The sequence below is a fragment of the Monomorium pharaonis genome, chromosome 1 (genome assembly GCF_013373865.1).
Source record: "Monomorium pharaonis isolate MP-MQ-018 chromosome 1, ASM1337386v2, whole genome shotgun sequence".
NCBI lineage: Eukaryota > Metazoa > Arthropoda > Insecta > Hymenoptera > Formicidae > Monomorium > Monomorium pharaonis.
In genome coordinates this window covers 30,816,971-30,961,149 of record NC_050467.1, presented here as the reverse complement: position 1 = coordinate 30,961,149, position 144,179 = coordinate 30,816,971, and the positions used below count along the sequence as shown (strand labels likewise).

Below are 144,179 nucleotides of genomic sequence, written 5' to 3'. Positions count from 1 at the left end.
GATTTAATCATACTCAAAAATACTTTAATATCATAAATCTTAACAAGTTTTTATATATTTTTTATAAAAAACAAAATGTTTTTTTTATTTATTACATCTAATTAAATATTTTACGTAAACATTTAAACACATAATACTTAAGAGTAATTATTAACAAAATTAAAATAAAACAATATTTTAATTTTTCTTTAGAAAATAAAAAATTTAACATATTTTATATATGAAGTATTCAAACATTAAAATATATTACGTTAAAGAAAATGTTATATTAATCACATATTAATCACATATTAAAACTGAGATATTAATTTTAGTATTTCTTTTTCACACAGTCTACGCTGCTCAGGCATCATTTCACGTAGTCTTGCTGTAATAAACAATCCTAACATATGAGCAGAATCATTAGGTGCAGAAGAAATAGATTCAAGTGAAACTTTATCTGGTTGGCACAAAGTTTTCATAGCAGTAACTGCTTCTTCCATTATATTATCAGACTTTCTTTTAGCAGATCCTCGTTTAGTATACATCTGAATCTGATCGTCAGTATCTTGTATTTTAGAAGCAGATGAAGTAGATATAGGCCTTTTTGATGTTGTTGAGATAGTTTTATTTTGTGAAACTGTTTGTGTAATGGAAGTAGATACAGGAGTAGGCCACATAGATTCCAGTAAAGGAGATGAACGCTGTTAATATAAAAAAGAACAATTAATAGAAATAGAAAGATTAGAATATTAATAACTAGTCTAATGTTTAAAAAACTTACAGATGATGATTTTGGGGAATCAGACGCGTCTTCTATTGATTCAATCGTAAATTTCTTTAACAAATTTCATGGTGATATATTTAAAAAATTATATTAGTGTACTAATTTCTCATAAAATATTTTTAAATGTCACAAAGCAGTAACTATTTTAATAATTTTTATTTAATCTTACATTTACGTTATCATTATAATAAACATTAAAGACTGAAGATCCTTTCTAAAAAATAAGTTTATTTTCTTGGTTCTCTGCTCCGTAAGACTGTTGCGTTTCATTTGGATCGTGCTTTGTTTATGACATATCATGAAGTTGCTCTGAAGGAAGAGTGATATTTGATATAGAACTACCCTGAGCTGCTGTCTTTTGTAAAAATTTTAAACGATTATATAAAGGCCATTTTGGAATGTAAATATCTGTGGTCCCTTTTCCACTACGCTTGAATTCCTTCACTCTTCTCAAGTTTGGCATAAAAGTATCTTTCCTACTTTTAAATCTACTTGCTACGATAGAACCTAGAAAAGAAGATGAATTAGAAAAAAAGAAAATCAGGAAACTATTATTATCAATAGCTAATACATGACATTAGATATATTGATATTTCACTTTAAATGTATGCAATTTATTTGTAGACATAACTTTCACAGGTTTATGCATAAATGCATAGGTTTATGCACAGATGCACAGGTTAGATTAAGTTAGATTAGGTTTATGCACAGCTGCACTAATTCGAAAATAGTATAATTAGGTTAATAATATTATGTCCTGTATTAGCTATCTGACTTCTTTTTTTTCTACATTAATGTAACTTTTAACATTTACCTGAAATATTATCTTTTAAGGAACGGGCCACCTCTTCCCAAACTGCATTTTTTAAATCTGCTCTTTTGTATAAATCAGAAGTACAATCCCAAAGGATTGGTCTACACTCTACTAAATCAATTAATAGAAATTCTGTATCTTTAGAAAATATATCAGCTTTTGGTGGCATGATTCACTAATCACATTTCTGGGTTAATTACGTTTCATAACAAGAAACACTTGGGTATACTTATATTTTATTAGGTTAGTCAAAGTACAAGCAGCTTTGTGATTGGTCGCGTTTGCGTCTACGATTGTGAAAAATAGACGGACGGCTAAACGAGAATCGTTAATCGCAATCGCCAGCAGCTGTCTTCTGATTGGTCAAGAAACAATCCTAGACGCAAACGCGAACGCAAACGCAATCGCCAAACGCTAGTGTGATTCGGGCATTAGCATCAACAATTGCCATTAAGATTATGCTGAAGAAACCTTTATAGTTGTGAAATGCACTACCGTTCTGGAAATTTATTGTGTAACAATAGCAATAAATTTGATAACTTGTCATTAAAATTACAATTTAACATTGAAAATTGTGAAGAATATAACTATGAATTATTCAATCTACAAATAGATATTTAAAATAACGTTGAATATAATGTTAAACATAAATATATTTTATCTAACCACACACGCAACACACACACACACACACACACACACACACACACACACACACACACACACACACACACTTGAGATAATTATAAATTAAAAGAATCCGAATTTACTGTACTTAATTATTAGTAGGTAAAAGCGGTATGGTTATATATGTATCACTTTCATGAACAGATTTAATTTTTAAACATTTCCTGGTTATTTGTACAGCTGGAACTGTCATAATATCTGAAATAGTTCTATTTGATATTACAAAGATACCAACTTTGTCTGAAGTACATGGTGTAGTGAAAAGAAAAGTGGGATTTAAAAAACGTTTTACCATGAACAATAATTTTCCATTTTCTTCAAATATTTTTAAAATGAAAATGATAAACTGATTGTTAAGTAAAGTACAGTTACACTGAGAAAAATGATTCGGTTATCACAACAAAAAATTATTTGTTACTTGATGATTGGTTAAGGAAACAAATCGACGAGTTGCTGCGTCAAATCATTCGTCGTCATTCGTCATTTTAACAAGCTATACATCGTCTGCAGTACAAACACATTTAGTTATTTTATATTTGTTTAGTATGCAAAATATATTGCTATTACAACTTGTAATATCAGTAACACCAACAAATATAACAATAAGCGTTGTACCAACAGAAGAGATCCGTTAGTTCGAACAAATGACTTGCACCAACTTTCGCGCCACGCAAGTCCGTACGTGTTGCCTTGTTGCCCGTATGCCGTGCTCGATTCTGGGCGTACAAGACACGCAAACGTTTGTGCGGCAAAAAGTTACGCAGAGTGCTGCTCTTTATAAGTTTATCAGCTACCAATATGAATATAGAAGTAGAAGAAGATTCTGTATCCAAAGCGCTGGAGGTTAAGTGCTGAGGTTATTCAAGCATTCAGAGGTAAGAAAAATATGTATTTCTATCCTAACATTGTGCCCTATTTATAACATATTTTAGATAAAGTGGCTATAACAAATGAGTGAGTCCCAGATGCGCACAGTAATGTGTCCGTTTATTACTGTGTCCGTTTATTACTGTGTCCGTTTGGTCTGTGTCCGTTTGTTACTGTGTCCGTTTCACTCAGCCTGCTGTGTCCGTTTATTACTGTGCGCATCTGGGACGCTCCCTAACAAATAACGTTGGGTACAGCAATATCGTCAGGGGCTTATATCTTGTAGAAATAAAAAAATAACCTCCAAATATGTATAATATATTTGCAGGTACTGACATCAGAAAAACATGAAGAACCTCATGATATTTTTTACATTCGGAAATTGTAATGCATATAATGCATACAGTCAAGTTATAGCTACTTTTATTTTATAGAAATGTTATGTAGAGATCATAATTTCAATACAAAATCCTTTGATTTATTATTTATAATATTTTTCGCTTTTGCTTTGTTATAGATCAAAAAATAACAGAAGAAGTTTTTCCTTACTTGGATAGTGAAACTATATGTACATTAATTCTCTTTATTGGAGAGAGGCTACTTTTTAACTTGAAATTCAAGACAGAACAGAAAAATAATGAGGTACTATAATTAATATTCTGTCACAGCAATAAATATTATGACAAATCTTTGAGAAAGTTTAAAAAAAGCTTATTTTTCAAATTTTTATGTGTAGCTTCATATTGCAAATGCAATTAATACAACTAAAAAGCCTTGCGCTGCAGTCATAGCCACTGTTGGTAATTATTTAAAATTACTGATTAAATCAGTATCAACATCTAAATATATTCTAATGTAAATTATAATATAAAAACTTTTATCTAGAAACAAATGGTCAAGTTACAGTAGTACAAAAACCGATCTTTTATGAGGACCGAAATGAAAATGTCCAAAGCAATTCTGATTTGCAAAGAAAAGAAAAAATAATTGATAGATATGTGAGTATTCCTTTCAAAATTTACGGCAATCTCAAATTAGGAACTTTACAAATTTATTTAATGTGGATATGATTCTATATTTACCCTGAGATAAAACCTGTGTACTCTATCGTTGCAGGATTTGGAATCAATTCTTAAAAAATATGATAAAGGTTTAATTGTGCTCCAAGAATACAACATTAATAAGAAATTAAGTTTTATGAACAGAAACTATCTGGCTGAAATTATCATAGGGCATGAGTTAAGAAATGATTTAGATAAGCGGTATTAGAATTTTTTTAAGTGTGCATGCAAGTTTTGAAGTTTAAGTTTTTTCTTTTTATCGAGACATTTTCTTACATGCACTACTTTTCTTAAAATAATAACTTATTAGGAAGTTTTAAAGTTTATTTTGTTTTACTTTTCAGTTTGTCGCCTAAGAGGCTTGATTTTATTTCCAATAAAATAATTGAACTTTTTCCTACTGAAGCGAAAGTGAGTTATCTTTGCATTCAACCCACAGAAGATATGATATGTATTAAAATAAGTGATTTGCTTGATTCATATCCATTGTATACATATACGATGGCTAATGGAGGAAAATATGTTGTGCTTAATTACAGCATTTAATAATATTCCTAATAATATTGTTAATGATAGGACAGAATCCAAAAATATGTTCCTTTTTTATTAAAGCGTATTATATGTTACATAATATAAGATTGGAAATTGTATTGCTAAGTAGCCATTGTAAACCTTTATGTAATGTTGCGTTTATTCATAATTTAATAAATGTTCCATATCATGTTCAAATACACTTAATTTTAATATAACTGCATTTTTTCAACGTCATTTCTTATCCAATTTTGTACAAAAGAAACATTTATTTGTTAATACAACAAATTTGCTGAAACATTATTTGCAGCCTTTGCAAATAGTATTGCTATTAAAGCAAATAATATTCAATACGATTTACAAATGACTTGTTAGAATAACGGATCTGTAGCATTTGTTACTATTACAGAAGTGTTTCTTTCCATTGCTAGAGCAGCAAATCAAAGGTTACAAATCAAATTTGTTTTCACTCCTGTGTTATTTGTTGTCACTATATCTACAAACCAATTTTGTTACCAGGTACTAATGTCTTGTTAAATTAACAGAAGTATTTTTCTCAGTGTATCGATTCTATTTGTACATATTTTGAAACTTTTAAACTGTACATAACTAATATCATTTTTTTTTTATATATAATGTTTGGATATTTTATCATGTGACATACTGAAATAGGGAGTTGTAATTTTCCGATTTGACAATTTTTCTAAAGGCTTTCCAGATTTATGTAATTTTTTTTAATCTTTTACATTACGTTTTCATATTTCAAACAACTAAAATTATCTAAACAGCCAAACTTTCTAACATCATTAGCAAGATGTATCAAATTATGTACATTATATGAAAGATATTGGTCTCCATAAATATTTCCATAATTATTAACAAACCATAATAATAATGAATTTGCATATTCATTAAAAGTGATACATATCTGAGGATCAGCCAATATTCTTATAGCAAGACTAAGAGAAAGGAAATTATTGTAGCAAACCGGAGATAATACTGATTTCATAATCACAGGTCCCGTATAAAGCAAAAATTGTCGAAGTTCTGTTACTTTCCATCTATCAATACCATATAAACCTCTGGGTTTTCTCGCAAATTCTGATGAAATACATGACTTAATACTAATTAAATAGTGTGAAACTGTGTTAATATTCTCTTTTGTTAATCTTACATTTTTATTTCCTTTAATCCACAATTGTAACAAACGTTTCGTTACACCCAAGCAGACAAGGTGCATGTAGTCCAACGGAATTTGCGACACCATTCCAATAGAAAGAGTTTATAATATAGAATCACCTACGTGATGTTCTATTTGAGTTCGATTTTTAAATGTCTCATCAGTCCGTAAAGTATTATGAGTATCAGGATAAACAACTCTATTGCACACAAAATCACCTTCTTGAGTACATTTGGAACATGAAAAATATCCTGTATGATTTTTTATACATGTAATGAATGCTCTGGCTGGAGCGTCACATACTATTGCATTAATAGCAACTGCATACTTTTTATTGAAAACAGTTATACCATTTTGAATTAAAAAAATACACTCATTCACAAAATATGTTAAAAATTTGTTTACATCATTAGGTTTGCTTGTACCATGATAAACACCAATTATAAATGGCAATGTATAAACATCAATCTCTTCAATTGATGACATAATAGGCCAAAATGACTACTAGAACTTTTAGTAATAGGTAATCCATCTATATTAATGTTTAATTTTACTTCATTTTTCTGTAAATTTGGAATCAATAATTTTTATTGATTCAAGATCATTTAAAAGACCAAAATGCACATAATGACCATTACCCACACATTTAAAATTTATGGATGCATTTCGTGGTGTTTGAAGTAAAACTCTGACATCACAAGGCAATTCTGTATGACCATGCTTTCTCAAAATTGAAAGTAATTTATTAGCAGTATTATGTGGAATATTATCTTCCACAATTAACTTGCTCATGTCTCGTGATAAACTCTTATTAGAATCATCAGTAATATCAGACAAAATATCATAATTATCTTCAACGTTATTTCCAATATCTATTTGTGGATCTAATAATTCGAAGTTATATTTTTTACGGTTTTCAATATCAAATTGTGATTTTAATAACAAGTTATCAAATTCATTGCCATTGTTACACAATAAATTTTCTGAACATGTGTAATTTAATTCAACAAAATTATTTTTTGTTTCTGCAACCGTATTAAGTACAGAATTCGATAAAGTTAAATTTGAATGGCAACGTAATTCATTATTAATCAATTGATTCTTTCGTCTTTTTGACAAATATCTTAAATCTTTTGGCATTTCGTGAAACGTTTGGCATTTGGCAGAAACGTGTATAAAAATTTTGCTAAACAAAAATTTAAGTAGTAAATTAAATAGCACAAATGTCCACAGAAATATTGCAGAAATTTATAGTTTAAAATAAGATTAAAATAAGTTTAATCTTATAGTTTAAAATAAAGTATTAGCCTAAGAACCTTATGGATTGCCAAAAATTCATAAACCTTATCCACGTAGAATTATAAGGAATTATAAGAATTATAGTTTCTTCAATTAATAGTCCACTTTACAAGATTGCAAAACATTTACACAAAATTATATACAAAAGCTTAGAGACCTCCAAAAGCCAGATAAAAAAGTTATAAACTAGTGGAAAAATTAAATGGTACCGAGTTAGATTCTAATTTCACATTAGCCTCATTTGACATAGTGTCACTTTTTATGAACATTCCAACAGAAGATGTCATAAAAAGTATTGAAAGAAGATGGAACTAGATCTCACATAACACTTGCATCCCACTTAATAAATTTTTAATAGCAATTAACTTAATACTAAATCCAACTTACTTTAAATTTAATAATGTTAGAATTCAGTGGGTTTGGGTATTCACAAAGGTTGAAAGTCCAAGATACAATACACTTTATTCTGATGCTATACAGTAGTGTGCAAGACAGTGCAAGGAGAAGCAATGGCTACCGGACGCGGGGTAGATCCCATGAACGAATGTCCCCAGGGATAGACGGTACCGCAGCGCCACTCGGTAGCGTTACCAACTCTCAAACGCGACTAGTAACGGAAAGCGCGAAATATAAATTTCCTCAACAAATAATATAACATATAAACAAATTTTTGGCACTTCCATGGGTTCCTCATTATCACTGACTATTGTAGACATTGTAATAAGGGACTTCGAAAACAAAATTATAGGCTCACTATCATACTGCTTATCAATAGACAGCACATTGTTTTTATCAAACCCAAAATTTCATTTAAAAAATTTTAAAATAAAAATTGGCTATAAATACTGATTTTAATTAATAATTTATAATAAAAGATTAATACTCACCGTATATTGTGCACAAAAATTCAATCTTTTAATTCCTTATAAGAGATAGCGTCACTGCAGTATCAGTTAATCTGTAAATTTAAATATAAATTGTATTTGCAAAATTTACATAATTGTTTTGTATGTGTGTGTGTGTATTCTTTTACCGAATATCTTTTTATGATCAATAAATGAATGTTTGGTAACAGATAAAAGAAAATTTAAGAAGTGATTCTGATGATGAAAATCAAGATTGTAATCAAAAGTGAGTCTTTTAATTCATCGATTGATCAATTGTATTATGCACAAGCATGCAGCTTTTACAGAGAATAATCAGATAATATTTCTCATTGTCTAAATTTTTATACTTTTCTTAACTTAATAAAATGCTTATCGCTAAGGTTTATCAAACTTATAACACAGTTCTTTCGTTAGAATAGTAAATTTACTCAATTGAAAATTGTTTGACATTTTTTAAATTACTTAATATTGATAAATATTCATTTAGAATCGTTGCAGAAAATTAATTTGTTACAAAAAAATCACATTAGCCAATATTCGAACCGGATAATACAAAAGAAGTACTGTATCTGTGTGTATAAGTCTGACAAAGCCCTGTCGCAGTTTTTTAAGTTAAAAAAAGTATAAAAATTTACACAAACAGAAATATTAATATTTGACTATCAAGATTTGACTACCAGTAAAAGAAATAATTTGTTACTTATAATTTACGAGTTATAGCGCATTATAATTGCTTAGAAAAAATATTAATTATTCAATAGTAATAAATTTTATTGTAATTAATCAATGTAAAATAGCGTGATACATTCTACATGCAGAAGCATGCGGAATATGAGCATATTGTAAGATTGCAAAACCAGCTTACTTCTATTTCTACGGAATGTTTAGAAATACTTTTCATCAATCAGATTTAGTATAGTACGTAGTGTTTTGCATATCTGATAATGATAAACACTTCTAAATGTTCTGCGGAAGTAAAAATGAGAATAACCTGGCATTTGTATTTTTGCAATGCGATTTTTGCATGTAGCATCCCGAGTCGAAATTTAAAACCTACTATGAATCTACTACGAGCCATTTGAGCCGCCAGTAATGCTTCTTCGCCTGCAAGTCCTACTTCAGATCTACTAACGTTTTATTAAAACCTACTATGAACCTACTATGAACCATTTGAGTCACCAGTAATACTCCTTTGCCTGCAAGTCCTACTTAATATCTGCTAACATCTTGTTTTTGCCTTTTTTTTAATCTCCTTGTCCTACATAATTATCAATCAAAAAATATAAAAGAACGAGGCAAAAGAGCGATACTAAATGATCGTGTACAAGCTCTTGCCTCGTTCTTTTACATTTTATTCCAGTTCTTTTTTATTAATAGGCACTCCTATGTACATTTGATTATCAATATTTATATATACGCACACACATTTTAATGTGTCGATAGGAATAGCTATAAAATTGTCCGTATTGTGACATTTTCGCAAAAAAAATTGGTATCTGTTGTGTTATGATTATTACGCACGATGAATGCATCATCGATTGCGATTTTTTGTACAATTGCATAATGTTGTTTTCTATGTTCACGCTGACAGGGTTCATTACAATTTTGATAAATAATTTTAATAAAGCATTGAATTTTTGCATAAAACGTTTGACCTTTATTATTTACATACTGTACGACGGATGAATCAGTTTGTAAATCTGCTTTGTACATTTCAGATACGTATAAATAACCCTTTTTTAATAATCTAAAATACTGCCAACACAAAACATTCTCAGGAATTCTCGCGTTGTACATTGCAATAACAATAATATTTGGTAATACCCGCAACTTTTTATAAGTACCAACACTGTAGCTGTTGGTACATGTTTGGAAATACATGCTCAATAATTTTCACTTGTTTTTTGCTTAAGCAAAATGTATAAATGGGCCCTCTAGGCATTTCGTCTAATAATCGAATTATTTTTATAAATTGTTCATGGACCGTCGCAATTTGTGTTTCAATATGCCACGTTCCATGTACCAATTTTAAAAGTTGTCCATTTAAATTCTCGTATTCAAAACAAGAAAAGACCCATTAGGGTCTCATTCTTATAACGTTATCTGGTAAGTGTCGTAGTAGATGAATATTAATGTAGCGTGCGCGCCGCGGAAACGAAAGACACTTTTATAACTGTAAAACCAAGCAGCTTTATTAACGCGTCCGACAAGGCTCGAGACCGAGATTCGACTCGTTGTTTACACGCGTCGTCAAGCGCTCGTCAGCTGACAACGCTCGGTCCAGGAAATCAATAGTATTGATCCGTCTTCGAACAGCTGAGTCGCGGTCGCGGAGTATACCGGGCGACGCACGCAACATTAATCGAGCAAAACTGCAATCCATATAAATATTCGAATTCACGCACAAATTTATTTAAAAATTCTTGAGCAGTATTTACCATAAAAAATATAATTTGTTCGTAATTTAGCATGGCTATTGCTGTTACAAAAAGAAGATAATGGTTAAAATAATCTTGTCTTAAAATTCCTTCAAGAACTAGAATAGAATAATAAAAAAACCACATTTTCAATTCTGATGCTTTCCAGTGTACTAAATCTTGTATACAGCGTGGCATACGATGTACATATTTTGGCGGCTTAATTGTCATAAGCCTTCTATTAACAACATCAATGACAGGATGCAATGAAAATGAAAAAGTTCGATATTTGATATCAAACCATAATGATAACATTTTTTTTACAACGCCGCCATCGACACAATGCATTCTATCGATCCCCATTCCTTTGATAAAATCTGGCATCAGTTTTGAAAAAGCAGTGTGACCGTTTATACCCATGACTGGATTATCAGGACTTGCTAGATCAGCATATTCAATACAGTCACTTAAAGATCTTAATTTAAGTTCATTTTCATAACGATAGACATGTACTGAATCTTTTGGAACAAGCGGAATGTTTTCACCTTTAGAATAACACGAAGGGCAACCATAATCTCCGTTGAATTGAACAAAGTTTAAAAATTCGCTTTTGGCTGGTAGATCAGCAATTCCCATTAATAGTACCCCTCTTACAGTTTTAAATTCTATGTTGTTATCTCTTTTTACTTGAACTTGAATACCTTTACTAATTTCTTCGAAAGCTTCACGAAATTTATAAATAAAATTATTTGCATTAGGTTTTTTATCTCCGTACCATAAGCCTAGGAGTAACGTATTTTCCCTTTTTTTTCTTTCATTAAAAGGTAATTCGTTAATCGTTAAATATAAAGGCCACATACTAATTTTTGAGGACTTGAAGACAGGCACCCCATCTGTGTACCAACTAAAAGCAATATTAGGATTTGCTAAAAATCCATTGTTCACCCATTCTTTGTATAAAGATCCATCATATATGTCAGTTATAATATCGGGTGCTTCAGCTACTCGTTCAAATCGCTTTTGCAATTGGGTATAAAATCCATTTCTTTTATACATTTCCCGCAGTTGTTCAAGAAATGATAATTGGATAAAATACGAATTGTTTTTTCTGGGACATGAAGGACAAATATCTTCAGCTGATTGCAGATCTCTAGTGCAAAAAGAACAATAATAATGTTTCTGCAAATTTGTTTCTTTAAGAGAAAAAAATTTGCGAAATTTATATAAGCTATTTTTTTTTAACTGATCAGACAAGCAATGCAAATTTATAACTGCTATAATATCTGAAAGACATGACATATCTATGTTATGATGAAGAAGAAGTGTTAAAATTAAAAGCATACTTTGAGTAACAGTCAAAGGAGCACCCAAATAAAGTGCCTGATCTTCACCATAAAATTCATCATTAATAATTGGCGCTTGTTCTTCATACTCTTGTGCTTCATTATCTGTACTTGCATACTCTTCTTCTCTTTCCGTTACTGCTTCTTCTTCTTCTTCGCTCGTAGTATTATAATACTCATCGTCTTCTGTATAATTGTAACCATTTTCTTCCTCGATCTCAATGTCATCATTGTGTCATCTCTGTATATGATATATCATTCTAAATTCCGAACAAATTACATTTCCTATGGTAAAGATTGCTCAAGAATTTTTAAATAAATTTTTGCGTGAATTTGAATATTTATATGGTTTTAGTTTTGCTTGATTAATATTCATCTACTACGACACTTATCAGATAACGTTATAAGAATGGGACTCTTATAAGTCTTTTTTTGTTTTGAATACGAGAATTTAAATAGACAACTTTAAAAATTGATACATGGAACATGGCATATTGAAACACAAATTGCGACGGTCCATGAACAATTTATAAAAATAATTCGATTAATAAACGAAATATCTAAAGATCCCGTTTATACATTTTGCTTAAGCAAAAAACGACAAATAAAAATTATTGAGCATGTATTTCCAAACTGTTACAGTGTTGGTATTTATAAAAAATTGCGGGTATTACCAAACATTATTATCATTGCAATGTATTATAACGCGAGAATTCTTGAGAATGTTTTGTATTGACAATATTTTACTAAAAAAGAATTATTTATACGTATTTCAAATGTACAAAACAGATTTACGAATTGAATCATTCGTCGTACAGTATGTGAATAATGAAGATAGTAGTAGAGCTAGGGCGGTTCTGACCCAAGTTGGAGTGGGGATAAGGGGAGGGGAGGGGAGGGTAATTAATCGAGGGGAGGGTAATTAATTGAGGGGGAGAGGGGATTTAATTGTAGGGGAGAGGATAAATAATAGAGGGGAGGGTAATTAATTGAGGGGAGAGGGTATTTAATTGTAGGGGAGAGAGTATTTAATTGTAGGGGAGAGGGTAATTAATTGAGGGGAGAGGGTATTTAATTGTAGGGGAGAGGATAAATAATAGAGGGGAGGGTATTTAATTGTAGGGAGAGGGTAATTAATCGAGGAGGAGAGGGTAATTAATAGAGGGGGAGTATTAATCGGGGAAATTAATCGAGGGGATTAATTAATCTATGGCGAAAGAAGGGTTATCAAATAATTTATCAGGAGGGGTGGGGTTAACATGTCACATAAATTTCAAATTTCTTTTGTTCTTATTGTTCTGTATAACAATTGACCTGTCACATAAATTTCAATTTTCTTTTTTCTTTTTAACAAATGTCTCTATCATAAATTTCAAACTTTCTTTTTTCTTTTGTTTATTGTTTCTTTTAACAAATGTCTCTATCATAAATTTCAAACTTTCTTTTTTCTTTTGTTTATTGTTTCTCTGTAACAAATTATCCTATCATAAATTTTGAACTTTCTTTGTTTATTGTTTCTTTTTATCAAATTACCCTGTCATAAATTTTGAACTTTTTTTTCTTTTTTCTTTTTTATTGTTTCTCTGTAACAAATTACCCTGTCATTAATTTTGAACTTTCTTTTCTTTTTTCTTTGTTTATTGTTTCTTTGTAACAAATTACCCTGTCATAAATTTTAAACTTTCTTTTTTCTTTTGTTTATTGTTTCTTTTTAACAAATTACCCTATCATAAATTTCAAAACTCTTTTGTTTATTGTTTTTCTAACAAATGAGAAACTTGTCTCAACATGTTTTCGAAAGTCCTTTGTGCTCATCACCACCACCGCCGCTCAGGTAAAGAGACTTTATTATTATTTCATATATGTAATGGAATTTTTATTTGATTATTTATAATTTGAGTTAGATTACATATGCATATGTATTCTAATTTAAATTATAAATAATTAAATAATAAAAATTATATTACGTATATTCCACTCCAGTTAGAGTTTGCTCTCTATCTCTCTCCCACTACACTAATCGTATAAGCAGCGCCCTTATCTTGGCTGCTAGCAAGCGCCGATATCAGGCTGCTAGATTTTACAAACATAAAAACTTTAAGTTTTTAAATAAATAAATAAATAAAATAAAATAACATGCGGATACTGTAGTCTGCGTTTAATATTATACCTGAAAAATTTCTTTGATACAATTGAACCTATAGTAACATAATAAATCTTAGCTTTCTCTTTTTCGAAATTCTTTTCAAAAGTCACGTGACTTTACAAATAAGTATATATAGGTAAAACTCTTAGAGCATCCCTTAGACGTTTTCAAGTCTATTTACCCGAAAGTCTGTGCAGTCAGCTTTTCTAACTTCAATGAACGATTCAGTTTTTCCGTAAAAATGGAAAATTTTGATCGTGTGGAACGCGACCTTTTAGAACGAGCAAATGGAGTCGCTACCTTGGGGGAGTGTTTCGAGTGGTTGCAGTGGTGCGACGAGTGCATCGAACAACTCGAAGAACTTAATCGTGCCAAACGTCCTCGACTTGCCATTGGACTGAGGCAATCTTTGGTAGCGAGAATCGCTCGACTCGCGGGTGAAAAGGTGCGACTGGAAAGACGTTTCATGCACGTTGGTGGCAATTACGCTAGCACTAGTAACGATAGTAATAACGCGAGACTTGAGTGGCGCGAAATAGACACGGCATTTGAGAGCCGTATCTTAACCGGTGCAGTGATTAACGTGCGTCACATCGAACCTCGACAGTTTCTTGAAGATGCCAAAGACATTGTGCTTGAGCAAGTGCGGGATGCTTTAGAAAGACACGGTAGTGTAAAAGTGTACACTGCGTTTAATGGTGAATTTGTTGCGGGGGATAAACATGCTAACAAGAGTGTAAATACAAAGAATTATGCACTTTTTCAATTATCTAATTTGAACGAATGGTACGAGCTATACGTTATCGAGCCTACATTAGCTTTGCTGGAAGAATTTCAAGAACGCGATAGCGGGTGGGCGTTATCACGTATTTTAAATTTAACAATTAATATAAATAAGTACAATCCTATGCGTGCGGGATGTCGTTTCACATTACCACGACCTATTATGCTAAAAAAAGCGGTAGTGAACGTGCAATCAAAAGACAATGCATGCTTCGCGTGGTCAGTGGTCGCCGCTTTACATCCTGCAGAAAGGCATAGTGATAGAGTGTCATCGTACCCACATTATTCAGCAATTTTAAATTTCGGAGATATTGATTTTCCAGTCGCGCTAAAAGACATTAAAAAATTCGAGCGACTCAATAACAACATTTCCATTAATGTGTACGGCGTCGAAGAGGAAAGATTTGTCCCCCTGCGACTTTCCGATGACAAGAAGGAGCAACATGTAAACTTATTATACATGCAAGAACCGCACAACGATAACATAGGCCATTTCACATGGATAAAAAATCTCTCTCGGCTCGTGGGATCACAATTGAGTAAAAAGGAACACAAAAAATACATTTGTGATCGGTAAGTAATAATTCTTTATAAACATATTTATAAAATTTTTTTAAATAAATAATAGTAAATTAAATTTTTTTCTTTTATTATTCACAGATGTTTACATTACTTTTATTCTGAGGAAAAGTTGAATATCCATAGCAAAGACTGTAATCGGATGAATGACTGCGCCATTTTATTACCAAGTGAAAAAGACAAGTGGCTGAAGTTCCGTAACCCGACGAACAAGGAGCGGCTACCCTTCATCGTATATGCCGATTTGGAGTGTGTGCTGCAGAAGACGCAATCTAACATGGAGCAAGAATCAACAACATACAAATACCAACACCATCAGGTATTTAGCATTGGATATTACGTGCAATGCTCATTTGACGATACGTTATCCGTGTATAGATTTCGTCGCGATCCTGATTGCGTCACGTGGTTTACAAAACAGTTAGAAGAATTATCACATAATGTTAAGACGCGTTTATCCGCCAATGTTCCCATGATTCCATTGTCAAAAGAACAGTGGGAGGCATACCGTAACGCGACACATTGCCATATTTGTAATAATTTGTTCGCGCCGGATGATACACGAGTGCGCGATCATTGCCATTTAACCGGTAAATATCGTGGTCCTGCACATTCAACTTGCAATTTAAATTATAAAAATTCGTTTTTCATTCCAATAGTTTTCCATAATTTATCAGGTTATGATTCACACTTTATAATAAAGGAAATAGCAAACGCGTTTGAAGGTGGAGTTAGTTTACTACCAATCACAAAAGAAAAGTACATTTCTTTTACCAAAACCGTTGAAGATACCACCGAAGAAGATTCGCGAAAACATATCCAGTTAAGATTCATAGATTCATTCAGATTTCTTAACACTAGTCTCGATAAATTAGCGTCATATCTTAATACTGATAAATTAAAAATTGTACGGTCAGAATTTTTAAATTTATCTAACGAAGAATTTAGTTTATTAACGCGGAAGGGCGTATTTCCTTATGAATATGTGGATTGCGCGGACAAGTTGCAGGACACGTGTTTACCGCCGCGCGAATCATTTTACAGTAGCCTGATCGGTGATACGGTGTCCGAGAGCGATTACGCACACGCTGAGAATGTCTGGAAGCGATTCTCTATTCAAACGCTAGGTGAATACAGTGACTTATATTTAAAAACAGATGTTTTGTTATTAGCTGACATTTTTGAAAATTTTCGTGACACATGTATTCAAAGTTATGGTCTCGATCCTGCACATTATTATACACTCCCCGGATATACGTGGGACGCTATGCTAAAATATACTAAAATTACATTTGAACTACTCACAGACATTGACATGATATTGTTCATTGAGCGCGGTATACGTGGAGGTTTAAGTCAATGTTCAGGTAGATATGCACAAGCGAATAATAAGTACATGCAGTCGTATGACTCATCTAAACCGTCATCGTACCTGATGTACTTTGACGTCAATAATTTATACGGATGGGCAATGTGCCAACCTTTGCCTTACGCTAAATTTCAATGGGTTGAAGATATCTTAAATTTTAACGTGAACGCAATCGCTCCGGATTTACCAACTGGTTACATTCTCGAGGTTGATCTCGAGTATCCTCAAAATCTTCACGACGCGCACGCCGATCTACCGTTCTGTCAGACGCGCGACAAGCCGCCCGGTACGCGAGAAGAGAAATTGCTTGCAACTGTTTGCGATAAGAAGCGTTACATCATTCATTATCGCAACTTGCAACAGTGCATGCGTCATGGTCTCCGCGTAACACAAATACACCGCGTGTTAAAATTCGCACAATCTCCATGGCTCCGCAAGTATATTGAATTAAACACACAATTCCGAACCCTTGCAAAAAATGATTTTGAAAAAAATTTATATAAACTTATGAATAATGCGGTATTCGGGAAAACTATGGAGAATGTGCGCAATCACGTTGACGTAAAACTGTTAACGAAATGGGACGGACGGTACGGCGCGGAGGCAATGATCGCAAAACCTAATTTTCACAGTAGAAGCGTATTTTCAGAGAACCTAATCGCTATCGAACTGCGTAATCTCGAGGTGAAATTCAACAAGCCGATCTACGTAGGAATGTGTATACTTGACATTTCTAAAATCTGTTTGTATGAATTTCACCACGAGTACATGCTACCACTGTATCGCGACAAATGCAAAGTAATGTATACCGACACCGACAGTCTCATATATCATGTCGAGTGTGAGAATATTTATGAAAATATGAAACGTGATATTACAAGATTCGATACCAGCGATTATCCGATCGGTAATGCGTACGGTATGCCTCTTGAAAATAAAAAAGTGCCCGGTCTGATGAAGGATGAGAACAACGGTGCGATAATGATCGAGTTTGTTGGACTCAGGGCAAAAATGTATGCATTGAGGGTGGATGGGAAGAAAGACACCAAAAAGGCTAAAGGTATCAAAAGCAGCGTCGTCGCGCGAACTATAACGTTCGACGATTACACGCGCTGTCTTCGCGAAGAGATTGAACTAACACGTCGCCAGTCGTGCATAAGATCCAACTTGCACGAAGTATATACAGTATCCGAAAAGAAAATTGCCCTGAGCCCATACGATAACAAACGATATATCGTACCGAATTCGACCGAGACTTTACCGTGGGGGCATTGGCGGATACCTTTGTAATATATTGTATTAAATACGTATTTTATAATTGTATATATTTTATATGTATTTTATAGTTTTAATTTTTTGTACTGTATATATATTATACATTTTAACATATTTTTGTATTTCATATTTCTGCATTTCATATTGTATGCATATATTATTTTATGTATCTAAAACTTGTACGAAATAAGATTAATTAATTAATTTTTATATGTATTATGTATTAAGGATGATGGAGGGAAAATAAAGATACTCTTTGTTATATATTATAAAAATTTATTTGTATATTTTATACATTATACTTTTGTATGTTTATAATAAATAAATGTTTATTATTCTGTATGAATCAAATAATATTGTCTTTGTGTATCCATGAATTGTGTGATCCATCGAATCCCAACCACTTTACGTAGACCTCGTCACCCTTCCTGCGTAATATTTTTTCCACAAGAAATACATCCGGATGAGTCGTGCGATGTAATTCGTACTCGTAGAACGCTCCAGATATAGATTTTCCGCGATAATCCTCGAGTAGATAGGTTACGGGATTGGTATGCTGGACTTTAATGATTTTAAACACCTCAGTCGTCCAATTTGGTGTATAACCCTTTTCAAAGACAGTTTTGTACTTGCTTACGCGTACAGAGTCACCCATTTTAAATTTTGCCGGACCGGCAATCTTTATAGCGTTGTATACTGTAGCCAAGAGTCTTTCAGCTATTGCGGGTGTTACGTCAACGGGTCGCATGCCAATTGTTCGATGCTTTCGGGTATTGTAAGTAGACACGAGACGCGGTAACATATCAATCCATTTGTAACTGCCGTTGAACGTAAACTGTTTCCACATATCGTTTTTCAGCGTGCGATTGAATCGCTCAACGACCGACGCTTTCATTACAGAGTACGTAGAATAATGATTGATATCATGTTTTTTCAAGAGTTTCTGTACATCAGCGTTGTAAAACTCCTTCCCCATATCGGTTTGCAAGTTTTTCGGATGTCTACTGCTCTCTCGAATTATCTTGGCGATAGCGTTAGCCGTCTCGCTTCCACCCTTGCTCTTGAGTGGTACAACCCACGCATACTTGCTCAACACATCGATGACAGTGAGTATGTAGTGATAGCCTTTGTTGAAACGCGAATACGGATGCATCTCAACGATATCAGCCTGCCACAAGTCGTCGTATCCTCGAACTATAACACGTCTTCGTGGGAAATTTCTTCTTGCTGGAGCGTGCAGTTCCTCGACGAGTCGCAGTCTTTCCGAACTAACGCGTCTATTGAATTTCAATGATTTCATGTTTCGCAAACTTGATCAAGTAATAACGCGCGCGATGAAATTACACTATGATTTATTTCGTTCTTTTACGTTCTTTTACGTTCTTTCACATTCGTTTCACGTTCTTTCACGTTCTTTTACGTTCTTTCACGTTCGTTTCACGTTCTTTCACGTTCGTTTTACGTTCTTTTACGTTCGTTTCACGTTCGTTTCACGTTCTTTCACGTTCGTTTTACGTTCGTTTCACGTTCGTTCCACGTTCTTTTACGTTCGTTTCACGTTCTTTCACGTTCTTTCACGTTCGTTTTACGTTCTTTCACGTTCGTTTTACGTTCTTTTACGTTCGTTTCACGTTCGTTTCACGTTCTTTCACGTTCGTTTTACGTTCTTTTACGTTCGTTTCACGTTCGTTCCACGTTCTTTTACGTTCGTTTCACGTTCTTTCACGTTCTTTCACGTTCGTTTTACGTTCTTTCGCGTTCTTTCACGTTCGTTTTACGTTCTTTTACGTTCGTTTCACGTTCGTTTCACGTTCTTTCACGTTCGTTTTACGTTCTTTTACGTTCGTTTCACGTTCGTTCCACGTTCTTTTACGTTCGTTTCACGTTCTTTCACGTTCGTTTTACGTTCTTTCACGTTCGTTTTACGTTCTTTTACGTTCGTTTCACGTTCGTTTCCGTTCTTTCACGTTCGTTTTACGTTCTTTTACGTTCGTTTCACGTTCGTTTCACGTTCGTTCCACGTTCTTTTACGTTCGTTTTACGTTCTTTTACGTTCGTTTCACGTTCTTTTACGTTCGTTTCACGTTCTTTCACGTTCTTTCACGTTCGTTTTACGTTCTTTCGCGTTCGTTCCACGTTCTTTTACGTTCGTTTCACGTTCTTTCACGTTCTTTCACGTTCGTTTTACGTTCTTTCACGTTCGTTTCACGTTCTTTCACGTTCTTTTACGTTCTTTTACGTTCGTTTCACGTTCGTTCCACGTTCTTTTACGTTCGTTTCACGTTCGTTCCACGTTCGTTTCACGTTCTTTTACGTTCGTTTCACGTTCTTTCACGTTTCACACGGTCGATTATTGAGCAACAAGGGATATAAGTATAAATATATAATTGCACCGTTATTAAATGATAAATTTACGATTGGAAAAGGATTACCTAACGTTGCGACATTAAATGATAACGCGATTGATTACGTGCACTGGGATGATCCCAACGAGCTAGTGGATCGCTTACGTTTGCTTGAAGCTTCGCGTCAAGCTGGTCACAATGCACATGATAATGAGATGTTGTCAATAATTGAGGAACTTCGCGAGGCTGGCCTTATTATAAATTAACATGAAAGAACGTGAAACGAACGTAAAAGAACGTGAAACGAACGTAAAAGAACGTGAAACGAACGTAAAAGAACGTGGAACGAACGTGAAACGATCGTAAAAGAACGTAAAACGAACGTGAAAGAACGTGAAACGAACGTGAAACGAACGTGAAACGAACGTAAAAGAACGTAAAACGAACGTGAAAGAACGCGAAAGAACGTAAAACGAACGTGAAAGAACGTGAAAGAACGTGAAACGAACGTAAAAGAACGTGAAACGAACGTAAAAGAACGTGGAACGAACGTGAAACGAACGTAAAAGAACGTAAAACGAACGTGAAAGAACGTGAAACGAACGTGAAACGAACGTAAAAGAACGTAAAACGAACGTGAAAGAACGCGAAAGAACGTAAAACGAACGTGAAAGAACGTGAAAGAACGTGAAACGAACGTAAAAGAACGTGGAACGAACGTGAAACGAACGTAAAAGAACGTAAAACGAACGTGAAAGAACGTGAAACGAACGTGAAACGAACGTAAAAGAACGTAAAACGAACGTGAAAGAACGTAAAACGAACGTGAAAGAACGTGAAACGAACGTGAAACGAACGTAAAAGAACGTAAAACGAACGTGAAAGAACGTAAAACGAACGTGAAAGAACGTGAAAGAACGTGAAACGAACGTAAAAGAACGTGGAACGAACGTGAAACGAACGTAAAACGAACGTGAAAGAACGTGAAACGAACGTGAAACGAACGTAAAAGAACGTAAAACAAACGTGAAAGAACGTGAAACGAACGTGAAAGAACGTAAAAGAACGTGAAAGAACGTGAAACGAATGTGAAAGAACGTAAAAGAACGTAAAAGAACGAAATAAATCATAGTGTAATTTCATCGCGCGCGTTATTACTTGATCAAGTTTGCGAAACATGAAATCATTGAAATTCAATAGACGCGTTAGTTCGGAAAGACTGCGACTCGTCGAGGAACTGCACGCTCCAGCAAGAAGAAATTTCCCACGAAGACGTGTTATAGTTCGAGGATACGACGACTTGTGGCAGGCTGATATCGTTGAGATGCATCCGTATTCGCGTTTCAACAAAGGCTATCACTACATACTCACTGTCATCGATGTGTTGAGCAAGTATGCGTGGGTTGTACCACTCAAGAGCAAGGGTGGAAGCGAGACGGCTAACGCTATCGCCAAGATAATTCGAGAGAGCAGTAGACATCCGAAAAACTTGCAAACCGATATGGGGAAGGAGTTTTACAACGCTGATGTACAGAAACTCTTGAAAAAACATGATATCAATCATTATTCTACGTACTCTGTAATGAAAGCGTCGGTCGTTGAGCGATTCAATCGCACGCTGAAAAACGATATGTGGAAACAGTTTACGTTCAACGGCAATTACAAATGGATTGATATGTTACCGCGTCTCGTGTCTACTTACAATACCCGAAAGCATCGAACAATTGGCATGCGACCCGTTGACGTAACACCCGCAATAGCTGAAAGACTCTTGGCTACAGTATACAACGCTATAAAGATTGCCGGTCCGGCAAAATTTAAAGTGGGTGACTCTGTACGCGTAAGCAAGTACAAAACTGTCTTTGAAAAGGGTTATACACCAAATTGGACGACTGAGGTGTTTAAAATCATTAAAGTCCAGCATACCAATCCCGTAACCTATCTACTCGAGGATTATCGCGGAAAATCTATATCTGGAGCGTTCTACGAGTACGAATTACATCGCACGACTCATCCGGATGTATTTCTTGTGGAAAAAATATTACGCAGGAAGGGTGACGAGGTCTACGTAAAGTGGTTGGGATTCGATGGATCACACAATTCATGGATACACAAAGACAATATTATTTAATTCATACAGAATAATAAACATTTATTTATTATAAACATACAAAAGTATAATGTATAAAATATACAAATAAATTTTTATAATATATAACAAAGAGTATCTTTATTTTCCCTCCATCATCCTTAATACATAATACATATAAAAATTAATTAATTAATCTTATTTCGTACAAGTTTTAGATACATAAAATAATATATGCATACAATATGAAACGCAGAAATATGAAATACAAAAATATGTTAAAATGTATAATATATATACAGTACAAAAAATTAAAACTATAAAATACATATAAAATATATACAATTATAAAATACGTATTTAATACAATATATTACAAAGGTATCCGCCAATGCCCCCACGGTAAAGTCTCGGTCGAATTCGGTACGATATATCGTTTGTTATCGTATGGGCTCAGGGCAATTTTCTTTTCGGATACTGTATATACTTCGTGCAAGTTGGATCTTATGCACGACTGGCGACGTGTTAGTTCAATCTCTTCGCGAAGACAGCGCGTGTAATCGTCGAACGTTATAGTTCGCGCGACGACGCTGCTTTTGATACCTTTAGCCTTTTTGGTGTCTTTCTTCCCATCCACCCTCAATGCATACATTTTTGCCCTGAGTCCAACAAACTCGATCATTATCGCACCGTTGTTCTCATCCTTCATCAGACCGGGCACTTTTTTATTTTCAAGAGGCATACCGTACGCATTACCGATCGGATAATCGCTGGTATCGAATCTTGTAATATCACGTTTCATATTTTCATAAATATTCTCACACTCGACATGATATATGAGACTGTCGGTGTCGGTATACATTACTTTGCATTTGTCGCGATACAGTGGTAGCATGTACTCGTGGTGAAACTCATACAAACAGATTTTAGAAATGTCAAGTATACACATTCCTACGTAGATCGGCTTGTTGAATTTCACCTCGAGATTACGCAGTTCGATAGCGATTAGGTTCTCTGAAAATACGCTTCTACTGTGAAAATTAGGTTTTGCGATCATTGCCTCCGCGCCGTACCGTCCGTCCCATTTCGTTAACAGTTTTACGTCAACGTGATTGCGCACATTCTCCATAGTTTTCCCGAATACCGCATTATTCATAAGTTTATATAAATTTTTTTCAAAATCATTTTTTGCAAGGGTTCGGAATTGTGTGTTTAATTCAATATACTTGCGGAGCCATGGAGATTGTGCGAATTTTAACACGCGGTGTATTTGTGTTACGCGGAGACCATGACGCATGCACTGTTGCAAGTTGCGATAATGAATGATGTAACGCTTCTTATCGCAAACAGTTGCAAGCAATTTCTCTTCTCGCGTACCGGGCGGCTTGTCGCGCGTCTGACAGAACGGTAGATCGGCGTGCGCGTCGTGAAGATTTTGAGGATACTCGAGATCAACCTCGAGAATGTAACCAGTTGGTAAATCCGGAGCGATTGCGTTCACGTTAAAATTTAAGATATCTTCAACCCATTGAAATTTAGCGTAAGGCAAAGGTTGGCACATTGCCCATCCGTATAAATTATTGACGTCAAAGTACATCAGGTACGATGACGGTTTAGATGAGTCATACGACTGCATGTACTTATTATTCGCTTGTGCATATCTACCTGAACATTGACTTAAACCTCCACGTATACCGCGCTCAATGAACAATATCATGTCAATGTCTGTGAGTAGTTCAAATGTAATTTTAGTATATTTTAGCATAGCGTCCCACGTATATCCGGGGAGTGTATAATAATGTGCAGGATCGAGACCATAACTTTGAATACATGTGTCACGAAAATTTTCAAAAATGTCAGCTAATAACAAAACATCTGTTTTTAAATATAAGTCACTGTATTCACCTAGCGTTTGAATAGAGAATCGCTTCCAGACATTCTCAGCGTGTGCGTAATCGCTCTCGGACACCGTATCACCGATCAGGCTACTGTAAAATGATTCGCGCGGCGGTAAACACGTGTCCTGCAACTTGTCCGCGCAATCCACATATTCATAAGGAAATACGCCCTTCCGCGTTAATAAACTAAATTCTTCGTTAGATAAATTTAAAAATTCTGACCGTACAATTTTTAATTTATCAGTATTAAGATATGACGCTAATTTATCGAGACTAGTGTTAAGAAATCTGAATGAATCTATGAATCTTAACTGGATATGTTTTCGCGAATCTTCTTCGGTGGTATCTTCAACGGTTTTGGTAAAAGAAATGTACTTTTCTTTTGTGATTGGTAGTAAACTAACTCCACCTTCAAACGCGTTTGCTATTTCCTTTATTATAAAGTGTGAATCATAACCTGATAAATTATGGAAAACTATTGGAATGAAAAACGAATTTTTATAATTTAAATTGCAAGTTGAATGTGCAGGACCACGATATTTACCGGTTAAATGGCAATGATCGCGCACTCGTGTATCATCCGGCGCGAACAAATTATTACAAATATGGCAATGTGTCGCGTTACGGTATGCCTCCCACTGTTCTTTTGACAATGGAATCATGGGAACATTGGCGGATAAACGCGTCTTAACATTATGTGATAATTCTTCTAACTGTTTTGTAAACCACGTGACGCAATCAGGATCGCGACGAAATCTATACACGGATAACGTATCGTCAAATGAGCATTGCACGTAATATCCAATGCTAAATACCTGATGGTGTTGGTATTTGTATGTTGTTGATTCTTGCTCCATGTTAGATTGCGTCTTCTGCAGCACACACTCCAAATCGGCATATACGATGAAGGGTAGCCGCTCCTTGTTCGTCGGGTTACGGAACTTCAGCCACTTGTCTTTTTCACTTGGTAATAAAATGGCGCAGTCATTCATCCGATTACAGTCTTTGCTATGGATATTCAACTTTTCCTCAGAATAAAAGTAATGTAAACATCTGTGAATAATAAAAGAAAAAAATTTAATTTACTATTATTTATTTAAAAAAATTTTATAAATATGTTTATAAAGAATTATTACTTACCGATCACAAATGTATTTTTTGTGTTCCTTTTTACTCAATTGTGATCCCACGAGCCGAGAGAGATTTTTTATCCATGTGAAATGGCCTATGTTATCGTTGTGCGGTTCTTGCATGTATAATAAGTTTACATGTTGCTCCTTCTTGTCATCGGAAAGTCGCAGGGGGACAAATCTTTCCTCTTCGACGCCGTACACATTAATGGAAATGTTGTTATTGAGTCGCTCGAATTTTTTAATGTCTTTTAGCGCGACTGGAAAATCAATATCTCCGAAATTTAAAATTGCTGAATAATGTGGGTACGATGACACTCTATCACTATGCCTTTCTGCAGGATGTAAAGCGGCGACCACTGACCACGCGAAGCATGCATTGTCTTTTGATTGCACGTTCACTACCGCTTTTTTTAGCATAATAGGTCGTGGTAATGTGAAACGACATCCCGCACGCATAGGATTGTACTTATTTATATTAATTGTTAAATTTAAAATACGTGATAACGCCCACCCGCTATCGCGTTCTTGAAATTCTTCCAGCAAAGCTAATGTAGGCTCGATAACGTATAGCTCGTACCATTCGTTCAAATTAGATAATTGAAAAAGTGCATAATTCTTTGTATTTACACTCTTGTTAGCATGTTTATCCCCCGCAACAAATTCACCATTAAACGCAGTGTACACTTTTACACTACCGTGTCTTTCTAAAGCATCCCGCACTTGCTCAAGCACAATGTCTTTGGCATCTTCAAGAAACTGTCGAGGTTCGATGTGACGCACGTTAATCACTGCACCGGTTAAGATACGGCTCTCAAATGCCGTGTCTATTTCGCGCCACTCAAGTCTCGCGTTATTACTATCGTTACTAGTGCTAGCGTAATTGCCACCAACGTGCATGAAACGTCTTTCCAGTCGCACCTTTTCACCCGCGAGTCGAGCGATTCTCGCTACCAAAGATTGCCTCAGTCCAATGGCAAGTCGAGGACGTTTGGCACGATTAAGTTCTTCGAGTTGTTCGATGCACTCGTCGCACCACTGCAACCACTCGAAACACTCCCCCAAGGTAGCGACTCCATTTGCTCGTTCTAAAAGGTCGCGTTCCACACGATCAAAATTTTCCATTTTTACGGAAAAACTGAATCGTTCATTGAAGTTAGAAAAGCTGACTGCACAGACTTTCGGGTAAATAGACTTGAAAACGTCTAAGGGATGCTCTAAGAGTTTTACCTATATATACTTATTTGTAAAGTCACGTGACTTTTGAAAAGAATTTCGAAAAAGAGAAAGCTAAGATTTATTATGTTACTATAGGTTCAATTGTATCAAAGAAATTTTTCAGGTATAATATTAAACGCAGACTACAGTATCCGCATGTTATTTTATTTTATTTATTTATTTATTTAAAAACTTAAAGTTTTTATGTTTGTAAAATCTAGCAGCCTGATATCGGCGCTTGCTAGCAGCCAAGATAAGGGCGCTGCTTATACGATTAGTGTAGTGGGAGAGAGATAGAGAGCAAACTCTAACTGGAGTGGAATATACGTAATATAATTTTTATTATTTAATTATTTATAATTTAAATTAGAATACATATGCATATGTAATCTAACTCAAATTATAAATAATCAAATAAAAATTCCATTACATATATGAAATAATAATAAAGTCTCTTTACCTGAGCGGCGGTGGTGGTGATGAGCACAAAGGACTTTCGAAAACATGTTGAGACAAGTTTCTCATTTGTTAGAAAAACAATAAACAAAAGAGTTTTGAAATTTATGATAGGGTAATTTGTTAAAAAGAAACAATAAACAAAAGAAAAAAGAAAGTTTAAAATTTATGACAGGGTAATTTGTTACAAAGAAACAATAAACAAAGAAAAAAGAAAAGAAAGTTCAAAATTAATGACAGGGTAATTTGTTACAGAGAAACAATAAAAAAGAAAAAAGAAAAAAAAGTTCAAAATTTATGACAGGGTAATTTGATAAAAAGAAACAATAAACAAAGAAAGTTCAAAATTTATGATAGGATAATTTGTTACAGAGAAACAATAAACAAAAGAAAAAAGAAAGTTTGAAATTTATGATAGAGACATTTGTTAAAAGAAACAATAAACAAAAGAAAAAAGAAAGTTTGAAATTTATGATAGAGACATTTGTTAAAAAGAAAAAAGAAAATTGAAATTTATGTGACAGGTCAATTGTTATACAGAACAATAAGAACAAAAGAAATTTGAAATTTATGTGACATGTTAACCCCACCCCTCCTGATAAATTATTTATTAAATGAATTTTATTGAATCCCCTTGGGGTTTACAATCTCAACATACTTATTCTATCTTATACTAACTTATTTCTATCTTAAATCTAATTCCTGGTTGCTTTGGCAGCCGCTGCTGCCTCCACAACCTATCCTACGCACACACACACACCGCCTATCTGTGGACTTCCGTTTCCTCTGCCTTCCTTCAATTAATTATCGATTTTTCCACTCTTCATACTATCTTCGCCTCTCTCTATCCCCTCCCTCTCTCTCATCAAATCCCTAAACCAACTCTCTCCCTCTCCATCTGCCCCTAAAATTCTTCCTACCACCTCCTGCCAACTGTCTCTGCCTAAACTCCAATCTCTACACTCCTCCCATACATGCTCCCATGTCTCTACGCCACCTCCACATAATCTGCATCTTTTCTTCTCCTCTTCCTCCCAATATTTATTGCCTCTCATCTCGTTACCTAATCTACACCTTATAATTCTCCTCCACCTGCTCTCTCCCCACCCTTTTTTCAAGTATCCTGGTACGCCCTCTTCCTTTACCATTTTATACCACCTATTATAATCCGAACCTACAATTCTCTCCCATCTTTCCTCTCTCTGCATTCTTCTCTCCTTACTAAATATCGCTTCTACTCTATCCTCCTCTCTTTCCTCGCCTAACTCTTCCAAACTCCCTCCCCTGTCCTCCCAAAAACTTCTTCTTTCCCCTTCCCAACCACTCCCTACTTTTTTGTCCTACACCTCTCCTTTATCTCTTCTAAACACCTCCTTGCCAACTCGCTACCTCCGCCCTCTTCTAACCTCCTTTCATATTTCCACGCCCTTCTTCCCGCTTTCCCTCTCAATTTATCCCTTTGTATCTTCTCTCTTACCATATAACCCGGCGTGTGCCCATCCAAGCCTAACATCCATCTCAGATACCTCTCCTCTAGCTTCTCTAAACCGTCTCTCTCCTTCCAACCCCAAATTTCCACTCCGTATCCCATAACCGTCCATACCAACCTGTCAAATAGCCACACCCTCCTTCCCCAATCTCCCCCGTACCTTCTCTTCCCAATCCCCCAAACCTGACCCATCACTGCCGCCGCCCTTCTCACCCTATCTTTTATCTGCGCTTCTTGCCCCCCATTTTTTTGAAACACATACCCTAGATAGCAAAATTCTTTCACCTCCTCTATCCTATTTCCTTTCCACCACCAATTTCTTCTACTCTCCCTACCTCCTCCCTTTCTAAACCTCACTATTTTCGACTTCTCTGCATTTAAAACTAAGTTCTTTTCATCCAAGTATCTTTCTAGCCTTTCCAACATACTTCTCATCTGATCCTCGTCTTCCGCTATTAACACCAAGTCGTCTGCATATGCTAACGTACACACCTTCACATCTCCCACCTTCACTCCTCCCCACTTGACCCTCCCCATTACCTCTTCTAAGTCTGAAATCAATAGATTAAACAACAACGGACTCAGTGGACAACCCTGTCTTACCCCCCTCCCCGTCCAAAACTCTTCCCCCGTCTCCTCCCCTACCCTAACTCTACTCTTCGTTTCTCTCAATAAGCCTTCTACTCTCTCTATTAAACCTTCTCTAATCCCCCTCTCCCTCATCGTCTTTATCAAGATCCCTCTATCTACCGAATCAAATGCTGCCTTCAAATCTACAAATAATGCTACTAGTTTTCCTCCTTTTTTGTCCACACTTCTATTTACTACGTAGTTCAATACAAAAATATTATCTATTGTCCCTCTTTTATTCCTAAAGCCTGCCTGATTTTCTGGGATTATTCCCTTCTCTTCAATCTCCTCATTTAACCTCTCTGCTAAAATTTTTGCGTATACCTTATAAAGCGTGGGCATTAACGTTATTCCCCTATACTCCTTCACCTGCTTTCCCTCTCCCTTTTTAACAATCGGTACTACTACACCTTCTTTCCAATTCTCCGGCCATTCCTCTCCCCTCCATACCCTATTCAAAAAACCCCCTATCCACTCCTCTAACCTTCTTCCTCCCCACTTCCATACTTCATTCGGAATGCCATCTAATCCTCCCGCCTTTCCTACTTTTAGTTTACTCACCACCTTTCTTACCTCCTCCTTGCTTATGCCCTGTTCCTCCTCTCTCCTACCATCATCTCTATCCTTTCTCTCCTCTCCTCTAACCACTCTTGTCTCTACTCCACCTAACAAACACATAAAGTACTCTTTCCACTCCTCCATTCTTATTCCTTCGTTGACCCTCCTTTTCTTTCTCCTATCCTTATTTACTATCTCCCATACTTCACTCTCATTTCTGGCCTCTTCTGCTTTTTTCTCCCACTTCCTGTTCTCTTCCTCTTTCTTCCTCTCACAAAGAACTTTGTATTCTCTTTTCAGCCCTATATATTTATTCCTATCCTCTAGTCCTTTTCTCCACCTCCTTAATTCCCTCCTCACCTGACTTTTCATTCCTTCACATTCTTTGTCCCACCAGCCTCTTTCTACCTTCTTGCTTTTCCCTCTCTCTCTCTCCGTCTTCCCCATTGCCTCCTTAATTCTACTCCTCATCCTATCCCACTCCTCATTTACCTCCTGTTCATCCTCTTCCTCTATCTCTCCCTCCAAAACTCTCCTAAACAATTCCCTTCCCTCTTCATCCCAGACTCCCCTTATCTCCCTGCCCCTCCTCCTTGCAATTACCTCTCTCCCCTCACTCCTCAACTCTGCCACTACTGGAAAATGATCCGACTCTACCTTATCTAATACCCTCATCTTTTCTATTCTATCTTTTGTCTCTCTATCTACCAAAATATAGTCTATCACAGTGCTTCCTCTAGCTCCTACATACGTATACTCTCCTTCCTCATCTCCTGCCATCCTTCCATTTAACATTTCCCATCCACATTCACCTATCAGTTCTATTAGCTTCCTTCCTTCCTTATCTACCTTACTATCTTTGGACATTCTCCTTGCCTGCTCTTCCCCCTCTTCACCATCCGAATCCTCCCCCCAACCTCCCCCCTCTCTACCGGTTCTCGCGTTGAAATCGCCCCCAATAATCACCCTCGCTTCTCCATCCTTTGATTCCATCATCCGTCTCAGTAACTGCATAGCTCCTTCCCTACCTTCCTCCTTTATATACACCCCTACAATCCTCCAACTTTCCTTTCCAATCTTAATTCCCACCGACAATAACCCTTCTCCTAATTCAACTATTTTACTTCCCCTATCACTTAGCTCTTTTCTTATTCCTACCACCATTCCCCCCATCGCTCTTCCTTTTCTATTTCTCCTACTAGCCTTCTGTACTCCCCACTCATAACCCTTTGGTACCCTGTGTCTTATCCTTTCCCAACCCCTTGTGTCCGCCCATGTCTCTGATAAAAACATTACATCCCATTCCTTTAAATTATCCCAAAAATCTTTATCTTTATTCCCCAGCCCTGCCACGTTCCAGAAGGCTATTTTCAAGACTCTCTCATCTCTCGACTCCTCCTCTCTTGACTTACCCTTCACAATCTTCCTACATTCCCTTCCCCCCCTTCTTCTATCCTCAATTCTCCTTTCTCATTCCTCAAGACCTCCTCTTCTTCATCCCACTTCCACCAATAATCCCCTATCCTAATCCTCCCATATCCTAACCATACCCTATTTCCCCTTTCCTCTTCTACTTTTGCTATTTTTTCTAACCTCCATCTCATCTTCCTCTCCTTCCAAGTCCAATCTTCCAAAATTCTTTCTTCCCTACCTTTCAGCGTCTTCTTCTTACTCCACACCTCTTTCCTCTGTTCTTCACTCTCTAACTTCACCCATATCATCTCTCTCCCTTTTTTGCTCCCCTCCCCTATTCTCCTAACTCCCTTCACGGTCACCTCTGCTCCTATCTCCCTGAACACCTTCTCCACCGCCTCTTTCCTATTCCCTTCCTTGACCTCTACACCTTTAATTAATAGGTTCTTCCTTCTGTCCTCCCTTTCCTTCATCTCTAACCTCCTCTCTATCTCTCTCACCTTTTTTCCCACTGCGTTATCCCCTCCTACTTCTATTTTCTCTATCTTTCTCTTTAACTCTTCCTGCGCCACCACTAACTCTTTTCTTTCTCTTTCCCATCTATATTCTCTCTCCTTGAAATCATTAATTTCTTTTTTCAACGCATTTATCTCCTCTCTCATCTTTCTCCCCTGCTCCTCCATAATCTCCTTCAATTCTTCCTTCATCTCTAATTTAACTATCTTTAAGCTACTAACAATCTCCTCTTTCCAATCTCTTAATTTCCTATCCCATTCTTCTCCATCCTCTCCCGCCGGTGATCTAGCTAATCTCTTGCTACCTCTCATGCTATCAACCGAAGTGCAACTGTCGCTTCTGGCTCTATCCGTCATTTTTGTCGCGTCTACTGAACCCGCCTTAACTCTATATTACCTCCCTACTCTGTCACTATGCGGCGCTCCTGCTCCCCCACTCTCACGTACGCACGTCTTCTCTCTACCTGCTCCCTGCTTTAACTCTGTTATTCCCCGCGACACCTAATTAATACTTAAAATCACTCTATTCCTCTCTTTCTCCACTCACCTATCCACCCACACACTCTCTATCGCTCTCTTTCACTCCCACCCGCCTATCCTACCTCTCCTACTCTTTCTAACACCTCTTATTACACTCAATTCACAGCCTGCAACTACACATGTCTAACTTACTCTGGCCCGGAAACGGAAGTCCTCCTGATAAATTATTTGATAACCCTTCTTTCGCCATAGATTAATTAATCCCCTCGATTAATTTCCCCGATTAATACTCCCCCTCTATTAATTACCCTCTCCTCCTCGATTAATTACCCTCTCCCTACAATTAAATACCCTCCCCTCTATTATTTATCCTCTCCCCTACAATTAAATACCCTCTCCCCTCAATTAATTACCCTCTCCCCTACAATTAAATACTCTCTTCCCTACAATTAAATACCCTCTCCCCTCAATTAATTACCCTCCCCTCTATTATTTATCCTCTCCCCTACAATTAAATCCCCTCTCCCCCTCAATTAATTACCCTCCCCTCGATTAATTACCCTCCCCTCCCCTCCCCTTATCCCCACTCCAACTTGGGTCAGAACCGCCCTAGCTCTACTACTGAAGATCAAACGCATTATGCAAAAATTAATTAATGCTATGTCAAAATTATTCATCAGAATTATAATGAACAATCCTGTCAGCGTGAACACAGAGAACAACATTATGCAATTGTACAAAAAATTACAATGGATGATGCATTTGTAATATTTATAACACGGCTGATATCAATTTTTTTTCAAAAATGTCACAATACGCACAACTTTATAGCTATATAGATAAATCGCTGTCATTCATGATATGATCGCTTTGTGAGAGTAAAAAATAAATATTAAGTGATATATCTGTAAATCGTACGATTAATAATTTCTTATAAGAAAAGTCTCGTAAATCCGATGAGAAGTGCGCGTTCGTAGTCGAATATATGCTTTAACGTTAGCAGGCGAGTCCGTGGCGAGTTTCACGGTGATAATGTGACAGTTCGATATTAATGATGTAATGTGCGCGAAGTTAGTGGCGAGTCAGTTTTTATTTAGTTTCCAAACGCATATTACATTGCGAAGGGAGATAGTAGTAGAACGCACTATGCGTTGTACAAAGAGATAAGTATATTACATAAAATTTTCATTTTTTTTAATGGAGAAGAAATAAGAAAGAAAAGAAAGGAAGAAGGAAGAAATAAAGAAGAATATCAGTTAACAACAGAGAATAACATTGTTCATAATGTGTTTATATGATGTATTTATTTTTATATGTATGTGTATACATATCTAATAAAATTATCTTTTTGAAAAAAGGTAAAAAAAGGCGCCAAATGCTTGTGTATGCTCCTAAGAGAAAACCTATTATATTAGATGAATTGTCTTATTGTCCTACTGTTTTATTGTTTTATTGTGTTTCCTACAAAAATAATGATATAAAGTAAATGCGCCAACTATAAGAATATTTATACAAAATTTATTTATTGTAACTTTTTATTAAAATATTTAATAATAAACGGGCTTAATGATCAAATAATTTGAATGATTAAAATCAACTAACAGAATTAAAGTGAAGCAAAAACTTAATGTGCCCGAATCGTTAAAAATGAACTATTAATGTTATACAATAAAATTATTGTATGGAAATTATTTGTACAAATAAAATAATGAAGAAATGATAACTCACCAAAAATTTTACAAAGATAAAGAAATATATCAACAAACACATAAACGCATTTAAAAATAAGACAATAAGACAATAAAACAATTAAAAATAAGACAATAAAAAACAATTTATCTAATATAATAGTTTTTTCTTAGGGGCGCATATACACTTGATGCTTTGTTTTACTTTTCTTTTAAATCTTTTCTTGAATTAAAATGATAAATATGTGGGTGGGGATAAATACCGGAGGTGGGGAAGTTGAGAAGGTGATAACAATCTTTCTCTTTCTATTTGAATATCTTGTCTATTTCTCACGTCAGCACGTTCTAAAATTTCTCTTAATATTTGACGTCGTCTTCGTTGCTCAAGGTTGCCAAAAGCTCTTCTTGACATTTCTACAATTAATGTAACAAAACTCTATCTTATGCTTCATCTATTTGATCGTAAATTTGATCGTAGTGGTCATAAAGTGACATTTATATTGTTTTTATTTATAATAATTATTATTATTATATACGTACTCCGATTTCTTGTACTGTTATTTTAGCAGTGACAAGTCTTTCTCGTTCACATATGTAAAATTGCGGATCGCGCCTAGCGCGATTTCTGTTGTGCCCGACGCGCGATATCCAATGGGCGTACAGAGATGAGCGGAAAGATGGCCGCTCATTGAACATCGAGCGTCATCGCGTGCGCTGGTCTGCCGGAGTCATAACATGTACGACGCTTCGTGATCGTCACGTGTTGGACGCGAGACTCCGGAGTCTGGTCTGCCGCTAGGCAGCGTGAGAGAAGAGAAGCAGTGCCGTTCGCGCGTGTTGCGTCGTCGGAGGATCCTTGTTGCCATCGCCATCGCCATCGCCGTCGTCGTCGGTAGCGATCGTCACGCGTGAAAAGTATATTTTAAGACGGACGCTCGCTCCTCGCCGATTGCGCGATCACGGATAGTGGTTCGTGGATACAAGTTAATCTTAACGCCGGCGCACGCAAGACGAACGGAGCGGCCGAACGTGCCGACGCACGCGTGTATCAGCACACGCCACACGATAACGACCTAAAACTAGGGTTGCCAGACGTCCGGCTTTAGCCGGACATGTTTTACAGTTGAGTCCGGCTAAAATTATACTTGTCCGGCCTGTCCGGATTTGTTAGGCTTTTGTCTAACAAATTTGCACATAATAAAAATATAGCACTTTTTCTTACAAAACAAACGAAAAGCAAGCGACTAAGGCAAGCGACAATCAAATTGCGCCGCGCCAGTCCCGCCACTCGCCATCGCCTCCTTTCCTCGCTCCGCTCAGTCCTGTCCAGACCAGTCAAGTCACGTACACAGCGCAAGCAGTGCACCGTGCAACGTGTTGTTATCATTGTGCACTTATGAACGCTCTTTACATTTATTAAATAAACGGTGGACACATTTGATAAGCTGATTAATAATTTTAGTTTCATCTAATAATATATAATAGGTACGAATTCATTTTATTAGTAAAGTGTAATTACATTTTCAGCGAAGTTATATTTTTTACGATCCACGAATTATTTTTAACTTATATTTCTAAAATTTTTAGCTTTAAACCATTCTTACAGACAATTAATTGCTTCCAGATCTCACAATGTCGAAAAGAAAATGTATATTTTCAGACAGTTTAAAACAACAATACAAAATGCTTAAACCGGGGAAGGAATCGTGGGAAGCAAAATGCGAGGTGTGTAATTTAGTCATTTTCATAGCTAATAAGGGAAAAGCTGATTTAATTAAGCATTTACAAACTGAAAAACATAAGAAAAAGATCCAAGACATAGCTTCAACATCGAAAATGGATAGTTTTCTACAAACTAATGTGAACAAGAGCCATTATCGTAGTGTTCAAGCTGCAGAGGCTACTTTAGTGTATCATACCATCCGACACGATCAGTCTTTTAATTCATTAGATTGTACAATTCCACTTTGTAAGTGTATCTACTCGGATTCACAAGTTGCCAAAGATGTGTCCTGTGGCCGCACAAAAGCCGAAGCCATTTAAAAAAATGTTTTAGGCCCTTATGTTCTTCAAAATGTTCTAAATGATGTGTCGAAAATTAGATACATAAGCGCAGCAACAGATGCCAGCAATCATGGTGTTATAAAAATGTTTCCTTTGTTAATTCAATTTTAACCCCGAAAAGAGAGGAATCCAAGTTCATTTACTGAGCATAAAGGCACTACCTAATGAGACTTCGGATACAATATCGACTTACGTCCACAATATTTTAACTGAGAAAAATTTGTTAAACAAATTGATTGCTTTTGCGGCTGATAATACAGCTACAAATTTTGGAAGTAAAGATCGAACTAGTGTCAACAACGTCTACAGTAAATTAAAATCAATTACCAAAAATGACAATATTATCGGAGTTGGTTGTATTGCGCACATTTTCAGCAATTCAGTACATCATGCTATAGATTCGATGCCCATCTCGTTAGAAAGTATAGTGATGCAACTCCACAATCACTTTGCCACCTTTACAGTACGAACAGAGGCTCTGAAAGATGTATGTGACCAATTAGAAGTTCATTTTAAACAAATGCTCTACCATTCAAAGACAAGATGGCTGTCACTTTATCCCGCCATAGAAAGAATTCTACAAATGTTTGAACCATTAAAGGCCTACTTTTTGTCTTTAACAAGTGCACCTAGAACATTGCAAATGTTTTTTGAAGACGAACTAAACGAATGCTATTTATGGATTTCGCACTCATTCCTGTCTATATACCAAAGCAGAATAAAACACATTGAAAAAAAGGATATTTCTGTAAATGAAGTAATGGAACAATGCTCACAAATAGTGAAAAACCTAAATAAAAGGTTAGAACAAAAATTTTGCCCATTAAAAGTTCTCGGTACTTTACGCAAATTGGAAGAGATCCAGCGAGATCGTGTGAATAACTTTAAAGAAAATATGGAAAATATGTACAAAATCGCAAGAGAATATATACAAAGCTGGACCTTCCATCTCAGCACGGAATTAAAACACTTTCAGTGGATGACTTTGACCGAAGAACCAACCTGGAAGGAAGTAGCAGATACCATCGAAAATTTGACAAGGAAAAATGTGAAGTTGGATGATAATAAATGTTTTAATCAGTTCCAAAACTTTAAAAATTTTATACAACAAAAAAAGGATGACTCTAATTTTAAAAATTTATTGGCACATGAGAAATGGTCCGCGTATTTTAATTCTTTAAACAATGCAAAATATTATTCTGAACTATTAATATTAGCGGAATATTATTTTGCTATTCCAGGCCATAATGCAAACATCGAAAGAGTGTTCTCTTTGATAAACACTCAATGGTCAAAAGAACGGAATAAATTAGAAATAAGTACAATAACTAATATGATGTACCTACAGTGCAATATGAAATTAACATGTCAAGAATTTTACAAAATAATTTCTAAGGAAAATGACGTACTTAATAAAGTAAGCTCAAGTGCTAAGTACCTGAAATCTATTAGCAATAGGAATGAGACAGATTAAGACTGAGTTTAGTTGTTATTGAGTACTGTTTTTATTTTTTATGTGATATTATGCCAAATGTTTATTACCTATTAGTTTTATTTATAGTAATAATTTTTTATTTAGTTTAATAAATACAATGTTATTTTATTATGTAAAAAATTAGGATTTGTGTCTCTTATGAAAAATTTGATTTTAGTACAAAAACTAATTTTTGAAATTTTATAATTATAATTGTCATTTATTATAATAAGAAGATAAATTTTATTTTTGTAATAAAACAGAGTTACATCGTTTTTTTTATATAGAAAATGACAGAATTTGTTTTTTATTTTTATGTGCTTTTAATGTGCCAAATATTAATTTTTAATTTGATAATAATTTAACCTATTTCATGTATGAAAAAACTGATGTTTTATTTTTTTTATATGTAGTATTAAACGTGTGTGTGTGTGTGTGTGTGTGTGTGTGTGTGTGTGTGTGTGTGTGTGTGTGTGTGTGTGTGTGTGCGCGCGCGTGCGCGCGCGTGCAAGCACTTCATATCAAACAAACGTAATAAATGCTGTTTTTTAAAGTAAAAAAATACTGTTCGGGTTTTAGGCTAAAATGTCCGGCTAAATTAACAGCTGTGTTCGGCTTTTCTGATTTTTAATCTAGCAACCCTACCTAAGACTAATTCACGCCACATTGCGACGGCGTGCATCGCGTTATCACACGTCCTCCTATAAATACTGAATATTTGATTTTGCGATTTTGCGACACGCAAAGAGCTCTATTTTTTGAAAAAAAAAAACGTTTGGTGACGAAACACAATGCCAAAACCAAAGAAATACGCACTTATATGGTGGTTGGATAGTGCCTACAAAGATGTGATTGATTTATTGGTGTTGCCGCGAAATAGTAGAGAAATTAATTCCATTGCGTCTGTGAAGTGGCGTGATAATAAACGTAATATAACCACTAAAGCACGTGCTAAAGTTCTCGCCATAAGTGGTAAGTATTGAATGTTCTTTCAAATACAATAAAATAATAATAGCTTGTGTTATAAAAATAGCGGTCAGGTGATATTACCGACTATATTTGAAAAATTAATAAATTTTTTATAATTTTGATCGGAAAAATGAATTTTTAAGCGATACATTTTTTAATACTTAACATCGTTTGAGCCTTTGTCTATTAATCTAAGTCTAATTTATATTATCAATAGAAAATGCATATTAACAAAACCATTATATAAACGCAGTATTTTTAATTGTAAAATTAATGTTATGAAATTTAATAACAAGAAATAAATTTATAATTAACTATGTAATATACCATATTTTAATTTATTCGGTATTATCACCATAATAATACGTACAAGGTACATAATGTCTTAATTATCATAAATGTAACTTCATTATAATTGTATACATTGACTTATACATATGTATATTATATATCAATATTATAATCATAAGTAATATTCGCTTAGTTTTGTTTTATAAAATTTTAACTGATTATTCTATGTATGTAGTATAGGAATTAATCTTATTTAATTTTCTTTAATTTCCTTTCTTTAGTAATCTTTATTTTGTACTTTTCATTTTATTTCTTCAGTCTTATAATTTATATATTAATTAAAATATATTATTTCATAACATGTGAATTATAAAAACTAAAATTATGTTTTCTAAAGTAAACGCAAATATTTTAAAAAAATTTCTTTTAACATCTGTTAATAAAATAAACTTTTTAATAACAAAGGAAATGAAACATTTTTGCAATAAAAGTAAACATTTGTGCAATAAAAATAAACATTTTTGTAATAAAAGTAAATATTTCTGTAACAAAAATAATTATTCTTAACTAAAATAATTAATCTTGTGTTTTTCAGATAAAGAAAATATAAATTCTCAATCGACAACAATTGCATTAAAGCGCAACGCTAAAATAATCAGTTCTCAGTATTCAAATAGTGAAAGTGAATGTAAGAATACTAAAAAATTTGATTTTTTAAATATAGACAGTTCAGTAATACAAGTAATACAAGATAAGAATAATACTACTAATAAAAAATCAATATACGATAATCAATTTGGTATGTATTGCTTATGACATATTAAAAAATAAATTTTTTAGATACAGTTTATTAATACAAAATAATATTACTTGTAAGAAATCAATATACAATAATCAGTTTGATACGTATCACTGTACATTGAGTATTGACTGAAACTGTATATTAATAATAATTGTAAAACAAGATTCTTATTATCACACAAAATATGGCATTAAAAAATTACCTAAATCATCAGAAAGTTTTATGTATAAGATTATGCTTAAAATAAGACAGTATACATATATATTTTTCTTATTTTAAGCATAATTGTAAAATACATAGAACTTCCTGGTGATTTAACAAGTTTTATAATGCCATATTTTGTGTGATAATACAAATCTTAATTTATATTTATTATTTATTAATGTCTATTTTCATTTAGTCAGTATTCAATGTATAGCGACACATGTCAAATTGATCATCGTATACTAATTTTTATAATAAATGACATTATCTTGTATTATTAAATTATTTAAACAATTTATTTAATATTTTGGAAACATGTAAATGCTAAAAATATATATGTGTGTACTTTATATAATGTATAACATAAATAATAGTTATACCATATGAAATAGAACTTAGATATATTATTCATAAAGGATTCATATATATTTTAGAAGTATATATTTTTAGCATTTACATACGTTAAAAATATTAAATAATTTTTTCAAATATAAATAGTTCAGTAATACAAGATAATATCACTAATTATAAAAGATCAATTTTATATGTATCGCTATATACAAACATCAATTTTATATGTATCGCTATACATTGAATATTGACTGAAATATTAATAATTATAAATCAAGATTTTTATTAACACACAAAATATGGCATTACAAAACTAATTAAATTATAAAATATTTCTATGTATTTTAAAATGATGCTTAAAATGAGAGATATATATGTTATATACGAAACAGAGAGAGAGAGAGAGAGAGAGAGAGAGAGAGAGAGAGAGAGAGAGAGAGAGAGAGAGAGAGAGAGAGAGAGAGAGAAATTAATTATACTATACTTATAAAAGTGTTTATATGCATCATACAAAATGTATATTTTTAACTTTTACATGCTTTAGATATTAACTTTTTAAAATCTTAGTAATAAATCTTTCAATAAAATGATGCATTAAACATTTTTCAATTATTTTCAGATAACGAGCAGTTTAATATAATAAATAATGACGAATTTGTTTCAAATACAGAAATGATAAATCAATACCATAATCAATATGAAGATTCAAATATAGTAAACTCATATTTAGATTTGAATGTGCAATCTGATTTTCATTACAAAGATGAATTACAGAATAATATTGTAATTAATAATGAAAATTTGGGAAGTGTAGATAAAACTTATGGATTAAATAATACTAAATCTTCTAGACACTATCCTCGAATTATAGAAAATAAGGAATGCAAAATAAATATAACTATTTTACCAAAGAGAATGGACCTAACAGATTCATGCAATAAATCCATTTCAGATAAGTCTTTAAAACTTTCTGATATAAATGTAATAGACGCAGAAGATTCGCTACATTTTAATACAAGTTTAATTAATAATAGTAAAAAAATAACTCACGAAATACTAGCTAAAAATAAATGTCTGTCTACATCTGTCTGTGAAAATATTGAATTGGATAATACTTTGATAACATGTTGTGACTTAATGGAATGTAATAATTTATCTAGAGTAAATAACAATGATAAATTATGTTACAACCCACAAATTGCAAATACCTCGCAACATACAGGTATGAATATATACAATAAATACATATGACTAAATACATGTATATAATATTTTATTTATACATTTCAAAGTAATTAATTATGTTCGGTATTAATTTTACTAGCAAAAGTATTATTATTTTATGTTTGTAAAAATGAATTATAAAAATTAATAATATTAAACTTGGATACGTATCTTAATAAGCTTATGTGTAAAATAATTCTTAGAACTTAGAATTTTTATAAATATGCTATTTTTATATCATCAAATTGTAAATAATAATATTTTTTATCTGTTAATTCTTATTAGTAGGAATAGAAGGGTGGTTCTGACCCATGGGATCTCAGGGGGGGTGAGGGGCGGGGGGGTATTTGGGGGAGGGGGTATGACGTAACGGGGGGAGGGGGGTATGACGTCACGGGGAGGGGGGTATGACGTCACGGGGGAGGGGGGTATGACGTCACGGGGGAGGGGGGTATGACGTCACGGGGGGGGAGGGTATGACGTCGCGGGGGGTATGACGTTGCGGGGGGAGGGCGGAGGGGCTTATCAGTGTAAACATTTTTATATAAACTCAGTTGTAACCTGATATAAACATTTTTATATAAACTCAGTTGTAACCTGATATAAACAAATCCCAGCCGCTTATCAGTACAAACTTTTATGTAAACAACATGCTAGTTGTAACCTGATATAAACAAATACCAGTCGATAACCGTTTATCGGTATGAGCATTTATGTAATCTCAGTTGTAATCTGATATAAACAATTACTTAAATCTTTCTAAGTAAAACTATATGCGAGCTGCAACCTGATATAAACAATTAGACCCTGCGGCTAAGGGTAGGTATAAACAATTTTTATCTATGGGTTTTTCTGTCACTTATCAGTATAAACATTTTTAAGTAAAATAATATGCGAGTTGCAACCTGATATAAACAATTAAAAATTTCTAAGAATATTTATTGCACGGAGCGCCGAATCGTCGGCAGCTGATAAATTTATTTGGTAGCTCTTGGAAGCTAAAAAAACAAATAACGTTAACCATATCCGGTAGCTGCTTGTTATAAACAAATTTTTTATCTCACGGAGCGCCGAACCGTCGGCAGCTTAAATTTCTAGATAATGAATCGGCAGTGAGCACCGGTAGCTAAAGTATTTAAACATTTGATCGACATTTATCACCCGACAGCTCTAAGCGGCTATTTATGCATAACTATAAACAAATGTATGAGACAAAGGGCTAAGGGTGAAATATAATTGGTCTGGAAGAGCACGGTGCCACAGTAAGCGTGAAGTCTTCAACCTGAACGAATCAAAGTCTTGTGAATTAATTTCTAAGTATCGTGAAATTTATAACTTGAAGAATGGCTAATCAGTTAAATAAAGTGGAAATTATAGATATCGCGGACGATACAGAAATTATAGATATCGCGGACGATACAGAAATTGTGGATATCGCGGACGATATAGAAATTGTGAATATCGCGGACGATATAGAAATTGTGAATATCGCGGACGATATAGAAATTGTGAATATCGCGGACGATAAAGAAGATATTGATATTGCAGGCAGTGATTACGAAAACTCCAACGATGAAGACATGGTAGTTGATGATTTCGAAAATTCCTACGAGGATGATGAAGACAGCTTAGTATCCGATGCTAGTGATTCTACGAGCTATTCCATTGATGTTGTCGATCGCGTGGAAAAATGTGTTTCACACGAAGATTTTCTTAACTTGAACGAGCGTTCCGAACATTGCGCATTATTTTTCTTTTATTCTACGGGTGGTGCTCTAGCTCTCTGTGCCGAGTGTATGATTGACATGTGGGACATTAGAAAAGGCATGAGTGCTGTTAGGGAGCATCAAACGGATCGGCTAGAAAATTTGGATCATAGGGCTTGCTCGAATTGCCGTCAATCCATGTACGTGATAATTCCGCGCAACATGTGCCCAGTGTGCGGCTTGTAAAGACTTTAAATACATAACCGTACAACATGGATCAGGAGGACATTGAAGATATCAAATATGTTCTTAACAATAAACGAATATCACCAGTGCAATTTATACGCGATCGAGAACTTGGTATACGTGGAACGCTTGAACGCGTTGCGATACATAGAGTGTATATAAAGAATGAATCTATTTATCCCTGGCCTTATCACGTGAGACAGGAAATATATACCATGGCATTGAATCAGTGTCCGAATGATGAAATCGCTAAAAAGATGCTACGTGAATACGATACTATGTACATTAAAATTCCTGCTGGTATTGGAAGGTGTATCAAATTGTTGATAAATAATATGGTTAAAGTGTTCTTAAAAAATCCTAAAATAACCAATATGCTGCGCACGTATGATGATTTTTTTAATGCATGCAATCGTTATGCTTATAAAGACAATGAGAATAATGATCATTTTGGGATCATGATGAGAACCTCTGTTTACATTCTGCATGAAAAAGAATGCAAAAAAATGCACTATGAAGTGCAAGATTCGGTGCGACGCTGCAAATCATGTAGACGTGTCACGTGCAAATGCTCCGTTGAAGAATGTAACGTGATTTAAAAAGTGCGAAAAGACGCTAAAACATGGAACAATTCGATTTAGAGGAACGCGAGCTCTTGGAGCAAGCGAACAGAGTCGTTACTTTGGGCGAGTGTTTTACGTGGTTGCAGCGATGTGATGAGTGTGTACAACGGCTCGAGGAACATAGCCGCGTCAAGCGTCCTCGGCTCGCCGTCGGATATAAACAATCGTTGGTGGCGAGAATCGCGCGACTCGAGGGTGAAAAGACAAGATTACAAAGACGTTTCGTGCACGTCGGCGGTGATTACGCGAGTGATAACGCGGAAAGACTCGTGTGGCGCGAGATAGATACCGCGTTTGAGAATCGCGTGCTGACCGGTGCGGTTATCAATACTAACTATATCGAGCCGCGACAATTTCTCGAAGACGCCGGGGGTATAGTGCTCGAGCGTGTGCGGGGCGCTCTACAAAAACACAACTGTGTAAAAGTAAACACCGCGTTCAACGGTGTATTTGTGACTGGTGAAAAAAGCGCTAATAAGAGTATCACCACAAAAAATTGTGAACTCTTTCAAACGTTGGATTTAGACCAATGGTACGAGCGGTGTGTCATCGAGCCCACGTTAGCGTCACTTGAAGAGTTTCAAGAACGCGATAGCGGGTGGGCGCTTTCACGAATTCTCAATTTAACTGTCAACGTGAACAAATATAATCCTCTACACGCGGGATGTTACGTAACATTGCCGCGAGAAATAATGTTGAAAAAAGCAGTTGTGAACATTAAATCGAAGGACAATGCGTGCTTTGCATGGTCAGTGATCGCCGCTCTATATCCTACAAAGAAACATAGTGATAGAATGTCATTGTACCCTCATTATACGACAGTCTTAAAGTTCGACGACATCAAGTTTCCCGTTATATTAAAAGACATTGGGAAATTTGAGAGACTCAACGATGTGTCGGTCAACGTGTACGGGATCGAAGAGGATAAAATTTTTCCACTACGGCTCACGGATAACAAGAGGGAGAAGCATGTCAATCTTTTGTACGTGCAAGATCCGGGGGATAACAACGTGGGTCACTTCACATGGATCAAAAATCTGTCCCGCCTGGTGGGATCGCAATTGAGCAAACATGTATGCAAGAAATACATTTGCGATCGGTGAGTAATAATTCTTAATGAATGTGTTTATAAATTGTTTCAAATAACAGTAAAAAAAAAAAATATTTTTTTCCTTTGTTATTTGCAGATGCCTACATTACTTCAGTTCCGATGAAAAGTTACAATCGCACAATGTGGACTGCCAAAAGTTGAATGACTGTGCTGTCGAACTACCAGATGAAAAGGATAAGTGGCTGAGCTTCCGTAACATACACAACAAGGAACGAGTGCCCTTCGTCGTATACGCCGATCTCGAATGTGTGCTGCGGAAGATGCAACCTGACACGGAGTCGACGACATACGCCTACCAACAACACGAGGTATATAGCATAGCGTATTATGTGCGATGTTCGTACGACGATACGTTATCCGTGTATCGGTTTCGTCGCGATCCCGATTGCGTGTTGTGGTTCGCTAAGCAACTTGAAGATTTAGCACATAACGTTAAGATTCGTTTATGCGCCAATGTCCCCATGGGGATGTTATCGAAAGAACAATTAGAGGCATACCGTAGCGCGACACATTGCCATATTTGCGAAAAACCGTTTGCGCCGGATGATAAGCGGGTGCGCGATCATTGCCATCTGACCGGTCGTTACCGCGGTCCCGCGCATTTGCTTTGCAACCTCTATTATCAAAATGTGCTATACATACCGGTAGTCTTCCATAATTTATCCGGATACGATTCTCATTTTATTATCAAGGAAATAGCCACAGCGTTCAAAGGAAAAATTGATTTATTACCCATCACGAAAGAAAAGTATATTTCTTTTACAAAGCATGTCATAAGTACCGCCGATAAATTAGACGCACATAATCACATAAAGTTAAGATTTATAGATTCATATAAATTTTTAAATGCTAGTCTTGAGAAATTAGCATCATTTCTGGATAAAGAAAATTTAAAAATTGTACGTTCCGAATTTTTACACTTATCCGACGCAGAATTTGATTTATTGACACGGAAAGGCGTATTTCCATACGAGTACATTGACCGCGTCGAAAAATTGGAAGACACATGTTTACCACCACTCGAATCCTTTTATAGTTCTCTGACCTCCAATACAGTATCCGAGAGCGATTACGCACACGCCGTCAACGTCTGGCATCGGTTCTCAATTCGAACGTTGGGTGAATATAGCGATCTATATCTGAAAACGGATGTCTTGTTGTTAGCTGACATTTTTGAAAATTTCCGCGATAAATGTTTAGAAAGTTACGGTCTCGATCCCGCGCATTATTACACTCTCCCCGGATACACGTGGGACGCTATGTTAAAATATACCGATATTACTTTTGAATTGCTTACGGACATAGACATGATAATGTTTATCGAACGCGGTATACGCGGTGGTCTGAGTCAATGTTCAGGCAGATACGCACAGGCTAACAACAAACATATGCAGACGTACGACCCATCGAAACCATCGTCGTACCTTATGTACTTTGACATTAATAATTTGTACGGCTGGGCGATGTGTCAGCCGTTACCCTACACTGAATTTCAATGGGTCGAAGACGTTTCAAATTTCGACGTGAACGCTATCGCTCCGGATTCACCCACGGGATACATTCTCGAGGTCGATCTCGAGTATCCTCGAGACCTTCACGATCGGCACACTGACCTACCTTTCTGCCCGACGCGCGATAAACCGCCCGGCAAGCGAGAATGTAAACTTCTCGCCACGCTCTACGATAAAAAGCGTTACATCATACATTACCGAAACCTACAGCAGTGTACGCGTCACGGTCTTTGTATCGCGAAGATACACCGCGTATTAAAATTCGCGCAATCTCCATGGCTATGTAAATACATAGAATTAAACACGCAATTCCGAACTCGCGCCAAAAATGATTTTGAAAAAAACTTGTATAAATTAATGAATAACGCGGTATTCGGGAAAACCATGGAGAATGTGCGTAATCACGTTGACGTTAAATTATTGACGAAATGGAAAGGTCGGTATGGTGTAGAGGCAATGATCGCGAAACCGAATTTTCATAGTCGTAGCATTTTTTCAGAGAATCTTATTGCCGTTGAACTAAAAAAACTCAAGATAAAATTCAATAAACCGATTTACGTAGGCATGTGCATTTTAGATATTTCTAAGACGTGTCTGTACGAATTTCATCACGAGTACATGCTACCTCTTTATCGCGACAAATGTAAAGTCATGTACACTGACACCGACAGTCTCGTATACCATGTCGAGTGCGATGATGTTTATGAGACGATGAAACGTGATATCGCTAGGTTCGACACGAGCGATTATCCGGTCGACAACGTGTACGGTATGCCTCTTAAAAATAAAAAAATACCGGGTCTAATGAAAGACGAAAACAATGGTGCGATAATGACCGAGTTTGTCGGACTTAGAGCAAAAATGTACGCGTTGAAGGTGGACGGGAAAAAAGACACCAAAAAAGCAAAAGGTGTAAAGAATAACGTAATAGCGCGAGCCATAACGTTCGAAGATTACACCCGCTGTTTGAGAGATGAGATCGAGATGACGCGTTGCCAGTCGTGTATACGATCCAAGTTACACGAAGTATACACGGTAGCCGAAACGAAAATTGCTCTAAGTCCGTACGACGACAAGAGATATCTCGTACCCGATTCAATCGAAACGTTACCGTGGGGACATTATCGGATACCCTTATAATATATAGTTGTATATATTTTATCTTTTGCGCATGATGTACTTTTAATTTACCATGTATTTTATATTTTACATATATTTATTAATTTTACATCTAGCGTTTCATATATTTTATAGTTTATATTTATTATTTTTTACATTTTACACTTATTTTATAATTTTACATTTAGCGCTTCATGTATTTTATATTATACACATATATTACATTTTATGTATTTTTTATGAACTTTTTTTTATACTATTGTAATTTGTATTTTATAGTACGCATTTTTTATGTTAATTTTCTATTAAAAAAATTAATACTAAGAATAATTAAAGTTGATTACATTTTATAGTTTTACATTATACATTTTATAATACGTATTAATAAGAAAATGTATTAAGGATGATCAATGGATGGATAGGTAATAAAGAAGTCTCGTATATACTTATTATTAAAAAAAAACTGTATTTTTATTTTTATAAATTTACATTACACTTTTATATGATTATAATAAAGAAAATATTCTTATATGACATTGTCTTTGTGAATCCACGAATTATGTGATCCATCGAATCCCAACCACTTGACGTAAACCTTGTCACCCTTCCTGCGCAATACTTTCTCCACGAGATACACGTCCGGGTGAGTCGCACGATGCAACTCGTGCTCGTAGAACGCTCCAACTATAGATGTTCCGCGATAATCCTCTAGTAAATAAGTTACGGGATTGGTATGCTGTACTTTAATAATTTTAAACACCTCGGTTGTCCAATTCGGTGTGTAACCCTTTTCAAAGACTGTCTTAAATTTGCTCACGCGTACAGAATCACCAACTTTAAATTTCGCTCGACCAGCAATCTTTATCGAACTGTACACCGTATTCAAGAGTCTTTCAGCCACAGCAGGGGTTACGTCGACGGGTCGCATACCGATAGTTCGGTGTTTCCGAGAGTTGTAATTTGACACGAGATCCGGTAACAGGTCAATCCACTTGTAATTACCGTTGAGTGTAAACTTCTTCCACATGTCGTTTTTCAGCGTACGGTTAAACCGTTCGACGACCGATGCCTTCATTACCGAGTACGTTGAATAATGATTGATATCATGTTTTTTCAATATTTTCTGCACATCGGCATTGTAAAACTCTTTTCCCTTATCAGTCTGTAAATTTTTCGGGCATCTTGCGCTCTCTCGAATTATCTCGACGATAGCATCAGCTGTATCGCTTCCACCCTTGCTCTTGAGCGGAATGGCCCACGCGTGCTTGCTCAACACATCGATGACGGTGAGTATGTAGTGGTAGCCTTTGTTGAAACGTGAGTACGGAATCATCTCGACGATATCAGCCTGCCATAGATCGTCGTAGCCTCGAACTATGACGTGTCTTCGTTGAAAACTTCTTCTCGCCGGAGCATGCAGTTCCTCGACGAGTCGTCGCCTTTCGGAACTAATATTGGATTTCGGTGGTTTCATGGATCGCATACCGATCGTTCCTGTTTTTTCTATTCCGTTTCCATTCTTTGTCTGTTCTGTTCCTGTTTTTTTCTGTTCCGTTTCTGTTCCGTTTCTGTTCTTTTCCTGTTTTTTCTGTTCTGTTTCTGTTCTTTCCCTGTTCTGTTCCCGTTTTTTTCTGTTCCGTACCCGTTCTGTATCCGTTCCGTTCCTGTTTTTTTCTGTTCCGTTTCCGTTCTTTTCCTGTTTTTTCTGTTCTGTTTCTGTTCTTTCCCTGTTCTGTTCCCGTTTTTTTCTGTTCCGTACCCGTTCTGTATCCGTTCCGTTCCTGTTTTTTTCTGTTCCGTTTCCGTTCTTTTCCTGTTTTTTCTGTTCTGTTTCTGTTCTTTCCCTGTTCTGTTCCCGTTTTTTTCTGTTCCGTACCCGTTCTGTATCCGTTCCGTTCCTGTTTTTTTCTGTTCCGTTTCCGTTCTGTACCCGTTCCATTCCTGTTTTTTTCTGTTCCATTATGTTCCGTTTCTGTTCTTTTTCCGTTCTGATACTGTTTTTTTTCTGTTCGGTTTCTGTTCTGTACCCGTTCTTTCGCGTTCGTTTCACGTTTGAATTATCTTTTATCACTGCTTTCTATCGTCTTTCAGCAGTGGTTCTTTGTCTTCCGGTCTTACCGATCGATCAGACAATCGTTCGTAACTATTCCTGACTTGATTTACAACCGTTCGGTAACCGTCCGACAATCGTTCCCGAGTCGTTTGATAGCGATCCTGCACCGTTCGATAGCTATCCGACAACCGTTCCTGAACCGTCCGCTGTTGATTCAGGAACCGCTCAAAATTATTCGTTAAACGTTCGTAACCGTCTTTTCGCCGTTCGTTATTACTCATTGTTTTTAATCTTGATACGATATGGGTGACATCGATCAATCGACTGACACGTTTCGCGATTACGCAGATTAATTTATAATAAGACCCGCTTCGCGAAGTTCTTCGATGATGGACAGAATCTCGTTGTCGTGCGCGTTGTGACCGGCTCGACGCGATGCTTCGAGTAACCGCAGACGATCTACCAGTTCATTGGGATTGTCCCAGTGCACGTAATCGATCGCGTTATCATTTAACGTCATAGCGTGAGGTAATCCCTTTCCAGATTTCTTCGTTTTCGGCGTAGGTTCGATCGACATTAACGGTGCGATCAGGTGTTTGTACTTGTATCCTCTGTTGCTTCGTAATTGACTGTCCTTGGTGTAATTGCGTCTATGCACGTTTGTAGCAAACAATATGCTTTTGTACTTTTGTAAATCATCATCTGTGTAGATGTCATCGGCGGGGATTTTCTTGAAGATCAATTCGTAAAGACCAGGTGTACCAGCGTAACGTACATTGTCGATAATTATATTATCCTCGTTGTCCACATCGAAATGTTTATTACCGAGCATCATTCCATTATTCTCAAGACGAACACCGTATATATTGTCTATGTCTACATCGCTCTCTCGGTTACCGCTCAGGACAGTCACGACATATTTTTGACTCAGCGGACCAAATTGAGCTTGCAATGCTTTTCGTCCTTGCGACGTCTGTAATTGATTTCGAACAATCGTCGCAAGCGAGTCATCCGTCGTTTCGAAAACATTCTCAAGCGATTCTATCGGTTGTACGGTTGTAGGACGCGGTGTAGAGGTTATCATTGGTACGTCGTTTGAAATTTGTAAATGATTAGATTTTTGCGGTGTTGCAGAGATATCGAACGAGACGTTCGACCGTTTTTTCTTACTGGCATATTCTTCCCCCTCTTCCTTCTCACGTTTACGGGTGAACGAAACGTTACCGATCGGCTCCTCTTTTATCGCGCGTACGCCGGAATTGTCAATAATCTTTTGCAGCGGTTCGATCAACGGTTCAAAGTGTCTCTTAGTCACGATATCCTCTTCGATCCTGCCGGTTTTTAGAGCACGATGTTTCTTTCGAATCGATTCGCTCGTTTTTTCAATTTCTCTCGCGATTTTCTCGCGCTCACGCATATCTTTGTTTTCAGCCATGTTAACAGAGAGTGTTGATCGCACGTTTCACCCCGACAAGGTATCAATAACGACTAACTGTTTCGCGGTATTGCAAACTCGTTAAATCCTCTTCTGTATCGCCCGTTAGCAAGTGCACTGTCCTTGTCTATCATCAAAAATCCATAATCACGCTGCCAACAATCGCGACATAATTCACTAAAGTCATCATACGACATGTCGGTGTTTACATGATCGTTGTACACATGTTTCAAGTTGGTACCGTCCTGCTTAAAGAGGATCAGCAGGTTGGCGTTATCGCGTATAAGATGTTTAGGTATTCTCGCGTACGACTGACAGAGATAAAAACAGTCGACGTTCGAGTGTCTACCCATTGAAAAATATTCTCTCACGACATCCTGCTTATCGCAAGCAACGTCATCGAAGACGAAAATCGAGTTTGGACGCGCCTCGCTCGGTGGAATGACGTCACTGTTATTGGAGAACGTAAAGTAACCGATCTCGTCCATCGACGACAACAAATTCTCCAGATATCGATATTTCGGCTGTTGTAGCGATTTCGAGTACACGTACACGTTCTCGAAATGTACACCGTGTGGACATTCCAACAAATTTATCAGAACGTTGGTTTTACCGCAGTTCGACGGACCGCAAATGATGGCGCGTATAGTATTCGGCAGCATCGCACCATGCTTACGCCTCACCCCGCCGTCTCCCATCGATTGTAATTTATCGTCGTAATTCGTTACGCAAATCGTCAAAGGTTGTCGCACGAATCTCATGTTTTCCGAATCTGATTACACATCGGAATCGAACGTCCTATTTATAGGTGTGTGAGTGCGGTGTACGATCTATGGAAATACGCCTTTGTATGTTTGCACATGCGTGATAGAGGTGTGTGCGTGTGTTTGTGAATGCAGCGCACGGAGAAAGAAACGTATGCGCGCGTCGTGTGTGCTAGAGAGGCGCTTGATAGAGAAAGACGTGTGTGTGTGTGTGTGTGTGTGTGTGTGTGTGTGTGTGTGTGTGTGTGCTAAAAAAGGCACTTACGCATGTGTATACGTAACAGAGAAGACGGTTACACGTGTATGCGTGCTAGAGAAGGCATGAGTATGTGCGCGTATGTGTGAACACAGCGTGTAGAGAAAGAAGCGTATCGATGGTCGCGTGCTAGAGAAAGCGTGAGTATGTGTGCGTATGTGTGAACACAGCGTGTAGAGAAAGAATATCGACATCAACGGTGCGACATCGCATATCGACGGTCGCGTGCTAGAGGTGTGTGTGCGTGCGTGTGTGCGTGCGCGAGTGTGTGTAAACGCAGTGTATGGAGAAAAGGAATGTATCGACGGTCGTGTGATGAAGAAAACATGCAGGATTGAGGGGTGATTAAAAAAAGATACGCGATATATCTATTATATATATATATATATATATTTAAAATATTAATAATAGAATTATAATGTATCGACAGTCGTGTGATGAGGAAAGCATGCAGGATTGAGGGGTGATTAAAAAAGATACGCGATATATCTATTATATATATATATTTAAAATATTAATAATAGAATTATAAACTGTATAAAATAATTATAAAACTAAAAAAAGAAATTGTATAATACATTTTTTAAATACTACATATAACTATATCTAAATATAATCATAAAATATATCTAAAATAATATAAAATCTAAAATATAAAAAGTACTATATAACTATAAAAAATATATATATTTTTTTTTAATTTCTATAAAAAAAATGTATTTTCTATTTGATCTAAAACGTAATTTGCGTAACCATTATAATCCCAGTTTTCCGGGTTTTTTTGCTTTTCCACCACCTCCATTCCGAATAAATATCGTAAGTCAAAAATATCTTCGTAATTGTAATCGTTGTCATCTTCAATATCCCCCCATATCCAGTCATGATATTTTCGATCTATCCGGCGGCTGCACTGCACCCGCAATCGGTGCTGTTGAATGTTTACGTGCTGCGGAATGGATATCTCGGTTCTTAATATTACGTTGCCGGAACACATGCACTAAAACAAGCACAAAGTATATTATTTAATTATTTATTAAAAATACGCAATATATACGTTGAAATATAAAAAAATGGTACTTACAATGATTGCAGGCAAATCGATGTATGCAGCCGGGTCTAATGCGGGAAAAGTTGTTGGATGGCGATGAGCCGTGCGCACCGCCTGCCGGCTATGGATATATATATATCCTATAGCCGGGAAACTTTTTGGAAGTGCTATATGCACCTCTTCCTCACAGCAAAGGCACTGCAAAAATGAATTAATATTAATATAAATTAATCTAAATGATATAAATTAATATAAATAATGTAAAAATAGGTAAGAAGTACTTACAACCAGTGCCATTGTTTCGGAATTGTAAAAGTCCATTGTGTCTTTGCAAAACTTCAGACTGAACTGACGGTCAGTCCGACTTCGAAGGCTACTGTTTATGATTTTGGTACTTATCATCCCCACGCTGTGGAGATGTCACTTGAGCCTATCGTCGATGCTCGAGTAAACTATAGCCCTGTGACGTTTCACTCATGGCTTGAAAACTATTTTTTCATAATAGTACTCGCACAGTTTTTTAAAGCAAATAATAAAAGAATTACTAGGAAACAAAAACCTCGCAGGAACCACTATTTATAGGCATGCAAAATCGCGCATCGCTCAGTAGCAAACATGTATCTCATACTATCACATCCCTCCAATATTATAAATTTGAGCGCTGAACAGTTACAATTCGTACCAAAGATCGTTCTGTTACGCGAGTGCGCCAACTATATCGAACACGTGTGGGACAAGCTTCCGGAACATATAAAGGTTGATTTCGAAGTTCAACAATATCGTCGCTGCAACGAGCATTATAATCAGCCGTGGCAGCAAACGCACATCGACGGACCCGCGCCGTTGATCAAGAATTGTACCGAATGCCAGTTGTCGCAAAGGTAAAAAGCGGCTGCGGTCATCTTTTGAATCGCGCGATAAACGCGCTTCCATTCGAGCTACATATCCCCGGTTATCAATTTTGCGGACCGGGAACGCACTTGGAAAAACGATTAGCTAGAGGCGATAGGGGTATAAATCCGCTGGACGCGGCGTGCCGCGAACACGACATTGCGTATTCTCGCAGCAACGAGCTCGCCGACAGACACGTGGCGGACGAGATACTCGCCACGAAAGCACAAACACGCGTAATCGCGAAAGACTCGGCTCTCGGAGAAAGAGCAGCCGCCGCTGCCGTCTGGGCAGCCATGAAAGCCAAGACAAAGATAGGTATGGGCATGAAGAAGAAAAAAAAGGTAACGAAAAAAAAACGTATACTTCCGACAGCGAGACGAGGCGGCATGTTACCAATTTTACCGATATTGGGCGCGCTCGGATCATTGATCGGCGGCGCGGCCGGTGTGACAAAGGTGGTAAACGACAGCAAAGCTGCGCGACGTCAGCTCGAGGAGCTGCAACGTCACAATCGCGCGATGGAAGGGCGCGGAGTATATCTCGCCCCGTACAGAGGCGGACGAGGGCTGTACCTCGCCCCGTACAAGTACGGAAAAGGTGTAAAAGCGAAACGAAAAAATATGTCAAAGAGGCGTTAAAAATACCCGCAGGTGTGACGACGAACGTGCAACTACATCAATTGGCAAAACGATTGTGCATCCCGTATTTCAGAGGAGTGTTTATGCGTAACGCGCTACCGACGAGCGGTGCGCGTCAAAACGAGAGCGGTATCGTAAATCTAGACGATGCGGAGGGCCCCGGTACTCACTGGGTAGCGTACGCAAAGAGGAGAAATCACATGGCGTATTTCGACAGTTTCGGCAATCTGCGGCCACCCAGAGAACTCGTACGATATTTTGGGGACGATGTGACAAAGATAGAGTACAATCGAACGTCGTATCAAACTTACGATCAAAGGAATTGCGGACAACTTTGTCTGCTATTTTTACACTCGATTTAAAGACCGACGTTGCGCTGTTTAATCTCAGTATTCGTTCAAACATGTCGCTGACATTTACGCTGAGCGGCAAGAGCAGCATTCTCGCGGCAAGCTACTCTCCGGCTATAGATTTGAGCGACGACGATTACGAGCTCGGTTTAGCGATCTTTGAAACATATAACACGATACCGAACGTGAATGCTTCAAACAATAAATTTTACTTTGGCAAAGACAACGCGGAGATTACGATTCCCGAGGGATCGTACGAGTTGCATGCCATTAATGAGTTTTTGAAACGTGAGATTTCGCAAATACGTCCGCGACGTGACGTCGCGGCTGAAGATAGTAATGGTGGAGATAAAGATCCGATTACGATCCGCGCAAACTATAATACGATGAGATGCGAGATCAGATGCGCACACAAAATAAATTTTGGCAAACCAAACAACATCGGCTCGCTCCTGGGATTCACATCGAAGCGTATACTAGAACCGCGAATATGGCATGAGTCGGACGTGTCAATCAACATAATGAACGTAAACATTATCCGCGTAGAGTGTAACGTGACCGCGGGCGCGTACAGCAACGACAAAAGCGTGCACGCGATACATGAATTTTCACCGAACGTTCCACCTGGATATAAGATCTCGGAAAGACCGTCGCAGATCATTTACCTGCCGATCATCGTGCGGAGCGTTACGAATCTGACGATACGCGTGGTTGACCAGAACGGACGATTGCTTGATTTTCGAGGAGAAGAAATTACCGTCAGATTGCATGTGCGACGACAGCTGCAACGATAACGCGAACGTGAGATGCTCGTACTACACGCGTCGGAACGCGCCAGAAAAATAAACATCTTTACGACGAAAACACCAACGTTACAGCAGTCATCCGATACTTTTGCGACGACATTCGATAATATTCGATCATCCGACTGTTCCAAGGAAAAGAGGCTCACCGCGTCGAACGTTGAATATCTACAATCTCTGGGATTTGCGGTGCGACAATGACGGATATTTTAAATATCGAGGACGAGCCGATCTTTGACGATCGCATCGTCAAGATCGAGACTCACACGTACAATCCGTTCGCCAACACGACGTTCGAATACAATGATGAGATAAGAATTCCTATACAACAACAGGATCTTTACACGTTACCGCACGAAAGTTTTCTATACATTGAAGGAAAACTTATAATAAAGAAACCAGTTGCGGGATCTGATGTGACATTGGCAAATAATTGCGTCGCGTTCATGTTCGATGAGATTCGATACGAGCTCGACGGTGTGGAAATTGATCGAAACAGAAACGTCGGAATAACCAGCACCCTCAAGAACTATGTAACTATGTCAGCCGCCAGAAGCGTAATCGCGAGGAACGCCGGCTGGGATCCGTGGAATCCTCCGAACGGATACTTTAATTTTTGCGTACCGCTCAACATGCTGTTGGGATTTTGTGAAGATTACAGACGCGTGGTGATCAACGCTCGCCATGAGCTGATTTTAATACGCGCGCGTAACGATAACAATTGTCTGATGGGAAGTTCAGAATTGGAGCCAAAGATTGAATTACTCAAAGTTCAGTGGCGAATGCCGCACGTGTTACTGAACGAAATAAATAAACTGTCGATGCTGCGTGCTCTGGAAAGCGGGCGATACCTCAGCATGGCATTTCGCTCTTGGGATTTGTACCAGTATCCTTTATTGCAAAGCACAACCAAACATTCGTGGGCCATCAAGACCGCTACTCAGCTTGAGAAGCCTCGATACGTCGTTTTCGCTCTGCAGGCTGGTCGGAAGAATATCATGTCTGAAAACATGAGCCGATTCGATCATTGCAAATTAATCAACGCAAAACTCTATTTAAACTCGGAATGTTATCCGTACGATGATCTGAATCTGGATTTCGATAAAAATAAATGGTCGATTCTGTACGAGACGTATGCACATTTCTGTAAAAACTATTACGGATATGATTATCTCGAGCCGAATCAATCCGTCACCACGTTTCGACATAATGGTCCATTCGTGATTATCGATTGCTCTCGACAAAACGAATCGATCAAGAGCGCAACCGTGGACGTACGCTTAGAATTTGAATGCAGAGAAAATGTACCCGCGAACACTACAGCGTACTGTCTCATTATACACGATCGTGTGATTCAGTACAACCCGTTGACCAACGTTGTGCGCAAAATTACCTAAGTGCGGCGCCACTTTTTCTCCAAAACAATATCAGAATGATATAAAAATTTATAACGCGTCGAGACGGATCACAGTATTCTCAACGACATCTGTCATGTCTGTACCAACGTTCGTGGACCTGCAAGGTTTCATCGTTGGTGGAGAATTTATCGTTAAGGAATTTGCCTCTCTCAAAGATGGATTTGAACTCACCCACTACATATTTACACCCACCTATCCATGGGAATACCTTACCAAGGCAGAAAGACGTCAGGTGGCGTGGTTGAAAGTGAATCATCACGGAATATCATGGGAGGATGGATTGATTCCGCACAGCATGGCTAGAGATTTAATTACCAAGGCAGTGATGGGTACAACTGCAACCGATGATGAAATTGTCGTGTACGTAAAGGGATGTGAGAAACGAGAATGGCTGCATGACTTACTCCTGGACGAGGCGAAAGAGGAAGCTAATGTCGAAAATATCGAAGTGCATTACGAAGACATAAAACCTCTAAATAAGTTGGACATTACGTACACCTTACGTTGTCGAAATCATGTTAACAACTGCGCTTTACAAAATGTATTTAAACTGTTTAACTGGTGGTCTAGCAATAAAAAATAATTTTTTTTATGTGTTGTGCATTTTTTATATTTCCATTACCCCCGTTTATATTTCCTCTTCTCCGTTTTATTAATTAAAATAGTTTTTTAAGTTAGGATAATTGATAGAAAAAAATAATTCTAAAACGTTTATAGAAATACATATTTATTTATTATTCAAAGCATCATATACAATATTGTCTGATGCATAAACCATTAGTTCGCAGTCTACGAGCGAAGTTTTTACACATATTTCATCTAATAGCTTTACAGCATCGCACTTATTATTAATATTATTTCGCTGCAAGCAGTTTACAAATCGATTATATTTTTCTTTCACTACAAACATATCCCGCGACAATTTAAAGTATACATTATTGATGACATCTTCAAGATTTAGTAAAAATTGCACGGTCAAAGGTTTCATATACAAGGCTTTGTTATTTAATGTAAATTTTACGACACTCCCGTTATGTAATTTGACGAGTTCTATAAGAAGATTATCAATCCACAGCGATGTAACAGTGGTTGACTGCAGGAGTCGCTCAATATCCATGCGTTTCTCGATCATTATTATCCATACGTCACGTGACAGCGGTATCTGATTGCCTTTGTTGTCACCAAGAATCATCTCCACAAAAGGTTCAAGTCCCACACTGACTCCGATATCCAAATATTTGTAGGCAGTGACGGTTAAAGCAAATCGCCTTCCCAGGATGCGAGGAGTATAGCGTGGCTGCGATAATGTTCTGTAAAAAGAATATATCAAGTTATAGAAAAATATAAAAAATATATAGGATTTAAATATATAGGATTTAAATATATAGATTTTTTTTTAATTAAAAATACTTACGATTTATCGCACCCATCATTCTGTTGGATCGGAACGTAATAGTTCATCTCGTACGGTTCTTTCTTCAGACACTTTACAATCTGACTTCCACCAATCAACTGCTGCGGTAACGTAGATGAAGCTTTACCGTTCGTATTCCACTAACTGACTGATGTAATAACGTTGTCGAGAGCTCTTTTTATGTCATTATCCCCTCTACAAAATATCTCATTTTTTTATCCCCCTCTACAAAATATCTAATTTTTATCCCCTCCACAAATATCTAATTTTTAACACGTTCACTGCCGATTCATTATCTAGAAATTTAAGCTGCCGACGGTTCGGCGCTCCGTGAGATAAAAAATTTGTTTATAACAAGCAGCTACCGGATATGGTTAACGTTATTTGTTTTTTTAGCTTCCAAGAGCTACCAAATAAATTTATCAGCTGCCGACGATTCGGCGCTCCGTGCAATAAATATTCTTAGAAATTTTTAATTGTTTATATCAGGTTGCAACTCGCATATTATTTTACTTAAAAATGTTTATACTGATAAGTGACAGAAAAACCCATAGATAAAAATTGTTTATACCTACCCTTAGCCGCAGGGTCTAATTGTTTATATCAGGTTGCAGCTCGCATATAGTTTTACTTAGAAAGATTTAAGTAATTGTTTATATCAGATTACAACTGAGATTACATAAATGCTCATACCGATAAACGGTTATCGACTGGTATTTGTTTATATCAGGTTACAACTAGCATGTTGTTTACATAAAAGTTTGTACTGATAAGCGGCTGGGATTTGTTTATATCAGGTTACAACTGAGTTTATATAAAAATGTTTATATCAGGTTACAACTGAGTTTATATAAAAATGTTTACACTGATAAGCCCCTCCGCCCTCCCCCCGCAACGTCATACCCCCCGCGACGTCATACCCCCCCCCGTGACGTCATACCCCCCGTGACGTCATACCCCCCGTGACGTCATACCCCCCTCCCCCGTGACGTCATACCCCCCTCCCCCCGTGACGTCATACCCCCCTCCCCCCGTTACGTCATACCCCCCTCCCCCAAATACCCCCCCCCCCCCCGCCCCTCACCCCCCCTGAGATCCCATGGGTCAGAACCACCCTTCTATTCCTACTCTTATTGTATTATTTTTCTAAGATTAATATTGACTAATTATTAATTTATAAATTTGTTAATAAATAAGATTTATCAATTATTAAGCTATTATCTTTTACTTATTGTTAGCATTTTCATAATTTGATAAAAAAACTATTTTATAATATCTATATTTTTAAATAGAATATTTGAAAATAAACATTTATTATTTTAGATATTGAAAAAAATAAAATTTTAATTAATAACAATGAAAATCCGGATTATGAACCATCTATTTATAGTCAGAGTTCAAATAATAGCTCCAATGACATTGAAAACTCGAGAAATGGGGAAATTAACGATTTAATCGATAATTCAAAGATAAATAAATCTGATGGAATAAGATCAAAGAATTGTTCAGAAAAAAACAGTTTGTTATTAGAAAAAGGAATAAGAACCTGCAAAGATGATGAATTATTTGTAGAATTGTCTCGAGGACCAAAAGGAGATAAAAAATCTAATTTTTGCGTTTATTGCAATACTATGCAAACTAAAATTGCTCGGCATCTAGAGTTGAAACACCGAAATGAAGAAGAAGTAAAAAAATGTCTATTACTTCCAAAGAAATCTAGAGAGCGAAGGGAAGCAATAGGTCAAATAAGAAAAAAAGGTAACTTCAAATTTAATACGCAGGCAGATCTAAATAGTGGTTCTATGATTGTTGTAAGAAGACCTACTAAGAAAGAGAAACAATGTGGTTTTCATTTTTTACCGTGTTCCAATTGTGGAGAACATTATTCTATTACTAATCTCAGGCATCATTATCGCGTTTGTGCTAAGAAAAAAGATACAGTTTGAAATATATTGAAATTAGGACGAAGCGCTGCACAATCTGTTCATAATCGAGCAAGCCTTAAATTAAGAAAGGATATTCTTCCAATAATGCGAAATGACAACATTTATAAATTAATAAAATACGACTTACTTATTACACTATATGGAAATTATATCTGTGAAATTCATAGGAGCATTTAGGAGATCACGGCAACAGTTACGACTTATTGAACGTTATTTAGAAGCATTGAAATCAATTGAACCAAAAATGAAAGAATTACAAATGCTATTTAATCCAAAATATTATGATATTGCTATACAAGCAGTAAATATAGTTGCTAAATATAATGAAGATACAGAATTATATGAAATACCACATTATGCTACAGCTTTAGGGACATGTTTAAAAACTATGTAAGATCTTAATCAATAAATGTATTAAACAACATGAATATAAAAAGCAAAAATTATAAGATATAAAGATATACATAAAAATATTTACAGACAACCTGTGGCAGCATCAGATATTTTAAATATGAGAAAAATTTTAGAGAAAACGCAAAATATATCTGCACATGACACTACAAATACTGATACTACTAATACTAATACTACACCTAATTCAATAATATCTAACAGTACAATGGATACTAGTACTTCAGAAAACAGTATTGAGGACATTCAAAATACAGGTATTTTAATAATAGCTTACGTTGTATTAGGTATTAGGTTATATCCATAGACATATAATAAACTATTTCCTGTCGTAAGAGGCAGTATTGAAACATGAAAAACAGAAATATTGCAACATTTTGGACATTTGTCCTTGTCTTGTGTAAGAGCAGTAGGAATAAAATCAAATGAGGGGAATATACGTGTATGAACTGAGTATTTCCACCATCAAGAAAAAATGTTATTCTACCAGTCCCCCACTATGTAATGAAAAAAACGAAATAGCCAGAATGTTATTTCTGTTCTTCATACGTTTCAGTGTTTTTTCTTATAAAAAGAGATGGCCTATTACATATACGTATTGTTGTACCACATAGAAATGTTGATATATGATATGTTCTATAATTCATTTTTTGTTTTAGTTGAAAGGACAAATTGAGTTTTTCAAAAATGATATGTAACAATTTAATATTATGTTGGCACAAAATTCTATTAATGCTAATTTTGATTGTAAAAAATCAATTATCTTAAAAATATATTTTTATTTTAATATAGAAATAACAATTCTGTATGCTACAATATAATTTTTAATCATCATAAATAAAATTTTTATTATTATTTTTTATATAAAATTTATTCTTAATAATTTAATTACAGATGAAAGTGACATATTGCTACTTATTAAAAAAAAATTTTAAAAGGCTCCGCTAAAACGAAAGAATATAAATAAAAGCCCTATAGAAAACGACAGTAGTTCAGATGATAAATCTGTCAAAAAAAAAAAACGATTCAGTAAGTAATTTTTAATATTGTAGATAAATAAAATAATTTAAAAAATGTATATTTCTTTTGTTAAAATTATTATTAATATTTTCTGGATATATTTATAGATTTATATATAATTGACTTTTAGCACCTCCTTATGGAAAGACCAGGAGGATACGTTGGATAGAAGACGAAAAAAAACCAACTTTATTCCTATTCGAAAAGTATATTAATAATTTTACATTGCCTTCTTTGAAAGAAATTACGTCTAAATCGCGTAATAATATTTTGAAAAATCGTCGGCCAGCAACAATAAAAACTTGGCTACACAATTACATTTGTGCAAAAAATAACGCAATAAAAATGTTAAATAATGTAGCGATATCAAATATGAAAACATATTCAAGTAGAATATGTGATATCAACATGTGATGAAAAACAAAATAATTTATGATGAAATAATATATTTTAATAAATGATTAAATTATAAGACTGAAGAAATGAAGTGAAAAATACAAAATAAAGAAGATTATTAAAGAAAGGAAATTAAAGAAAATAAAATAAGATTAATTCCTATATTAGATACATAGAATAATCAGTTAAAATTTTATAAAACAAAACTAAGCGAATATTACTTATGATTATAATATTGATATATAATATACATATGTATATGTCAATGTATATAATTATAATAAAACTACATTTATGATAATTAAGACATTATGTACCTTGTACGTATTATTATGGTGATAATACCGAATAAAATATGGTATATTACATAGTTAATTATAAATTTATTTCTTGTTATTAAATTTCATAACATTAATTTTACATTTAAAAATACTGCGTTTATATAATGGTTTTGTTGGAAGGGGAAAAATGGCGTGGATAAGAGTAGAAGTATTACGGAGAGCTCCGGAGTGAAAGGTGTTGTGCAGGTGAAAAGTGAGAGAGAGGAAGGAAAGAAGTGGAAATGCGGGAAGAGGAGATCGGGAAACGAACGGGTAATTGGAGGGAAGTGAAAAGAAGACGGAGGTGAGAAGATATAAGGATGGAGGTATCGGGGAATGTTTCGGAGTAGCGAGAGAAGAAAGCAGGGAAGATGGAGGCAGCAAACGAGAAGAAGAGGTCAGAGAGAGGGCGCTAGAGAGATACAATTCAGAGGAGAGTATCGAGGGAGAGGAAGGCAGATGGCGGTGCGGGCGCGGTGATGCGGTAACGAAGACGTGAAGAAGAAGAGGAGCGTTATCTGGTGGAAGGAGGAGAGTGGCAGTGTGGAAACAGAGTAAAGTTGGCAAGAATGTCAGGCATGATGGTAGCGTGTTTAGGAACGCGGAGTCCGCACACGTGGTCCATCGATGGCACATGACGATAGATGTGATTTTGACACACGAGAGAAAGGAGCGTTCGCAAAGTAAGAAAGATAAAGAGAAAGTGTGAAGGGAAAGAAAGTGCCGGGTACAGAGGAGAGGAATAGTGGTGAGAAGAGAGAAGTAAGGGAGGAAGTGAGGATGGAAGAGCTGGGAAGAGAGTTAAGGAAGTTAAAGTAGCAAGTGACAAGGGGGCTAAGTGAAGGCAGAGAGAGGTTAAGAGGCTTGGAAGAGAGGTTAGAGGCGCTGGAAGGAGAAGGTCTGAGACGGGAAGAAGAGGAAACAGGAGAGAAGGAGGAGATGGGGAGTATGCGGGGAGCAAGAAGAAGCAACGGAAAGGAGGAAACGTAGCAGGACGGTGACGAAGAAAAGAGAGAAATGAGGAAGAAGAGGAACGGACAGGACGATAGAGGAGAAGGAAGGGGGGGACTTGGGGAGTGGGAGTAGATGAGGACCTGTCAATGGAGGAGAGAAGGATGAGGTGGAGGATGGTGGAAGCGGCGAGAAGGGAGAGGGCAAAGGGAAGGAATGTGGTAGTAGCGAACAGAGGGCTGTGGGTGGATGAGAGGAGATGGAGTTGGGATGAAGAGGGGGGTAGATGGAGGGAGGAGGGAAGGGAAGGAGAGAAGAGGAAGTAAGGAGGGGATGGTGGTACAAGATTATTAAAAAATGTTTTTTGATTTGTGACAGATGGCAGACAGACAGAGGAGAGGGAAGGAGATTGGACGAAAGGAGTATAGAATAAGAAGCGAGAGTGGAGAGAATACATCCTTAGACATGGAAATGAGAGAAGACTCGGATAGAAGGAGACGGAGGAGAAGCAGGAGGGAAGGAGAGAAAGCATGAGGAGAATGGAGTAGGTGAAGCAGAGAGAGTAGAGAAAGACAGGAGAGAAAGTGGAGGAGAAAGTGGAGGAGAAATCCAAGGATGAAAAAGGAAAGAGAGGTTCAAGGAGAAGAGGTTAAAGAAGATAGCGGGGAGGAAACGGATAGAGAGAGAGAAGGAGTGGTCAGAGAGGAGGGGGAGGGGATGGGGGAAAGGGCGTGCGAGGGGGGCGGGGGGTAACAGATTGTAAGGGTCGCATATGGCCAGGTCGGTTCGGGAGTGGAGGGGCTATGTATGTGAACGGTTCGGGAACGCTCCGTGAAAAAAGCGCCTTGTATACCCCGTATTTGGGACGCAATAAAGTCTATTCTATAATGGTTTTGTTAATATGCATTTTCTCTTGATAATATAAGTTAGAGTATGAATTAAAAACAAATATACTTTAGAGAAATTTATATTTATTGTATTGAATAAACAATCGCCTCAAAGTACATGTTTATCCAACATCTTTAAAATAATTTCTAATTTTTACTTAGATTTCGTTTCCGTTTAAGTATTTGAATTACATTCAAGGTGTTGTTCTAAACATGCGTTAGATATAAATTACGTCTTACGTAGTACATTGCTATGAGCTATGTACCTTGCCAAAAGACGTGAAATAATATTACTTAAAAGTCTTTACAAATTTTACGTACATTAATTGTTGTAGTTGAATAATTAATAAAAAAAAATATATCGATTTGTGATATTTAACATTTGTTTCACGGCCACAAATACATTAATAAAGTTGCCTAATAAATGTTTAAATGAACAACTCTTCTCGAAGTACATTTAGCCTACAAGTCTTCAAATAATTGCTAATTTTCTATTTAAATGTTTAGTTTTTCAGAAAGTAATCAAAGCCTTACTATAATAATTTATATATAAGTTATATGCAAATTACGTCTCTTGTGTTGTTTTACATTGTTATGAAACGTACGGTTTTGAAGACAGATGTGATATAGTATTACTTGACTGCAATTCCAAATTTTGTATGTATGTTAATTGCTTTGAATTTTATAAAAAAAATATCGATTTGTGGCATAACGTTCGTTTCCAGGATATAATATTCATTTCCAAGACATACGCGTATTATCGTAAATAATGTCCTATTGAATACTTAAATAAACAATTTATCTTACGGTAGTGTGTTTGTGTCCTGGAAACAAACGTTAGGCCAAAAAACGATATTATCCTTTTTTTCAGGAATTCAACGCAATTAACGTATACACAACATTTAAAAACGCGGTTATATTATGTCAAATAAATGTACTTCAAGATGAATTGTTTATTTAATAGGACATTTTTTATAATAATACGCATATGCTTGGAAATGAATTGTGTCCTGGAAACGAACGTTGGGCCACAAATCGATATTTTTACTTTTTTATAGAATTCAATACAATTAACATACATACAAAATTTGGAAACGCAGTCAGGTAATACTAGCTCACATCTGTCTTGAAAGTCAAATAATTTATAATAATTTAAAACAACATAAGAGACGTAATTTGCATATAACGTACATATAAATGATTAAAGTAAACATTGTGTGAAAATAAACATTGTGTGTCCTGGAAACGAACGTAAGGCCACAAATCGATATTTTTATTTTTTAATAGAATGCGAAGCAATTAACATACATACAAAATTTGGAAACGCAGTCAAGTGATACTAGATCACATCTGTCTTCATAGCCGTACGTTTACGTATACGTTAACTGCGTTGAATTCCTGAAAAAAAAGATAATATCGTTTTTTGGTCTAACGTTTGTGTTCTGGAAACAAACGTTAGGCCAAATAACGATATTATCATTTCTTTCAGGAATTTAACGCAGTTAACGTATACCCAACATTTGGAAACGCGGTCATATTATCTGAAGTCAAATAAACGTACTCCAAGATGAGTTTTTATTTAAGTATTTAATAGTACATTTTTATAATAATACGCGTATGCTTGGAAATAAATTGTGTCCTGGAAACGAACGTTAGGCCACAAAGCGATATTTTTACTTTTTCATAGAATTCAATACAATTAACATACATACAAAATTTGGAAACGTAGTCAGGTAATACTAGCTCACATCTGTCTTCAAAGTTAAATGATTCATAATAATTTAAAACAACATAAGAGACGTAATTTGCATATAACGTACATATAAATGATTAAAGTAAGGTTATGTTTAAATTTTGGATAATTATACGGAAAATAGAAAATTATCTAAATATAAAATTATTATAAACTACTTGAAAAAGACTTAGGCTAAATGTACTTTAAAAAGAATTGACTTAAGTATTTAGTAGGACATTATTTACGGCAATGTGTGTGTGTCCTGGAAACAAACGTTAGGCCAAAAAACGATATTATCATTTCTTTCAGGAATTTAACGCAGTTAACGTATACTCAACATTTGGAAACGCGGTCATATTATCTGAAATCAAATAAATGTATTTCAAGACGAGTTGTTCATTTAAGTATTTAATAGGATATTTTTTACCATAGTACGTACGTCTTGGAAATAAACATCGTGTGTCCTGGAAACAAACGTTAGGCCACAAATCGATATTTTTACTTTTTCATAGAATTCAATACATTTAATAAACATACAGGGCAGTATATTTAAAAATCATAAGAAAAAGATATCGAATATTTGAACGTTTAAAAAAAATTATATATATCTCATGTCATCTTAGATTACATAATATTACATATATATTATATTTTGTCCTGGAAAATACCATTATGTATAGAATTTTCCAGGACAGTCCTGGAAATAAACATTGTCCTGAAAACTGCCATTATGCAAGTGTCTTGGAAAACTTTAAAAATGTAATATCTCAAAAATGGAAAGAAATATCTAATTTTTAAAGATCAATATAAGTTTGAATCTTAATGCTTTATTAAAAATTAGTAAAAAAATATGAGATTTCTAACTGTCCCGGAACAAACCCTTTGACATATATATATATATAAATATAAAATTAAATTTAACCTAGTTTATAATATTTGACACATCGATACATCCTATTACATTATTTATAAGAAAATAATAGTTGTTATATATTATTTATAAAATAATATACAAATGAATCATCAAATACATAAAAAAGAAAGAATCAAAAATTTTACAGAAGCAGAGAAAATACTTCTTATCGAATTAGTGCAGGAAAAATGTAAAATTTTAGAAAATAAAGCAACAAACAGTGTTTCTGTAAAAGAAAAAGAAGATTGTTGGGAGAACTTACAAATAAAATTCATGTCCCGTTCGAAAGGAGTTGTACGAACTGTACAATCGTTAAAAACATGTTGGGAAAATATTTAAAAAAGGACCAAAAAACAATATGCTAAAGAGAAGCAAGAAATTTATAAAACAGGTTTGTATCTTTATTTTATTATACATACACGTATGTATACACATACATACATATATATTTACATACATATGTGTATGTGTGTGTGTGTATGCTCGCATGCATAAAACGTAATATACTTATATATTTATATAATATATTTTTATAGGCGGAAGGCAATATTAAGGTATAAGTAATCCAATAGCTGAACAAGTACGAGAAATAATAAAACCAGCAGTAGAAGGTTTATCAAATCCTATTGATAGTGATTGCATTATCACAGAATTTAAAAGTATGCATAATGCATTATCTTATAACATTTTTGTAATTTTCATTGACGCCAGTTTTCATACATTATCCCAGTAAATAGATAGTAACTAGAAATTCCTGAAATAATCCATTTGTATTCTAAAATGTACTTTTTTATTTAAATATTATTTTATTTGATTATTTATTGTGAGATTTTTATTTTATTCATATTTTATTCTATTTATATTCCAGATAATTTTAACAGAAATGAAGAACTTGGAGAAGGATGGCTAGATGTTATAGAAAATACAGAAAATGTTATAGAAGAAGATGAAGATGACACAAAGAGACGAAGATGATAATAAAGACGATGAAGTTGATACGGAGGAAGATGTATGTTATAGTCAATAATTATAGTACGTAAAAAAATTATATAGAATGTTATAATTACTTATATTTGATTGTAATTTTTTTTTAGTTTAATGTAACGAACAAATTAAGCTGGAAAAACTGGAATCCACAAAATTACAAACACAAATTAGTATTCCATTCAAAACGGTGAATAAGAAAAAGTCTGCGACAATTACGAATTCAACCAGTAACCAAAATAAAAGATTAAAAGAAAATTGCATGCCTTCAACATCAAAAGAAATTGGCAAAAAAAGAAACAATCAGTTAAAATTAAAGAATTTGTAAAATTTGGGACATTACCCCAATAAAACAGTTACGTTGCATCCACGTGGAATCCACGTGATTTACATGGATTACGTGGATGCAAGTTTTTCCACAAATTATCCACGTGGATACAATGTTCTTTTTTCATCACTGCATCGAATTCTCTTATCTTCGAAATATCTTATAGATTTTTGGTGGATATATCTATTAAAACATATTTATAGGAAATTTACATGGACATTTCGGGGATAAAAAACTTCGATGTAGTGATGTAAAATGAATGTTGTATCCACGACGATAACTTGTGGATAAATCTGCATCTATGTAAAATTATTTGTATTAAAAATTAAGATTGATTAATCAAAATATTATATTGCATTTATCGTAATGTATAAACAAAATTTTTAAGGGATAATCAATGTTACGTTCGACGAAATTTTTAATAAATTCTTTTTGTCTCACTCTTTCGCGTCGTGCTCTCGCATGCTGCACCAAAGCGCGCGCCTTGCCGAGCGCTCCCCTCCCCACGAATCCGCACGCACGGGGTACCAGCGTGTACGGCCTACACGTACTATCTGCGTTAATTTTATAATATCGCGTATATAATAAGATCTTTTATTGGGAAAGCTCGAACTCACCGAATTGCAACAATAATAATTAAAAATTATCTTTAGGAGTAACATTCCTTTCTTTTTGAGTGTTGCCATCATTAAGACTCTAGAATGCTGTCACCATCTCTCGCGCTCTCTCGCTAATTATTATAGGGTTTAAAATTTCGCAGCCACGCTTTCGCTCTCTCTCTTTATTAACTAATAATCCAAAAGTTATCCATTCGCGCGTGGCACCCTCGCGCTGCCAAAAGATCGGTCCAGCCGCGAACCGCGTGTTACCTGAGGGGGATAGCGATAGCCTGAGCATTGCCCCAGCCAAAAGGTGCGAGGGAGACAACAATGGTGAAGCAATTACGAGAGAATGCGTATTAATTACTCCGCTCACAGAGGTGATAGGAGGGAGGCGAAAGAAGATCTCAAACGCTTATCCCCTTGGCTACCTCTTGACCAAAAATTACGGCACTCTGAATGAAAATTAGAAATTATAGATTTTCAAAAAGAATACGTATTTGTCGCGGAAAATCTCCGGAATTCGAGCTTCCCCACACCCGCGTATCCCTAGGACCCCCTAGTCGGGGGTATATAAGAAACACGAGAGCCGCAGAAAGGAGCATTATCGCTCTGGCAAGACGTTACGCTGCCCAAAAGTACTCTCAGTAAAATTACCGTAAGCTATCGCGCTCTTCGTAAGAAGTTTCGATACAAGCTACGGTACATCCGAGCGTACCACACTGTGCATATTAGCACACGGACCCTTTCTCGAGAATCAACACTACTATCCGTAAGTAACACCTCTTCCATTGCCGCGCTGTAACTTCAACATTATAAAATTGTTATTCTAGAATTCAATTTAATTATAACAACTCATTCTGGGTTATTTGAATAAACATTCACTCTTCTCTTGTTATGTTCAAAAGGTTCTGTTAACTTTTCAATACAACTACCTAATACTATAATAAATTCTACGTCTAATGAATAAAATTCTTACTTATTGTGTTCCAATCTACTGTGCACGAGAAGTGTTAATTCTAAGATAATTAAGAGGAGCAAAACACGGGGCAAACCATCCACAGTGCTCCTAAATTCCAGAGCGAAAAAGCGACTTCCCAGAATCCTCATCCTGGAGGCTGGGCGCTACGACTCAGGCGCCTGCTTCTTCCACGAACTTCGGACCAGGGGCGCCTACCGGGGCGCTTGAGTTAGAAGATGTCCAGGAGACAACGGGCGCCTATTAAGGCGTTTTTCACCCCCTACGTCGTCCCTCCACCTAACAGTGTACCACAGGGTAGCCCATAGGGCGCTCTCAGTCACAGACACCCATCTTTCCTCCGCATGGGATATGTTGTGCCCTCCCTGGGCGCTCCCCCTCACGCTCTCTACACCTTGTCGCTAACAGCACGCTCTTCCTCCCACTCGCGCTCATTCGCGCATCTAAGAAGTACCCACAAATAGAAAGAGGTGCTCTCCCCCCCTCCTTTTTTTGTCTATCTCTCTCCCTAAAGCACCGCTAAGAAGCGCGTCATTCTTCTAATTCATGTGACAGGCAGTAAGTACGCGAATAGTGGCAATAGCTACCAATCTTCTCTTCTCTGTCTCTCTCTCCCTCTGTTCACGTGCTCTCGGTCCGCGTACTACAGTATATAAACGTCCGTGTAAAGAGGAATAAGACGGGTAGAAAGAGAGCCCGAGTCGATCTCTCGCTCATATTTCTTTACTCCGTGGGATGGTGTGGGCTGCCCACTAGGGCGCTTACCCCCACACTCCCCTATTCACTCCATGGGCAATGGGCTCGCCTATTAGGGCGCTTTATCCCCGCGGACTCCTTCAATTATAATCTAGACAGATCGATTCGATTTCTCATCTGACTCAGCAAAGTTACGCCGATTAAAACGCTTACAAGGGAACCTCGCGAACTCGAAAATTCTGATTTTAATGAAACTTGGCATAAATGTAGAGGGGGTAAATATATAAATTTAGAAATTTATCGTAGCTGCCCATAAACGGTTTAAAGGGGTGAAACCACCCTTCAAAGATTGAGACATTTTTCGTTTTCTCGATATATTTCGTAAACTAAACAAAATATTAAAAAATGTTTTATACAAAAGTTTTACAATAAAAGTACTTCTATCTAACTACAGTAATTAAATTAAAAAAAAATTTTTTTTAAACAATTGTTTTTAAATTAAAAAAAACATTTTTTTTTTCAAAATTTTATTAATGTAGTTAGATAGAGATATTGTTACCATAAAACTTTTGTATAAAACATTTTTTGATATCTCCAATACTTTTCGAGATATATCGGAAAAAGCAAAAATCTGCTCTACACTATGCACTGAAAAAAGCATGAGAGAATGCGATAGCACCGCGACGGAGAGCGTTATAAAATATTTTAAAGAAATTTTTTATTAAGGTTTATTTATGATATTGAATATAATATAAGATACTAAAAATATAATAAAATAAAGTATTATAAAATAATAATATTTTGTATAATATAATAATATGTAATAATATAATATAATAATGTCGCACGTGAATGCATGCTGATGTGAGTGAGAGAGAAAGAGTAAATAATATTAATATAATATAGTAATATAATAATATAATATAATATAAAATATTTATATCCAGACTTCTTGGTCCGGATCCATTAGCGGTGACATGCCAAAGAGTCGACGCAGATCGACGAAATCTGCCAATCTAAATCGGCTATATGATTTGTCAATTAAGTCATTATTTCGCTCTCTGTCGATCTTGCAAAAGTATCGCATCCAAAATCTTTTCTTATATTGATAAATCCATGTATGTGGATGTTATAGAGATATATCCATGTCTAGATACAAAATTAACATATTTTAGTGTGGCATTATACATTGAACAACAATATACTTTTGAATCAGGGTAATGAAAATGCAAATTAAAAAATAATGCATTACTTATTAATTTTTTAATATTTTTTTATTACATTTTTAGTATCTTATATTATATTCAATATCATAAATAAACCTTAATAAAAATTTTTTTAAAAATATTTTTTAACGCTCTCCGTCGCGGTGCTATCGCATTCTCTCATGCTTTTTTCAGTGCATAGTGTAGAGCAGATTTTTGCTTTTTCCGATATATCTCAAAAAGTATTGGAGATTTCAAAAAATGTTTTATACATAAGTTTTATGGTAACAATATCTCTATCTAACTACATTAATAAAATTTAAAAAAAATTTTTTTTTTCAAAAATTAAAAATTAATTGTTAAAAAAAAATTTTTTTTTTAATTTAATTACTGTAGTTAGATAAAAGTACTTTTATTGTAAAACTTTTGTATAAAACATTTTTTAATATTTTGTTTAGTTTACGAGATATATCGAGAAAACGAAAAATGTCTCAATCTTTGAAGGGTGGTTTCACCCCTTTAAACCGTTTATGGGCAGCTACGATAAATTTCTAAATTCATGTATTTACCCCCTCTACATTTATGCCATGTTTCATTAAAATCAGAATTTTCGAGTTCGCGAGGTTCCCTTGTTAGTAAAGCCCACACGACTCCCCCCCCCCTTTTTTTTTCTTTTCTCTCAATTAACCAAAAATGTTAACAGAGAGAGTCAATCAATTCTAGCCACACTCGTTTATTAAAATATCTGCCTGACACGTATCTCTCGTATAACCATGGGCTCCCTAATAAACCAGGCTTACGACTTGACTGTAGAACATCATGCCGCGGTCTCGCCGAGGGGGAAGGAAGCGGCAGATCAAGAGACTGAAGTGGCGCCTTATTGAGGCCGGAACATTCGACCCACGAGTCTTTGATCGACCTCCGCCCCCCGAAGGCTCCCCGAGACGGCACGGATCTCCGGGGCCGTTCGAATTGGGCCCTCCACGGCCGTCTTCCAACCCCCAACCAGTACCCCCAGCGCCCCCCTGCCGCGTCACGCCACCACCGATCCCCGCTCCCTTCAAGCGCCCGCCGCCCCGGCTACCCCCGGGGACGGATACTGCCCCTATCCAGGCTCCCACACGGCCCGTAAGGGTGGACCGCCAGGTTCGTCCACCCCCGCGGCAGAAGCCCCATATCACGAGCGACGAAGTCTTTGTCGGTTTGCTCCCGAATTTAGTCCTCTCCGCCAAGACGACCTCTCGGTCAACGGAGACTTACCAGAGGCTCCTCAAGCCTTTCCGAGGAACACAGCCTCCGAAAGCGAGAAAGGGGGCGGAGAATTAAAAGAAAGAATTTGTATACCTAACATGTAAGCACTAGAAAGAAAAAAAAAATATATATATATCCATACACTGGCGCCTTTCTTATCATCGCGATTCCTACCCAAAGAGGCTCACCCTCAACAAACTACGCTCCTGGGAGAACCACGGTTCCCGCTCGGACCCCGCATACTCCCCCCCCCCGGGACGTAACAATCAATTTATGAATATTTTGATTTTTATATAATGCACGCAAAATAAATTTGTAAATAAGATTATATTTTGTGCAAGTGTGCAGAAGTACGGATATAGTGATAATAATTATAAGAATATCAGAGTAAGGCATTGCAATAACTTTATTGTAATCAATTACAATTTGTATGATAATTAATAATAGGAATGTCCTTTTTATAATAAAATTAACATTCATAATGAGACATTGGAAAACAAACATATTTGGAAACAATCCAATTATCTTGCGCATTTTTTTCAGGATAAGGTAATAGTACAACTTTTTTTTAATATCATCTAAATACCACCTGCATAGTGTTCCAAGAGTATTAACAATATACATGTTTATACAGCTAGAAGGAAATGGATAAAAAAAAAGATCTGATTTGTTTTCAAATTTTCTAGCAATTATAAAACTATTTCCTTCTGTATGTTTTATAATATTTTCAATCTTAAGCACTTCATTAGCTTTTGTAAGACAATATGCATTTGCAGATCTTACAGAGAAACTTTTATCTGACATTTGAACTTTTTTATATTGTTCTCCTTGACAATTTAATGTTGGTCCTGTATTATAATGTTGTGCAAATATTAATTTGTTTTTTGTAGAATGAGAAAGACAAGGTGTGGTTGTATTTTCTATAACACGGCAAACTATTTGAGAAAGTATCTTCCCTGGTGCATGCAAATAGATTTTCATGTGTCCCAAGAAACTCTCAAATTTAAAGGCACTAAATTCTTCAAGATGTCCATGTAACAGACAATGTAACAATATGTATTAAATGATGAACATTATGGGTGCGTTCGGGGAGACGCTATTAGCGCTATTTAGCGCTACAGGCTGTTCGTGGAGATGGATTTAGCGCTAACAAACGCAATCATGACGTCACTACTGATGGTGTGCTACGTCACAACTGCGTACTATCAACGCTATTTCTTCCGAGGTAGTGCAATGGTAGCGTTTGCGTTTGCAAGTTCTGTGAACACTTACAGTTGTACGAACTGTTGGGAGTTTGGACGTGTTTTGGTTTTGATTTTAGTTTTCAATCAACAATGGCTAATTCTAAAACTGTAGAAATAACACTTTTCGATATTGAATCTAAAGAACAATATAAATTACAACTCTTACCATCAAGTGCTCGCAAAGCAGAAACCGGTAGATAAATCGATTAAATACTAGCTAGGTTATGGTTATTGATTGTTTTTCAATTTATTTTATTCAGATTTTATTCTAATTATTTTTCATTTCTAAAGTTTCTAATAGTATTGTCATGCTGACCTGAGTAGATTAGGTTAAATATCCGAGTCTACCCGACTACCCGAGATAATCAGGGGTACGTTCCGTTTCACGCATGATACACGTGATGCGTCATTCATCCTTGTTGTTTTTCAAACGTTAAACAAGGATGAACAATACATTATGCGCATCATGCGTTGAAACGGAACGCAGCCAAGGATGAATGATGCATTATGCGCATCATGCGTTGAAACGGAACGCAGCCCAAGTACCTGAAATCACAGATGTTTTAACTTAATTTAATTTTTAACAAAATATATCTCAGAGTAAAATGTGACACTAAATTATATATATATAAATATGTTCTTGAGTATAATATTATTAATTAATTGATAAAGTCGAGAAATGATCTGCAACTAGATCTTGGTGTTGATTATAATTTTTTAATATATTAATTTAGTAATCTCGGCTTAAACTACACGCCAACAAATTTGTCAGTCTTGAAACATGCAGTTATGAGTTAAACATTGATGCTCATAGGCATCTTGAAATCTCCCTTTACCCCAAAAATATTAAATATAATATTAGTAAATTTAAAGCATACCTGTGATTTAGAGTATTTGGTTATCTCGGTTAATACTCAATTATCCAAGATAATCATGTACCCAGGTGATATTTGTATACTGGATACTACTTGGATACTAGCATATACTGATTTTGACAGTACTAGTTTCTAAAATATGAGACACGATTTAAAATGTTCTTCGAATGCTATATGTTATATTATTTTATGTGTAGATTTGGCTTTTGCAACTACATTACTAAATGTAGCACGTCAAATGAATAAAAAAAGTCTTGGTGAAGGTAAGAATTATTTTAATAACTATGATTTATAAGAAATAATATTATGGCCCGTTTATACCAATGTAGATTAACTTTAATCTCAGTTTAATTTACTTGTTATCTTATTCTAGTTCCAAAAATTAGAAAGAGATAAAGAGTGAATTAATCCGAGATTAAAGTTAATCTACATTGGTAGAAATGGGCTTATGTGTATTAACAATTTTATGCATCTATAAAATAATCAATACAAACTATTAATACTATATTAAATAAGATTATATTATCTTTTAGGGACATCTAAACAATGTGAACCTGAATATGTGCAAACTAATACGTCACAGGAAACGTTTGGTATGTAATTAATTTAATTGGAAGCTTCTCAGATGCACACTATGTAAAACAGACACCATCAATCAAATTACTGTTTTAGTTAAAGTTAGGATAAATTTAGAATTAGATTAGTGGTGTCCGTTTTACACTGTGCGCATCTGGAACTTATTTATTTAATTTACTTTTTTTAGAGTAATTTAAAAGTAATAATTAAAAAGTATTTTTTTTAAGTAATTTACATGTATTATTTTTATAGTTGACGGGGATATGTCAGCTTCTCAAAACCAAACAGAAGAAGAAATAGAAGACTTATTGATGGAAAATAAAGAAAGTAAGAAAATTGTATAAGAGATTATAACATTTTTAATGAATATTTATTACCCTATAATATAATGTTTAAATTGTGTTTCAGATTTAGGTTTTAGATGGTCTAATGCAGCCGTAATGTTGCTAATAGAAGAATATAGATTACGAGAACCTTCCATGTCATCTGGCAAAATAAGTCATAAAAAAGCATAGAATGAAATTGCGGCATTAATGAATAGTAAAGGATATGATTTCTCCAGTAAACAATGCATGACGAGAATGAACACAATGAAACGAACCTATAAAACAATTAAAGATTATAATGCAAAATCTGGAAATAATAGACGCACCTGGAAATATTATAAAGTATTACTTTTATTGTTACTTTTATCATACTCAGTGCTTCAGTTTTTAATTTTAATAAAATTAAATATTTAAAAAATTAATAATATTATCTTAAAGATTGCTTATTAATTAAACCAAATATTATTGAAAACTAACCAATCGGAATTTGTTTTAAAAAGTAAAAAGTAAATAAAAAGAGATTAAAACTAATGCAATTGGATCTTAATAAAATATTAACTGTTTAGGTCATGGAAAGTCTTCTTGGTGAAAAACCTTATATGGCACCATTGACAACAATTTCATCAACTGGATCTATAATATCAAACTTGAAGAGAAAATTGTTTGAAAGCCCGGAATCTCCAAATAGCAGTATGTCATCCTGTCAATCCGACGAAGTTTCTCGTAAGTAATTATATTTTGTAAGTATTATTTATTGAATTAAGATTACGTATTAAAATATTTAAAAAATTTGTATTTTAAGGTAAGCGTAAAGTTACTAATGTTGGAACAGTTATGGAACAGTTAGTAGAAAACCGTCAAATAGCTGAAAAAAGCAAAGAAAGGAGACACAAAGAAAGAATGGAAGTGCAAAAACAATTTATGAAAAAGCTTGACAAACTTATTGAAAAAATGTAGATTATTTGACTTTGATGTCAACGTACAACTTTGAGAAAAGATTAATATACAAAAGTATAAATATAAATATAGGAGAATCCGGGGTAGAATGAGATAGCATTATTATTTTCATTGCATAATACTGCAACCGTGCGAAAAATTTGTTACAATCAACAAACTTGCCTCAGTTTTATCACGACCTGTTAAAGTAATTCGAATTTTTCGCACGCTTGCGGCATTATGCAATGAAAATAATAGTACTGTTCTATTTTATCTTGCTATCCCATTCCGTCCTGGATTTTTCTATATCGTAAGTCTGATTAATATATAGAAGTACAATAAGGCATAATTCTACATAGTTACTAATACATATGTGATATGTAAAGAAAATGAAAACTAGTCTGCTCCGGATTTTCCTATATCATAAGTCTGGTTAATATATAGAAGTGCAATAAGGCATAGTTCTATTTCAATAATTACTAATGCGTATGTGATATGTAAAGTTAATGAAAACTAGTCCTTATGTTCTTTACAAAAAATATGTTTATTGTAATCCTTTATTTTGTTTTAAGCGTGTACGACAAATGAAAACTAGTCTTTAGGTTTTTCACAAAACTAGTCTTTAGGTTCTTCACAAAAAATGTTTATCGTAATCCTTTGTTTTGTTTTAAGCGTGTGCGACAAATGAAATCTTTATACTCTTCACAAAAGAATATGTTTATTGTCTTTAAACATTTATCTTTAAACACTTTGTTATATAAATATTTAAAATATTAGAACATGTAAACAGAACATGTATTAAAAAACATGTATATATAATAAACTTACTATTAATATCTTATATCTTATATCTTATTATTAATATCTTATCTTATATCTTATTCTTACTATTAATATCTATCTTAATATACATTATTATTCTATACATTTCTTATTCGTAATCTTTCCGCTATTAAATCTCGCTTTACAACACCTGCATGAGCAATATCACGCACATTTTCATTATTGTTTATAACATCATTGTCTATTATTTGTTCATTTTCAATCATTTCTATATCAAGATCGTCACCTTTCATCAAACATACGTTATGTAGTATACAGCAGGCAAGAATATGCATTGGGATTAAGTCTACTCTATCCATTGCAAGTGTTGTAAGAAGACTTCGAAAACGCCCTTTTAATAATCCAAAAGCTCTTTCTATTACAATTCTTGCTGAAGCGTGTATGAAATTGTAATTTCGTTGGCGTTGTGTCATGTGACCATTGTCTCGATATGGTGTCAATAGATTTTCATGTAATTTGTACGCAAGATCACCAATTAAATGACATTCATGTGGAAATTTAGATACATCTCCAAGGTAGGATTGTACTTCCAACAGACGAAATACTCGTTGGCCATGTACAGATCCTACATGACCAGCGTAACAGTGGATAAATTTACAAGTGTGATCACAGATAGCCTGTAAAAAATATGTGATTGAAAAAAATCACGAAACATTTTTTCTCAATCATGAGAGAAAAATAATACTTATGGAAAAATTTAAATAACATTTTCAAGGATTCTTGTTATTTTACGCTAACACTCGACGCTCATTTTTAGTATCAAAATCAAAATAGATGGTGATTAAAATTAACTTTAAATATTGGCCAGTTTTAAACATGTGACCTATTTTGACGTTAAAGATGAGTGTCAAGCGTCAGCGTGAAGAGGTATTTTTAGAGCGGAAACACAGTTTTTCATAACGCATAGTGCATAACACATAACCCATAAGAAAATCAATTAGAATTATCTATTTTCTTCTTTAGGATAGAAATAAAGACCTCTGATTGATCAATCCTTTTATGCGTTATGCAAAGTCTGTGCTCCCGCCCTTAATGTTAAAGCAAAAAATCATATTACCTGAAGTTGAATTGAATGATGACCTTTGCGGTTAACATACGTTTCAGGGTAACGTTTGGGAGCTGGAATCCTAATATGTGTGCCATCAATAGCACCAATGACATTAGGGAATCTACTCATAGCTTCAAATCCTGCACACACTTGATCATTTGTAGGCCACTTTATTATAGCAGGTGCTAGCTCAACCAATGCATTAATAACACGTCTTGTAATATACAATGCAGTACTTCTCCCAACATTAAATCGGTCAGAAATTGATCTAAGTATTAAGAAACAAAAACATAAGTCATCATACTTAATGATACAAATCAACGTAAACCTCATTCTTTATTATTACATCTTAAACAAATTTATACTTATGATGACTGATGTTATTGGCTATGTTTGGCATAATTTTGTGCTTATTAAACATTTTTGCATTTATTCTTAAAGAATCTGGAGTAGCTAATCTCCATAAGGTCAATAAACATTGTTTACGTGGAGAAATTGTAGGTGTTCCTCCTGTTTCTTTTTGTAATTTTGGTTCAATAATAGACAGCAGATATTCAAACGTTGCAGGTAACATCCTAAATTATAAATTACTTATTTAATATATTGCATTATCTACTTAAATCAATTAAATTGGTTTTTAATAACATAGACATTTTGATAAAAATATTATAGTTATATTATTTACATAAATAATACCTGAAATGAGCCTTAAACTCTTGACGTGTTAATCCCGGCACTATTGTTTCTACATAATTAGGTACCCTAACTACTTTTCTTTTTTTATTTAATATATTTTCAATAATAATTTCTTCATTATCACTGTCACTTGATGATATATCTTCGAGTTCTCGCATTTGGAATGCTAATAGCATTAATAATTGTTTTTTATTTGCTTCTATTTCTGTTTTAACAAAATTACAGATTAATATATTAATCTATTAACAGATTTATTTATTAGTCTGACAAAATTCTAACGATTCTAACCTAAGGATAAGAGACGCAACTGAACGCGGTAATGCAAACACTACAATAAACTGTTCATGGAACTCACTATCGTTAGCGCGCTATTGATTCCATGAACAATGTTGGTAGCGTTTGCGGTTATAGCGCTAATAGCGTCTCCCCGAACGCACCCATAGTCGCGCTTGAAACATCATAAATGACGTCATCGTTGGCGACCGCACGAGCTCACGACGCTCATGGTTCGTACATGGGTCGGCGCGGTCGTTCAGGTCATATGGATGTTGCGAGCATTGCGGACGATAAGTGAAACCCTTTGTCAAGTGTTAACAATAAAATTCGATATGGAAAAAGTTTCATTGTATGACTCGGAAAAGGACATTGCTGTCGATGTTAACCTGTCTCCAGAAGATTTTTTACGTGCGCAGCAAGGTAAGTTATATATTTTTGAATCAAGAGACACGGTAGTGGCTCGCGCCAAGTGAAAGCGCAGCGCGAGCCCGACCGTGCTCTTTACGCGAGTACGTGACTTGCGAGCATCCAAGATTATCGGAACTCAGAAACGGCTAAACGGATCGAGTTCTAACTAAGCTCAATCGAAAGCTTGGGGTCGATTTGTATAAGAAAACTATTTGTATTTCTCCCCTACGTACCCTACGAGAGGAGATATTACGACGCAAAGTCCAAATGTTAAAATTTTCATTTAAGAAACGTCGTTATCGTTATCGTCATCGACTTCTCAGATCAGAAAATGTCACTTTCACACTTTTGATGCAAGAGGCGCTTGTGTGTTATGCGCCTCGGGTTATTTAGGAAACCTGTCATATCGACGAAATATAGTTAGTGGCGAGCAGCGATCACATTCGCATGCTTCTCGGGTAACGTTCCGTTTCACGCATAATAATGTCCAATGTTAATCATGTACGTAATAAAATGGAACGCAGTCATTCGCATCGTCACTACGACGTTTGCATCTCGTCATTACGGCGTGTGTTAATGGATTATATGGTTGCCAGGGGTTCGCGCGAAGTGACGTATGACGATGAAGGTTATGTTATTGTGATTGTTGTGACAGTTTTCGTGAAGTATTACTGTTATTATGTCTAAATAATGTCTTTTAAGAATTTATTCGCAAGAGAAACGTATGCGCAAATATCCGCTTTAACAGAAAAGTTGCAATAAAAGCCATATATATGATAGCCAATAATCTGTAAGAACAGAATTTGTGAATACATTTCTCTTATAGGAATGAATTCAAGAATCGAGCCCCAGAGAGAAATCTCTCCGAGGTTTTTCTCTGTGGAGATGTGCAGACAGTTCGCGAATTGTTTTTTATTTGAGGTACTTGTGAATCATCGATTGGAAGAGAACTTCGAGGGAGGAAAGAAGGCAGAGAGAGAGAGAGAGAGAGAGAGAGAGAGAGAGAGAGAGAGAGAGAGAGAGAGAGAGAGAGAGAGAGAGGAAGGGAGAGAGAGATTAAGAGAAAAGATTTTTAATCTGTGGCGAGTTTCACGGCAATGATATGATAACCTGTATATTACATCGTGGATTACATTGCGGAGGGAAATACAGCTGTGCTTAATTTGAAGATCAGATAAGTTACACAAAATTTGCATTTTTTGTTAAATAAATATTCTGAGATAAGAGTAATACTTTGTGTTATGTTTTAAATTTCAGTTAAAAAAAAAAGAGAGGAAGAAACATTTCAAAAGAAAATTAACATCGAAGCTTCAGAATTTACAGTGTGCCAGGTAAATTTAGTGAAATATCATAGAGAATTAGCAAGGCAATTTGTATCATTTTCCAAGTATGCCATTATCTTATATGACAAGTCAGGTAAGAGAATAACTTGATATAAGTCTACTCGGAGCAAACCCAACCAGACCAACGCACTCTAATAGGTTGGTGTCATCGGAATCAACTTATTAGAGTGCTTTGGTCTGCTTGGGTTTGCTCCGAGTAGACCCAGAACAGACAAGACAAACAAGATTGCAACTATGTGGCTCTTAAAGTTATCATATAACTATCTTTTTTAGATTTCGAATTATTATAACAAATTATATAGGCTAGTGTCACCCAGCTAGCTTGTTGGACGTGGCCATTGATGGATGCCGAAGATTATCTTTACATCTCTTTTTTAGTAACTGTCATACATTCTATGCGAGCTAGATATATGGATTTTTAGTTAAATCAAAAACTAAAAAGTAAATATTTAAATTACTTTGTTCCCAAAACAATTCATTCTAATTAATACAATTCTTTTTTACAAAGATCACATTCAAAATTTCTTTTTGTATTAAGGTACATGAGAGATGATTGACTTTTCAAATATAGAGCGACATGTCATTCTCCCATATTTTACTTTTCATTCTCTGTGTATCAGTTTAATTAATATAGCATTATATTTATTGTTGTAATTGGTAATTTATTGAGTGTTCTCTTACAGTTATTGATAATTATTAATGCTCTTGTAACATATAATCATGTGTCGACTTGTAATGAGAAAGCGTGGCTCTTATGGAAATTTCTCAAGCTTGTCAACTTTGGAGATGACAGCGTAGGTTATTTAATTAAAGGCTATTTACAAATGTAAGTCATGATTTTATTTAACATTACAAGTCGGCATATGATTATATGTTAAGTAAAACATGGACAAATTTATTATCAATAACTGTATAATATAATTACAAATACAAAAAAAAATTTATTTAAATACTTACTTTTTAGTTTTGACTAAGACTTACTGGCATATTTCCATATACCTAGATTATACAGAATGTATGACAGTTACTAGATAAAGTTGCAGCCTATGACTATGTCAAGGTAACTGGATTTATGTTCAGCGGCTGAATATTTTTTTTTAATGTTTATTGTAAGGTTAAAATAAAATATTTATTTATTTTTTATTTTTTATTTTGGCAACATTAAGGTACATTAATAAAAATATATTTTGTTGCATCTGGCAGTTGAATAAAATCTGGAACAATAGAAAATATTTATTTATTAAATTAATGTGATGTGGTAATAGCTGTGGATCAAAGTAGTCCACAGCTACTGTCACATGATAGTAATTTTTTTCCATATTGCTTACCTAATAATGGTAACTGATGTTAATATTTTGAGGCCCACCTTGGCCTCTTCCACGGCCCCTTTGGTTATTACCTTGCCCGCGGCCTCACCCGCGCTCTCGCCTGCGGACAACGCTTCTCCCAGCACGTTGCCATCGACGAGCTGTAATAAAAATAAAGATGATTAATGAAATATTATTTTAATTTTTTATGTAACAGGCACACAAAAAATAAAAAGTTATCTGAGCATTAAAAAGGTAGCCTAAAAACCTTAAAAATTGTAATAATTGCTCTGTATGTGGAAAATGGTGAGTGATGGGCAATTCTGACACTGGATTTATGTTCAGCAGCTCAAAATATCATAAACATATCATGGTCTGGTCCGTGATAAAGACCATTTTTTGTAGGTGGCTGTGCTGCACTGTCGCATTACAAAAATTGATCTTTATCATGGGCCAAACCTTGATATCAATATATAAAGATAGGAGCTCGATTCTTGAATTCATTCGCAAGAAAAACGTATTCGCAAATTCTGTTCTTACAGAAAAGTTGGAAATTTATTGGCTATTGTATTTTAATAATCAATAAACTTGTAACTTTTCTGTTAGAGCAGGTATTTTCGCATACGTTTTTCTTTTGCGAATGAATTCATTCTGTTCAGATAACTTTGTGTTCTGTAAATCTTTTTTTTTTTTACTTACGTCTTTCCACCTGCTGTGGCGGTGGCGGTGGCGGTGGTGTTAAATAAATCCCCCAGGGCGTGACCGACCATGTCGGTGAGGACGGCCATGTCGGGGCCCACCACGTCAGCGGGGCCGACGTTGTCGGCGGTGGTGCGGGGGCCGACGCCGACGTCGGCTGCGACGGCGATGGTAGAGCCGTTTCCGTTGGCAGCGGCGGGGCCAATGTCGTCGTCGTCGGCGGTGGCGGCGGGGCCAATGTCGTCGTCGTCGGCGGTGGCGGCGGGGCCAATGTCGTCGTCGTCGGCGGTGGTGGTGGTGGTAGTGGGACCGCCTGCGGTGGCGGTGCCGAGGCCGTCGCCGGTACACTTATCTTTTGCAGCTTCTCAACTCGAGAAGCTGCATGAGCGATTTCTTGCATATGCAGCTTCTCGATTTGAGAAGCTGCATTGGCGATGATTTCATCGCCCGCCGTATCAATTTCCATTAACCTGAAATTAAATTATTTAATTATTTTTATTACAAATTTCTTAATTGTTGTAATAGCACGATATACTTACGATACTTCCTTATCAGCCGCCATGATGTCTTTGATTGTTTAAAATTATATATGGGAGGCTCGGAGTACTCGGGTGTAGATACATGAGGCACTCGGGTGATGTTTGCGAACGCAGCTTTAGAAATTTTATAGCCGTTTGGATGGTTACACGACATTTTCCCGAAAAATGGAGGCGAAAAGGTTGGTACCAACGAAAACTCCTATGGGAACATCATTTTATTTTTTGCAGGTTAGTAACACTGTGCAAGTAGTAATCTGTTAGTTTGAGTAACCTTTTTGACATATGCGCGCGCGCGTATATATAAATAATAAAGTAATAATAAACAGGACTGAGTAAGAGAGGTTAATATTCTTTATTAACTAAATTAAGTTAAAGTTAATAGCTCATAAAATTAATTAAGTTACGTTAAAAGTTACATAACAACAAATTAATTCCAGTTAAAAATTATTTTAGGAAAGCATTATTTATATTTATTAAATTAGGAAGTTATAACTTTTTAATTAGTTACTAGCCAATTCTGATAATTAGACTTCGGATTATATGCAAATTGCATATTTGTTATTTTTTGCATATTTTATTACAGCATTAATAATGTGAACAAATTCAAATGTTTTTAATTAATTAATGTTAATTAGTTAAAAACATAATAATTTGTGCACATTATTAATGCTCTAATAGAATATGCAAAAAATAACAAATATGCAATTTGCATATAATCCGAAGTCTACTGATAATAAATTATATTATAGCCGTTATATTTTATAAATGTAAATGCAAAATACTTTGTAGCATTGAAATAAAATTAAATTAAATGAAAATGACAAAAAGTAAAAACATAAAGTGCATATATAGAGATGAACAAAGTGAAAAACTATGATTTATATATATGAGGAGATGTATGAGGAGATTATTATATGTGATTAAACAATTTTAATTTTTCAGTGTTTATACGTGTTTTGATAAATAATATCATTCATAATTGTAGCATCCTTCTTCGCACTGGGATCAATGTGCCATTATCGTCAACTGCGGGATGAAACCTGTGCAAGATGAAAGAAGCATAAACGAGAAAGATAGAAGTAAATGAAGAATATACAAATATATATCAGATAAGTAGCTAATATATTCTCATAAAATAAAAGATTATGTATGTATGTGCTGTCTGTAATTGTAGATGTTGTTGGACCGATTCTTTTCTTTCATTAATTTTTGTTCCAGCTTTCCAGTTAACCATGTGCTTGCAAAATGTTAATAGTCGGAGAACAATTCCAAATTCTGAGCTTACTGTGTCATTGAATGCGCCCTAGTTGTAAGCAAAAGATGAAGTCACATCCTAACAGCGAATATCAGAGTAGATCTGTATTACCAGTAGTGCGACAACAGATTGACGCAACAAACCGAGAGCTGGTTCGTAAAATCAATGTTTATATATCGCCAATCTTTCATCAATCCTTTCGACAGGTATTGTCATGTAGTCTGCTGACTGATGTATGTTTCTTATCTTTCAGTAAACAGCTAGGATTTATTGCCTACGGGATCATTTGCTTCTGCAATAATGATTATTGAGGTTTGAGATTGGAAATGGTGGAAAGCTTTCTAAAAAGTCGTGGATCGATCCTTAAAGGAGACAACTGTAGTAACATCAAAAATAAAAAATCATATATTATAAATGAACGACGCAAGAGCCATGAGAAACCAGGGAATCACAAGTCTGTGAAACAAATTAAAAAAGAATGGGAGGCATTAAAATGTTTATTAATATATTTCTCCTTTTCCAACCAGTTCTGATAGTGAATGTAATATTAATAAGATGTCTAAATTTTTTGTATTCTCTAATTGATGCCAAATTTCTTGTATTTTATCCTCTCTTTGTTTAGAGGTGCTACGTTTCGATCTCGCCCAAAATTTCGGGTGCTTCGCTAAACTTCGAATATCTTTTTGGTGTTCAATCAGATTACCTATAAATAATATTTAATTGTAAAAACATTCTGGAAAAATATTCTGGAAATAGTATTTGCAATGGAGCGTTCACGATATACCTAAAAAGTTAACAATTGTCGAGTGCTTCTTTAAACTTTCTCGAAGTTCCCGGTTGTGCCTCTCTGAAATATTATTCGTTCTGTGTATTTGTTGGAAAACACAAAACGAACCGGGCTTAAATCCATTTAACCAGGTTTCCCTATAATAATTAAAATATGCTTGCAAATACTTGCAATCGTCGAAAATAATTTTATGTATTATTTTAAAGGCTTCTTCTATTAATGGTTCGGGCAAAAAAGCTAAAGATATTAACAGCTTTGCTGCACCCCAACCCAATTCTTTATTGTCGCCTTTGAGAATATTATATTTTTCTGCATTATGTACTAATGCCTATAATAAAAAAGCAATATAAGGAAAATTAGCATGTATGTATTTCTTGTTTATTATTATGTGCATTGTTATCTCTTATTACCTGGCTGTAATGAAAAAAGCAGCCAATTACTTTAGCGCTGGGAAAAACCGTTTGTAGCGCTTTTCGTTCAGCTTTTTCAAAATCTGATATTGCTACATCCGGTACGATCGCCCAGCCAAAATTGGAATACGAGGGATATCATTTTCATTATAATAAATCCTACGGAGATCATATGTAAGCAGATATCTTAAGCAGAGTGAAATAAAATAATTAAATAACTATAAGATAAGAAAGTTTAAAAAAGTTTATAATTTTTAATATTTTTTAAGCGTTTATACATCATACTTCTTTTAAATCACTGCAGTTATTAATTCATGAGAATTTATCTAAATTTTTATTTGTTTCATTATATAGTTGTAAAATTAATGTAAAAATTATTGAGAAGACAATTTATTTTAATTTTCTCGCAGATATTATCAATGTAGTTTACGCAAAAATAAAGATGTAAATTGTAAAGCGAGAATAAAAATTGTAAATGGTAACTACATTTTAAAAGGCAGACATGAGCATAATAAACCGAAATTTAAACTGTCCGAAATTAAACAAGAAATCGAGGCATCACATGTATTCGAATCAACAAGGATTATTAAAAAAAAAATTATTTCAAAGTAAGTAAAAAACGATAAAATAGAAAATATTAAATGCTGTTATGAAGATGACTGACTTATTATTTATTGGTACATTAATGTTTAGATACGATCATTTGCTGGATTTCACAACAATTAGTAACGTTGAGAAATCTATAAAACGTTTAAAAAAAAAAAATTGTATTGGACAGATTCCAAGAAATTTGAACCAATTAGCAAATTGCTTGAAAGAAGAAAACTGGAAGCAATTACTGCTGATAAATACAGCTGATTCTTTTGTTATAGAATTTGTCATTAAAAATAATGATACAAAGGCAATTATTTTTATTGATCAAAATTTAATACAATTGCTGACAAAAGAAATAGAAAAGCTAACAATTTTTGTCGATGGAACGTTTGCGACGGTTCCCCAATTACAAAATAATAATTGTCAGTTGTGGACAATTGTAATTCGACACAATGATAGAGTAAGCAAAACAATTCATTAGTTTATTCATTAAGTAATTATTGCATTTAATTGTAAAGGTACTCTATGTAATTACATGAGTAAATTAAATTGCTCTCAAATTTCAGACAGTTCCAATTGTCTATACATTAATGGAAGGACGCACTGCTGAGAATTATATTGATGTTTTGAAAAAAGTAACCGATATTGTGAAAATCGTACCGGATGTAGCAATATCAGATTTTGAAAAAGCTGAACGAAAAGCGCTACAAACGGTTTTTCCCAGCACTAAAGTAATTGGCTGCTTTTTTCATTACAGCCAGGTAATAAGAGATAACAATGCACATAATAATAAACAAGAAATACATACATGCTAATTTTCCTTATATTGCTTTTTTATTATAGGCATTAGTACATAATGCAGAAAAATATAATATTCTCAAAGGCGACAATAAAGAATTGGGTTGGGGTGCAGCAAAGCTGTTAATATCTTTAGCTTTTTTGCCCGAACCATTAATAGAAGAAGCCTTTAAAATAATACATAAAATTATTTTCGACGATTGCAAGTATTTGCAAGCATATTTTAATTATTATAGGGAAACCTGGTTAAATGGATTTAAGCCCGGTTCGTTTTGTGTTTTCCAACAAATACACAGAACGAATAATATTTCAGAGAGGCACAACCGGGAACTTCGAGAAAGTTTAAAGAAGCACTCGACAATTGTTAACTTTTTAGGTATATCGTGAACGCTCCATTGCAAATACTATTTCCAGAATATTTTTCCAGAATGTTTTTACAATTAAATATTATTTATAGGTAATCTGATTGAACACCAAAAAGATATTCGAAGTTTAGCGAAGCACCCGAAATTTTGGGCGAGATCGAAACGTAGCACCTCTAAACAAAGAGAGGATAAAATACAAGAAATTTGGCATCAATTAGAGAATACAAAAAATTTAGACATCTTATTAATATTACATTCACTATCAGAACTGGTTGGAAAAGGAGAAATATATTAATAAACATTTTAATGCCTCCCATTCTTTTTTAATTTGTTTCACAGACTTGTGATTCCCTGGTTTCTCATGGCTCTTGCGTCGTTCATTTATAATATATGATTTTTTATTTTTGATGTTACTACAGTTGTCTCCTTTAAGGATCGATCCACGACTTTTTAGAAAGCTTTCCACCATTTCCAATCTCAAACCTCAATAATCATTATTGCAGAAGCAAATGATCCCGTAGGCAATAAATCCTAGCTGTTTACTGAAAGATAAGAAACATACATCAGTCAGCAGACTACATGACAATACCTGTCGAAAGGATTGATGAAAGATTGGCGATATATAAACATTGATTTTACGAACCAGCTCTCGGTTTGTTGCGTCAATCTGTTGTCGCACTACTGGTAATACAGATCTACTCTGATATTCGCTGTTAGGATGTGACTTCATCTTTTGCTTACAACTAGGGCGCATTCAATGACACAGTAAGCTCAGAATTTGGAATTGTTCTCCGACTATTAACATTTTGCAAGCACATGGTTAACTGGAAAGCTGGAACAAAAATTAATGAAAGAAAAGAATCGGTCCAACAACATCTACAATTACAGACAGCACATACATACATAATCTTTTATTTTATGAGAATATATTAGCTACTTATCTGATATATATTTGTATATTCTTCATTTACTTCTATCTTTCTCGTTTATGCTTCTTTCATCTTGCACAGGTTTCATCCCGCAGTTGACGATAATGGCACATTGATCCCAGTGCGAAGAAGGATGCTACAATTATGAATGATATTATTTATCAAAACACGTATAAACACTGAAAAATTAAAATTGTTTAATCACATATAATAATCTCCTCATACATCTCCTCATATATATAAATCATAGTTTTTCACTTTGTTCATCTCTATATATGCACTTTATGTTTTTACTTTTTGTCATTTTCATTTAATTTAATTTTATTTCAATGCTACAAAGTATTTTGCATTTACATTTATAAAATATAACGGCTATAATATAATTTATTATCAGTAGACTTCGGATTATATGCAAATTGCATATTTGTTATTTTTTGCATATTCTATTAGAGCATTAATAATGTGCACAAATTATTATGTTTTTAACTAATTAACATTAATTAATTAAAAACATTTGAATTTGTTCACATTATTAATGCTGTAATAAAATATGCAAAAAATAACAAATATGCAATTTGCATATAATCCGAAGTCTAATTATCAGAATTGGCTAGTAACTAATTAAAAAGTTATAACTTCCTAATTTAATAAATATAAATAATGCTTTCCTAAAATAATTTTTAACTGGAATTAATTTGTTGTTATGTAACTTTTAACGTAACTTAATTAATTTTATGAGCTATTAACTTTAACTTAATTTAGTTAATAAAGAATATTAACCTCTCTTACTCAGTCCTGTTTATTATTACTTTATTATTTATATATACGCGCGCGCGCATATGTCAAAAAGGTTACTCAAACTAACAGATTACTACTTGCACAGTGTTACTAACCTGCAAAAAATAAAATGATGTTCCCATAGGAGTTTTCGTTGGTACCAACCTTTTCGCCTCCATTTTTCGGGAAAATGTCGTGTAACCGTTTGGATGGTGTCTTTATTGTTGTGTGTGATCATTATTGATATAGATTGTCAATATAATTTAATTATTAAATCAAAGGCGAGAAGCAAGTATTGAAAATAATATTTTAGTAAGTATCAAGATAAATGTGTAATAACTATTTTCAAAGTAGAGACTCAGAATTTTACAAAGTTAAATAAAAGCAAACGGGCATAAGAGTGAAACATGGTTATGTATTTTATGGTCTGAGCATATTCGCTGCGATGTATATATTTTTATTCTGCTACTAATTAAAATAATCAAACTTTTAATTTTTTTACGTAGATCTGGCGGTCGAGTCTGTATTTTTGAAGAAGCAAAAATGTGAAGTGTGAGCAACAGTGATTGGTGTATATTAATCCTAAAAGTATACACCAATCAGTGGCTTTATTTTCTTCAGAAATACAAAATTTCTTTTATTTCTATTTCCTAATCTCGGAAACGGCTTTAATTAAATATGAGAAAAATATTGTTGGTGGAAATTGTAGGTATAGGTAGGATATTACAGGAAAAATATGGATTTGATTTTGATGTTGCCAAGATCAGGAGGATATTATGTTGATATATATATTAAATAACAATCAATCGCTTGCTCACTTTTCACGTTTTCACTTTTTTAGAAATACAGAATTGACCCTCTTGTTGACGTTATTCATTAACTCCATTGTGTTTTAAAGCCGTTTTCGAGTTTTAGGAGATGGGTCAGATTGAGATTCTGTCTTATGCCCGAATCACACTAGTGATTGGCGATGGCGTTTGTGTTTGCGTTTACGTCTACAATTGCCTCTTGACCAATCAGAAAGCAGCCGCTGGCGATTACGATTAGTGATTCTTAAGGCTATTGCACGTACATCTTTCTTTAACCATAACTGTAAGAAATTGAGCAATACGATTGGTTAATTCGGTTAATTACGGCTTTGAGCAATATGATTGATCGAAATCTTACGGTTACGATTAAGAAAATGTACGTGCAATGACCTTTTTTAGTTGTCTATTTATCAAATTAAAAGACAATCGTAGACGCAAACGCAAACGCAGACACAGTCAATTGCCAGTACGATTCGGGCATTAAGCCTCGTCTACAATAGCCGTAGCAGTAAAGTATTAGTGACAACTAATGAGTATGAAGCTTTTATATTGCAATGACTTTACAACTTTACTATTAAAATAAAATGGAAAAATATTAATATTTTTATTTTTAAGCAGAACGTCTTATTTTATAAATTTCGAAAACGGCTTTAAATATGGAAAAATGTTTTAGGTGAAGTTGTAGGTAAGATATTATGGGAAAAATATGGATTTGACTTTGATATTGTCAAGGTCAGGAAGACGTTATATTGATATTAAAGTGATCTTCTGATCTTGTCTTCAAAATTAAGTTCATATGTTTTAAAGCCGTTTCCGAGCTTTAGGGAGTGGGTTACTCTTTTAAGACGCTATGTTATGTCCGAATTACACTAGAGGTTGATGATTTTTGTCTACGTTTGCGTTTGCATTTACGATTGTTTCTTGACCAAAACCAATCAAAAAGCAGCTGCTGGCGATTACGATTAGTGATTCTTATTTAGTTGTCTATTTGTCAAGAGATAATCGTAGTAGACGCAAACGCGAATGCAGACGCAATCATTAATCGCTAGTGTGATTCAAGCATTAAGCCTCGTCTAGAATAGTCGTAGTGGTAAGATAGTAAGATCATTGTAACTTGCGATAGCCAATAAGCATAAAAAGCTTTTATATTGCAATGACCTTACAACTTTACTACTACGACTGTTGTAGATGATGTTTTATATGTAATAATTGTCTTCTTTATTTTAGTTATTACGTGGATACTTGTGTTATTTACTAATTTTGAGAAGAGAGGTAAGGGTTTTTTTCTTTTCTTTCTGTCTCTGATTTTAGAAGACTGCTGTGCGCCAATAAAAAAGGCTGCTCTGCGCCAATAAAAGAAAGGTTTCTGGCGCCAATAAAAAAAGGCTGCTCTGCGCCAATAAAAAAAGTTGCTGTGCGCCAAAAAAGGCTGCTCTGCGCCAATAAAAAAGGCTGCTCTGCGCCAATAAAAAAAAAAGGTTGCTGTGCGCCAAAAAAGGCTGCTCTGCGCCAATAAAAAAGGCTGCTCTGCGCCAATAAAAAAAGTTGTTGTGCGCCAAAAAAGGTTGCTCTGCGCCAATAAAAAAGGCTGCTCTGCGCCAATAAAAAAAAAGGTTGCTGTGCGCCAAAAAAGGCTGCTCTGCGCCAATAAAAAAGGCTGCTCTGCGCCAATAAAAAAAAGATTGCTTTGCGCCAATAAAAAAAGGCTGCTGTACGCTTGTAAAAATTGGCTGCTGTACGCCTATAAAAATTGGCTGCTGTGGGCCTATAAAAATTTGCTGCTCTACACTTATAATTATTGATCGTCTGTAAAAAATTGTAGCAAGTTTGCACAAATTTGAAAAAGGTATTTTCAAATAATGTCTCTAAAGAAAATTATTTTAAAGCCTGAAAATAAAGATATTATTGTCCGGAATGAGTGGCTTAATGATGACCATATTGATCATTTTCATGAACTTTTACAAAATTGTTCCGACTATAAACCTGTTGGAACATGGCGAATACAGCTTCCTCATTTGATACAACCTGTATTACAAGATGCAAAACACATTCAAATATTGTACAGTTCGTCACATTGGGTATGTAGCTATTACAATAGAAAAAATATATTTATATATGATTCCTTAAATAATAAAATACTACATAAAGATCATGAACAATTCTTGAAAAGATTATTTCCAACATATGATTTTGAGAAATGTTCAGTTAAATTTCCGACTGTGCAACAACAACCAAATGGTAATGATTGTGGTGTTTTTGCAATAGCTTTTGCTATTTCATTATTATATAACATTAAACCTGATAAAGTAAGATATGACCATAGTCTAATGCGTCCACATTTATTAAAAATTTTGGAATCTAATGTGATTGAGCATTTTCCTCAGGATTTAAATTATGTTCCTCAAAAAGTACTTCCATTAGCAGTAATAAGAGCAAGAGAAGCTATAGCTAATGCTCAACGTATAAAGAGATCTAAAAAAAAATACTTTGAAGAATGAATGTCATGATATTGATAATAATCAGGTTAAAAAACGTCATATAAACGAATATAATTCTTTGATAGAAGATAATCGTGGTAAAAAACATTATCTAGACAATGATTTGGAAAATGTTTGTCTTGAAAAGCGGCTTCGATATCTACAAAACTTAGAACAAAATCGGGCTAAGCAACTAAATCAATATAGGACAGATTTATTGAATAATCATGCTAAAAAGCGACGTCAATATGAAAAAATTCAAGGTAATCGTGGTATAAAACGTTATACAGACAATGATTTGGAAAATATTCGTGCTAAAAAACGAATTCGATATCAACAAAATTTAGAACAAAATCGGGCTAAGCAACGGGATCAATATAAAAAAGATTTACTGAATAATCGTGCTAAAAAGCGGCTTCGATATCAACAAAATTTAAGACAAAATCGGGCTAAGCAACTGGATCGGTATAAAAAAGATTTACTGAATAATCGTGCTAAAAAGCGGCTTCGATATCAACAAAATTTAAAACAAAATCGGGCTAAGCAATTGGATCGGTATAAAAAAGATTTACTGAATAATCGTGCTAAAAAGCGACATCAATATATTAAAAATTTACAAAAAAATCGTTTGCGTAAAAGAATACATTATTTTATACATTCACAACATGAACGAGATAGATACAGAAAATATTCCGATTGTAAATGGTTGTATAATAAACAATATTACGAGAAAAAGATATTAAAATTTAATTCTGTAAAAAAATATGTTGGCCAAAATATTATTAAAAAATATAGTAAGTTTTGGTCAAAAAATTACATACACATGCGTAATCCCGTGACAATAACAGATATAATGAATAAACTGGATATTAAAAATAAAATTGAAAGACGATTAGAAGCTGAAAGAATTTTGCGTTGGTCTTTGTATATTAGAAATAATTATATTCACAATATGTATAAAATATTAGCTGTATTGAAGAAAAAAGCTGAAGTACACTTAACCCTCGTTACCGAGTGTTTAACAATTGATGATAAATTACATGCGTTATGTGGTATATCGGGTCATACAGCTTCTTCTGAAAATTATTTTATCGATTCTACATATAGTGAACAATTTATTTCATCGCAATCTTTGATAACAAACGTGAAAGGTTAAATTATAAATATATTACCTTTGGTAGAAGCACAAGCTAAAAAAGCATGGTTGTGCAATACTTCGTGTAAAATTAATTCATTTGTAATCGATCGTTATAAAAAATTTCTTGAAGCAATAAATACATGTACTTTAAAGAAAATACCAGAACTATTACGCAAGGTTTGTCAGAAATGTACAGTAAATGATTTAACTGACAAATTAGGTCATACACAGGCTTGTTACATTAATCCAAACCTTTGTAAAGCAATGTCTCTTTCTATTCAATTATTATCACCTCATTTTCCAAAGGTGAGATTTATTAAACGTTTGATTTATCGAATGAGAGCAGACTATCAAAAGTTAATAAATCTAGAAAAGGCTTTAAATTCTGGCGATATCGATACATTAAATGAACTTATAACTGTGGCACAAGATCGAGCAAATATGTACAAACATCATCAAAGTTTAACTGATTTGAGTGATGATGATATTATTTCTAAATATAGCAAAGCATTTAAGGCGTTGACTAAACGTTCCATAGACACACCTCGATATGTTTGTGTTTCATGTGAGAGACTTTGTTATAAGAGAAATGTATCTGAAATTAGTAAGGTTAAAACACAATTAGATATTCCAATTTGGAGAGATTTAATGGCACATATAAAAAATCAAAATATTAATCCGCTCTACATATGTCTTTATTGCCAAAGAAAATTCCGTAACGGATTAATGCCTGCTTATTGTGTTTTAAATAATCTATTTATACAAAATGTTCCCGAAGTAATATCGTCTCTTAATTCATTCGAAAAAATGTTAATACAAAGAGCTAAAGCATTTCAAACTGTTGTTAAAATGGGAACTGTGATGAATAAAAGGTTGCCTCATAGACAGATGGTACAGAAAGTAAAAGGTAGAACATTTCATTTACCATTACCATTAGAACAAACAATGAACAAAATATGTTCGAAAACTGATGCGATAAATAAAAACAATATGGAATCGTACATTTTGGTTAGAGGTATTCCAACAAAAGCAAAAATTATTTGGGAAGAAATGGTAAATCTTAAAAAAGTATTTGATGCTTTGGTATGGTTAAAACGTAATAATCACCTTTATAAACACATTATACTGCCAGATACTTGCGATGGATTATGTTCAGAAAAGAATGTAGAATTTTTTGAAATAAAAGAGACAAAATGATTCTGAATTTGTATCGGATAATGATAATAATGATGGTACATTATTGAATTCCAAAATTGAAATGCAAGAAACAAAAAATAATGCAGAAGTTATTGTTTTAAATCTTCAAGGTGACGCTATGTTAACTCAGGTTACCGATGACAAGGAGAGTTATTACGAACAGTATACCATTTATCCTTTATATGAAAAAAGAACACGTGAAAGTGCTAACGCTTTGTATCAAATGTTAAAAATTGAAGAACTACCTCTGGATAACCGTGAAAAATTTTTAGATCTATTATGTTTTCCAGATTTATATCCTTTTGGTGTTAATGGACAACATGAAACTAGACAAATTAAACTTCATGAACATGAATATATTAAATGTCGTTTGACTTCTAAACATCCCCAATACAGATTGAATCAACAATATTTGTTTTATTTATTAAATAATGCGAATAATCGTCAATTAAAGCGCGGTATTTATCATAAATTGAATGTAACCAATTTGCGAGATCGTTATACGGCTTCGGAATATTTACAAGCAGTGCAAAAAGAATTATTGGAGTCTGATTTGAGTACAATATTTTCTACCTTGAGAAATACAGCACAATATTGGCGTAGACCAAGATATGATTTAGAGTGCATGATACAACATTACGGACCTGCGACATGGTTTTTAACATTGAGTCCTAGTGAATGGATGTGGGATGATTTAGGTCAATACATTCGTGAAATAAATGGTTGGTGTAACGATTCGTCTTCCACTAGTGCTCTCGTTGCTAGAGATCCTGTATCAGCGTCGAGATTTCTTGATAATAAGTTTCGAGCAATGATTGATTTTATTTGTTCCGAAGATCATCCGATCGGAGAAGTTACACATTACTTCTGGCGACGAGAATATCAAGGTAGAGGGATACAACATTTTCATATGTTAATTTGGATTAAAGATGCACCAATTATTGGTGTATCTTCTGAAAAAGAAATTTCTGAATTTATTTTACAACATGTAACTTGTAAAATGCCAGATAAAAATATTTCTCCATTATTATATGAGCGAGTTAATACATACCAACAACACAAACATAACAATTATTGTCTTCGTTCTAAGAAAATGGGACGTAAAGTTGGTCGTATATGTCGTTTCGGATTTCCTCGCCCTGTTACGGATACATTATGTTTAAGAGATGTTGTAAGTTCGATAGCAGGTAGGAAACAGTTAAAGTCTAGAAGTAGGCTTTATGATATTCCTCGAACGGAGAGAGAGGGTTATATAAATGACTATAATCCCCCTACTCTTACTGCATGGAATGGAAATATGGATATACAATATATTGGAGAAAATTCAAGGTTTATTAATATGTACATAAGTAAGTATGTAAATAAAGCAGGACAATGTGAATTATCTGAAGATATTCTTAATTGTAAAAATCAGACAAACAAATCGATAGCGAGCTGTCTTTGGAATATTGGATTACGATTTTTAAATAATAGAGAATGTGGAGCTCTTGAAGCTGCAGATACATTGCTAAGTATTCCTTTATATGGAACTGATCGAAATACGACGATTAAATGGTTGGATACGAATCAGATATAGAAGTCAAAAACGTTAAGGAAGTTGAAACTCTCGATAGAGATTCTACAGATATATTTTGTGCGTCTGTAATAGATGACCATTATCCACATAGACCGAAAGAATTTGAATTGATGTGTTTATATGAATTTATGCAATGGCATGATATTACAAAAATTAAACCACGAAGTAAAAATATTAAATATTACAAAATGGATAATGGTTATTACCTTAAACGGCGACAACGTGGACATCTCATTAATCATTATAAATATAATGTTAAGACGCGGCCGGAAAATTATTTCTTTTCATTACTTCTTATGTTTCAACCATGGCGAAAAATGGAAGATCTTAAAAATGGTTGTGATACTTATGCGGAATCATTTCATAAGGTAAAATTACATCTCGTCGAAGCATTGCAGTATCATGAAAAAATGGAAGAATTGAAACAAGCATATAAAACTGTGAAGGAATTGGTTCAACAACAGATTGACAAAAAACAGCATCTGTCTCAAGATGATCCTGATAATCCGATAGGTGTTCAAAATATTCAAGCTGGTGAAGCAATGCAAGATTTTAAAGATCTCGGTGGTCACGAAGAAGAAATCGATATATCTGAAATGATTTCAAAATTGAATGCAGATCAAAAAAGAGTATTTGATAGAGTCATTAATACCGTGTCAGATAAAAAATCGTTATTACGACTATACGTTAGTGGAGAAGGAGGCACCGGTAAAAGTTTTTTGATTAAAACTATTAAATGCTGGATAAAACAAAATCTTAATAAGGATACTGCAATAGCAACGCCCACTGGTATAGCAGCATTTAATATAAATGGTTTGACAGTACATAGATTACTTCAATTACCTGTTGAACATGGTTCTACTCCTAATTATAAACAATTAGCTGATCATGTATTAAAAGTTTTACGAGCAGACCTCAAAGATGTTATTTTTTTTATAATTGATGAAGTATCAATGATATCTAATTTGATTTTATTGTATATACATTTTCGATTATCTGAAATATTTGATACTATTGATTGTGATAATGGTTGGTTTGGTCGAGTGCATATTCTTCTATTTGGAGATTTGCTTCAATTACCTCCTGTACATGAAGATCCTGCCTTCGTAGATTTATCAAATGTAAAAGTTAAGAAATTTCTTGGTTCCTTAAATGCTGTTAATTTATGGACTACTTTATTTGATTACGATGAATTAACGATCAATATGCGCCAACAAGGAGATGGATCTTATCGTGAATTACTTTCGAGAATTCGTATTGGTTTACTGACAAAATCTGATTGTGACATTCTCGAAAAAAGAAAAATATCTTTTATAGGTAAGTCTTTCGAAGAAAGATTAGGTGAATTATGTAATTTTATTGATAATTTGCCTTCTGATGCCGTTTGTTTACTCCCTACTTGTCATATGTGTGATGTTCTTAACAATGCAATGTTAAGATAATATTGAGCTGGCAAATAAGTTTTAATACAAATAAATTATTAATGTTACAAATAAATATTTTAATACAAATAAATATTTTGTAAGAAAATAATTTTGTATTAAAGCAAATTATTCGGTTTAGCAGCGCCAAGTTTTTGTAGTAAAATATTTATTTGTATTAAAATATTTATTTGTAACATTTATAATTTATTTGTATTAAAACTTATTTGCCAGCTCAATATTATCTTCTTTATTCCTTGCCAATATACTTCCTGACAATTGTTTTTTGCAGGCGCACAGTAGCCTTGTATCGGCGCACAGCAGCCAATAATTTAATACAAAAGACTAATATTTATAGTTTAATTTTATATTTAAAAATCTTCTTAAGTTTATCGTTAAAATACTTTGTAATTAACAAAATTGTATCTAAAGACAAACTTAAGACAATCAAAGCCATATCAGACTAGAGATTGAGATTGAGATTGAATTAGAATTTGACCAACTAATTGGTTACATTTTATTTCAATTTCAATATCAATCTTTAGTCTGATACGGAATTAATAAAAAATTAAACTATAAATGCCAGTCAAAGAATAATAAAGTAATGTTCTAGTTTGTATAAACATCTACTTTATAGTTGGCGCATTTTCTTTTCTATATATATCATTACTTTTGTAGAGAAAAAACGTAATACTCTAATTTTATAGTGTCAAATCTAAAAAATTTTGTATTATAAAAACTGGCTAAAAAATAGTAATAATGTTTTAGTTCTTATAAAAATATTTGTTTTTATAATTGGCGCAAAATATTTAAATATCACTATTTTTGTAGAGAAGTTAATTTGTGTGTGTGAGTATAAACTTTTAAAATTTCAGGAACATATTTGACACAGTATATATTAAATACTTAAATTGAATTATTTAAAAGAATATACCACTTAGGTTGAGATCAAAAGTTTTATCTTAAATTTGTGATTTTTTCCTTAAAAAATATATATTACTTAGGTTGAATTTGACACACTTAGTATATATTACTTAGGTTGAACTATCCAAAAGAATATACCACTTAGGTTGAAATTAATCAAAAGTTTTATCTTGAATTTGTGTTTTTTTCCTTAAAAGAAAATATCACTTAGGTTGAATTTAAATCAAAAGTATTATCTTGGATTTTGTTTATATATTACTTAGGTTGAACCATCCAATAATTTTTTTTCTTAAAGGAAAAACCACACACTTGGCGCCTTTTTTTTACCTTTTTTAAAAAGGTAATTTTGTTCGGTATTATCAAACATTAACACACTTAACCTTACTTCGTTAAATAATATTTTAACGTAATGATCTCTGATTTTAGACATGACGTTTGCAACATCTTTATTAAATGCAGCTTTAAAAGAAAAAGCTTTGACAGAAAAAAAGGAAAGTTCTATCAAATTGGTCCCAATTCAACAAAGCACTTCCACGGTGGTGCAAGAATCGGCACAAACTGAAACACATATACAAAGTGACAGTGAAGACAGCAATAAGTTAAAGCAATTGTTTATTCAGTTTTTTTAATGAACATTGATTGAAGCAGTTAATTACATTATTTAGTGCTTATTTCAGATTCTACCTATAGGTGGTCAACAACTGCTATGCCGCTACTATTAGAAACATACAAAACATTTCAAGATAAATTTAGTAGTGGGAAATATTCACACAAAAAAGTCTGGGAAGAAATAAGTGCAATTCTTGTGAAAAAAGGACATCCAATCACAGGACCACAATGTGCGGCAAAATTAAGAAGCCTAAAAAAAACTTACAAAAGCGTGAAGGACCATAATAATCGATCGGGTAATGATAGGCGAACTTGGCAATTTTATGAGGTAAAACTAGATTAAAAACATAGTAAAACGGTATTATACATGTTTTTCATTGCTAATACATATATTCTTTATAGATTATGGATGAAATCTTCCCAAAAAGAGCCTGGTGTTCTCCAGTTGCTGTTGCATCATCAACAGGATTTTCCCTTAAGCAAGAAAAAGATGCAGGATTTGTCAATATAGAGTCTACATCTGGTAAGTTTATGATTAGTTTATTATTATTAGTGTTAGTTTATTATTATTAGTTAATGATCTGTTTGTTCTAATTTTTTTAATTTTAAATCTGATTATTTTTATAATTGTACTGCATTTATTTAGTTTAAATGATAAATATCTGAACTATTAACATTTTATTGAAATATTTAATAATTCTTTTAGAGCTATCAACAGAAAATGAGGAAAAAATGTGCAATTCTAAAAGGAAAGAGTTGAAAGGAAAAGAAAACGTGTGCAGTCTTTTTAAAAAAAGATTGTATCAAAAAACTGAACAAGAAGAAGCAAAAGCCAAAAGAAATAAAGAAAGATTGGAAATGGACGAGAAATTTCTTGCAGTTTTGAATAAATTTCTGGAAAAATAGTTAATACTTAACATAAAAAATTGCAACACTTTCTCGTTTATTTTCAAAAACAAGTAATAAGACTTATTGGCTGCGTTCAACAGAAAAAGCAGCTTTGCAACTGTTGTAAAATTCTTCAACACGACTGGTTTATACGTTTAGATATAACAGGAACTAAGAGCAAGAACCAATCGTGTTAAAGAATTTTACAACAGTTACAAAGCTGCTTTTTCTGCTGAACGCAGCCAATATTTTTTATATTATTTTTAATGTTTACATTCATATTGTTTTTAATATTGTTTTGTGATACTTCATACTTTAAGTCAATTTTAGTCATTATTTTATGTGAGAGGAAAAGATTTATTTTGTATGAAACCATATAATATCGATATTTATATTTTGTTTTGTGATACTTCACACTTTAAGTCAATGTTAGTCATTATTTTGTGTGAGAGGAAAATATTTATTTTGTATGAAACCATATAATATCGATATTTATATTTTGCTGTGATACTTCACACTTTAAGTCAAGGTTAGTCATTATTTTATGTGAGAGAAAAAGATTTATTTTGTATGAAACCATATAATATCGATATTTATATTTTGTTTTGTGATACTTCACACTTTAAGACAATGTTAGTCATTATTTTGTGTGAGAGGAAAAGTTTTATTTTGTATGAAACCATAATATGGATATTTATTGTATAACATGTTACATACAATCCAAAGTTGTATTACATAAAGTTGTATTAAGTAAAGAACAATAAAATTTGTTTCAAATTTTCAAGTTTTAATATTTAATGACATTTTTATTTATACTATAGTACATTATTATTTTAAAAATTCATACAAAAACTAATACAATAATTTTTTAAAGTTCTAATAAAGTGTGCATAATCAAGTTTCTTTTGGCAACTCCGCCAGTATCTCGTCTTTCTTGTAAATTTTCTTCAGCTCTGTTGCATTTTTGTAAAGCTGGAAGTACGGTGATTACATCGATGTCATCACTTCTTAATGTACAGATATTGTGAACTACACAGCACGCTATTACATATTCCGCTATTAAGTCCACTCTTGACATAGGCAAACAGTGCAATAGACTCCTCATGCGCCCTTTCAATAAACCAATGCACCTTTCAACTGTTACTCTGGCTGCAGACAGGCGATAATTATAATTGTTTTGTGCCACTGTTAGGTGTCCATTGTCTCTAAAGGGAGTCAATAAATGTTGATAAATCTCGTATGCCGCATCTCCCAATAAATGACTATCTGCTGGGAATTTCTCTTCATCGTTTAAGTAGTTTGCTACCTCAGATTGCCGAAAAACTCGCTGGTCATGAACTGACCCAGGATGCCCAGCATAACAGTGTGTGATCAAAGTTCTGTGATCACACACTAACTGTAAATAAATACAAACATAAATAACCAAACATTTCTTTAAAAACTGTATTTGTGATCAACATATTTAATTCTTATTACCTGTAACTGTATCGAATGGAATCCTTTACGGTTGATGTAATCGACAGAGTTTTCTTTTGGTGCGTTAATTCGGATATGGGTACCATCAATGGCTCCAATGATATTTGGAAATCCACTACTTTCTTTAAATCCTCGCATAACCTTTATTGCAAGATTACCAGTAAGCCACTTAATAAATGTTGAAGAATTTAAAAAAAGTGCATGGCTAACTCTTCGCATAGCTCGAACAGCAGTTGCTCTTCCAACATTAAATCTATCACAAATAGATCTTCCAAAGAGAAATATTTACCGAAATTTAGTAAATATCTTTTATTGTAAATTAACAATTATTTATTGCATTTTGACATTTTTCATTGTACCTGTAAGAGTCCATGGTTGCCATTTTCCAAATAGCTATCATTAATTGATGAGAAGCTGGGATCATAGGACATCTTTTTATTTTTCTTGTCAAATATGGTCTCAACATTTCTAACAGATATTTAAAAGTCGCTTTTGACATTCTATAAAAAAAAATTAATATTAATAATTTGTATGTGTGTAAACATATGTGGATAATTGGAAATAAAGTTATGTTAAATAAATATATATTTCATAATATATTTATTATACATAACTTTATTTCCATACATGCTTACACGTACAAATAATATTTTTTATAATATATCATAAAATAAAGTAAAACGTATATTTACTAACCTAAAATGACTCTTGAATTCATGTCCGATGTAACTGATCACAACATGATCAATATAATTTTGAATTCGTGGACGATGTTTACGCTTTTCTCTTTTATATAATAACGCTTTCCACTCGTCATCAGAACTCGATGAGTCTTCACTTGTATTATAATTTCTGTAGCGCAGCCAGCGCAACACGATTATCTTCCTGGGATCCATCTCACTACACAAAACTCGTTCCACTTAAGATTTCGCCCGCAGCGCCCACAAGCTAATGGAACGGCAAATATTGCGGTCGTGGTCGTAGTCGTTGCGGACGATAAGTGGAACGCACCCCTAGTAGTAAAACTTTGCCCATGTTTGCTGATTTCTATAAGAGTTCATCCATATGCACTTTTTGAGAGAATATCTTTCAGATTAAATTTTTCGTTTTGAAACTTTATCCTTTTTGGAGATGATTCTTCGCAAATCTTAGAAGCTGAATTATCTATTTCCATCAGTATTTCCGACTGATTATTTTCAATCTCTAATAATTCTTTATCCTGATCTTTATATAGAATATTATTTAAATCAATAAATGTAGGATTGTTTTCAACAATTTCAAAAAGTACTGGAGCATTTGAAGTACTTGGAGTATTTTGCATAATACTTGAAGTACTTGGAGTACTTTGCGTAATACTTGAAGTACTTGAAGAACTTCTCAAATCGGGTATTTTACTGGATGTTAGGCTCTAAAAAAATAAATAAATAATTGTAATAAAATAAATATATAAAAAATTTTGTATATCATCAAATTGGAAGCAGACAAAAATAAAACGTACATAATCATTGTACTTTTTACGAAGAATTATTCGATCTTTAACATTTGGAATCAATTGTTCAAAGTCACGAAAATTGCAGTCCTTTAAAAGATCATCCAAATTATTCATATTGTTGATTTCATTTTCTGTGTAAAATAAATGATAGGTACGCATACACATTTAATAAACATTAATTAATTATTACAATGAACATATTTTAATTCAACACTATTTATTACAAACTACTTCTTTTCAGTTTTTCTTTCAGTATTAAAAATAATTTTAAAAATTATTTCAGAAAATAATTGTTTTCATAATTATTTTTCTGTATAATACTATTACACATAAGAATAAAACAATGCGTATGTAAATATATTTCGATTTTTTCAAAGAGATTTTACAGAAATAATCTGTTTTTTAATAATACTATTGAGTATTTAGTAATACCTAAAAATAATGTAGCAAGTATTACTAAATTATTAGTAAATATTACCAGATGCAGCAAGTAATACTAAATGTCGCAAATATACTAAATTAATAGTAAGCATTACTAAATGTAGTAAGTATTACTAAATTATTAGTATATATTATCACATTATTTAATAATTCATCAAACTATTATATATTTTATGTAATATTCTTCATCAGATATTATTAGTCTGAATTTGAAATAGCCACGTATTCATTTGAAATTGATACAGATATTATACATATGACAAAAAAAACAATGACACTATAATGATACCGAACCATCATTAAGAGTTACAGTGTAGGCAGTATAAAGCAAAAAATGTGATGTATCTTATGTATGTACGCGCGCATGTTAGTGATATCAATCATACAAATAATTATTTTTTAAATTTAATTAAGTATTTTTATAAATACAATACATTCTTACTTAAGTTAAATAAATTAATTTCAACGAAATATATTTGTTAAATTTCAAAAAATTTTTGTCTCAGTATGGCATGCAGCTTGTACGATCCCTCAGGAATCGTAATCTCCACATTGTGGAGATTTTTACTTTACCAAAGTAAAAATTGTTCAAATCATTCGCGTTCGGTATCGTGTTATATGTTCCAAAGATCGCTAGACCGAGCTCGTGGTAAAGTACAGGCGTGGACGTCGTTTCACTCTATAAGCAAGAGGTGGACCTCGCTACACGTAGAAAGTCGCAAAACTATGTGACGTACTCTTATACTGAATAATTATGTGTCATATTTATGAGACTTTTTTTGTTAATAACTTTTTAACAAATCACGAGTGCCGGCTAAAATCTTTTGAAGGTTACTCAGGAGGGTAACATGTGTCATACCTTGATAACATGTGTCAAGATCAAGATCATTGGAGCTGCCTCCCCTAAACTGAATAATTACTAAAAATTCTTTATGTAATCGTACAATTTCCGCAATTTGTAAAATTAGATCTAGTATCCACGCTGAGAATATTAATTGCGTTGATTTTAAAGTTGATTTGAGACATTTAAAATTATTCAACTCGCAAAACTTATATTCAAAGCAACAGAAATCTAGCCCTTAATTTTTTAAAAGATTTTGTTTATTATATTTCATTACTTTCTTACGTTTAATTATTTTGTTTTTTATTTTATTTATAATATTTTATTACTTTCTTAGATTTATTTGTTTTATTTATCTTATACTTAAATTTTATTTACTCATTAACTTTTTTTTTCTTTTTTACATACTGCACAGCTTTTTATATATATACGTTATGACTTTATCTAATTTTTTTTATTGCGCATGACTTTTTTAAATGCATGTTAATAAAAAAATGATGATGCTTATTACGTATAAAATAACATTTTATTTATTTATTTTTAACATCGCATGTTGCAATTTTTTATAATGTTAATTTTTTATAATTTTATAATATTAACATTTTTAAGTTTTATATGGATATATCTGTGATGTATCTATAATATATATATGATAATTTAGTTGTATTATTTATAATTATAATACATATTTTTTATAGAGAATCAATAAATATAAATAAACAAAAAAAATTAGAATAGAATTATTCTTTATTATTTTAATAGTTTATAATTATTATTATGGCAATTTATAATAGTTATAGTAGATTAGCTTATGACAGATTTTTAGTGAGTAGGTCATGAAGGTAGAATCTTTAGCGATGTACCTTACATGAAATCTCATATTACCCAAGTGTACAGGCATTCGTGTCTTTGCCTTCTTGAGTCGAGAACCATTAGGTTATCGGCCCAAGAAATGCTGTACAAAGTTTTTCCCCTTCGTAACAAAAAAATATCACTTGTTTTGTTAAACATTTGCTTTTAATTTAAACATAAAATGTAAATTTTATAAATTCTGTTGAGATTTTTAATGGTTTTCCTTCCTTTAATTGCAACGAATTTTGATATAATAATTTCTGCCAAATAAAATATTCTTCTTACTTACAGAAAAATGTATTTTTCATCATTATATTATTATTTTAATCTCTACTTATCCACGCGCGCCTGTGTGTAGTCACGAGAGTCCGTAAATTTGTGATACGTTACTGTTTTTAACTCGTAAGCGCATGCGTCGGCCTTGCGTGGCCGGGCAACTCGGCCAAATCTGCCCGGAGTGCGCGAAGTCGCACGTGCAGTTCTATTTCTTACTCCGACTCGTCTTAGTCTCTCTCCGCGTTAGCGCGCCGTTCATCTCTCTTAGAAGAGTTTCAATCTATAAGTTCTACTATTTCATTGTGTAATCAAAAGTAGTGAATAAGCAACTAATTCTTTGTAACGTAGCAAACTATTTGTATTTCTTATTAATGTACGTATAAATATACGCGTAGTGTTTAACAATTATCAAAGTGAGTGATTCTTGAAAACTCTCCGCATCCACGCTGATCCCAGTATTTTCGCAACTAGAGAAGCACAGCCCAGAGTATTCACGAAGAACGATTCAAGCACGCAGACCAGCAAGGGAAAAGTTCATCTAAAGGTAGGACCATCTCAATTATTAATTAACAACACTAACAACAAATTAACTGCGACGACTCCCTCTAACCACGTGTCAGCGAGTATAATCCTTTAGAACTCCCAATCACAAAGCTACTGCTCGCGAATTAAGTCTCATCTTGATCCACTTCACAGCGACATACAAGCTAATCCCATTTTTTCGTGATTAATCGTTAATAAAAGTAGTCTCGTTTACGGCACGTGGTGACGCTATGATTCATGCTATCCGTGCCGCCATTTTCTCCGGACGCGCAGTCGTACCGTCAGCGACGCCACTAACGCCGCCATCTTTTCGGAACGCGTGGTGACGCTATCACCCACGCTACCGACGCCGCCATCTTTCCGAACATGTGACGACGCCATCAGTAATATCCTGGCGTCTTTTTCCTTTGTCGAAATAATAAGATTAATAAAACAATATACTGCAAATGCAAATAATTCATATTTAATGCATGGAAAGGATTTAAGATGTGCCCGCGTCAATCCACTAGTTCTCCGTATTCGAGTAATAAGTCAGCGACTATACGACGACTGGAGTGAGACCGCGCTCTGCGCCGTATCGTTATTTTATCGGAATTGTAGAAATAATATTATTCTCTGTAACGAGTACAACACGGACCATCCCAAGCCCACTCTTTTCAATCGCGTGTATCGTCATTATCTTTATATTGGAACTCAGGTACGACTTGAAAAATGTTCTGAATGCTGCATTATTCTTCTCCTGATGCAATCCTACGCAGATTGTAATACGTGCATTAGAGTACGCGAAGGATTTCTCGAGTATTTACGCGAAACAGGCGACAAACCGTACAATAACCCCGAGCCGATCGTCGTTGCGATAACTCAAATTATTACTTCTCGTACAGAATAGCCAGGAGTGGAGAAATTCAGCGTAATCAAATTTAAAAGATTCCTACATCCCTCCCCCTCCCCGATTTTCGTATCCTTAGTATAGTCGCGATAAAGGCAACGTTACCGAACATGTATACCCGTATACCGCCGCGATGTAACAGCGACAAAAATTTATGTAAACCGAATGATAACTTACGTAATAAAAAATCGAAAGAAAAGCTTTATTTTCGCCGCTGGCAGGGAGGGAGGTAGAAGATGACGTCGGATGGTAGTTACGTTTATCAAAACCGTGGTCGAGTGTTCGGAATTGTAAGGCTCTTCACCGGACCGCTCCAGGTATTCGAGGAAATCCCGAAGAATTTCTATGCACTCTCTACAGTGGCGCACGGAAGCGGGGCTGGATAATCGTAATTGGCAATTTATTCGTAACGCGACCAACGTGTAAATAATGTCGATACTTTAATATATATTTTGGGCGATTCTCAGCTAGTAGTTGAGAGTGGCACATTTAACAAAAAATGTTGTCTTTACCGATTTTGTGTACGAATAATAAAGAAGTCAGGCATTTGGCAGTGGATACCCAGTGTAGGTAAACGAGGCGGCCGGATCCAAAAACACATGTACCTTTGATATGTAAGGGTAAATGTGTACGGTCTTGACCAAACTCTTTTAGGAGACTCGACACGGAAAAGGGAAAGCGTGACGAATCGAATGCGCGCTCGATGTCTCACTCGACGACCGGAGTGACGATTTGGATAATAGCGATAATTGTCGGTTCCGAAAGATTCTAAGGATCGTTGCCGGTTTCATCTAAATAATTAAGAAATCGATGTGCATCTGTCGTACGCGTGATACGCCCGTTCGTTAATTAACACCTCGGGGCACTCCTCGTAGCATGTTCGCGTTCCAATATGCACGTAGTGACGGTAGACGCGTTCGTTTAACGTGGTTTCTACGCGTTCTACGTAGCACTCGTCCCAAATAATGGCGTGAGTCTCTCGGTTTCTATATAAGAACGCGACAACGCAAATGTTTCGCTCCAACTTTCATAAGGTCTCATGGGAAAAAGCGTCTGTGGATTTTCCCTAGAAAGCGGATTCATAGCGCTCGCATTTTATGAGACGTAGGTCGCGGCGAATAAAGATTTAATAATTCTTTGCAACCCAATGGAATTCTGTCCCTCCAGGGATAAAATATCACTTTTTATTTAATAGTTATGCGCGAGAAATCTATGCGCGCGTGGTCGTTCGGCCCTCCCCAACGGTGCCGGGGCGAGGGTGGGGGTATAGCCCGTATGGAGAAAATGGCGGCGGCGTCTCCACGTGTTGGCTGCGGCCGCGTTGTCGAAAGGAAGATGGCCCGAATTAATGGCGAATTACTTGCACGCACGTCACAAATAAGAATCGACTAAATTTCCGATGTTCTATTTAGATTTTGCGGCGCGGTCGCGACGAAGCTTGAGTTAAAAGAGGTTTGGCGCTTGAGCCAATGACATACCCGCTGGCAGGAAGCGTAAGGTCCCTATCTGGTGTCGTCCTTGCTGATTCTGTCGATGTCGATTCAGGCTTCCTTGCACTGCAAATCCAAGTGTGTTAATTTAACACGCTTAATGCGTGTATTTCGTTGAAGCCACTTTTAAAACATTTCTTCGTGTGTAAAATTGGAACACGTTTAATACGTGTTAATTCAACACACTAAATTAATACGCATATAATGTGTAATTTATTGTGTGTAATAAGTGCCACACTACTGTGTAGAAGTTTAAAAGCGCCACGTTTTTATAAGAAAACAAAATAATATTAATATTTTATTAATATTTTGTTCTCTTAAGAAAACGTGATACTTCCAAACTTTTACATATTAGCACGCTATTTATTACACGCAACAAATTACACATTTTGTACTTCCAAACTTTTAAATAATAACGTACGTGAAGATAACTGAAAATAAATAGATACTTTTTAATTTTTTAATATATTTTTTGAAAATAATTATGTAACTTTATAAAACATTTTTTTAATACATGTATACATATACATATTATTAATTAGTATTATTAGGTAGTATTATTAAGTAGTAACATATATGTCAATAATTATAAGTATCATGGTAATTTGATATTTATGAATTGGTAGAACATACTTTAAAAGTATTGAATAATTACCATTTCGTAATTTTGTAACGATGGATATTTTTTAATAATTTCACTAATTCGATTAGATTCTTTTTCAATCCATTGTCTCCGTATAGGTATTGTAATTTCTAAAAGTCGCTTAACATGTGACATGTTATTTTCCATAAATTTTTTTCCCAATTCTTTCAGAGCATTTGTTATATCAGATTCTGTTGGTGTTCTAAAAAAATAAATCATAATCACAACCAAATTAGATATTTTTACACTACTAAATACAAATATATTAAATATATAATTTTTTTACTACTAAATTAAAAAGTGATTTTAAACTTACGTTGTAGAAGTTTGAACGGCAGATGCAAAAGTAATTGCAGAATTACTTTTGCATCTGCCGTTGCTCTCAAAATCTCTTTTTTGGGTCTGTTTTTTCATATTGATTTTATGATTTCTGATTTACGTACTCAATTGAATTTTCAATTTTCCTAGTAAAACAAAACAATTTATTATACAAATAAAAATTAAAGATTATAAAATTTATAATAATGTTTATAATAATACTTACACAACCATTTCTACCGCCAGCAAGTTCTGGATATGCAGTCACGATACTACGTGCAAGATTACTATAATCTAACTTTATACATGTTGCTTGCCGCAAATATTGACCCCAAAATGAAATAAAATATCGTTGTGCTTTTAATATACCGTCTTTTTTAAGCTTGCACTGTAAATCGTAAGATAGTGAAGGTAACATTGCTGGATATGATATGGATCCTGACTCTTTAGATGTAACTGTTTATTTTTGTAGACTTTGTACGAATTGTTTAGTATCATGAATATTAGATGTAGACGGTGTGGCTATATTATCTTCTTTTCCTCTATTATGTTCTATGTAGTAAAATCTATTAAATAATTGTTTATATTTGTGTTTTTTTATTTATAAGCTGTTTGGAATTATATTTTCGCACAAATAATTATATACATAAAAAATTTTGCTTACCTTCTCTTTAACATCTTCCATCATAACTGGAGAATTCTATATTTTATGTTTAACATCATTTAGGTTAACAGCTGGTTCAGTATGTAGTATTTCGATATTCATTGGTTCAGATAATATTTCCACATTCGTGTCAGACGGGTTATCGATTTGTATATACCTTGAGAAACATCAGAAATGATACTGGTAGATGGTGATGATGAATCGATTACGAAATTTGATGGTTTTTCAAACAATAGTACGTTAATCTCACTTTTATCATCAAATTCATCATCTTCTTCAATAATTCACATAATTTATTATTTCGATTGGGATCAATTTTTTGTAATTTTGATGCGCGCAAAAGATTTAAACACGTTTAAAATTCATAAAACGTTTGTAAACTACGAAACGTTTTACTTTATTACACATCTTAAGATGCGTAAGCATTGTAATACACATGATCCGTATAAAATGAAACTATTACACACTTACGTGTGTTTAAATAACACAAATAAACGTATAAACTTAAAATTACACAGAAAAAATATGTTAAATTAACACACTTGGATTTGCAGTGTGACGTGAATCGGAATGAGGTCGGCAGTTTTTCGTGGGGCGAAGAATGCTTGACTGTGTTTTGCACGTTTGCGTTGCTAAAGGTTGTCGGTTGGAGGTAGAAGTGCTTACTGCATCACTCACTTTTTTACCGAATAACTTGGATGTCGCGTTGCGATCGAAATATGGATCCCACGGATCATACTCTCCACCAAGTGCGCCCAATAGACCGTACGACGGCACTGGCTCGCACAAGGATTGTCTGTAGAGTTTGCGGATTTGATATTTCCTTCCGCCGCGTCGTGTTCGCGGCATGGATCTTCCATGCTTTGTCGATTTAATTATATAAATATAAATTACTCCTGATCGGTACACGATACGATTTTTCATGGCTAGATCACATACCAGGCATCTCATTACGTGTCCTGATAGGCTCGGATAATTATTTTATCAACCGTAAGCCAATGAGAATACATAATAGAATGTCGTTAAAATAAACAGACGACATTATTTATACGTAAACATTTATTTAAAATATATTACAGTTTTTTTCTTAAAAGTATCTATCACAGTACTTAAAAAAAAATATCATTGAAAATCACAAAACTTTTTCAAAAAAAATTATAGTATTTCTTTAAAATTATATTATGATAAACATATATAGGATGCTTTCCAACTACAACACAAGTCGACACAATCGTACACAGCTAAAGAGTTAAGTACGACTGTGTCGTCACTCCACGAATATCAACATTTTTACGTTTTTACATTTGGTATCACTTATTTTTCTGTAGATAAAAATATGTAATGCTAGAAATTTCTAATTTCAGTTAAACGGTTAAATTATTCGCATTAAATATTTCTGAAAAATATAATTTTCGAGTGATTATAATTTCAAAATATTTTTATAAAATCTCTCTGTTAATAAAAAATAAAAATTAAAAAGATAAATAACACAATTTTATTAAAGATTGGTTTTTAAATAATGGAAGATATCTAATGCATACTTTATTTTATTATTTATTACAACTACAAATGTATATGATACAATAATCAATATATATTGATAAATTTACTATTAATTATTACTATTTTTTAAACACGTTAACTATTAATATTAAATATTACATTCTATTACAATTAAAAATTTATATAATTAATAATTAATGATTATATAATTTTCCAATTACAGCAGTGGAAGGATTTATTTGCAAACACTACAGTGCATATATTATTTCAGCTTCCATTATTAACCAAATGTTAAACAAATAAAATAATTCATTGTGACTGTATCTCTCATTTAATGAGACTTATTAGAAAATGCTCAATTTAAATATTAATATTAAAACAATTTTTTAATATTAATTTACAGCACAAATCTTTTGCTAATCACTGCTTTTGCTAATCTCTGGTGGTAAAATAAAGCTAAACAGCGTTCTAGCTACAACTCGACATTGTGTAACACTGTGTCACACAGTGACGACAAAATTTTTCATAGCTGGAAAGCACTCATAATATATATTATTGTGATTTACTTTTAAGAAGATCTAGTAAACACTATTAACAGTAATTTAGGATATTGTTACTTGGTGTTTACTGGAATATTCTAGTAAACATCAAGTAATAGTATTCTTAATTAGTGTTTACTAGATCTTCTTAAAAGTAAATCACAATTCATACAATATCATAATAAACGAGTTATAACTATAGAAGAAACAACTTACATTTTAGTAATTACCAAAATTATTGTTAATGACAAAATTATAACAGTCTCCACCGTTATCACATATGTATTTTTTGGTATGTAATATACCCATTAAGGTATCAGTGTTTAATCGATTTTTTACTTTTGTTTTGTTTAAATTTATGGTACTAAATATTCTTTCTACGTAAGCACTACTGTGGGGTAAGCAAAATAAATCAAACGCAGGAGATACCATCCCCTTTTTTAATATTGCTTGTTTCCGTCCAAAATTTCAAAACTTCTTTATCTTTATTTAAATTACTATTACGAAGAAGACTATACTCTCTATTTAATTCATTTAAATTAACATTTAACAATATTTTGTCGAAATATATTGCCGCAGGCTTTATTGAAATAATTAAATCCATCTTTTTGGGATTTAAAAAAGTTAAATGTTTTAAATCTTGTATATGTGGTGCATTAAAAGAAAATCTTAAGTATATTTGGTGAGCACTTTCTATATAGAAAGCCAAACATCTTAGTTTTATATTATGTTTTTCTTGTGCAGTAATTTTTACATCTAATTTTTGTTATTGTCCATTTACTTTTGGTCCTAAGTACAAATTTTCTATTGAAACAAAATTGTGTGGATTTCTATATTGGATTTCACTTATATCTTTGGAGTTTAATACTTCTTCTTTTATGTAACATTCAAGAATCGTTTTATATGCCGAAGATATATTGTCATACAATAAATGAATCTTAGGTGTTTCTGCTTGAAATTCCATATTAATTCATATTAGTAAATATTGGCAATATAAATTCTACAAATTCTAATTAAAGATCTTATTTAAAAGATTTTGAAGTTCTTTATAAATATTTTCGGATGCTTAGACTTTATCATTAAAATATCGAGATTGAAAATGAAGTGTTAACGCGTTATATTGTTCTAAGACGCTTTTAATGACCGATATTAAAGAAACCCACCGAGTTTGAGCTGGTAATAGAAGTTTATGTGGTTTTAAATCTACAAATTGTTGAAATTCTTTAAATTCGGAAGTTCTTTCAAAACTATATTTCATGTATGAATGTACATCTCGTACAAATTTTTCAGGATCTTTAGGTAATTTCAAGCAGGCATACGATGCACATAAAGCCAAAGAATGACAGGTACATTTTAATACAAAGAATCCAGTTACATCGTTAATTAACATAGTTTTTAAAGCATGATAATCGCCCATCATTGTATTGACTCCGTCAGCCACAAAACCTATCATAATCTTTCTTTTAATGGAATTCCAAACTTCTTGAAAAGGTTTATAAGAACGTTATATAATCCTGCTGCAGAACCATCTGCAACAGGTAGCAGAGTTACAAACGTATCATTTTAAAATTTTCTGCAAATCTGGTAACTATTGCTAAATTTGTTACGCAACCATAATAGTTGATACTATGCGCGTTCTGACTCGGGAGCTCCGAGGGGGGAGTAGGTGTTTGGGGGGTACTGTCGGCGAGGAGGGGGCATAACGTACGTTACGCGGATAGGGAAGTCTCGTAGGGGAATTGCTGACACAGGATTTTGAGGAATTGCTGACACATGATTTTCATGATCCGCGACCGTCCGTGGAAGCGGGAGAGGGAATCCGCGCCCACCGGCGTCCACCGCCGCGCGCCGTCGCCAGATCACGCCCGCTGTGACCACCACTATAGCCGCAGTGCTCGCACTCTCCCTCTATTGCGAATCTCCCTCGCCCATCAGCGATATTTCCAACTGTACGCCCATACAGTCTAATCATTCCGGCTCTTTCTCTTTCATCCGTTGCGTTTACTTTTTCATACGCAGTCTTCCATTCACATACATGCGTTTCCACCCATCTTATTTATGTACCTCTTACTCAGTTTTGCACACGCCATCATACCGCAAAGGAATAGGGAAGAGAGAAAATAAGTTAGAATAGTTTTATAAATTTTTTTCACTTATTCATTTCGTAACGCGTCGTATATAATATTATCTGATACATAAGCCATCAGTTCGCAATCTACGAGCGAAATCTACTAAAGTTTTTACACATATTTCATTCAATAATTTGACTGCGTCGTACTTGTTATAAATATTATTTCGCTGTAAATAGTTTACAAATTGATTATATTGTTCTTTTTGTATATACAGATATCGAACTGCATTGTATATCTATTGAACCATTATCAAACCGCATCGTACAGATAAAGAACCGTTATCAAACTGCTTCATACAGCTGCCGAATCACGGTCGAACCGCTATCGAACCATATCCTACAGCTATCGAACCACTATTGAACCGTTATCAAACCGCATCATACACTGAGAAAAATTCCCAGCCATTTTCCGTTAAAAAGAATCGGATTGTCTATTGGAAAAGTAACAAATAAATATTTCCGATTACATTGAACGGATAAAAATTCCGTTCGTAGTTTATCAGAAATATCATCAGAAATATATTGATTGGAATATCCGTAAAAATATCCGTTACTTTTTCAACAAATAATCCGATCATGCCCGTGAAAAAAAAATTTATATAGATTTAATATAAATTTTTTATTAAAATTAAATAAGATTTTAATATACTAATAAGATTATAATAAGACCTTTATAAAAATTTATAAGATTTTAGTAAGAATTTTATACAGTTTAACATAAATATTTATTTCGTTTAATTCTTATAAAGACATTTAATAAGACTATATGTATAATACTTAATATAGATCTGTACATAATAAAAAATAAATATTTATAAAGTTTTAATCAAAAACCGAGTTTTTATTAAAATCTTATTAGTATCTTATTTAATTTTAATAAAATTTATATTAATCTGTATTAAATCTATATACAATTTTTTTTCACGGGTGTGCATTTAAAATTATCTATTCAAATTATTCCGATAAAATCCGATTTTTCCTGTCACTTTCTGACAGGATTTTATAGCTGTACACTGTAGTGCTACTTCTCCATTTACATCCCTAGTAACACAGTACATTAGCAATACATTGGTCAACATTGTCAACTAAATATTGGTTATATTAGGAAATTCTTGGCCGATATTGTCCAATGTAAAAATAATATTGGTTATTAATAAAATGTTAATGCACTACCAATATTGCAGTATCCATAATGACACCAATATTAGCTATTAAATAATTTCATATATACTGTCAATATTGCAGTAAACATAATAACACCCATATTTTAGTTTTAAATCCTTCCTCTTTATGAGCTTCAAAATGAAAATGCGAGCCGACCTTTATACACGCGGAATTAATTGTGGAAAAAAGTTCGTTGATATCTTTGTAAATACCATTTGGTATTAGAGCTTCAGTCGTTGTTAACTTAATGTCTTTCTTGTCTTTGTCCTTCGATTCAATATCGACGAATTTGAGGGTGTTTTCGCCGTGATTTATGTGGAGGAAAGTATTAGGAAATTGAATCTCGCTAAGCCCGACTTCCCATTCGCCATGCAAAGATAAAGTCTGTGGTAATTGTGTGGTGAAAGATGACGTCTTATTATGCGGAAAATGTCGCATACTGCTATTGCTCGGAAGAACGATGTAAAATTGGTCCTCCCGCATCTTGAAGAGTGATTAAATTCGAAGCGGGTATCCAACTGTCGAACTTACTGGGATAACCACGCCAGTGGACCAGCACCTGCTTATTTTTCCCGTAGCCTCTACTTTTTATTACTCGATCGACGATAAACTCGTCCTCCCGCAAATTCTTCTCGACTCGAGCTAATTCCTGTTCATAAAAAATACCGTCTATGACTTCACCCACTAAATCGCTCAGTTCGTATACGCGAGATTTTCGCCACTCGAGAACACGGTGAATACGAAATATCTCTTCGCTCCAACCTGCCTCGTATCCTTTCTCGAAGGTAGCTTTTGCTCTACTGACGCGAACGAATTCTCCAACGCGATATTTAACTTTACGACTCTGATTTTTAACGTTCCATCGACAAAATATATTTTCACGTGCGATTCGCGCGTTTTCTTTCGTCACGATCGTCGGTTGCATTTTGGTGGAAGAGTGACGGGTATGGTTGTACGCACGAACAATATCTTGCAAAACGTTAATGTAACGTCGTGTATTTTTATACGTAAAGTACCGCCACATTCTCTCCTTCAACGTCCTATTAAAACGTTCAACGATCGCGGCTTTGATGTCGGGATTACGCGTTACTCGAAAACGGATACCGTTTTCTTTCAAAAACGTTTGACGACAAATTCTTTGCCTTTGTCCGTTTGCAGGTATATGGGTGTGCGTCCTTCGCTTCTCGCGAGTACGCTATGAAAAGCTTTTATTACAGTGTTGCTCGTTTTGTCGCGCATCGGTTCAACCCAGACGAATTTACTGAGCATCGATAATCACGAGTAGATAAGAATATCCGTCATTGTAACTTTTGAGATTCCGTAGTTCGATTAAATCGGCCTCCCACACGTCGTCGATATTTGTTAAATTGTAATGCAGATGTGGAAACTTTCGCCGTAAAGGTCTGTGTAGCGTGTACGCGTCTTGTGATTGGAGCCAGCGCGTGACTTTGTTACGCGAAAAATCTGGTTTAACAGCATGTGTTAGATTATCTACAGCGGAATATCCCGCGTAATGCGTCGGATCGTAATAAATTTTTTCAAGTTCTGACATTATTGTTTCTTCACCGTACTCCAATTGAGTAAGCGCCTTTTTGGAGGCGAACGCGTTATATTAGGCGTGGAACTCGCCAAAGACTGAGGTCTCGCGTTTACTGAAGATCCGTAGACTGCCTTTAATAACTCTTTATTTCCCACCAGTGCCGTACGTGTATTTAAGCTACGCAGTAATCGGGCGAACTGATCTCTTCCCGTTGCTTTCACGGTTTTTCTTTCACGCACCGCGTCGTTTATCAGTTCGGTTATATCGGAATCTTTCACGACATTGCCGTCTATAATCACGATATCCTTCTCGTCCCAATTTAATCTGTCGCGTACCGCTTTGTCTTGCAAATGACGCATTAGCATACGAGCTTGTGTGCGATAAGTTTTCGGGACTGTTCTTTCGACACTTTTTAACACATGAATATTACGAATTACTTTTTGAGTTTTTTCCTTTACAGTATCTATGTTACTAGTCTGAGGGTGTTTGCCGGAAATTGGCGAAGTTTCGTGAAATAAGATCGTTGAATCGTTGTCGTCGTCGTCGTAGTCATTGACGTCGTCGTTGTCGTCAGCGTTACCCTCGTCTCCTTCTTCAGCTCGCGTATCGTTGCTAGTGGTTTCGTCCGCACTCCGAACGGCTTTTCGCTTGCGCGCTACTCGGATAAGATGAAGATACCGCCGAAGAGCCTCCTTGTACATTTTTCATCTTTCATCCACGTTGCGTGGCCATGACGAATGAAGCACGCGACTCATCTCCGCATTGAGCCGAGACAACGGAGTTCCAGGGGTTCGTACAGAATTATTATCTCCGGCGATGTTTCCTGAACTGTGCGACAGCGAGTTCTCCATTCCGTTGACAGTTGCTGTTGCTGATACGACTGTTGTCGTTGCATTCTCTCGAGATTTTCCGTAGAAATCAAGACCATTTTTTTGGCCCTTTCCATCGTTCTGTGATTTTACCCTCCGATAAAATGAGATAATAAAGCTGATAATATGGGGACGATAATATAGAGCAAAAATCCTCCTCGTTGTAACAATAGCTTTCTTTTAGACTTCCAGTTACCGCGTTTTCTTGCGATATGTCGTAGGGTCGTTTTATATTTCGATAGTCGTTCTTTTTCGCGTCGTTCGAGTAGGACGTTACCGTTGAGAGCATTAAAAACGCATTTGTGTATACAGCGAATAAATTTTTCGTCCGCGGTTCGAAGAAAAGCTGCCCGTTGGTTTTTGTTCAGATGACATACGGCCTCGAGAAGACAGATGTTTCTCTTACCGATCTCTTATCAAACGTCTGGCAAATTTCGCTGCACTATCAGTACAAACGTTACGCTTTTCCTTCATCGCGTGCGTGCGTGCGAGTTACACGACTGACTCGCGGCAACAGCGTTACACGGTTTTTATACGCTTCTGTTGGAAAACGATCTACGCAATACGTATACGTAATGTCGCGTATCGTTAGGAAAGATGCACGTCTGGAATCGATAGCTGTCAGGAGTCGATTGTTTGAAGTCGAACAGCAAATATCCGTGCGGTTTTGACGTGGCGTCGTAGTATGCCTCTTCAACAAATTTCGGGTCGTCGGAATAAACTTGTCGCGCTAAATGTTGAATTTGCGCACGATTGCGAGGATTTTTGAAAACCACGATATAATTAACGTTGAGAGATATGTTGCGTTGTCCGCGTCCCTGATGGAAGAGATTTTGCGAGATAAGAATGACACTGAGATTTTTGTGATGACTGCATTGGTAAAAAGATCTACGATCACATCACTCGACGACGATTCTCTCATAAGATCATCGATTATCACCAGTTTCAGAATAAACGGATCGAGTAATCCTCCGGACGCGGTAATCCCTCGCGAAATTCAATTATATTTTTCTTCCTCGCTGCAACGTTGTTTAGCGTGTTCTCTTCTTTTACACACACGTTGTTTTTTAATTGACGATAAGCCTCTTGCCACTCTGCGTAATAAAATAAAACTCGCTCGAAACACACGTCAGACATGTGCGTCAAACAACGAAGAAAAGTCTTTACAAAGATCGTTTTCCCACAGCCAGTGGGCCCGCAACGATCGACGTCCAAGGATGCTTCCAGCCAGGGCCGGATTAAGGTATTTTGAGGCCCGAGACTATTGACTTCATGGAGGCCCTTTGACGAAAAAGCGGAGGGGGGAGGGATTTTATAGAAAAGATATACAAATTATTTTTTTTCATAAAGTTTTTATACAAATAAATGCTAACAATAAAATAAAAATCTAATAAAAAATCTAATTTTAATTACATTTTGTTTATTTAAAAATGTTTCTTTCGACATTTTTTTTCCGCGAACTCTTTAATAATGTCGTCGAAATCCAAAGTTCTCAACAATTCGGTTTCGATAGCTAATCTCGTCAAAGATGATAGACGGCTATCAAGCATTGTTGATCTATACACATTTTTTATTCTTTTTAAAACTGAAAATGACCTTTCGGCCTCACAATTTGCGACGGGAGTAGTCAAAAATAATCTATATGCAATGCAAACATTTGGGAAAACATCGACCATACCGCTATTAATTATCCAATTCAAAACTTTTAAGGGATTTAATAGATTGTTACTTTTTCCATATTGATTTGAAAAAAAACCTTTAGGTTGTAGTTTTAGCAGCAATATGAATTGTTCCAATTCATGAATTGTTCTTCCAAGTCTTGAGAATAAACTTTTATAAGGTTTTTAGCACTTACTTGCATCTCATCAAGGCTAATAATTAATAGTTTTGTGAGAAAGCCAAACAACCCTGTTATTTGGCTATAAGCTTCGCTCCGTTTCTGTAGTTCACTTACAAGTTTATCGATGATCGCGTAAAACGTTTCGATTCGGAATTCATCAGATTTTTCAAATGTTTCCATTTCTTTCACACCGTCGCATAACTTTTTTGCTTTTCTTCTTTTATCCGCGTCAGAATATTCTTGATTGACAAATTTACTAAGGTCTTTTGATTCACTTTCTAGTTTTGAAAATTTATCTCGCAAATTTTTCACAAATTCGATCAGTGAAAAAAGCATGTTACTAGCTGTGTTCAAATCTATTTCAACTTGTTGAAGAAACTGACTAACGGTATTAAATCGATTGAGAATACGATGCCAAAACACAGCCATAAATACATTTTCAAGTTTGATCATACTGTTTAATAAAGATGTAGCTTCGTGTCGAGTATCCGATTTTTGATCTTTATCTTCCGCTATGGAAGACAAAGCTTTATAAATTCCGTCGAAATTTTCAATCAAATCTTTAGAAGCATCAGCTCTACACGACCATCGGGTAACTGATAAACTTGTCAGTTTTGAGTTATTTTGATTTTCTAGAACATTCCATCTATGCGTTGAAGCGCCAAAAAACGAATACAATCGTTGCAAAAGACCAAAATAATTTTTAGAATGAATGCATTCATCGACGCTACGTTCTCCGACCAAGTTTAAAGAATGAGCAACACAAGGAACGTAGAATGCTAATTTATTTTGTTCTTTTAAACATGCTTGCAGGCCGGAGTATTTGCCAGACATATTACTAGCATTATCATACGTTTGTGCACGACAATCAGCTATATTTATATCATGTTCTTCAAGTAACTGTAATATTTCGGTACTCAATGATTTGCCTTTATGGCTTGTAATTTGTAGGAAACAAAAGAATCGTTCATGAATATGATCATTGAAATAATATCGAAATATCACAGATAGTTGATCTACGTGCGAAATGTCTGGAGTAGAATCGACAATGAGTCCCCAATACTTAGATTCTTTAATCTCATTTTTAATCTGCGTTAGAATCTTTCTAGACATTAATTCAATAAATTCTTCGCAAATAGTTTTTGATAAGTAGGAAACATTTCCTCTACCTTTATTTGCATACATATTTATATGCTGTTTTAAAAAAGGATCAAATTCACCAATCAATTCTAATACGCCTAAATAATTACCATTATTTGATGATCCAATCACTTCATTAGTACCACGAAATGAAAGACCTCTTTCAGATAAAAATCGAATAGCGGCAAGAATTCTTTTTAATACTTCCGTCCAATATTTAATTTCGGATTGCATTTTATTAATCATATCTTTATCGACGTGTGCATCTTTTTGTATAAAATTAATCCAATCTACCGTACATCGATTATGCTCTTTACTATTTTCATGATTGCAAATCGTTTCGTCGGCTTTTTTCCAATTAGAGAATCCATTCTTCACAAACGTGTTGTCATGATCCTTTGAAAACAGCTTACAAACATAGCAAAATACTTTTCCAGTGGATTCAGAAAACATCAACCATTTTCGATTACATCGTTCGCCATTTTTCAATTCTCTTTCAAAATACTTAGGAGAAAAATATCTATTTTGTTTTAAGTACTCTCGTTTTGAAGACTTAAAAGTAGAATTCTTATTCTGGAAAATCGAGTATCCTGCATTTATATATTTTTCACGCTGATTTTCGTTTAATTTTAGTGGCCATAAAGCAGGATCTTTTTGTAACACATCTAAAAGTAAAAATAAAAATACTTTAGACGAAACAAATTTTTAAAAATGAATACTTTAAACAAAACCCGTGTTCCTGCTAAAATGTTGGATACAAAAAGATATAAAACTTATGTTAATCATAATAATGTTTTTCATATCCTATAGGATTAAAGGATTTTTTTCGCAGACTACGTAAATATGTGACATTGAATGAACCATTGATTGTTTGAAAGCATGACGTATATCAATTTTACAAGCTAAAATATGAATCTATTAATCGATATTAGATCACGACAATAACGATGATAAATTATACATGTAATTAAATGTACACTTACAGATTGGTTATATTTTTCCAAGAAAAATAATTTTTTTTAAATATAAAAATATATAATTTTGTTGTTCTGTCTATCCTAAGAATAATTATAAAATTGTGAAAATATACCTGCATTTGTTTCCGTCGTTATGACTGATAAACTTTCAGTTTTATTTGTATGACTAGCTTCAATTGAAACTTCGTTTTCGCTATCATAAACATCATTTTCAATGCGATCTTTATTACTCTGATATGTATCTTCAGTATGCAAGTAAACATTAAGATTTTTTTTATTTGCGATATCTTCGTTTTCAGTCTTACAAGTAGAATAGTTTTCGGTACTTTTCTTTTCATAATCTACACTTTGGGCATGTCTTTGCTCATTTGATTGAGAGTCACTTTGGGCATGTCTTTGCTCATTTGATTGAGAGTTTAATTGATTTGATGAAAAATATTCTGTCAATTTCGGAAGTTTATTTTGAAAATTTTCTCTCTCTTTTCTCAACTTCCTTTTTTGAGCTCCACTCTCAAATCTTCTCGACATTTTGAAATTTTACATATAAAATTGTCACAGCTCACAATTGCTTATTACTCGATTATATTAATAATATTTTGTCATATAAAAGAAATAAAACTCAGAATAATATGCACTGCACACTTCTCGCTTGAGCGAATATATCACTATTAAAACCAAAGAATCTCGTGTGATCTCTTCTCCGGGAATCAAAACGAGCATCAACTGGCACAGCGATACGTGCTAAGACACATATAGCGCTGTTACCAGCGACACGCGCTTTCACGCATAGCGCTATTGCGCTTTTCGTTTGTTGGAACAAACGACGTCTCGCGTAAAAGAGGCAGCGCGTACACTTGGCGCGAGGCACTACCATGCTTTTTGATAATACTGTTTTAAGGTGTCATTTGCTTCTAGTGACCGTTTCATTAAAATTTTATAAAAAGGAAATCTATTAAAGATAATAACGGCTTATTGATAATGAGAAATTTGAAATGCTACAGAGTTAAAAAGTCTGTTTTTTGTAACATAAATTATTTTTAGTAAAAGTAAATATTTTTTATATTATTTAAAAACTGTTTTGTGCAATGAGTATTGTTGTAGTTAATATAATTTAATACATAAAGTGATTATTCTATTTTTACACGTTTATATATTTTCTTTGATAGATTGTTTCATTTTTAACAGAAAATTTATGTTTATGCAATGGATTTCTTAAAATAAAATCTAATACAACACAAGTATGCCCTTCAAGAAAAAAAAATTATAACGAATCTTTTAAAGAATCTCGCATTAGCGTTTAAAAAATATTTTCAGTTAGTTGAAAGATATTTTTGAATAGCTCGAGTGAGGCCCTCTAACAAACGAGGCCCGGGGCTATAGCCCCCCTTAGCCCCCCCCTTAATCCGGGCCTGCTTCCAGCGTACGTGCTTCCATTTCGCGTAATGAGCGGTTTGATTTTCTTACGTGACTTTAAAAAGAAAAATGAAAAGTAAGAATAATAATTTTCGCTTTTTTGAAATAAGTAAATTAAATTTTTTAAGTTAGAGATAATTTCATCAGCGCGGGGGACGGCGACGGCGGCGGCGGCGACACGCTCGTGTCAGCGTACCTCCGCGTATGCTAGCTGAAACAAAGGCACCGCGGCCGACGAAATTAGCTGATTCAGGCCACGGTGCAACGCGCGCGTACATAAGCTTATCCGTGTCGCTGTGTTCGCCTTTACGTGTGCGCATCGCTGCTAACAAACCGATTGACGATGACGCTAAAAAGGATAAAGGTAGGGAAAAATTTTATTTATTTATTTATGAGTAAAACTTTTTTATTTTATACTTAAAATTAAAAATTAAAAATTTTTAATTTTAACTTTTTTTTTATTTTATGACTTAATTAACATTTTTATGTATAAATATAAAATTATTGTAATACAAAAATATTTTAAATTTTACACTGTACACTTTTTACAAAAAACTTATTTACAATATTTTTAGAGTTTTACATAATTTTATATAATTTTTACAAAAGTTTACAAAATATTTTTATTTACACTAATTACATTTTTTTTACATTTTTACAATTTTACAAACTATATTTATTTACACTGTGCATTTTTTTTACAAAATTTACCAAATTTACAAGATTTCTTATACACTAATGAGCGGAAAATTCTCGGATATCATACATTTTAAAACTAAACAGAAAATAGAAGAAGAAAAAGAAAGAAATCATACTTACAGTTAACAAAAACCATACGGGAACGAATAGCGATTATCGATAAATCTGCGTTTTAGCAGTACCAGCGCACAGGTTTTTTTTTCATTACGTGTCACGATGTCGTGAAACACCGAATTGCGGTAAAACGCAGTTTTATCACACCATCCCTTCCCGGCTCTTCTTCTTCTTCCTCTTCTTCTACCTCAGATATTAGATGTCTTATACTGTGAAAGTTCAGGAGCTTTGAATTAGCGTAATTCAATGTTATCCCCTTCACTTTGCAGACCTCGTGGGTGTTTCCTTCCGGCGTACGAACCACATACGCGTAAAATTTCGGCCCTCTCGACACGAACGACTCGATATAGCTACCGCTGCCATAGCAATCGAGTTCATCCGTCATGTCACCTAAAAAGTTACCCGTATGTGGTTCGTACTCGTTCGGAGCACCAGAGCTTAAATAAATGCACGAGTCTGTATCACAGTATCAGACTCTGTTCCTAATTTTTCTAAATAGCTATACAATATTAACCTCGCCTGTGCCGTCGTATAGGCAGCGATAACAACGTTAGTTATCGGCGAGGCTACGACCGCTTCCTCGCGTAGACGCCACGAAACGTACATTATCTCGTCGTTGACGGGTAATATACCGGTTATTTCGTGCTCGGGACTCGTGAGCAAAGTCACGAAATGCTGGAATGTTTTTACAATCTCGGTTTTAGGCAGATTGTCTCGTTGGCCGAATTTCCCCCAGAAAGAATTTAAGCAAAGTTTAGCAACCAATCGAAGACCAGGATTTCGAGCGATGTTATTTTTTTCGAGAACGATACCCTCGGTTTTTTCATACTCCCTCAGGTATCGTTCCTTAGCCACGTCGTCGTCCTGGCATTCGCTCGGCCACCCGCTCGCTTCTTACTTTAATTGTAAAAAACAATTTATATATTCGGTAAACAAGCCACCCTGCCGGTTACCAGGATCGTATTTCGTGACTTTGTATTGTCAAATTTCGCTCACCTCCGTCACGAAATAACCCTTCTCGACATCCTTGCGCAATTCGCAGGATACCCATGTACCCACGAATTCACGATCGGAGGAAGAATCGTGAGTACAGTGCGTTTTCGAAAAGGTTTCGCAGCAGCTGCAACGGCATAGTCGGAATATTAATTTACCGTTAACGCGGAACGGGAGCACCGGATGATAAAGATTGCGCGGTGGGAGTACTTTACAGCGGACAAGATCCTCTACATTGTCGAAATTAAAATTCGGTGCTGTCCCGATTAATCTGTCACATTCTTTTCCGATATGAATATCGGGATGACCAATCGAGAAAGCACCGGTTTTTAATACGAAAAGGTACAAAGAACATACGTCAACGTAACGCATTTTTTCTGTACCCTTAACTTCGTAAAGGGTCGCGATGTTCTCCGTACGTCCGCCGTAAAACGCGTCGCGTGGATTGAAAAGTGCGTGTTTCAATATAGCGTGATTTTCTAAAAATGCGTTAATTTCCGGATTTTCTCGCACCTCTCGATCAAAGTCGCACCCCCACTTTTTGGTTACACGGTACCCTAACCTTTGAAGACGCCACGTCCTCGCGAGAGTACATTCGTAACGCGTATCGATGGTGTCTTCGGGATTCGTGGATAAAAGCGGACGATCGCGATTAACGCGTAAGCAAGTTGGACATCCGTGCCAAAAACAGCCGTGAAACTGTAATACGTAAGGTCGCGTCTCATTAGCAGTCACTGTTTCGTAATACTCGTCAACTTTCGCGCTTGCAATTTGTTGTTCCCGTCCTCGTCCCGCGTGAATAATCTGATGTCCTAATCCGCGTTCCATCCATACGAGCTATCTCAGAGCTTTCTGCGATGACTTGACCGCGTTCCTGTATCTCTTCGTCGGAATCACGCCTATTTCACCCTCGTGTAAAAAGTTTTTGCGAAAAACTTTCATACACGTGGATGCGATAGTCGTGCATTCCTCGAAGGGACACACGTCGCCACGTTCTAAAAAGATTTTACGAAATTCCATGCAGTCGCGACGGAGAATGATTACGTCGTTATGGCAGTAGCGAACAATTTCGCGTTGGAAATCAAAGATGTAACCTTCGTTAGTCATCTTTGAGTGCCAAGCTAAAAATTGTTCGCGTTCTTCCGGTTTCATTTGGTCGGGACAAAAATATCGAATGTCGGGTAACGGTCCGACATATGTCTGGTTTTCGACTCTATTAAAAAGGTGTGGAAATATGTCTTTATCCGACGTATCCCTCAACCCGAAAGCCTTGGGTAAATCGGATAAGCGCATGGGCATGCAATTTACACTGTCTATAAATTTAATATGCCCAAGTGTTATTTTTGTCCCGTTCAAAATCAACTCGGGTTTTTCAGTCATTTCAGTTTTTTCTATTATGTGCTTTAATATACACTGCGCGTCGAATGCTTTCGCGTTATGCGCGATACAGATGATCCTTTTGAAACATTTTGTCGGGCGTGTTACGAAATCGACAAATTGTTTCACAGGATCATCCCGAAACACAAATTCACGTATCCCGCACCAACGACATCGCGCCGCATCTTCCTCTACCGCGGAGCATGCTTCGCAGACTTGGTGAGCGATGCAAAGAGTTGGTACATGAAGGTGTTTTCACTAGCTTCAAGCACCTCGTCTTGTCGCGTTTTGAAATCATAAAACACAAACGCGACGCGACCTTTGACCCGATTGTTCGGGCGTTCGACATTATTCTTATTACATGTATCTTTCAGTCGTTCATCCGTACTCGTCCTCTCCTCAGGATTTTCGATTACGGATTTGCGGCGAAGAGGATGCATGTAACAACGATGGTTTGTCGACTGCAGCGAATAACACGTCTTACAATATGTCTCGTCGCATTTGTGCTCAGATCCCGATTTTACAAATCGCCCGTATCCGTCGCAAATCTTAACGGAATCACAGCCGGAGGCGCACGATTTACCGTCATACGAGCTGCTTTTGCGATAACGATTGTAGCAGCTTTCTCAGAAAAAACTGCGTTTACATTTTCCACATCTGACGAGCGCCGCATCGAGATTTTCGCAATGCGTCGCTGCGTAGCACCGTGGACGTTTTTTCGCGCAACGGTGCCCGAAGGTTATCCGGACGATAACCTACGTTACACGCGACGCAATACCCTCCGCGCGAACGGACTGCAGCTTTCAAGCACAATATCCAGTTATAGTGACGCGAACGCTCGTAGTACATAATGTTAAGGCGAAACGAGGGTTCGCGTCCTAATTTGCCGAGTATCGTGGTGCCGTCGTACAACAGTTTCTCGCCACGTCTGAAAGTACTGAAATTATATATTACGATCGCAATATTTTCAGTAGCGAAAAACCATTGGAAGCGATCAATCTCAGGAATTCCGCATCCCTCTTCAGGGATTAAGACACCGGCGTTACGTGTTAATTCCATCGCTAATTCTCGCTGTAACGCCGATGTCCTACATCTTACGGAATTCCACAGTCTATGTAAATCTCCCTCGCGCACATTTCCCCGCTGGCAATGTATTCGTGATAGCACCAAAGCGCGAGGGAGACACAGATTATCGATGTTATTAATTTGGAGAATTGATCGATTCGCGACGTTTTCGCGCGTCAATTTATTCGATGAGCGTCCCCGACCTACCGGGACCGCGACACTAAAGACGCTCACCGAAAAATTTTGCGCCACGTCCATTCCGCCGGCACTTTGCGCTACCGAATTCACGAGGCGCCATATGTCCTCGGGAGTTAAGTCACGCGCCGGTCGGAATAATAAGTCGGCCAGTCCATGAGTTAGCTCCGCCGAATAAAATGTTAGACCGACGTAATCGGTCGGAGCACTCGAGCGTATAACGTACGCGTGTACCTCGCGGAACGCGTTTCCTATCTATCGCAACGTGTTCGCGCCGTCAGGAATCGGTTGTTTTAAAGACGCTTCCCTCTCAAGCGTCCTAAAATTCCTAAACCGCCGAGAATTTTCCGCTCTTAGCTCTATATACTTAAATTCCGGTTAGCGATGTTGCTGCTGCTGCCGATGTTGTAGTTGTTGTTGCGACGGCTGCACGAGGATATCATCGGAATTTTCATCCATCTCTTCCTCTGCTTCATTAGCACTTAGAGTAGCCTCATCTTCGTCGACAGTTCGCACAACACCGCCGCCAGTTTGAACTGAATAATAAAATATTGTATATTTTTTTATATTAATTTATTTCTTTTAATTTCAAAAACTTTTTACTGCTACGCCAAGGAAATATCATACGAAGGTAACGCACCTGTAAGTAAGGTAGCGTACCTGTTTTAGCTTTGTCTTATTTTATTTTATTTTTTCACTGGAACCTCAACGTTAGACGAAATACGTTAAAGTAACTAATCTAGTTTACTCACTTGACTTAGACAGTTAACGTAAACGATGAGATAATTCAGACGTGTGATTAATTAAATTGTTAATTTTTTAACATATTATTCTGTGCTCGTGTAAGAATTAAGTGAAAAATTACACACTCTATTCTATTTATTTTAATACAAAAAAGAATAAGTTTATTATATATAATTTTTCAGTGACGAACAAGAAGGAATACGACAAAAATTTTAAAAACGGTTAATTAACCAGCACTTCGTCGAGATTTAATTAAAAATTTTTATTCAAGTAATAAATCCGCGTAATAAAATTTATATAAAATTTCCTCAAGTTAAATTTAATTGATTAATAACTTAAAAGTTTATTTTTTTTTAATTCAAAGTAGAGACTAATAAAATAATTTCAAATAAATGCGCAGCAATTACATGTAGATGAATATGGTAATAATAATTTTAAAATTCATTTTGTTTTTATTTTATGATCTGTACAGAATTTTTTTAAATTTTTGTATTGTTATTACTATCACTGTTACTTCTAAAATTGAGAGCTAGAGAAAACCTTAAAAATATTAACCGGAGTAGATCCCTAAACAAAATAGTATCCTAGGGTTCTAGTTGTTTTTTTTACGCTCTATTCCTATGCCCCCCAAAAAATTCCCGTAGTTGGGTGTAAGTAATTTCTAACAAAAAATAATTAAAATTGTATTAAAATTATAATTAAAATTATATTTAAAAATATATTTTATAATAATATGTAATATTTAAAAATAATATATTATACTGTTATATTACCTGAAGGCATTACAGCGGCGTCTCCTCTCTCCTCCTCCTCCTCCTCCTCCTTCTCTCTCTCTCTCTTGCGTTCCTTCCTCCTCTTCAATCGTGCTTTCTCTCTCGTCCTCCCTTTCATGTTCGCTTTCTTCTTCTTCTTCAATGGAGGAGACGTTCATAATCTCGATTTCTCCTACTAACAAATAGCATATTATTTTTACCTGAAATGTAACGAATTGTGAAAAATCTCATTATAAAAACTTGCTCTGAGAAAATAACGCTTTCGAGTCAAATGTGCTTGGTAGCACTATCTCCTCCTCCCCCATCTCTTCATTTCTTTCCGCATTACTCTCTTCTTCTTCTTCTCTCTCTTCCCCTTCTTCGTTTTCTTCTTCCTCCGACTCTTCATTTTCCTCCTCCTCTGACTCCTCATCCACATGCTCCTCCTCCTCTTCCTCCGACTCCTCATCATCATTCTCGTTATCTTCTTCCTCCTCTTCCTCTTGCTGTTCCTCCTGCTCCTCCTCCTCTTCATCTTCTTCGCCATCTTCATCTTCCACTTCTTTTTCTTCTTCTTCCATCTCCCGTTCATTATCCCTCTCTTCAAAATTTCTTTCCATCACCCTTTCCTCCCACTCTGCTAACGCTCTGTCCATCGAATCCTCTTCCATCAAACCGTTTTCTCTTCAAAATTTCTTTCCATCACCCCTTCCTCCCACTCTGCTAACACTCTGTCCATTGTATCCTCTTCCATCCAACCGTTTTCTCTTTCTTCTTGGCGTACTGAAAAATAACATTATTTTATTATTATTATTTTTACGAATTAATCTGAATTAAGTAGAAAACTTAAAAAAAAAAAAAAACTTACCCGGTGTAAATAACGCCACTGAATCGAACGAGCTCGGCACAACATCGGACCTGTTCTGCGTGTCGTCATCTAAAATTATAATTTATTTATTATTAAACAGCATGGTAATAATAATTAACTTTCGAGTAATATCTTGTATTTAAAAATTAATAATTACCAGACACTAAATCCACAATGGGAATGACGCGAGGTGGTGGTGGTGGTGGTGCTGCTACTGCTGGTGCTACGATAACAACAGGGGCTTCTCCGATTCGACGTCTCCCTAAAAAATTAAAACTTTCAATATAAACTAAACTTCTAACTAAATTTTTAAGAAATTAATTTTATTTCCAACTTACGCGCAGGTACAGCCTCCTCAGCCACCTCTGCCGCATGCCGCCGCCTCAAGCTTAGTCGACCGTACTGCGTACGATAAGGGTTCACTCGCACTACTGGTCTCTCACCTACAAAAATACTCGTAATTAAAATATAAAATACTAACTTTTTCTTGACAACTTTATTAGATATTTTATATTTTTTCTTACCTGACACTCCTCTATTCTGATTTTCTGGCACCCCGTCTCAACGTCGTAGGAATTGCGCGGTGCCCCACTCACGTCGTTTTCGTAATATCACTTATCCGCGTAACGCGCTTCGACGATACGAGATATAATGTCTACTAGCCGAACGTTTCCCTCGAAATATCCCATTTTGCACAACAAGCACAGCATCGTGCTGAAACATTCCTTTTCCGCGAAACGCTCGAATAATGAATAATTAATCTCATCGTCGCGAGACAAATTCTTAAAATAATCGCGCTTTTTAATATTTTTGCTCTGATTACATACGATTATAAAAAATCTCGCTATTATCGCGCGCGGATCCATTTTCTTGTTCATAAACTATTTTTTCTCGCACACACAACAAACTCGTACAAGTGACTTAAAGAATAAGCCAACTCACTCGAAAGCACAAGAACTAACACTTGTACGCGTCAGAACACGAAATTTATACCCTGTAAGCCCAGAAGATTTTCTTAGGCAGAAAATATTAGGAATGGGCGTGATTTTCTACTTACCCTATTGGTAAACTGGTTTTCCACTTTTCTTCGTGTGCCTGAATCTTCTCGAAAAATTCGTTATTTTTCTCATAAGAGAGAATTCTCGCAAAAATTAGTTATATTTCCATAGTATAACATTTATATATATATATATATTTTTTAATAAATCCAAATGTGTAATATATTTTCTATAATTTTTGTTTCAGAAGTAACTTACTTAGCTGAAAGATAGAATCATACACAAACTAGTTATCTGTAGCATGTAATTCACCTTCTAAATTTTTTTACTTTTTACTTAAATTTTTAACCAAGTGTGCTGTTACGTCCAGCCTTAAGAAATTTAATCTGTTTCGGATACGCAGGTAAGGCAAGGAAGAACGCAACAAACTTATAGAATTCCCGTAGGCACACAATAAGAAAGGGTAGGTGCCTTGGGTCGAACGCACTTTTTACAACGCAGAACATGGGTCAGCGTGCCCTTTCAAGCCCGTTATAACCCTGTTTCTGTGTCATGCGCTCGTGGTCCAAGTTTTGAGTCAGTGAATTGAATCACTTTAACTCGGGACTGGACCTGCTGCAATCTTTGATCGGGGATTGGAGATCCGGGAGTGGTTTTTGAAATTAAATAATTAACAAAAATTATTTAAAAAACTACATATAAAGAATTTATTTTAACGTTTTAGTACATTAGAATTAGCGCTGAAGTCATGTTTTATAAAAAATACTATTAATACTGCCGGTATAATATTGGGTAAATTTGCATGGATACAATAATAATTTTAATGCTGGTTAACATAATGATAAATAAGAAATTTAATATAAAAAAATGAAAAAGGTGACAGAATAATAATTCGAATGAATAGGGCAACATACATAATAATAATAGTTTATAAATCGGCTAAAATAATTCAAAAGATCGGCTAACATAATCACAGATAATCGAAGATTAGATATTGTAATAATAATTTAAAAGATCGGCTAAGATAGTTAGAATAATCTAAAATTTAGATTATTATAATTACAAAATAATTATTAAGATCGGCTAAAAAGCTAATACAATTATTTTTTCTTTTCTAAATCGGGAGGAGATTTGTATGTCAATGTAACTCTTCTACTGTGGCGTATGAAGGGGGAAAGAAGTTATAGAAAAAGTCGGCGGGGATAGCAAAAGGATCGAAATAGTAAGGTGTAAATACCAAAATAGGATCGTTAGGAGCGAGGGCAGGTAGTATGTCTAGAAGGACTTCCGGATCAATCGCTTCCGGATTAATTGTAAAGTCTCGGAAATGGTGGAGAAAAGGATCTAATTTGAGAGAGAACTGCTCTAAAATTTCTAATAAGGAGGTTTGGGTGCCGTCATAATAGTAATATCTTGGACGGGGAGGTAGGAGGGGGAATTCGGCCAAAAACTCAAGGGATGGGGTAGGTGAAGATGGCGGAGGAACCTCTTCTGGTTCGGGAGAACTGATAGAGGAATAGTGAAGTGAGGGAGGAGGAGGTGAAGAAAATTGTTTATTGCTAGAATCCGAGACCGTGGCGAAATTATGAGTGTTGTGGGCGCTATCTTCGGATATTTGGACGATGACCTCTCTGAATCCGCGCACAGGAACTGCCGGTCGGACTCTCGAGCAACAGGCTCTGAATCCGCGCATCGGAACGCTCGGTCGGACTCTCGAATGACCGTCTCTGAATCCGCGCACCGGATCGACCGGTCGGACTCTCGAAGGGCAGGGTCGAAGTCCGCGTTTCCCGTCGAAGGTGAACAGCCCTCTGAACGCGAAGTGAGCGTGGTAGGGTCCGGATAAGCGCGAGCCCGCCTGATCGCTCGTCTCCGTTTTCTTTTTAGATTCGACCGATTACGATGGTAGAAACTATTGTCCACTACAATTTTAAGTTTGATTTTATATAACGAAAATCGGGATCCGGTAAAAATTTATGTCTAGAGACTTACTACTTGTCGGGATGTTTCCTCTGGAGGGAGCGTAATCCGGAGTGCCGGTCTCTGGGTACTCGGACGGTTCTCGATTGGCCGGAACAAGTCGGTCCGTCAGGACTCTAGACTGGTGGAACTGGAGAGTGATAATCCACGGAAGTACACCAGTGCACTCACTTGCGGTTCGCTTTTTTGTGTTCGACACTTTAATGTTTGTCCCGACACGCACTCGAGCAATCGTGAAAAATCGTGAACTCGGAAAATTTTTGGATTCGTACTCGGTCAAGAATAAAAAGCGGAAAAGCTGCTCGCGGTCTTTGGGATCGCGATTTTATACTCAATTTTCCGAAGGGAAGGTTGAGATGTAGGCGGTGTCATTCTTGGATTGGTGGGCCTTTTCAAAACCACCAAATTTGGAGCTTGTCTATTGGGAACTCGCAAAATTATTATTTTGTAGAGATGATCAGCTATTGGTCCATCTCTTTTCGTCTCCGTCCGATTTGATTTTGGTTTTGAGTATAGGAGGGAGATGTTTATAATTTTTCGCTCCTTTTATCTTTAGGTCACTCAAACAAACAAGCAAGCAAAAAAAAGGGTCTTTATGTCTTCCTGTAGAATTTTAGTGAGAAATATACTCTTATTGATTGAGCGCGGACAGCGTTTTTGCTGTGAATAATAAATTTTATAGTTCCGGAAATTCTTTGTCTGATATATTTCAAATATTTTCCTTTTCAAGTTTCGATATTTCCCTTTTTTTTTTGTCTTTACTTAGGTACCGATCTAAGGCATTGTTCAGCACGGTCCGGTAATAAAAATAGTTGTTACGATATTTCTTATTCTAAATTCAACATTCCTTTAGACTTTAAAAAAAATTGAATCATATCTGACGGTCGTTTTTAGAAATTATTTATTGGTGAAAACTAGAGTCGTTTGATTGCTGTACTTTTGATTTATTTATTTGTTGTTCTTTAGAAATAAAATTTTAAATTATCGCTATATCTCACAAACTTGTGACAATAGAGCGATCCTATGCAAACATTCTTGTTTGCAACAAAACTATTTTCAACCGTCAGAATATAATTTCTCTTATTTATCTATTTTTCTTAGAAGGGTCAGCGATAGGGAAAAACGTTAAGTCCGCTGGACGTAACACCCCCCGCCTTAGACAAATATTGGGGACGTAAGAACGCGACATTTGCAGATATTACGAATTTGAATAATTTTTACCTCTCGCTGACCTTATATAAAATTCTTAATTTAACAGGAATATTCATACTTCTATAATTACGCGCTTACGCTTATTTCCGCGTGCATTAATAAGGTAATCGTGTCTAGAGGCTTCTTCCATTTTATAATATATAAATATATATATACTTTATTTTTATGATTAGCGAGAGTGAAGTATCATTGGAATCACGTAGGTGTCGATTGCATTTTTTCCTTTTTGCTCTTCTCTTTCCCCCTTTTTGTTGGCTGGTCCCCTTGACTACTTTCTTTTTATTCGAGGCATGATCTATTAACTGTCCTCGCTGCCTTTTCGTGTGTTTGACACGTTGGTATGTGGTAAACGCAATCTATGCGTAAACTTATACCTTTTGAATGCAACATGCTTTGTCGCAAATAAGAACAGGAAAACCTTCCTTTATGGTTGTCAAAAACCCAGGTACTGGCTTATTTGTCCTGTTTATATCTTACATAAGACTAACGGGATGAGTAAGGTTTTTGTATATGTATGAGCACCAAGTCCCTGCTTCAGTGAAGCTATTATCTGCTGGGAGAAGAACACATTTTTTTTTTGTTAGAATCATTTCCGTAAGCTAGACACCTAGGTGACTTACTTATTTCAATGCAAGGGTTACAAAAATGGTTACTCCTTTTGTGTATTATGTAAAAGAAAAGAAGGCAGGAAAAGGCCTCGTAAAACACGTAGAAAGGAATTTACATTTGTTGAAGCTGTCACGATTGTTTTTTTTACCGTCTCGATTTTTATCGTGGTAGGGTATAACTAATTACATTTCTTATAAAAAAAAATTTTTTTTTTAATTTTTAATTTTATTACTTAGAGTATTACAGTATAGCCTAGGTTGACGATATAAATCGCACATTGTTTACAAATATTTTTCTTATTTGTTATTTTAGATTTCTAACTATTATCTAAAGAATTATATTGATGTATAGACGAAAATTTGTATAAACAAAAAGTTTTTCGCAAGCATAGTTGTTATTTTAATTATTAACACAAGATTATGCAGTAATATGATTGACAGTTTATGAATCATAAAAATAATCTTAATTATGGCTAACGTTGCATGATTTCGAAATTTGTCTCTAATTATTATTACATTACTTTAATTACTAACGCAAGATCAAGAAATTTTTTTTTATTTCTTTTTTTTTTATTAAGAAAATTTAACTATAGCTTATACTAACGTCTCGCACGCATTTTAAAACTTGTTTAATTATATATGTATATATATATATATATATATATATATAATATTTGTTATTATATAAAAAAAAAATGGGAGGAAAATTGCTGAGTTTGGGCTATTTTGAGTGATTCCTGGAGTCGAATTGCAATATTAATTGAATTATAGTTGTATTAAAGGTGAAATGAAAAATTATGTGACTGTATATAAAACTTCTTTTCTTTAGCCTCTCTCTATTGCTGCCCAATCTCGGAATTGTCGCTCGTCGCATGAATTGCTTGAAGACTAATACATGTGTGTTTTTTTTTATTATTACATTATACCAGGATTTCCTGATGCAATGATCTCATCGGCGTGCTGAGCACAGCCGAGCTGAATGAGCATTCGCTTGATGCTGGTTTTCTCATTTTTCGTCTCCCGCTTTAGATCTAGGGAGATGACCGCTGCGTCCTCTCCAACGGGTTGGAGGATTCTCATCCATCCTTCCCGTTTCTCCATTATCAATCTGCTCAATTCGCGGGCCTTCCGGGACCATCTGGTCGCTGCCCCTACAGGCTCTACATGCGACAGAGCGCAAGGGATGGCTTGCCATCGCTTCTCCCGGAATCGCTCCTCCAGGGTATACAGGTCGGCGATACGCCGGCGGACGACGCGTCCTTAATCTCGGAGGGCGACAGTCGTGATATCTCCCTCCTCGATTTTTGTGATCACCCCTCTTTGCCATCTTTTTCCCTCTTGGACGGCAACGGGCGTTCCTATGAACGCACGATGCGGCCAAAGTCGCAAAAATCGTCCCTTCCTTGTCATCCGGCCAGTGAGGTCATTGATTAGTTCCTCCAGGTCTTCTCTTGCGTGCTCTATGTGCACCCAAAAGAGCGTGGGGGAATCCACCTTGAATACCCTTATTTTTAGTGAGCCTCGGGTGAGGCAGTTAGTCGATGGCCCTGATTTCTGTTTCCATCTCTAAAAAAAATTTTGAAATGATGTATATGTATTTTATATATGTATTTTTTATTGTGCTATTGAGGCGAAAGAAAAGGATCGGAGCCTTTAAGAAATAAAGTCTACATGTCGTAGCATGTAAAAATGGTAGGATACTTACACGTCGCAGCGTGTGATTGAATATTTTATTAGATTATGAATTAAATCATTATGTTGTAACTATAGAATTTATAATTTTGCAGGGTTTATTTATTTATTTATTTATGGATTATTGTTATTATCGCGGTTGTTTTACTATTATTTTATTTGTTATTTTAATTTTTTAATCTTTTAATTCGAGCGTATATGCTGCTGTTTCTTTCGTGGGGAGGAGTGGATAAATGTGTTTCCTTTTCCTTTCAGTTTTTGCCTGATTTTGCTGGTTGTTATCCTTTTCTTCGAACGCCGGGGCAGAGGGTTCATTGTTCTTTTGTCCTTTCTTACCCAAAAGTAATAAAAGATGGGTTAAGGAGTCCCATACTGCTCCAAGCAGGTATATGGACCATCCGTACACACTGTGTAGAGCGTAACCGTGTACGAGTGTGTCTAAGAGTAGTTTGAATGCTGTTATAAACAGGTAAATTCCCATTATTCCGACGCTGATATTTCCAAAGATTAAAAATTTTCCCCAGATTTTATTCCAGGCTGATGCTGCAACTTTCTCGATAGATGCTTCGTCGAGAAGGTTGGAGATAGATCCGCCGTATAATTGCGTTGGTTGTCCCATCACTCCTCTTGCTACTGTGTTGAGTAATGCGGGTCGTTCGGCAGGAAACATTATGTGATCTTTTAGGTTTTCTAAATTTTTTTGCGAATATATGCCATCTGTTGCAAGGGCTCCTGGACTTATATATTTCCAGGTAGGTCTCATTAATGGTTTCATGATGGTAGGTGGCAAGGTTTCTACCGGTTTTGGCGTGAGCTTGTACTCCCCCCCAGGGAACATTGGAGAATGGGAAGAAGCTTCTCCCAGGTGGAACATTTGTGGTGCAAATGAATTACAATCAGTTTGTGTACCTTGCCGAAGCAATATGTGCGTTTGCGGAGTTAGGAAATGTGATTGATTTTTCCATATTACGGGTAATTGTTCGTAACAATTAAATGTTTCTGCTAATTTTACTTCGACAGGGACGCATTTTATTATGTGGATTACTTCTCCTGTCTGTAAAGCCATATATCCAGGTCTCTTCATAAAATGAAAGGCAAAAATATCCAGTGACCGGGCGGCTATGGATAACGCATTCTGCATCATTCGTCGTTCGAGATTGCATTGTTGTAGTAAAATATTTCTATATAATTCATTTACTTGAGTGTGGATGTTTTTCCACATAAACAAATTTTGAATTCATATAAATAAATATGTCCAAGTTAACTAGACGGCCGTGTTTGTTGAAAATTTCTGCTGCGGGGGTAGTTTCAAAAATCATTAATTTCGGATGCTCCGTTCGAATCAGCGTATACATCCCACACACCTTGTATTCGCTTGCACTAGTTAAGGAAAAAACAGTTTCCTGTGCGTTTATTGAGTAGATGGTTCGAGGTGGAGTGCTTACGTTGTCGATTATTTTATCTCCATATCCTTCGTATAGAACACTATAGTCAGATTTGCAAGAGTTATCCGGGGCGGGATTCCAATATGTGTTACACCCTTCTATATCAAGGCAGTGTCCAGAGTTAAGTTCGCAGGTCGTTCATGATCTGAGCTGAACGCGATTAGTATTTAATCGAACGTTAGCAGAATAATCCTGTAGTGTAATTTTAACGGTGGCTGGCACGATAACGCTCGGCCACGTCCCGTAAAGGTCTGAGTAAGCACCCTCGTAACATGTTCCGTCGCTATCAATATATCCCGCTAATGTCAGAGGACGGGATGTGGTTCGGTTGGATTTTAATCCGGCGATACGGATTCCTTCGGAAGAAACCGTTGAAGATGCTGCAGATTCTTTACCGGTAACGAAGAAACGAAGACACTACTCCGTTGCAATAGTGATGCAGAAAACTACGTTCCAGGGATTGCTGAATGTGATCAAATGTGTCGACGCACATTTAGAACATTTAAAATTGTTGAGTGAAAGCGTCAATGTGTGTGCGCAACGCTTAATTCAAGAAATTGAACTTAACCTACACTAAGTTATGTAGATTGCGAAATTATAAAACTAACAATAAAAGGTAATCAGGAGGATATTGAACGCAATGTACGTACTCAAATTAACGATTTAACTTTCCTCGGCGTATATTTTAATATAATATTTTTGGAACTGATTACACTGCGTTGTAACGAAATTACCAATATAATATTGTCAAAACGTAGAGCATAATTTTTTGTATAATTTTGGTCAGTCACAACGTATTTTTGTACGAAAAGTTTGCGTATTAAAATAAAACTATTTTTTTACTCGTAACTCAGCATATTTCTTCTCAGCTTAGTTCCTTCCATAATGCATAGTTTTTGATTTTTATAAAACTCTAAACATACAAGTTCCTGTTTGTGTCTAAAGTATCTCTACATAATAGCAAAAGAATTTTCTTTCAAAAGTTAATCCTGATAAATTTCTTTTACTTCCTTCATAATACGTAGTTTTTGATTTTTTAAGACTCGAAATATACAAGCTCCTGTTTGTGCCTAAAGTATCTCTACATAATAGCAAAAAGAATTCTTTTACAAAAGTTAAACTTTCTTATATTTCTTTGTTCGGCTTTTATAATAAAAAGTGCTTGATTTTTATAACTCATGAAAATCACTCGCTCCTGTTTGTTCCTTAAGTATCTCTACATAATAGCGAAAGATTTCTCTATTTTACAAAAGCACCTTTGTTCTGTAAGTCTGTTAACCTGTTACAAAACATACACCTGTCGGAAACGCAACCTCCAGCCGAGCAAGACTCCCGGATCTAAGATCTGACTTCCATCATTTGTCACTTCTGACATTTTTCCGAGAGACCGCTAGTCTCGAAATTTCAAAATCCAGTAGTATACTCAGGGTAACCAATCAAGGCTCGGGGCAGCCATGAAGTGCCAATCAAGACTCGGGGCAGCCATGGGATGCCAATCATAGCCCTCCGTTCAAATTCGTGACGTCACAGCGTCTAGTTTTCTCCACCAGGCCCAGACGGGTAAAAGCGGGGTTAGGTTTGACACCAGTCGAAGGAGAAGTGGGGGTTAGGTTTGACACACCAGACGGAGGAGGAGTGGGGTTTGTTTTGACGCCCCACGGCTTCCCCTATACTACTTATCAGTCTCATAACATATTTTTTTATTTAATGATAATCCACAATTGGTTCGTTTCAATTGGTTTGTACAATTGGTTTGTACAATTGGTTTGTACAATTTGTACTTGTTCTTCTGTATTATGTACTTTCTTTTTCATTATTTTTAAATACATTGTCGTGTACTTCTATTTCTGTTTTATTATTTTCAAATACATTGTCGTGTACTTCTATTTCTTTTTCATAATTTTTAAATAGAATGCCTTCAATCTGAAGATCTATATTTGTGTCTAACTGAAAAAAATGTATTGTAATATAAAGTGCAATATCAATTTTAAATTTTTTAATCAAATTTCAATAATTTCAAATTTTACAGTATAAAATACAATATCTCTTACTTTTATCTTTACTGTTTAGTTTTATCTTTAAAGAAATTTTACCTTTTGTATATAAGTAAAAATTTTTATTTTCTTTCCAATAGACGTTACTAAAGATTCAAGCTCTGATTTTGTGAGAAGCTTAAAAGCTTCATAATTAATATCATTTTCTAAAAAAATCGAAAATTACATGTATATAAAAATATAAACGCAACCTTATTCATCAAATAATAATATTATTCTTAATAATATATTTAATTCAATATAAGAGAAAATACAAATGTTTCACTGCATGAAAGAAAACTTTTAGCTTACAAGAAAGATAAATGGAAGTACACAGAAAAAAGGATATTTATATTCTGAGAATATCTTTATTTTTGAAATATCAAATACTAAAATGAAATCACATCAGCGTTAGGCCCCTTTCACAATGCCAGGTTACAAAAACAGGTAATAAAAACAGAAAACAATGAAAGAGAGAAAAAAATCTTCTCTTTCTCTATTTCCTGTCCCTATTGCCTGGTATCGTGCAAGAGCCCTTAGATGAATATAAGTACGTTTGATCCATCTTTCAGACAGGTTAGGACAGGTTAGGATAGGTTATGAGATGTGACTAAAGACCATTGCATGTACATTGACCGGCACAAATGCCTAGACATGTCAATATCTTGAAATATCTCGATATTTTTCTCTTTTCACATGTTCTACCTTGGAAAAAAAAGATATCGAGATATCTTAAGATATATTAACACGTCCAGGTATTTGAGCTGGTAAGTATACATAACCATTATTGTAAGAAATTGAGTCATGCAATTAGTCAAAATCTTACGTTTGTGATTAGGAAAATGTACAGAAAAGAATTATCTTCAAAAAGAGGGATTATGCTCTCGCACTTAAGTGCGATTAATATTTCACGAACACGTGAATTTGCCATTTTGCAAGTACTACAGCGCAGCAGTGGTCGCGCATGGATGTTACCAAGTGGAAATCGGCCTATACAATTTGATTTAAGCAACAGACACAATTGTTTAGGATACAATAAGATAAATGCGTTTGCAACTGCAACTATAAAATTTAGTTAAAGCAAACAAGTTCGTGCAATCAAAAAATTTGATTACTATAGCATTGTACTTATTTATGATAACATAAGTTTTTGTCTGTACAAATTACAACACTTTGAGTATCAAAGTGTGTGGGAACTTGAGATTCGCACACGGGAGCCTTCAGTTCGTATGAGTGTGAGGGAATTATTTATAAATAATAGGAGGGTGTCTTAAAAAATTAAAATAGAAAGGAGTAGATGAGTAACGCAAAAACAAAAGAAAGAAATTGTAATTGTGCGACTTACTCATTACTGGTTCTCGAACAAATCTGTCGGAGTCAAAGGAATTTCTTAACCGGATGGAACGGCACTAAAGTTTACTCGCGCACTGATTCTACATGATTATTTTTTTTAACTACTTTTCTTGTTACCGATTACTAACTAACTCGCTACTAACTCAACTGACAAGTGACTATTAACTAACTATTAACTAACTCGTTCTCTTCAAGATTTGGTATCAAGAGACACGGTAGTGGCTCGCACCAAGTGAACGCGCAGCACGAGACTGACCGTGTTCTTTACGCGAGTACGCGACTTGCGAGCATCCGAGATTATCGGATCTCAGAAACGGCTAAACCGATCGAGTTTTTACTAGGCTCAATCGAAAGCTTGGGTTTGATTTATATGAGGAAACTGTTTTTAGTTTTCCTCTACGTGTCCTATGAATGGAGATATTGCGACGCAAATTCGAAATGTCGAAATTTTTATCAAGATTTTTTAAGATACGTCGTCATCGTCGACCTTGTAGGTATCTAAGGGGAGCTGACGTAAGGGGAAAGAAACGTCCATTTCGCTTATCTGCTACCATGTGGTGTTCGTATCGCTCATAGTCTGTTCTTTTCAATTAACACTGCTGTCCTGATTGGCTCACATGGTGGTGACATTAACCAATGAGGATACCTAAGGGTTAAGACGGGTGTACAGTTATTGGATAAACACATAATGTATACACATATAACACATAACGCATTAGAGAATTAACCAATCAAAAGCCCTTATTTTTATTTTGAGGAGGAAAAGGCATGTCTGTGGATGCGATCCACTTGACGCTACAAATGCTTGAAGCATTTGAATGACCAATTAGAACAAAGAATTTTACGAATTAGTCAATCATAAGTATTGTTCGTTTTGTCTGTTCTGGGTCTACTCGGAGCAAATCCAAGCAGATCAACGCTCTAATAGGTTGGCATCATCGAAATCAACCTATTAGAATGCGTTGATTTGCTTGAGTTTGCTCCGAGTAAACCCGGAACAGACAAAACGAACAAAGCTATAGAATGTTTCGAAGAGTTTGTATCAAGTTGCTCACACCTTGAGTTTTCGTTCTCCATGGTTGCGTTCAGAAAACACAAGTGATCGGTGAGCGGTGATTATTGGTCCTTACTGTTAGAACTCAAAAATTAGACTAATTATATTATTAGTTTAAGATACGTCGTCGTCGTCGTCAACCTTGGTGGTATGTGAGAGTTATACATATGTACAAAGTCTTATAGAAAGAAGATCCAGATGTAGGTGATTCAAATATTCCAATTGGTAGGACTCTTTTTCAAGATTGTGTGGTGGGTGAATTCTACGTTTTCTTATTGGAGAAATAGTTTTTCCCTTTTGACCAATCATACGTTGAGTAATCTGTCGAAAGTTTCTCTGTTTCCTCCCACATTCCTTTAATTTTATCGAAGGGATTTGACCTAGCTTATCTTCCTTTTGGGTTTAAAAGATAAATAATTCTTTATGGTACTAGACGTCTAACGGTATTGTTTGTAGATGGAGGAAACAGTTATTTATTTTTTGCTAATGTCTGGATTCTTTATTACTCATTTTTTGTGAAGAAACGTGAAACTTTATATACCAAATACCAAAAACAGGTAATACATCCGTTACACTTAAGTTTA

The 144,179-nt window shown here is 34.9% G+C and overlaps 7 protein-coding genes and 2 pseudogenes across 7 annotated transcripts; 3 read left to right on the top strand and 6 right to left on the bottom strand.

Moving 5' to 3' along the window:
• Nucleotides 1–31,232: 31,232 nt before the first annotated feature.
• LOC118646896 (histone-lysine N-methyltransferase, H3 lysine-79 specific-like) lies at nucleotides 31,233–32,102 on the bottom strand. Its single transcript, XM_036290804.1, has one exon. It carries the CDS (start codon nucleotides 32,100–32,102, stop codon nucleotides 31,233–31,235), a length of 870 nt encoding a protein of 289 aa, XP_036146697.1.
• A 15,809-nt stretch (nucleotides 32,103–47,911) lies between these two features.
• LOC118647319 lies at nucleotides 47,912–49,584 on the bottom strand. Its single transcript, XM_036291980.1, has one exon. The coding sequence runs from the start codon at nucleotides 49,566–49,568 to the stop codon at nucleotides 48,135–48,137; it is 1,434 nt and encodes a 477-aa protein (XP_036147873.1). The 5' UTR covers nucleotides 49,569–49,584; the 3' UTR covers nucleotides 47,912–48,134.
• A 6,462-nt stretch (nucleotides 49,585–56,046) lies between these two features.
• LOC118646894 lies at nucleotides 56,047–57,246 on the top strand. The gene has a single exon (XM_036290798.1). The coding sequence runs from the start codon at nucleotides 56,047–56,049 to the stop codon at nucleotides 57,244–57,246; it is 1,200 nt and encodes a 399-aa protein (XP_036146691.1).
• A 731-nt stretch (nucleotides 57,247–57,977) lies between these two features.
• Nucleotides 57,978–58,857, bottom strand: LOC118647329. The gene is made up of 2 exons (XM_036292030.1): nucleotides 58,682–58,857; nucleotides 57,978–58,577 (listed from the first exon to the last, which is right to left on the bottom strand). Exons 1-2 carry the CDS (start codon nucleotides 58,726–58,728, stop codon nucleotides 57,995–57,997), a joined length of 630 nt encoding a protein of 209 aa, XP_036147923.1. The 5' UTR covers nucleotides 58,729–58,857; the 3' UTR covers nucleotides 57,978–57,994.
• A 15,591-nt stretch (nucleotides 58,858–74,448) lies between these two features.
• On the top strand, nucleotides 74,449–76,512 carry LOC105840315 (annotated as a pseudogene).
• Nucleotides 76,513–78,460: 1,948 nt separating this feature from the next.
• On the bottom strand, nucleotides 78,461–79,724 carry LOC105840314 (annotated as a pseudogene).
• Nucleotides 79,725–80,349: 625 nt separating this feature from the next.
• On the top strand, nucleotides 80,350–101,390 carry LOC114254116. Its single transcript, XM_036290781.1, has 5 exons — nucleotides 80,350–80,542; nucleotides 100,302–100,451; nucleotides 100,553–100,812; nucleotides 100,887–101,007; nucleotides 101,203–101,390. Exons 1-5 carry the CDS (start codon nucleotides 80,350–80,352, stop codon nucleotides 101,388–101,390), a joined length of 912 nt encoding a protein of 303 aa, XP_036146674.1.
• Nucleotides 101,391–101,459: 69 nt separating this feature from the next.
• Nucleotides 101,460–104,556, bottom strand: LOC105840839 (putative nuclease HARBI1). The gene is made up of 4 exons (XM_036294711.1): nucleotides 103,545–104,556; nucleotides 103,208–103,348; nucleotides 102,849–103,116; nucleotides 101,460–102,768 (listed from the first exon to the last, which is right to left on the bottom strand). Exons 1-4 carry the CDS (start codon nucleotides 103,742–103,744, stop codon nucleotides 102,241–102,243), a joined length of 1,137 nt encoding a protein of 378 aa, XP_036150604.1. The 5' UTR covers nucleotides 103,745–104,556; the 3' UTR covers nucleotides 101,460–102,240.
• A 12,520-nt stretch (nucleotides 104,557–117,076) lies between these two features.
• On the bottom strand, nucleotides 117,077–117,559 carry LOC118646892. The gene has a single exon (XM_036290778.1). It carries the CDS (start codon nucleotides 117,557–117,559, stop codon nucleotides 117,077–117,079), a length of 483 nt encoding a protein of 160 aa, XP_036146671.1.
• Nucleotides 117,560–144,179: the final 26,620 nt, after the last annotated feature.

What these genes read in the sequence shown, in the direction of transcription:
- LOC118647329 (XM_036292030.1), bottom strand. Translation starts at nt 58,728, where the DNA reads ATGAACTATTACGTTCCGATCCAACAGAATGATGGGTGCGATAAATC. An exon ending in AATGATGGGTGCGATAAATC is followed by an intron (nt 58,578 to 58,681) that starts GTAAGTATTTTT and finishes TTCTTTTTACAG; the next exon opens with AACATTATCGCAGCCACGCT.
- LOC118646894 (XM_036290798.1), top strand. Translation starts at nt 56,047, where the DNA reads ATGACGGATATTTTAAATATCGAGGACGAGCCGATCTTTGACGATCGC.
- LOC118646896 (XM_036290804.1), bottom strand. Translation starts at nt 32,102, where the DNA reads ATGACGGATAGAGCCAGAAGCGACAGTTGCACTTCGGTTGATAGCATG.
- LOC114254116 (XM_036290781.1), top strand. Translation starts at nt 80,350, where the DNA reads ATGGTTCGTACATGGGTCGGCGCGGTCGTTCAGGTCATATGGATGTTG. An exon ending in TTTTTTACGTGCGCAGCAAG is followed by an intron (nt 80,543 to 100,301) that starts GTAAGTTATATA and finishes CTCTGATTTTAG; the next exon opens with ACATGACGTTTGCAACATCT. An exon ending in GAACTTGGCAATTTTATGAG is followed by an intron (nt 100,813 to 100,886) that starts GTAAAACTAGAT and finishes TATTCTTTATAG; the next exon opens with ATTATGGATGAAATCTTCCC.
- LOC118647319 (XM_036291980.1), bottom strand. Translation starts at nt 49,568, where the DNA reads ATGGAACAGAAAAAAACAGGAATGGAACGGGTACAGAACGGAAACGGA.
- LOC105840839 (XM_036294711.1), bottom strand. Translation starts at nt 103,744, where the DNA reads ATGGATCCCAGGAAGATAATCGTGTTGCGCTGGCTGCGCTACAGAAAT. An exon ending in GAATTCAAGAGTCATTTTAG is followed by an intron (nt 103,349 to 103,544) that starts GTTAGTAAATAT and finishes TTTTTTTTATAG; the next exon opens with AATGTCAAAAGCGACTTTTA. An exon ending in TCCATTCGATACAGTTACAG is followed by an intron (nt 102,769 to 102,848) that starts GTAATAAGAATT and finishes ATTTATTTACAG; the next exon opens with TTAGTGTGTGATCACAGAAC.
- LOC118646892 (XM_036290778.1), bottom strand. Translation starts at nt 117,559, where the DNA reads ATGCAACCGACGATCGTGACGAAAGAAAACGCGCGAATCGCACGTGAA.